Here is a 102,562-nt window from a genome sequence, read left to right on the forward strand (position 1 = left end):
CAGCTGCCTACCCCTGCCATCTCCACGCCAGGTGCCACGTGCAACAGGTGGGGCGAGTGGGCGAGTCACGAGGCTGTGGTGTGGCTGGCTCCTGCTCTGCTGTTTACCAGCTGGGAGCGAGAGCAGGAGGAGGTGCCAGGGAGCCTCCCCACTGCAGCCTGGCCCCTGTCCAGCCGGCCTGTTGGGTAACCAGGAGAGCCAGGCCCAGCTAATCAAACTCTGGGCCGAGGCTGTGGCAGGAGAGAAGTGGCATCCAGGACCTGCAGAAGCCTTATCCCACGGCTCTCCACAGAGCCCTTCCTCGGTGCAGGTTCCAGTGTGGGCCCGCTCAATCTGGGGACTCTCCTTCTCCCAACTAGTGCAGTGTAGCATCTCTCCCCAGCGCTCCCCTCCCATTGCTCCTCTGCCTCCACATGCTCCTCTGGGCCTGCCTGCAGCCCCCAAAAGACAAGGAGGATGCAGAGGCATCAGGGACCCAGGGAATTCTAGGGAAGGGCAGCGAGGGGCAGGAGCTAGGCAGGCAGAGGCCTCAAGGAACCGAGGAACCTCTGGGATGAGTCTGACCTCATCCTGGAGAAGAGGCACAATCTCCCGCAACTAAGTCATCCCTTCCCCATCTCTCCTTTCCCCATCTCCCCTCTTGCTGTCACCTGTCTTGATCAGGTAAAAAGCACATGATTCTGAAGTCACAAAGACCTGGGTTCAAATCACAGCTCGACCACTTACTGTCCTTGGGCAAGTCGTTAATATCTTTGAGCATCCCTTAGCTTTTGTATAAATCTGGAATAATTATGTTTGCCTCATGGTGGATGTTGTGAGGATGAAAGGAAAATCATGGATTTACATAAAGTGCCTGGCAAAGGGCCCAGCACACAGTAGGTGATGGATAAATGCTAGTCCCTTTCCCTCCACCTATCCTTTTTCTCCTCAAGCCCCCAAGCTCTGTTCCTCCAGTCTCTCCCCTTGTCCCCTCCTGATGCCAGGACGCTCTGCCAGCCACTCCTTTCCCCTGCCTGCTGATGGGCCAGGTGCTCCCTCCTCCCCCACTCCCCCACCCCCACCCCAGGCCCTGCTCCCTGCCCTCCTGGGCAGCCAGGGCAGCAAGGACGGCACCAAGGGAGCTGCCCCATGGACAGGGCCCCACAGAGACACCACCGAGCCCCGCAGGGTAAGAGGCCCAAGGGACTGACTGGCAGGAGGTTCAGAGGAGAGGGAGAGATGGGAAGAGACTGGTCAAGAAGTGAGGAGGGGAGGAGCGACAAGAGAAGAGAGAGAGAAGGATTGGCAGGGGAACACAGGCCGGTGAGACAGGTAGCAACTGAAGGAGAAAAGGGAGGAGGAGAACTAGGAAAGGGGGAGATCCAGGAAACACATGGAGGGGAAAGAAAGGGAGAAGTGAAGAGGAAGAGACAGATGGGGCGGGGGCGGAAAGCAGAGCAGAGTCAGGGAAGTGAGATCACTGAAGGGTCGAATGTGGGCAGGCCTCCCAGTTTGAGCGCCCCTGGGAGGAAGTGGGGACACTGCTTTACTGACGTCTCCTGAGAAGGCTCAGCTGGCTGGGCCCCTGGGCAGCAGTGGCTGGAAGGCTGGCCACTCAGCCTCCTGTTCATTCACCAGTGGAGGCACCTGTCCTGCCTTTGAGGGTGACAGACAAAGGATGGGGGGAGGAAGCAACCACACACTATCAGCCGCTCATGCCCACCAGCCTGGCACTTTCCTCCCCACCAGCCCAGGGGCATGGGGTTTCATTTCTGCAGAGAATGTGAGGCACCTGACCGGGGCAGCGGGGACAGAGGGTCAGGCAGTCCTTGGCCCCACTGATGGTTTAACTCAGAGACCCTCTGAGTAGGATCCCATGGCCACATGCTTAGTCAGCTGTGAGCACTGAGAGGAAAGGTGTGAGTTCCAGAGCTGCCAAGCTCCAGGGCCACCTGGTGGAGGAAGAACTCCACTGCCCAGGCAACCCCCACCCCAGGACTGCTCTGAGGTGCAAGGCTGGAGGCCAGAGAGACGCTGCCACGTCAGGGAGGAAGCTGGGTGGGGCCAGGCAGGATCAGCGGGAGGCGGGAGGGGCCGGATGGAGCCACTCCTCTCTGCAGAGTCCACCCCCCACCCACCCCAGCAGATCCCAGGCCTTCAAGTCCACTCACCCCCACGCAGCCCAGTGGAGGAAGCCTGCCAGTGGGGAGCATCTCCTGGGCAGAGGCACAGCGTGTGGGAGGTGGGGAGGGTATCCAGGATTGGACAGCGGAAGGAAAAAAGTAACAAGAGAACAGATTCAGAAGTTAGGGAAATGATAGGGGGCGTAAGGCAGGGCTGCAGGATTTTCTAGATCAAAAGACTGGCCCTGTGCTCTATGAGGAGCTGCTGTGTGGATGTAGGAGATGGACCAAGGTCTGGCAGGGGAAGCCTCTTCCCCAGGGCTCCCTTGGTAGGAGTTTAATAAATACTAACCTTATGAATGAACAACCCCCCAACAATGTTCTAGTTAAGGCCTTCCCCTCAGCAGCTGCCCCTCTGGAGGTCTGTGCATCTCTGTCTGCCCCACGTCAACCCGCTTTGCTCCCTACCGCCTGCTCTCCACCCAGACCGGCCACATAGCAGCTGCAGAAAGGGACTCCTTCCTCTGCAGGCTGATGGGCCAGTAAAGTCAGGGCCCGCGGAAGGCAGAGGTGGTCTGTGCTCACAGCTCTCCCTCCTCTTCCTCCAAACATCCTCACCACCCTACTTTCAACCCCCTCACCTCTGGAATTGCCAGGTGCTTTCAGGCACAAATAAGCAACCGAGAGATTTAACTCCCACAGAGATTTCACTCTGGCTGCAGAATATTTACTGGGCACCTCTAATGGGCCAGGCATTATGGAAGGCTCTGGGAATAACAAGGTGAACAAGACAGAGCAGGCCCTGCCTCCATAGGGCTTACCATCGGGCAGGAAATCTCCCTTCACGGGTAATGGCACGATTATAGCAGTTGGGTGATGCAGTGAGTGCCAGAACACCAAATGCACAGTGCTGAGTGTGTGAGCAGGAGCGCTGGGGAGAGGGGCGTGTACAGCTTCTGCAAGGAAGAGACAGAACTGGAAACTTGAGGGATGAGGAGAAGTTTCCTAGACTGAGGTGGGTGCGAGGGAGGGGCATTCTGGACAGAAGGAATAGCTCAGGGAAGTCCCAGAGGTAGTGAGGAGCCTGGCACTTTTGAGGACCCAGGAAGAAGGCCAGCGTGACTGAAGGGCAGAGAATGAAGAAGAAAGGGGTGCTGTGGAGGGTGGTCCCAACTTCTCCTCAGACGCCAGGTTCTGCTGGGAAGGAGAAGGGTGAGGATGGGGGCCTGTGTGTGGGGGAGTGTTTCTTGGTCCCCTGTGGTCTTCAACTTTTGGCCCTGACACACACTTTTCTCTTTACAGAGCTGCTGGCTGCAAAGAAGACCCACACCTGTGAGTAGAGGGTTGTGGCAAGAACTGGTGCCGGGGTGTGGAGAGATGGAGAGGAATTCAGCAAGGAGTCTGGGAGGTTCACTTAAAAGAAAGGCACAGGTTGCCCAGAGTTGGAGAAGCCAGGCAGAAATGGCCGGGTCTGAAGAGACGCGGAGCCTAGAAAAACAGAGGAGATGGGGAAATGCAGAAAGGAGGGGGAGGGGTGAAGAAACCTCAAGATCAGGGCAATGGAGGAGATAAGGAAGAAGGCTGAAGAGTAAGAGGAACATCGCAAAGAAACAAGGAGAGAACAATTAAAAGGGAGGGATGGGAAAAGCAGAGGAGGGATGCTGGAGAGAGGCACAGGAGCCTGGAGGGGGTGGGGCAGATTGCTGGGCCAGGGAGGGAGGGAGACGGAGAGCTGGGGAGGCAGGGACGGCCTCAGGGACTCAGGGAGCCTGCAACAGGCTTTGTGGTGGCAGAGCCAGGTTCGGTGTTCATCTCTGTGGTTAACACATCCTGAGGTGTGAACAAGCCTGAGGCCAGGCTGTGCAGGGCTGGAGAGCAGGAAAGCCTTCATCTCTGTAGAAAACGCAAGGACGGACACTCTGGGTCGTGGGGCCCTGAAAGACTGAGCCTACAGCATGGGAGAAGGTGTTAGAGCTCAGGAAGGACTTCCCAATGGATACTAGCAAGAAAGCATCTTCTCTAGGGACCTCTCAGCACATCACATCTGCCCTCCTAGTTTGTGGGAGAGGCTACTCCCCCAGAAAATGCACCCACTCCACCTCAGTCTCAAAGCTTATATCCCATCAGGTCCATGCATGCCCTTACCAGCCTGAGGGTACCCTAGGGAAGGCCTCCATAAGCATCGGTCCCTAAACTGATGAGGACCACTCTGGGGCAGGAGAGGCCACCTGCATATCTCCATGGCCCTCCCTTGGATTGCCTACCAGGTCCTCCTGAGAGCTCGCTACTGACCCTCCTGCTGCCAAAATCACTTAGAGCCTCCCTATTTCAAGCAGAGAAATCTCAGAGTGCAACTGCATTGCCCTCCTCCCTGAGCTGGACAGACAGGGTCTGGGGGGCTGTCCAGGATGCTACATCCTCCTGGGTGGGGGGTTGCTTGGCTCAGCACAATCCTAATGGGTGCCTCGCCTGCCCCTAGCCACAGGGCCCCACGGAAATGCTGAGCAGGGCCCTGGGAGGAAAGCGGGTCAAGGAGTGACGCGCGTGTGCTGGGGGAGGGGGAGCCACGGACCATATGTGGGTGGGGGGAGAAGGGGGACTTTTGGAGCAGCTGGAACTGGAAGAGGCTAAACTCCTTTCCTACCCTTAACCCCTTACCACAGAAACCTCGGCCAGGACCACAGCCCTTATCCCCTTCCCAACCCACTGGCCCCGTGCAACCATACCCCCACCCCGTGAGTGTCCTCATGAGAACACAGGCTGACAGACCCTCCCCCAATCCACTACCCAGCTCCTGCAAGCCCCAGCAGGCCAGCAGGGAAATGCCTGTTCTAGGCTGAGGAGCTACTAGCGTCCCAGCAACATCAGAGACCTCTTAGGAGGTTTGGCCCGGAGAATCCAGGAGAGATTAAGCCCTCTCCCAGGCTGAGAGGCTCTGAAAAATGGCTCCGAATTGAGTAAACCCCATGAAGGGAGTCCAAGATGACCCCAAGAAGGGAGGAACCCCCAGACCAAGGGAGGGCTTGATTACTCAGGGGCCCTGAAAAGGGAACTCTCCCAGGCTGAGGTACCCCACAGAGCAGATATGAGGCTGAGAGGGCCTCTGAAATTGATTGCCCCCTCAGAAGGACCCCCAGGCCAAGAAACTCTGTAGAGAGACTCATGCCAGGAGACCACCCAGGCTGAGACACCCTCAAGAGCAGACTTGATCCAGAGAAACCCTCCCGTCCCTCAAGTGGGATCTGGGGCCAAACAGCCTGGGTTTGAATCCTGACTCTACCACTTACCAGCTGTGTGACCTTGGGCAAGCTACTTAACCTCTCTGTGTCTCACTTTCCTCATCTTTGAAAAGGGGATAATGGTACCAATCTCATAAAGTATTTTTTGAGGATTAGATAATCCACATAAAACATTGAGAACCTTTCTCGCTCATAGTAAGCATCATAATCATCATCTTCATCATTGTCTGCATTCCAATTTCAGCAGTTTTGTCCCTGAGGAAATTTCTGTTGGACCAACCCCTCCTGCAGATAGTGAACGGTTGTCTGATGATTATTACTGCTACTCTTCTCATTTATTCCCTAGCCCAGGGCATACACTGTGTCTGCAGGGAGGGCATGAGCATGGTGGGTCATGGGGCAGCCTCCCAGACTGCAACTCACTGGGCACAGCTGTTGGCAGTCTATAGGGTCTCAGGTGGCACAAGCCACCACCCCAGGCAGACATCCTGTGACTTACCTCTAGAAACATCCCTGTCCCTGGAGTCACCTGGCAAAGAGGGTCAGGTTCGGGGGTCCTCAGGGGGAGGGGGAGTAGGAAACGCCCCAGGTTCATGTGAGTTCCATTCCGGCTCCCCAGCCAGAACTACCCTGTTGGTGGAAACAGCTTTTACCGCGTGTGGCTGTCGCATGTGGTTTTGGAATTTTCCAACGCCCCCTGCAATTGGCTGCCCCGCCCCTCACACCCTGCCCCAGGCCCCAATTGGCCACGTGGGGCGCCTGTCATCCTACCCGCTGCACCCCAGGGGGGGTGGGGGGTGGCGGAGTGGGGGGTTGTCACTCGGCCACCTGTGTGGTGCGGAGCTTAAACCCCCCTGCCCAGAAGCATTGGGGGAGAGCTAGGTACAGAGCTGCAGCCTGAGGCTCTGCTGAGAGGGCCTCACCCCGACCCCACTGCCAGCTGCGCCCCATCCCTGGACCACCCCCCGCTGAGAAGGACAGGGAGCCCAGGCAGCAAAGCCCACAGCTCAGTCATGAGAAGTAAGTGAATGGGGCCACCTGGGAGCGGGGGAAGCCTGGATCCTGCCGTCATCCCGGGTCCTCCGGAAAGGAGGGGTGTCTCAGGAACAGTGTGAGCAAAGCTGAGTGCTCTTTCCTGGCAGGGTGGTCCTGGTCAAGGTCAAGTTCTACTGGGAGATGGGTGGAGCGGCTGGGGAGTCTCATTCCCCAGGCCATTCTCTTAGAGCAGCGATAGTAAAGGGACTGTTGAGAAACTCGTCTGTCATGCACTCTGGAAAGGATCTGAGGTACCCAGTCCCCTCGTTTTACAAAGAGACTGAGACCCAGAGAGGCCAAGCGCTTCACCCCAGATCACACAGCTGTAGTAGAAGGAAGTTGGTGATTAACAGGCCGCCTGAACTCACTCTCCCAGCTTTCATGCAGTGTTTCCCTCCATGCCTCCAACCTGCCTCAGAGTGGGGTAAACAAGGAGGCCAGAGTGGTTGCTGTGCCCTCAAGCAGCAGGACAGCTAGAGCAAAGCGAGGTCAGCAGGCAGAGGGGGTCAGAACCTCAGCATCCAGCCTCAGAACTACCAGGCTTTCTGCCCAGTCCAGGGATGTGGGGACCAAGTGGAATCCAGCCAGAGTGCCGTGTGTGTGTGTGTGTGTGTGTGTGTGTGTGTGTGTGTGTGTGTGTGAGATCCCCCAGGTTCAGTCACCCATTTGATGAGGGGGATCAAGGCAATAGAGATGGGAGCACAAAGCCTTCAGCTTCACCCCCTTTCTGGCTTGGAGTCATGGGCCAACAGTTGGTGGGCAGACGTCTGGGGTCCCTATGCCTTCTAGCAGAGCAAAGGTGGGCAAATCAGACAGTCCTCATGTTCATGTAAGGGAAGCTAGAGAACCTCTCAGAGCAAGGGCTAAGGAGGAAAACGGAAGCCCCATGCCCCTGAGGCCTGAGACAGCCCCAGCCTCAACCTGGGGTCTTCCCACAAGCCACAGAAGGGAGGTCATTTTGGGTCCTGGAAAGACCCATGGGCTGAGATTCTAAAGATCAGGCTCTGGTGCCACCTCTGTCTCTGACTAGCCATGTAGCCTCAGCAAGTCATTGGGCCCTGATCTCCTCATCTTTGAAACAAGGGAGCTGAATTTAAAAGCAAAACTATGACAAAGCCAACTATGAAGAGGCTCCCAGTTCTGAGGGCCCAGGACCGAGGAGAGAGCCCTAGTCCCCAAGTTAGGCATCCCCAAGGGTAGTGAAGGAAGCTCAGCTCTCCCAAACGGTAGCAGGAGAGGAGGCCAAGGAAAGAGCTCCACTTCCACGGGTGGGATGGACTCTCAAGTGCAGGTGTCTGAGCTGGGGTGGCTCACGAGGGTGAGGAGAAGGGCCAAAACTTCCACAGGAAGAAGGGCCCACTGGGGCTTCGGTTTCCCTTCTAGCTTCTTCCCCTTAGCAGCAAAAGTTGGCAGACTAGTCTTCCCAGAAAATGTCCCAAATCAGCAAATCCACTGGGAGAAGCAATGATTGGGTGTGCTTCAGAGCCTTGCAGAAGGGCAAGAGTCCCCAAAACTGGCCAAGGAAGACACTTGGGCAGCTCTACCTGATACCCCCTCACAGCTCCACCCAGGCTAGTAGGTAGGAGGGGGGTCTCCTCCAATCTGGGGGTCAGTGCCACTGGTCCTGCTCACTTGGACATCTCTAGGTATCTCATAGCCCCAGGTTATCTGACGCACCCTCCTCATGAGTATCAGCCACCACCACACCCTCTGACCACAGCTGGGGCAAGTCAGAGCACTGGGGGCTTGGGGCTGTGACACACCCAAAGACCAAGGGTCAGACACACAAGGAGCAGAAACAGACCAAGAAATAGAGATGCAGAGGCCAAACTCGAAGGACCCAAGATTTACGTCCAGAGGGAGGTATAAACGGAGAAACACCAGGAGGGCCAAAACATTGCAGTGTGAAGCCTAAGACAGAACTGGAGTGCTGAAGATGAAAAGACACATGGACACAGGGCAAAATGGAGAGGAAAGAAGGCCGACAGTCAAGGGGAGACACTGAGTATTGATCAGGTCTAGGAAGGCAAAAAGTGGGAGGCATGGGCTTTATGGAGGTTCTGAAAGGAGGTTCAGGCTCCCTGCCATGGCGACCTGCTGTGAAGCAGAGAGGAAATGTCCCTTAGCCAAAAAGACTCCCCAGCCAGCCAGAGGGAGGGAGGCCCAGTTCTCTCACCCTGAGGGCATGGCCAGTGCGGAGTCAATAGGCATAAGGCCTGGATAAGGAGGTGGGAGGACGAGGGGTCGAGGTGGCTTGGCTGTCTTTGCCGTGCCCTGATCTTTCTCAAGTCTTGTCGTGATAATGAGGAGCAGTGGTCCAGAAAGAAGCCCAAGGCCCTGGGTGTCAGAGATCTCACCCGGAGAGCCAGGGCCATCTGAGAACTTTACAAAGGACCCCCTCCTTCCTTGCATCACTCCTGCACCTTTCTTTGCCTTTTCTTTCCTTTTCTTTTTTTTTTTTTTGTGAGGAAGATCAGCGCTGAGCTAACATCCATGCCAATCCTCCTCTTTTTGCTGAGGAAGACTGGCCCTGGGCTAACATCTGTACCCATCTTCCTCCACTTTATGTGGGACGCTGCCACAGCATGGCCTGACAAGCGGTGCGTCGGTGCGCGCCCAAGATCTGAACCCCAGCCGCCAGCAGCGGAGCACGGGCACTTAACCACTACGCCATGGGGCCGGCCCTGCCTTTTCTTTTCTTCACTTCCCATTCCTAACAGGAATCCCAAACACCCCCAGCCCAAGGCACTCGAAGTTGGAGCATCCCAGCCGGCCCATTGCAGTGAAACATGGGTATTGGTGTTGCCGCCCCTTCCAGAGGCTCTCTCTCCTTCCCCTACCTCCGTGCCCCAACTCAACCAGGGAACAGGGACTTTCCCATGCTAAGAGCTCTCCAAGGAAGGCAGCCCTGGGGTCTCTTCCTGTCCTCCGTGGTAGTCCTGTCTGAGATCTAATCTCCATTCCTCCTGCTGCTGCAACGCTGCCCCTTTCCTGGGACTCTGGGCTCAGAAAGGATGGTGATGTCTATTTCAGGAGAGGGATGGTAACAGGGCAGGTCATCAGGGCCAGAGCCGGGGTCTTTCTGGGTCGCTGGCCTCCTGGAGCAGCAGAGGCCTCTGGAAAGGAGACACAGCCCTGGAGGCAGGGAAGACTGCTGGTTGTGACATCAGGGCTCCCACTCCTCAGAGCTTCCTCCTGGTGATTCATCCCCTCCCCCATTCACTGGTTGTTTTCACTCGCTTCTTTTGTTTCCCCTCCTTTCTCCTGTCCCAGACTGCGGGGGTGGCGGGGGCACCAGGAGGGGGTTTCAGGTGGCTGGCTGTCTTTCGTGGCTTTTCAAAACCCCAGACTCTCCCTCGCCCACCTGAGTTTTAGCTTCACTACTTTCCCAGCCCTTGGATCTGGGTGTATCAGCAGAAAATTCTCGCCATGGGCTGGGAGGAATGTTCGGCAGGTAGAACTGCTTCTCTGCCGACCCCCACCTTCCCCTCCCGCTCATGCTCCCCTGCGGCAGTGCCCACCACCGTGGTTTCCAGCTTTGCAGAAGCTGCGGGAACTGAGAGCTGAGAAAGGAGGGAGGCTGGTGACAGGCTGGGGAACACAGGGGACCCCTGGCTGGAGCTGTGGTCTCTGTGGGGAGAGGCACTGAGAGTTTTGGCTGTGGGGAGAGGGGAGGCCTATGCTAAGAAAAGAGATGCATTCCTCTTTCCCATCACTCCTTCATTTCTGCAGAAAGGCCTGCCAAGACGTGTGAAAACCAGTCCACACCCTAAAGGAGCTGTGGTCTCCAGAGGAGCCCCAAGTCAGGAGCTCTGTTGGGATGAGCAAGCCGTTCCACTTTGGCCTTAGAAGCCTGCCCCTGAGAAATGGGTAAAGGCAGGAGGAGGCTGGCACCACAGAGGAAGAGTTAGAACAGAGGGAATAATGTGTCTCTGGATCTTTATATTAGACATGAGTCCTGGCTTTTTTTCCATGGGTGTCCTCCCTGAGGACATTCTGTTCCGAGCCCACCCCCCTCACTCTACACTTCTCCCTGCAGCCAGGAACATTGTCCCCTATCCCATCCTCCTCAGTGCATTTGGGCATCTTATCCTTACATGGTATATAGCTTAAGGGTCAAAGACACTGGCTCTCAAGTTAGAGAGAGCCAGGTTCAAATGCCAGATCTGCCATTTCTGGCTGTGTAACCTTAGTCAAGCCACTTACTCTCTCCTGGACTCAGTTTTCTCCTCTGTAAAATGGGGACAATACAAGTAGTACCTACTACTTGGGGTTGTTGTGATCATTTAATGAAAAATGTATGTAAAGCCTGGCACAGAGTAAGAATTCAGCCAACGCCTATGTCTACCATTATTATTCCCCCTTAACAATGTCCACTGGAGAAAAAGAGAAAGAGAAGCGAGCGAAGGGAAGAGAAGTCAGAAGGAAAGAGAAGAGCAGAGAAGTTAGCCAGCTCTGACTGACGGAACACCAGGAGGAACAGGGACCCCAGGGTTCCTCTGTCTGCCTCCATTCTCCACCAGGGTGGGGAGTGGTTCTGGGGTTTGAGGGAAGAGAACCCCTTGGGCTGCAGCCCCTCCTTTGCTCCTACCACTTCCTCTCTGTGGCGTAGGGCACCTGGACAGGGCCCAGGGCTGGCTTCCTAAAGTGGCACAGGGCCAGGCTCTGGATGCATTCAAAAAGCGTTATCAATGAATCTCGCAGCTGTGAGAAGGGTGAGATTAGAGGAGGCTGGAGGAGGGGAGGACAGACTACCTTGTCTCTACGGTATTTCCCCACATAGGAAAAGCTCATAGGAAGCTTCCGGGGATCCTTCAATCTCCAAAGCAATCCAGAAGAGATTTATTTTCTTTTCCTAGTACTGTATGAGAATGAGGTTTTAGAGGTCACACTGGATGGCAGGGAAGACACAAGAATGAGCTGCCACCCCACCCTCATCCCCGGGAGGAGCAGCGTGGCACAAAAGCAGGAAAAGGGACTAAATTCTTGCTACTCAGAAGTGTAGCCTGAGGACCAGCAAGCTTGACACCAACCAGGAGCTTGTTCAAACGCAGAATCTGGGCCCCCTCAGACTCCCTGAGAAGGGACCTGCATTTTAACAAGATCCCTGAGTGATCTTGTTTGAGACGCAAAGGGCTGGAGTCATCTGGTCACTAGATGATTTCAGGAGATATTGTGCGCATGTGGGCTTTTCTCTCTCCCTGGAATTAGAGGGCTGCTTCTGATGGGCCTGGGGAGAGAGCTACAGGCGGGAGAGAGCTACAGGGAGCAAGCCAGCGGGTGAGGGAGCGGGCAGACTGTGGGGGCTGCGCTGCAGGGGCTGGCCTAGAGGTTCCTGACCTTTTCTTGGTTCTAGTTCCTGGCACCCGCAGGCCCTTAGGTGGTAAGTTCCTGGCAGACCAGGCTCCCGGGCAAAAGTTTGAGTAATCCTGTGATTACTCAGCTCCCCCTCCCCAATCTGGGTTCCCACCACCTGCTACTCCAGGGCGTGGCTCAGGGGGGAGGTTTTGAAGGTGAGGTATCGAGGTGTTTTTCAGCTCCTGCTCACCCCGCCACCGCCACCTCTGTCAGTCCCCTTCCCGTTCTCTCCCCTCCCTTCCTCCACAAGTCACACTCCTGCGCACCGGTACTTTCTCTTTGAGGTTTCGGGTAGATGGCATTGAAGGGGGTACAGGTGGCAGGGGAAGGAGGGAGGAGTAGGATAAGTGGGCCTGACGGTGCTAACAGGGCAAGGGGTTGGGCACGGGGCCAGGACATGAGTGTGGATTTTCCTGTTTCTGCAGTTGTCTCCCCATCTCTGGGTCTGAGTCTGTTGTCTCCTGGTCCCGAACCTCTTGGTCTCTCTAGCTCAGAGGCTAGAGGGCCTGACCCTCTAGCTTGGAAGCTCTGGCTCTGCATGCCTGCTCACTATATACCTCTGTCTTGGACCATGGTTGGGGAGCACGGGGGAGTGGCTGGCCTTGTGCCTGGGGTCCAAACTCCCCCTAAACACAGGTATTTGTGAAGGGGGTCCATGGCTGGCCACATGATCCTATGCGAAGGGCAAGGTCTTGGTGATACTGTTGTGAGGTTCATAGGGCCCGGGACCAGCTGTGGGTCAGGCATGGGGCAGGGAGATGTGTACGGGTCACCCGTGTGGTCGGCACACACACGCACACGGATGTGGTTCTTGGAGAAGGGAAGAGGCAGGGAGGCCTGTGGTCAACTGCTGGGCTGGACCCCAAGTTCCCACTGTGGCTTGGCCTAATCTCCCTCCCGCTTACTTTTTTGGGTGACCCGTGTTGGTTTCTCCCCTCTCTGGGCTTAGGGCCACCGAGGAGAGAGATACCACAATGTTGGAGGGGAGGGGGTTGAGGCAAGAACAGACTTCTATCATGCCTCAAATGCCCACTGGTTTTCTTTGCCCTCAGCTCTGCTCAATAGCTTCACCCAGCTTCTACATAGAATTCACCTCTTGTACAGTGCTTTCCACAGGGGATATCATTTAACTACTGTACTACCTACAATCATCCCATTGACAGGCAATGGTATTTTCACCCTGATTTTACTGACGGGGAACTGAGGCCTAGAGAATCTAAGTGACTTGACGTGCAGGTGCCCCCACATTTAATTCTGCCCCTTTTCCAGGTACCCAATCCCCTCTTGTTCTCTCTTCCCCTCCATGCATTCCAATCTGTTCTTAATTGAATGGAAAGAATCTGAAAAGCTCACTTGCCCTCTGTCCTGCCTGGTCACAGCTTACTGTGCGGGTGTTGGGCAGGCAAGTGGGGCTGGAGGTGGCAAAGAGAATCGAGTTCTAATGGCGGGATTTCAGACACCCATGGGCCCTGTCCCGCATGAGGAGGCAGCTGCTTATTCTGACTCAGCTCAAGGCTGGCCTGAGAGGGTGATGATTTAAGGATGATGGAAACAATATTTTGGGGAGTGGTGGGCAAGCCGTGGTCACCCTCCCCACCTCATGTGCAGGCCCTCACGTGACCAGGGTCCAGGCCTAGGCCAGAAGCAAGCTCACAGGAATGTGGATTTGTCCTTCAGGCAGGCTGACCCTGGGGGCAGGAGATGGATAGGAGACATGTCAGAGATGAGAAGAGGCCGAGCTCCTGGACCACTTTTTTGGCCTGCTCCACCCCAGGCCTCCTCTCTCAGAGGGGAGGCAGCAGGTCAGCGATGGCAGAGAAGAGACTCGTATGCCCTTGGGAGTGACAAAAACACCTGAAGTAGCAGGGACCCCAACTGTGCCTTCAAAGATGGGCTGGGGGAAGGCCAACTGCTGCTCCCTGAACCTCAGTAGAGAGCTGTGGGCACTGACAGGCACAGGGCAAAGGAGAGGAGATGAACCTGAGGCCAGCAGCCAACCACCGTGAACAGAGGGGGCAGGCACAGGGTACAATGAGCTCAAGGGAGGGGGGCTTCCTAGTGCCCAGGGAACAAACACTAACATACAAATACGCATGTGTGCACACTGGCTCAAGCAGACATGCCCCTTGGCTCACAAATCACATGTGCCTTTCATATGTACACACATAAGCACACCTTCAAACAGGCCGGCTGATGTGTGTACACCTAAAAGTCATACATGTGGAACAGCATAATGGAAAGCTCAGAGGAACTGGGATGTAGACCCAGCTCTGGGGTAAACCAGTGTGTGAACCTAGGCCAACCACCTTACCTCATCTGGCCTCTTCCTTCATCTGTAAAGGAAGGGAAAGCAGTTGAACGAAACAGTCTCTAGTCCCAGCCAGCACTAACATTCATGATTGGTGCACATAGAGTTGGATGCAGCGGCCCTCATACATGCGTAAGCATACACACTCTTACGTGCTGATACACACACACACAGCCACCCTCTCTCTGCTCTGGGTCCAGGGCCTAGGAGCCCTGTTTGACTCTCTCCCTGGCTCTCAGGCATCCAGCAGAGCCGCTTGTTGAGCCCCACTCTTGTGGGCTCCATCTCTGGCTTCCCCCTACCCTCTCTGGGCCCTGCTCTGGGGACCTTGACCCCTTGGCCCCCGGTTTCTGTTGCAGCCCCTGCTTCCCAGAGCCTTCACTGCCCGGCTGAGGATGGCTGGCGTCTCTACCTGGCCCCCAGGGGCCTCCTGCCTGGTGCACCACATCTTCCCACCATGCCCCACACTCTGCCATGAGAGCCAAGCCCCATGGGGGAGGGTAGCACAGAGGAAGCCCCCTGGGCGGGAAGCAGGTGTTGTGAAGCAGTGAGGACTCCTAGGTCCCCAGGCAGGAGGAAGGCAATTGGAGCTTTTCAACTTGAAGGGCTGAGCAGGTGGCCTCTGCAGCTGCTTTTCTGCCCGCATAGAGCTGACACAACTCCCGGCCGCCCCGCGAGAAAAAAAACGGCCTCCAAAGACCCTTTGCTGAGCAGCATTTGGCACATCGCTTCTTCTTCTGTTTTGCAAGAGGGAAATGGCAAGCTGGAGCGGGGTAGGGAAGCAGGGGAAGCACCGTGCCCCTGTGTCTGCCACCTAGGTACATGGGGTAGGATGCAGAAAAGGCTCCTAGCTCATCTCCTGCTCTTTCTCTCTTCCAGCACAAATCGAAGTGATCCCTTGCAAAATCTGTGGGGACAAGTCATCTGGGATCCACTACGGGGTTATCACCTGTGAGGGGTGCAAGGTGAGCGCATGCACGTACAGTCCTTTCAGAGATGGGGAGAAGGGGCCCTGGCCTTGGTTCTGACCCCAGGGATGGTCTCCTGAGCCAGCTAGGGGGCTGCCAGGGGTGCCTTACCTGGGGGGCCCAGCACACAGGAGGGCCTTGTCTTAAGCTAGGGAAGTGATTGCAGGACAAATTGCAATTATGCTAAGAAATGGAGGAGAGAAAACTGACAGGTGGTAGGATCTGGAAAAGCTGGAGCCGGAGCTTGAGAGCTGGAGGCACTCAGGACTAAGCCAGGATCAGTGGCCTTCACCTCCACCTGCTTTCCCCAGGGTTTCTTCCGCCGGAGCCAGCAGTGTAACGTGGCCTACTCCTGCACCCGCCAGCAGAACTGCCCCATTGACCGCACCAGCCGAAACCGATGCCAGCACTGCCGCCTGCAGAAGTGCCTGGCACTGGGCATGTCCCGAGATGGTGAGGCCAAGTGGGAAGCCCCCTGGGGTTTCCCTGGAGTCTCCAGAGGGGCAGCCCAGCCGCTGTGCTAGACCGGGATTAACCTGTAAAAACACCCTTCCAGGGGCCGGCCCGTTGGCACAAGCGGTTAAGTGCGCGTGCTCCGCTGTGGCAGCCCGGGGTTCATCGGTTTGGATCCCGGGCTCACCGACGCACCGCTTTGTCAAGCCATGCTGTGGCGGCGTCCCATATAAAGTGGAGGAAGATGGGCATGGATGTTAGCCCAGGGCCAGTCTTCCTCAGCAAAAAGAGGAGGATTGGCAGATGTTAGCTCAGGGCCGATCTTCCTCAGACACATACACAAAAAACACCCTTCCAGCGGTCTGCTCTCCATTCCTCCCTTGGACAGACCCTTGTCTCTTCTGCTGTCCACTGTGGGGGTAGGCAGGCTGCCCTCACCAAAGGTCTTCACAGTCCCCAACTCTAGGCTCTGCTAGAACAACCCGCCTTTTCCCAAGGTCCCAGACTCTTCATTTTCTTCTTCCTCGGAATGAATTCTCCTCACTCCACTCCCCTCTGGCCCAGGTTCCACGTATTTCCGTCCTGCCCCATCACTCTAGTTCTAGCTCCATCTCCCTTCTGGGTCCTCCATTCCCATCCTTGGACACAGGACTGTGGCTGGGAATGGAACAGAGTTGGGCTGAGAACAACCCAGAAGGCATGAGGGGAGTGCTGCTGTGCCTGGTGCCTTTCTCCACCTTCCTCACCCACTGCCTCTCGCAGCCCCCCATCCTACCCCCCCACCACAGAAGGAGCCCAGGGTGGGGCAGGGGACGCCTGAGGTGATGAGGTGCCAAAAGGAGCCTGTCAGCACTTTTCAGTGCCCAAAATAACAAAGTGAAAGGAAACATGCAGGGGTGCAAAGGGCAGGCGGAGCGAGGGGCTGTGCCCCCACACCTGGGAGGGGTGGTGGGGGGAGTGAAAAGGCAGGAAAGAGAGAGCAGAAGAGGATGTTAGAAACAAGCCGCGGAGCCTGGGTTGGGCTGTGGTGAGTATCTAGGTCACCAGGGAGCCGGCAGGCCTGACCACAGGGAGACCTATGTTCTCAGCTCTCCTCTTCCTCCGACCCTCCTAGACAGGCGAGGTGACCCCAATACAGCGTGACACCCCCTACTCGACCGCCCCCACCCCCAATATCAGGAGGCCAGAATCCTTAGTCCAGACTCATTGCTTTAATTCTGCCACAATTAGAAGCTGGTTTTGAGCTAGGAGAGTTTGCTCAGGAGACTGAAATGGCTGGGCTGGATAGAACCCTGAAGCCAATAAGAGTGAGAGGTGGGAGGGGTCTGAACAAAAGACCCCTGAAGGGAGGTTCTCAGGCAAGAGTGGAGGGCTCTGCTTGGAGCCAGCTATGCAGGGAGCAGCAAGTTAATCCTGTAATGACCCAAATGCCTTTTGACCCTGCCCTGTACCTTGTCCTCCTGCCTCAAAAACTCCTGATCCCTGGACCACGTTCAGCTGTCAAGTTCGGCCGCATGTCCAAGAAGCAAAGGGACAGCCTGCATGCTGAGGTGCAGAAGCAACTGCAGCAGCAGCAGCAGCAGCAACGGGAACAAGCAGCCAAGACCCCTCCTGTAGGGGGTCAAGGAGCAGACCCCCTACCCTGCACCTTGGGGCTCCCAGATGGGCAGTTGCCCCTGGGCTCCTCACCTGACCTGCCTGAGGCCTCTGCTTGTCCCCCTGGCCTCCTGAGACCTCCAGGCTCTGGGCCTTCCTACTCCAACAGCTTGGCCAAGGCCGGGCTCAACGGGGCCTCATACCACCTCGAATACAGCCCTGAGCGGGGCAAGGCTGAGGGCAGAGAGAGCTTCTATAGCACGGGCAGCCAGCTGACCCCCAACAGATGTGGACTTCATTTTGAGGAACCCAGACATCCTGGGCTTGGGGAACCCGGACAGGGCCCGGACAGCTACTGCAGCCCCAGTTTCCGCAACACCCCAGAGGCGCCTTATGCCTCCCTGACGGAGATTGGTGAGCAGCTGGGGAGGCGGAGGGAGTGGGGAAGATGAGGGGCTTCCAAGAGATGGGTCCTAGTCAGCACCCCATGTAAACCAAATGAGCCCAAAGGAGTTGAGGGGTCCTGGACAAGGGGGAGGGGAGAGGCAGAGCAGGAGCAGGCCAGGTAGAGGAGTGCCCTTTGTATGGGTAGGTTAGGAGCTGGCTGAGATCGAGCCGGTGCCTTCCTCCTCTGGCCCCAGAGCACTTGGTGCAGAACGTGTGTAAGTCCTACCGAGAGACGTGTCAGCTGCGGCTGGAGGACCTGCTACGGCAGCGCTCCAACATCTTCTCACGGGAAGAGGTGGCCGGCTACCAGAGGAAGGTGAGGCCAGGAGACCACATGGGGAAGGGAGGACATCCCACCACCACTGGGAGAGTCCAGAGATGGCCACCTGCGCACGCAAGTGGGCTGGGTCGAGGCAGGATATCACAGATAGACACAAGTGTGTGAACCCTCTTTCAAGTATGGGGTGTGTGTGTCTACACCCTAGTAGATGGATGAGAGCTTTTCCTTAGCCCCCGTTAACATTTTACTCGGACCTCATCCTACCTCCTCCACCACCCAGGCCTTGGTGTACTCTGCGTCCTTCTCCTCTATTGACGATAACAACAGTCAGAATCCTGATTACCGTTTGTTAAACACCCCTTCTCTGCCAGGCACTGTGCTAAATGCTTTACATAAATTTTCCTCGACCCTTACAACAACCAACCTATGAGGCTGGCATTTATTTCCACTTTTAATGGACCTGGAAACTGAGCTCAGAGGATGAACAGACTTACTCCAGTCACAGAGCAGTGGAGCCAAAGGCAAACGCAGATCCATCAGACTCCAAAGCTTCTCTTCTTTCACTCTGACAACTCCACCTGCTGTAAAAACACTCATTTGGCACTGAACTTTTGCTTCTCTAGGTTATTCAGACCTTTGGGTATGTCCTTTTGGGAAGAGGGGGTCAGTATGTCCTTTTCACCTCAACAAGATGCAGAATTTTGAGGGCAAAGCTGTATCTCAGACGTTTTTCCTTCCCCCACAACACCTAATTCAGTGCCAGTGGTTGGTGGGTGCTCAGTAAGTGCAACCAAATGACAGGAATTGACCCCAAGTTTTGTGCTAAGAATAGGCAAAAAACACTAGGCTGAAAAAACAATAGGCTAAATAGTGTTGAGAACATGGGCATTCAGAACCTACCCCCTGCAGTTTATCAGTCTGGGCTGCCAGGGACTTGGGCGGGTCACAGGTCATAAAGAGGGCTACAGTGGGACCCTCCTCCTTCCCTGCAGTCAATGTGGGAGATGTGGGAACGCTGCGCCCACCGCCTCACTGAGGCCATTCAGTACGTGGTGGAGTTCGCTAAGAGGCTCTCAGGCTTTATGGAGCTCTGCCAGAATGACCAGATCGTGCTACTCAAAGCAGGTGCCCAGGGAGGGTGGGCAGGCCTGGGGCGAGGGGGGACAGAGCGTGGAATAGGGCGGGCTGAGTGGAGGGAGGTGGCTTAAGGAAACTGAGGGGACAGAGGCGGATTCCCGGCTTTGCTTGACGCTGTGCCTGCACATTTTCTCCCCACTCTCCAGGAGCAATGGAAGTGGTGCTGGTCAGGATGTGCCGGGCCTACAATGCTGACAACCACACGGTCTTTTTTGAAGGCAAATACGGTGGCATGGAGCTGTTCCGAGCCTTGGGTGAGGGGCAGGGGGAAATGAAAGACAGTTGGATGCCAACCCCATCTAAAGCTTCGAGACCCAGGGCACCCGCTTTTCAAGGCAGATTGCCCCCTCTGCTCCAAACACCAAGAGGGTGGGTGTCCTTGGGCACCATGGCCTCACCCACCTTGCTCATTCTTCTATTTCCACTTCATCAGGCTGCAGTGAGCTCATCAGCTCCATCTTTGATTTCTCCCGCTCCCTGAGTGCCTTACGCTTTTCCGAGGATGAGATTGCCCTCTACACAGCCCTTGTCCTCATTAATGCCAGTAAGTGTCGCTGGGCTTGGGTAGAGGACATTCAGGTGGGGGCACGACAGATATTGAAGAGTCTCGACCTTTGGATGTGGTTAAATCTTGGAAATTGTTATAAAGAGCAGAATGAAACCTGCCCAATATTGCTTAAAATAAAATGAGTGAAAATGAAGATTCAGAGGAGCCTGAGAGAGGGAAAAGAGCAGCACAGATGGGGTTGAAGAAGTGGGGAGATGTGAGACTGAGAGGAAGTGAGTCACTTCCCCGGACAGAAATTAGTCTGCTGTGGGTCCAGGTCAGTGATTCCATTGTGGCTACACATCGGAATCACCTGGGGAGCTTTAGAAACGATTGCTGCCTGGGTCCCACTCCCAGAGACTCCGAGGTCATTGAGCAGCGAGAGCACCAGAATTTTTAACAGCCTCCTGCAGGTGACTGTAATGTGCCACGAAGCTTGAGAATCGCTGCTGTGTGTGCACTAATTTTAAGACTGTATGCCATCATGGCATGACTCTGGACGTCTACTCCACTAGAATGGAGTAGGCTGGGCTGAGCCAGCTGAATGCTAAGTATTTGGAGAACCGGGGGAAGTGGATCGAGCTGCTAATCTGAGTTTGCAAGTCAAGATTATCAGTCTTCTGGCTCTGCCAATGAGTACAGAACTAAACATCCCCCCTTGAACTGGAAATAAAGACTTAAAAGATGACTTCTCGCTGTTTTCTGGAGCCAGGGCAAAAGGCGGTTTGTCTGTTGAAGTTAGCTACAGACTACCACAGAGGCCTTGATGCTGGCCCAGGTGGCTTCTAGAAGGCCATCCCCTGGGGCCGGGCTGGTGGCGCAGAGGTTAAGTGAGCGCGCTCCGCTTCGGCAGCCTGGGGTTCGCAGGTTCAGATCCCGGGCGCACACCAAGGCACCGCTTGCCAAGCCATGCTGTGGCAGGCATCTCATATAAAGTAAAGGAAAATGGGCACAAATGTTAGCCCAGGGCCAATCTTCCTCAGCAAAAAAAGAGGAGGATTGGCATCGGATGTTAGCTCAGGGCTAGTCTTCCTCACAAACAAAAAAAAAGAAGGCCATCTCCTATTTGGGGCCATCTTTGGCCAGGGGGTGCGGGGCTCTTTTCCAATCTTTTCTTTTTTTGTGCGCCATGGCAGAATCCTAGCACCTAGCGTTAAATGGGCTATGTGAAATATCAGGGTACAAGGGAGAAGGCAGCTTGGAAGTTTTCATCTCCTTCATCCCTCCCTGGTTTTCCTTGTAGACAGCTAGCCAAGCCCAAAGCCCCAAAGCTTACCATTATCAAACCAACACACACACATACACACACACACACACACACACACACACACGCTCAGCTGAGAAGGCCTCTATCCAACACAGATGTCCCAAATGATACACATTTTAGGTGGAAGTTAATGTTCATGTTCTTTCTTGTTCTCACTATGGTCCCATCCCCTCCTTCAGACCGGCCAGGGCTCCAAGAGAAAAGAAAGGTAGAACAGCTGCAGTACAATCTGGAGCTGGCCTTTCATCACCATCTCTGCAAGACTCATCGCCAAGGCATCCTGGCAAAGGTAGGAGCAGTCCCTGGGGTAGAAAAGGTCAGGCCCAGTTCCAGATCTGTGACATCAGGGCTTGTGAGGGCCAAGGTCTGAGGGTCCAGAGGAGGAAGAGCTTCAGTGCCCTGTTGTGTTCGAAAGCTTGCTAAAGCAGTGGGAACTAGAGGGATGAGCAGTCACTTCCATGTGCGTGAAGATGGAAAGTGCGAGAGCCCGGAATTGGGAGGAACCTCCAGGGAACAATTCAGTTTAATACAGCCAACACTTACCCAGCACCTGCTTGTACAATGCACTGTGGAATGGAAAGATACAGAAATGCGTCCTTGCCCTCACCAAGAGTTTGTAATCTGGTATGAAGAAGAGACTCGTGTACCAGTAACTCTAATGTACAGTAGAATGTGATATGTGATGTAACAATAATGCAATTAACAAAGTGCTGTCGCAGATAGGCTCTGTCATCCTCAGGGTAACTCAGTCAATAGGACGAGTATTAAAACCTCCCTGTAGCAATAAGGAGACTTCACTGACTTGTCCAAGTTTACATGATTGGTAAGTGATAAATGCAAGACTTAATCCCAGTGCTCTTTCCACTGTATCCCTGTGGCCCTGATAGATTACTTTAATAAGAGATATTGGGGAAACATGATGAGAGCGTAGAACAGGGATTAAAAATAATTTGGGAGTGAAAGGACTGGATCATAAACGCTTCCTAGAGAAGTGGCATTTAAACTAGGCCATGAAATATGTAAGATTTTAACAGACATTCATGGCGGTGGGGCAGGCATTCCAGGTTTAGGGAACAATATGAGCAGAAATAAGGAGACAAAATACTACATATATGGAGAATAGCTCATGCTATGTTTTGACTAACACGTGAGATCAGGAGCTGGGATAGATTGATGGGAGCAGGGGAGTGGCAGAAGATAAGCTTGAAAATTAGGTCAGGTAGCAAATCAGAGAGGACTTTCAATGCCATGTTAAAGAGTTAAGGCTTTATTTTTAGGCAATGGAGAGCCCCAAAGGCTAGAGGAATGATCTCATCAGAGCTCTTTTTTAGGCAATTTAATTTGGAACCAGTGTAAAGGACCCATTTATGTAATCATTCAAGCAACAGGCTCTTGCTATGTGCCAGGCACAGTGCTAGGCACTGAGGATACAGAAATGTCTTAAACAAGAGTCTCTGCCCTAAAGAACTTCAAGTCTAGTGGGATAGATTAAAAGGAGAAACTGGAACCTGGGAGAGCAGTTGGAAAGCAATCTGGTTGGATCCACCTTCAGAATACCTCACCTCCCCACTGTCACCCCCCTAGCTATCAGTTCTCACTTGGACTATTAGAGAGGCCTCCTAATTGGACCCCTGCTCCACCCTTGTCTGTCCTACAGCAGCCACACAGTGCTGTTCTCAGTCCTCCCATAGCTGCCCATCACGCTGAGAATCAAATCTAGAGTCTGTGTCCTGCCTGACTGGCCTTGTGATATGACCCTTGACTTCTTTTCCCACCTCATCTCCTTCTACATCTCCTTCCACTCCTCTCAATCACCCATTCCAACAACACTAGCCTCCTTGCTGTTCCTTGAAGGCATCATACACAGTTGCATCTCAGGGCCTTTGTACCAGCTATTCCAGCTGCCTGGAAGGTTCTTCCCCTAGTTTTCCAAATGGCTTGCTCCATCCCTTCATTCTGGAGAGGTTTTCCCTGACCACTCCCTACAAAAACCCTCTACCCCTCACCCTGCTTTATTGTTTTTTAAAGAAATTCTCTGACATATTGTATATTTGTTTATTTTCTGGCTCCCTCACTAGAATATACATTCAATAAAGGTGGACACTTTATTTCATTTAATTCACTGATGTATCACCACAGCCCATCACAGTGCCTAGCTGAGTAGGTTCTCAACAAATATTTGTTGAATGAATGAATGAGTGAAGCTATTGTAATAGCCCAGACAAACCCCAAGTAAACCAGTAGAGGTGACGAGAGGATGACTTCAAGAGATATCAAGGGATCCCATGCCGCCTGCTCTTCCCTGACTACCCCTTTCCTAGGAAACTAAGCTGGGGAGAAGGGGGGTGGTGGCTGATGAGAGGTATTTTAAGCCTCTCTGGGTTATAAAGGAAACTGCAGAATATAAATGGTTTTCTCAGCCTTTCTCCAGTGAGGTCTCCCTGCCTCTGTCTCCTCAGGGGTCTCTGGGCCTTTTTCATTTCCCCCCGGCTGAGTGCTGGCAGTGTTGGGTACCTGCTTGGAAACTGTTCAGTTCAAACAGGCAGTTATTGAGTATTTGCCCTGTGCCAAGCACTATGATAGGTATAGAGGAGAGAGAGAGAGACCCTACTCAAGGAGCTTAAACCTAGGGTGGGAAGGCAGACAAATTGGATCATTTTCCTAAAATGGGGTTTGCTACCCAGAGGGAAGCCCAAAGGAAGGGGCGTTAATACAGGGAGGTAGTTAGGGAAATATTCCCAGAGGGAATGATACCTGAAGGTGAGTAAGAATTAGCTAAGCAAAGAATTGGAAAGGCATTCCAGGTGAGAGAACAGCATCAACAAAGGCAAAGAGGCATGTGACAGTATATAACACAGAGAGTCACAGAATTTCACTATTAAAAGATCATAAAGTGTGAGTTAGAGAGTCTTTAACAGGGTTCATTTTAGGAGTAGCAGGAACAGGATTTGGGAGTTTCACTTAGAAAACACGCATGTGTCTTGCATCAGCTCTCACTTGCCTCTAGTTTCCTGAACAAGTATCCACCCCTGCCAATGGGGTCTGTCTGTCCCACAAGTGCCCACAAAGCAAGGAGCATTACCTAGCCCAGGAAGGATGAGAGGACCTCTTTGCTCTGGGGAGAGAGGTGAAGCACTTACCTTCCTTCCCCATTAACCCATCTCCAGCTGCCACCCAAGGGGAAGCTTCGGAGTCTGTGCAGCCAGCATGTGGAAAAGCTGCAAACTTTCCAGCATCTCCACCCGATCGTGGTCCAAGCTGCTTTCCCCCCACTCTACAAGGAACTCTTCAGCACTGAAATGGAGTCACCTGAGGGGCTGTCCTAGTGACCTGGAGGAGGGACTCCTTTCCCTTCCCTGGAGCCCGCTGGCCTACCTCCCTGGACCCCTCCCACCCTCAGCCTTTTCCTTTCCTATGACCTCTGGAGGGTGGTCCCTGCCTGTTCTTCAGGGATGAGCAAATGCTGAGACTGGTTGTCTGCCCACAGGCCTGCTGGCAGTGGGCCAAGAGCCACAGGGTGGGGATGGAGGAACGCCATCTCCAGCCTCAGCTGTGTTCTGTCTCCTTTCCCACGCCCTGTCACCTCCAGCTTCTGGGAGGTCTGGGATGGGATATAAGGACCTCTAGGAGGACCAAGGTGTCCTCAGGACAGCAGGGGGATCCAGGACACCCAGGATGAACAGAACTCAACTCTGGGCTCAGAAGCTAAGAACAGGCCTTTGAAATACCTCATTGCGTTCTCCTGTGGGCATCAGCGGGGGGGAGATGCATCAAGCTCCGAGACTGGTGCTGAAGCCCAGGAGGACCTGTGTGTGACATGAATCTGGACCTCTATTTTTTCTGCCTTCCCCCTTCCTCCTAGCTCAGCAAGGAAGTGGTTGGGCACCCCGCCCTTTTCACAAGGTCTAAAAAATACTGGATATGTGGAGGGTAGGGATGGGATGGGGGTAAAGGGCTGGGGATAATTTTTTATGGGATTTGGGGATAGGGATAGGGTACAATGAAGGCCAAGAGCATCAAAGACAGATAGAGAGAACTCAAACCTCTTATGTGCACTTTAAAAATAGACTTTAGGGGTTAGCACAAATCTGATCAGAGACACATATCCATATACAGGTGAAACACAGACTCACAGACTCAACCTGCAGTTATGCAGGTCTACAGTCACATTTAATCTGACACGATCTCTGTCTTCCCTGAGGTCACAGCTCAGAGGAATTTAGTGGCCTCAGGGAAGAGTCCCAATCCTGAGGGCCCCAGGACGTTTCCATGGTGCCCCAGTCCACCAGTCTTAGGTCTGGGGTGGGCCAAACTCTCTCCCAGCCCCAGCTGTCTTCTATCACAAGAAACCCGGAGAGAAACAGGGGTGGCTGGATACTGGTCAATCAGAAGGCCAGGGACAGACCCTCGGAGGGTTGTCTTGGCCTTGCCCTCCAGCCCTGCTCTCGTCATGGAAAAGGGAAGCAGCCGCAAAGCCACCACTCTGTAGCTGGGCACCACCAACTCCAGCAGGGAGACGGAGACCAGACAAGAGGGCAGAGACTTGTTTTTCAGCCGTGATCTTGCCGCAGCACTTCTCTTGGCTTTATAAATAGCTGTGAGCCCCCCTCTGCGGGATAAACAGCAGGTTGGGGGGGTGGGGTTCATCTCAGGGGAAGGGTTTAGTTGGGTAAACATAAACCCCAGCTTTTGCCATTCTTTATAAAATGATTTTAAAGGCAAGAGGTGTGTGTGTCGGCCTGGGGGGAGCCTTAAATACGGTTACCTCCAGTCGCATTCTTGTGTGGGAACCCAGGTTTCCAGCCCAGCAATCCATGGGCATTGTAAGGATTCTAGCCCCCTAAGCAGTCCACCAGGGAGGCTTGGGAGTGGCTCCTCAGGAACCCCCACTGGAAGAGTCTCAAACCGAGCTCCTCAGCAGATGTTCTGGACTGAGAACTCTCCCCACAAATGATACCCACAGGGGACATTTAGATTGAGAGGTTGCACAGATCTGCCCCACATCTAGGAGACTGAAAGACAGCCCTAAGTAAGGTGCTTGGCTCCGGAGCTCCCCAGAGAGAATCAAGGTGTCGAGAGACCCTTTTGATCTGCCCAGCTGCTTCTACCGCCTGACCCCTTGGAGCTCCAGAGCCTCCCTCTGTGCTCCCTCCCCTTCACTCGCCCTCCTGTAGTGGTGCTTGCTGCAGCCCTCCCTGGTTGCTTTATTTATTTATTTTGCACCAACAGGGTTGCTGCAGACTCATTCTTGCCTGGTTTAAAAAGCGAGAGAGGAAAAAAAAAAGAAGAAATGCTTTCTGGCTCTTTTCTCTACCTCGGTCTTGCCAGCAGCGGCTGCAGCAGCAACAGCAGCAGCGGCGGGCAGCCGGGCAGGCGGGCAGCCGGGCAATAGGGAGTGAGGCACACGGGGGAGGTGCGGGGGCTGAGGTGCAGCTCTAATGGGACAGGCCCCCAGCCCTGGACAGATGCAGTGCCCAACTTGATGCCACCCTCCAGCTTCTCCGGTAAGTGCCCCCACCTCCTGTCCCAAAGCTGCAGCTGTGCTTCTCCATACCATTCTCAGAGACAAGGCCAGACCAGTGTGCCTATCAAGGCTAGAGGGTTTGTGCCCACCCCTGCCCCCCAGCCAACCACTGATCCTGGCCCCACAGGACTTTGATGGGAAGACTAAGATGCCCCAGGTGCTCCTGGGGGGAAGGACTCCAAGGAGACCTCCCTCCAGCTCCCCAGTGCTCCCTCTTCCTCTGGGAAGGGTTTTTCTGCAACCAGTGTGGATATTCCAGAAATCTTTCCTCCAAGAGCCCCCTCCCCACGCAGGTCCCCACACCTCAATCGGGGTATTGCTTTAAAGAGGATCCCAGGTTCAAATGTGTTTTTCTGGACTGCCACAGAGAGACAAGAAGAAGAAAGCACCCTATTCCTTGCGGGGAGGATGCCCCAGACCCCAGCCCATTTAGGGACAGAAAGAATTGGTTCTGACACCTATCTTTTCTGGCAAAGTGGGTGGAAGCCAGTCTTGTAGCCATGGAGATTGGCAAGGGAAGTTTGTGATTAAATTAGCCACCTTATAAATAAAGAAAAAGGGTTGGCCCCAGATCCCCCAGCCCCTAGCCCAGCAGGCTTTGGGGACCAAGAGGAAACTCACAGGAGTGGGAAGGAGGGAAGCTGGGTTACATGCTTCATTGCACTTTGCTGAATGCAGAGCAAGAAGGATGAGCAAGAACTGCAGCAGTAGTGATAAAGAGCTAGCTGTCAGGTGGACTTCCCAGAACAGGCACAGGGAGAATGAGGGAGGCTGGGACTTTTCTCTCCCTGGAGAAGTCAGCATGCTGTAGAGACCTGTTAGGCTGGGACAGGGACAAAAGGAGTCTGGCCAGCAGGCTTTGCCTGCCGCATGCCATTCTTTCTCGTGCCCAAGCCTCAGAACAGTGTCCTACATTCCTCTGCTCTTTGGCCTCTTTCTTCAGTTTCCCAACTACTACAGTCCTCTGAAGTAGCCATAGGATAGCTGCCAGAACGATCCTTCTAGAGGAGGGTGTAGAGTGGGAAGGGAAGGGGAAGAAATCACAACTTCTCTTAACTGCCTCTCCTTAGTTCCACGTGGGAGAAAATGGGCCATGTAGTAGAAAGCTGACCCTGTAGGACTCAGAAAGCCTGGAACCTGAAAGCCCAAAGGTCATCAGGATCTGCAGCTAGAAAGAAACCCAAGCATCCCGCCTCCCAGGGAGCATCAGTTGGCTCTTGTCCTATCTCTTTAGCCATCCCTTGCCAATTCCAATTCCCCTCCCTTGGGGTCTCTATTGGCATTGAACAGGGTGAGTCGAGGAGTCTCACCACCTATGGGACCCCTTCTCCCCTGTGACACCAGTCGGTCTCCAGTGGTCATCATAGTCACTATCTTCCTGATTTTGCCCAGGCCCCTGGCACCCAGAAACCCACTTTAAGTCGACAGGCTGTGCACACAGCCTGTGCCCAGAGATCTGCTGTGCCAGCCAAGGGCTCCCTTGCTCCCACCCACAGTGTCTGGTCAGGTGCTGTCTCTCCTCACTTGTCTGTGCCTCCCTGGCTCACAATCTGTGTCCTGTGTATTGTTCAGGCAGCTGAGGCCAAAGGGGAGAAGAGATCTCCCTCAGACTCACACACTGGACTTGAATCAAGACACCATTAAGGAGGGATATAAGAGATGCCTAAGTTTGAGGACCAAGCAACAAAACTCAAAACTGAGGCATCTCTTGTGTCCCTCACACACCCCAATGTCATCTGTAGGGGAGGAGGTGTTGCCCTTGGGGTTCTTGTGAGGGATTCAAGTGCCCCCTGCATCCTGTGCCATGGCTAATGTGCAGCTTGGCTGTCGTCCACACAGGCGTTCTGGGGAGATTGGATCTTGCTAGTCCAGGGCCTCAGGCCCTGGGCCAGGCTGGAGGAGGGCAGAGAGGCAGTAAGTGGAGTCTGAGGGGCAGAGCTGAGGCCGGCATGTTTCCCAGCTTTGGATGACTTAGTCAAGGTGAGGCCTCTCTCCAGTCAGGATCTAAGGATGTGATTCCCCTGAGCCTTAGACAAAGCTATGGGTAGATAATATGGGAGAAGAAGGGTGGGCAGAGAGGGACAGAGCAGACCTTGGGGAGACCAGATAGGAGGGAGAAGGGACCTAAGGTATTCCTGGATCTCACAGATATAGGAAAAAAAAAGTTATTTCCCTGCTGCTTCCTGCCCCATTCCGATAAAACTTTCCTCACAAGAATCAGGCTTGACTAGGGTTCCATTTGGCGTGTTACCCAGGGCTGGGAGGGGGAGGAAAGTAGAGATTCCCCAAAGAGGAGCCCTGGGGGGCTCCAGGAAGGTGTGCACCAGAATTCCTCCTGGTTCTGCACCCTACTTGCTGGCAATGCTGAGATGGATAGCTCGATCTCTCTCTCCTTAAGGAGGCCCAGGGAAGTCCAGGGTCACCCCATCTGAAGGCACTGTCCCGAAAGGGCCATGTCATCATCTATTCCAGGAATGAAGAGGGGATGGCTGCGGCCACAGCTCCAAAGCAAGCCTGGCCCCCGTGGCCCCCCCTCCTTTTCCTGCTCCTCCTGCCTGGAGGGAGCAGTGGTGGCTGCCCTGCTGTGTGCGACTGCACCTCTCAGCCCCGGGCAGTGCTCTGCGCACACCGGCGACTGGAGGCTGTACCTGGGGGACTCCCGCTAGATACTGAACTCCTGGACCTGAGTGGGAATCGCCTGTGGGGGCTTCAGCGGGGAATGCTCTCCCGCCTGGGTCTGCTCCAGGAACTGGATCTCAGCTACAACCAGCTGTCCATCCTTGAGCCTGGGGCCTTCCATGGCCTACGAAACCTACTCACCCTGAGGCTGCAGGGCAATCGGCTGCGAATCATGGGGCCAGGGGTCTTCTCGGGCCTGTCTGCCCTGCTGCTGCTGGACCTCCGCCTCAACCAGATTGTCCTCTTCCTCGATGGAGCTTTTGGGGAGCTGGGCAGCCTGCAGCAGCTGGAAACTGGGGACAACCACCTGGTGTTTGTGGCTCCAGGAGCCTTTGCGGGGCTGGCCAAGCTGAGCACCCTCACTCTGGAGCGCTGCAACCTCAGCACGGTGCCTGGCCCGGCCCTGGCCCGTCTCCCAGCACTGGTCGCCCTAAGACTTCGAGAACTGGATATTGGGAGGCTGCCGGCAGGGGCGCTACAGGGGCTGGGGCAGCTAAAGGAGCTGGAGATCCACCACTGGCCGTCTCTGGAGTCCCTGGAGCCTGGGAGCCTGGTTGGGCTCAACCTCAGCAGCCTGGCCATCACCCGCTGCAATCTGAGCTCAGTGCCCTTTCAAGCACTGCACCACCTGAGCTTCCTCAGGGTCCTGGATCTATCTCAGAACCCCATTTCATCCATCCCAGCCCGAAGGCTCAGTCCCCTGGTGAGGCTCCAGGAGCTACGACTGTCGGGGGCGTGCCTCACCTCCATCGCTGCCCACGCCTTCCATGGCTTGACTGCCTTCCACCTCCTGGACGTGGCGGATAACGCCCTTCAGACACTAGAGGAAACAGCCTTCCCTTCTCCAGACAAACTGGTCACCCTGAGGCTGTCTGGCAACCCCCTGACCTGTGACTGCCGCCTCCTCTGGCTGCTCCGGCTCCGCCGCCGCCTAGACTTTGGCACGTCCCCCCCTGCCTGTGCTGGCCCACAGCATGTCCAGGGGAAGAGCCTGAGGGACTTTGCAGACATCTTACCTCCAGGGCACTTCACTTGCCAACCAGCCCTGATCCGAAAGTCAGGGCCACGCTGGGTTGTTGCAGAGGAGGGGGGGCATGCTGTTTTCTCTTGCTCTGGAGATGGAGACCCAGCCCCCACTGTCTCCTGGAGGAGGCCTCAGGGGACTTGGCTGGGAAGGGCTGGGAGAGTAAGGGTCCTAGAGGATGGGACGCTGGAGATCCACACGGTACAGCTACAGGATAGAGGGGCCTATGTCTGCGTGGTCAGCAATGTGGCTGGGAATGACTCCCTGAGGACCTGGCTGGAAGTGATCCAAGTTGAACCACCAAATGGCACTCTCTCTGACCCCAACGGCACCATGCCAGGGGTCCCAGGGCCTTTCTTCCTGGATAGCAGAGGCATAGCTATGGTGCTAGCAGTCGGCTTCCTCCCTTTCCTCACCTCAGTGACACTCTGCTTTGGCCTCATTGCCCTCTGGAGTAAGGGCAAAGGCCGGGTCAAACATCACATGACCTTTGACTTTGTGGCACCTCGGCCCTCTGGGGATAAGAACTCTGGGGGTAACCGGGTCACTGCCAAACTCTTCTGACCTTTCCTTCCACACTGTGGACCCAACCAAGCGAGCTTCAGATACAAAAGGGGAGGAGAACCAAGACCACTTGGACCAGAACCTAGTCTCAAGTTGCACAGATCTCTCACACCTCCTGCCTGCATCGTGCCAGCAGCTAATGATGCCTCCTGAGAGAGTCTGCCTCCTCGTGCTTTTGCAGTTTGAGGATAAGCATTGTCATCTCTTCCCTGAGAGTCCAGGAAGCTGAAGACGTGGACCCTGTAGTCAACCCAGCCCTCCTCCCACCACACACAAACCAGGAAACGTAACCAAGGCTCTAGTCTGCCAGTCTAGCCACCAGGCTTTCTTCACACACACTTATACCCTCTAATAACCAATACCAGCTGCCAACCACAGCTATAAGATTATTTCAGAGGTGGGGCTGGGAAGTGCCACTTGCTTCTTGGAGTCTCTGCTCCTCAACTAGGTGGTCTCCCTCTCTTTTCTGCTCTATCCCCTCCCCAGGTGCAAGGAACTAGGGCCAAGGACCTCAGGCTAAGGAGAAAAGGATGTGAGTGTGGGATGGGGGAGGACAGACTCCCGTGTGTACACGGGCACTGTGTCTGCATGAGCTGCCAACCTGCCTCTGTCACATCATTAAACCTGCTGCCAAAAGGCCATGACAGTAGCAGTGAAAACTAAACATGATCTCTGGAGTTTTCTTTACTTCAGTCTTTTTCCACCCCCTAGTTCTGTCAAATCTCCCTCTTCCCACCCTTTCTGCCTGCCCATTGAGCATGTATCCCAATGGCCTTGCCTGAATCTACCACAGCCTGACAAACAGGGGTTTATGCAAAAGGCAGCCCACCAGGCCTGGAGAGATCAGCACTCCCAGCCCATTTCACTTTCAACCCTTTGCCCTGCACTCTCTCTCCCTGGAGTTGGAGGAGAGATCCTCTGCCTTCCAAGGGATCCCTACGCAGAAATTCCAGCCCAGGACACCCAGCTCCTTCCCTTCTTTCTCATTCTTGTGGGGATCTCCCTACCATTCCTGTGTCACAGATCCCTAGTGCCCTTGAGGGGAAGCAAGAAGGGAACTCCTAGAAAATGACTAACAAAAGCAAGAATCTGCAGTTGTCAAAGGAGAGAGACCCAGAACACAGCAGGACTAGGCTTGGAGGAACAAGGGAGGAGGGCACTGCACTCTGCAGTGAGAAGCGGAGGGAAGAAGGAGCAGCAGAAACTGCCTAGCTCATTAATTCCCACTACCCTTCCGCAGTTTCCCCCTGTTCCCTGCGTGGTGCAGCCCCAGGGGGAAGTTGTCTCCGGAGAGAGGTCACCGTCTTACGGAGACCCCAGATGCAGAGGCGGTGTGGGAGGAGGAGATGCTGACTGCCTCTGAGTGTGCTTCATATAGAGGTCAAAGCAGAGCCAATAAAAGTAGAGATGTTGAGAGCTCAAGGGACAGGGCAGCAGCCTCAGCCTCATTGGAAGGGGAGGAGAAGAGAGAAGGGACTGAGAAGTGAGAGTCACCCGGCCCTGGGGAGCCCTCTCTCCCTCTGCAACAGCATCTGCACAACATCTTTAATTCCCCTCCACCCTCAAGAGCCCCCACCCATTCCTCACTAAACAATACGCAAGCATCATGAGCTTCCTAACCGGTTCCTGCTGCTGTTGTCCTTGCTCTGAGGAGACTCCATTCATTAGAGGATTCCCAGCTCAAACTGTCCCTGACAGGTGGGAAGAGCCGGCACCATTGAGGAGGCAGCCAGACTTTAGGGCAGGCGAGCTCTTTAGTGGGGCAGAGGTGGGAATATGGCGATGGGGCCGGAGGTGAATGTGAGAACCCTGCAGTTTGGAGAGTGAGGCTAGAGAATCTGACCATCTTGAGAGATGGATATCCCTGAGCCTCCAACCCTGGCCCCCACCACGCACACACAACTCTCTCAGCATCCTAGCAACCTCCCCCTAAAAGGTTTCCCGGGCGCAGCCCTTTCCCTCCTCTCCAAAATCTTCCACCAGCAGTTTATCAGGTTAGGACTTGGGGGTCAGGTGCTAGAGGATCTCACCCAGGTTACCCACTCTGCAATGCAGAAAAGGGCAGAAGTAGCATTGCCATGCAGAGAAATCTTCTCTGGAAGCCCCTTGAGGCAGTGGGGAACAGATGGCATGTGTCTGGAGCGGGAGACGCTGCTGCCTGAGAAGCCAAGTCTCCAGAGCAGCGCCGCCCAATAGAAATAGAATGCGCGTCACATATGTAACTTCAAATTCTCTAGTATCACATTAAAAAAGCAAAAAGAAACAGATACGATTAATTTCAATACTATATTTTATTTAACCCAATGTACCCAAATTATTATCATTTCAACATGTTATCAATATAAAAATTAGTAGTAAAATATTTTACGTTATTTCCTCATAATAGGTCTTTGAAATCCAGCGTATATTTTACACTTACAGCACATTCCAATTTGATCACTAAATCTTCACCAGAAATATCTGATCTGTACTTGGGTTTCATAACATTCGCTGTTGAAAAAGCCAATCACACATCCAAGTTGTTCCAAACATATTAAAAGTTTTCCAATAACTAAATCAAGTATCGGTTTTAACATTTAATCAAAATTAAACAAATTTAAAATTCCATTCCTTAGTCATACTAGCTATCTTTCAAGTGCTCAATAGCCACATGTGGCCATTGGCTACTGTATTGGACAGCACAGCTCCCTACACTACAACTCTGGGCATAGACTAGGGCTTCCTTGGCAGAGGTGGGCAAAGTGTCCCTCAAGAAGCACATTCAACTCAGAGGAAATGCCTGTAGAGTTAGCCCCCACTACCACGCCTTATTCTCCTTACACAGCTTTTCCAGAATATCTCCAAGGAGTGAAGCTCATTCATGTAACAAGGCTACTGGGATGAGCACTTCCACAGTTTGTCCAATCATCAGCAAGCTAGCCCCTTATCTCCCGTATCTGGGAAGGCTACCCTTAGCTCAGGTGCTATTGTACAAGCTGGTGCGTGTGCGTGTGTCGACGAGTGTGTGAATGCAACCAGGGACACATGTGGGTGGTGTGTGTGCATGTGCTGGGATGTTATGGTCCACATCATGGGGGCAATCCAATGGAGGCTCTCCCCAGGGTGGGGCAGTAGTAGAGAGACAAGAAAAATTTACTGAGGGCCTATTCTATGTCAGTGGCTATATATATGTTTTCTTATTTAATCCTCACACGAACCCCATAGATAGGGCATCTTAGCTGATGGAACTAAAGGTCAAACAGATTAAGTAACTTGCTCAAGTACACAGAGCTAGTTAGTAAGGGAGCTGCTTTTGAACTCAGGGCTGACTCAAAACCGAAATGCTTTCCACCATACTGCCACACTGCTCCAGCCACTGTCTAGAGCACCTGATAACCTGCTCTCAGGGCCTCTTAGCTGCAGGACCTGACCTGTGAGAAGGGTAAAATCCAGGGTCGTCTTATACCCCACCCACTCTGAACAACTCTTTTAGGGGGACTGGGGTCAGTTGTTAATGCTTACCTTCCTTCAGAAGCTCTAATGCACCTGATTCAGGATGCTGAGTGTTGGTTTTTACTCTTTCTCTCAGTTCCCTCTCCCAACATCCTTGCTGCCTCTGCCCCCAGGGACCAGCAGAAATTCCAGGAATCAGATGGACTGAAACGAAATGCCTGGCTGCCAGCAACAAAGCCTCTAGTGATTAAAAATGGAGGCTTCAGATTTCCTAGGCCCTTGTCTGGGTTCTAACCTCAACAACCTCTTAGGGCACAGAGAGGCTGCTCAGGAATTTCTAGTATGGTGGAACAATCTGAGCTGTTTCAGATTCAAGGAGAATTTGACTCTTCCCACCTTCTGCCTACCCTGCTTGACAGAACCTTCCTGAGGTCACTCCATCCCACCCCCTCCTCCCTCCACCCCTCCTCTCTTCCATTTCAGACATGGTCTCACCTAAGCTGAGAGAAGTTTGGACCCAAAGATACTCTGGCAGCATTTCAGCACTCCCCGTTTTGGTCCCTGATATATTCTAATTTCTCCATTTCCTTTGCTGTGCTGGATTCAATTCAAGGGATGAGAACCCTGCAAGGCAATGATCCTTAAGTTTTTGGGTCACAGACTCCTCTGAGAATACCTGGTGCAAGCTGTGAACAAAAATGTTTGTATTTTGTCATCCTGAAGCCATCACAGACTCCATGGAATGCAGGTAAAGAACCTCTGCTGTGAGAAGCCTCAGGTGGCAGGAAAAAAGGCTGAGGGCTTAGGCTGCCTGTGCTCCTCAGGGTACATCAGAGGCAAGGAGAAAAGGCTGCGAAGGACTGTGGTGCGAAGTAGATGTTAGCACAGGTAAGAGCAGGTGGTAGGATAGACCTGGTAAGAAAATACACTATTGCCTCCAGCTTCTCCCCTCTTCTGTCCCCCGTCTCCCACCAGTATCCATCTCTCAGAGACAGGCAGGAGACTCTGGATGCGACTTTTGCTCTAATAAGTGCGTGTGGTTGTCATTCAGGCTGGAGAGCATCTGAGAGCAGGGACTCCTGAGTCCTCTTCCTTCAAACTGCTTTGTAAAAAGAATTAAGTAGGAAGACTTAGAGCTGCATAGCAGCAGCAAGAGACGCTGAGGAGGCTGTCTCTCTCCTAGGACACCTGCTACAGTTCATCAATCTGATCTAAAGACTGAAGAGCAGCACCAGCATAATTTCTGATACTAAGGCCCATGCTCCCAGTTGCTGGTTTCTGGTGAAGAGCCTTGAGTGATGGGGGAGGAAGGGGTGACTCCTACAACGGGCAAAGGGAGTGTGCTGTTTTCCAAAAACTCAAATAGCTGAATACCATTTGAATGGATTGTTTGCATGTTGTCCAGGAAGGCAACTCTGTGAGCAGCCAAGGCTCTGGAAGCAGGCCACTTACTGTGTTTGAGAACCCCTCAGTGCCCAGTCCTCAGCTAAAGTCTACTTTCCCACTTTGGCTTTCTGAGTGCAAACACCTGCCAATTGAATACACCTGCCATTGAACCCAAACCTTAACTAGTTTCACCTACTGCCTCCTGTACCCTGTTCAGAACACCCTTCAAGGAAAGAGCATGAACTCTTCACAACTGGAGATAAGAATAAAGAAATTACAATTCACCCAATCCTAGCCTCTCACAACTACTGGTTTCAATCCTGATTTGGGCTCTTAGAGGTGAAATGACAAATCCCAAATACACAGTGACTTGAGAGTGAGTTTGGAATCTTCTCACCTAAAGTTATCCCTTCCACTCCCCAACCTCCCTATCCAGCCAATTAGAAGTCAATCCTCCCTTGAAAATTTTCTTTCAAAATTTTGAAAAGTAACTACACCTGGCATTTCACTGCTCTGATTAGGAAATTCCTCCTGTGGTTTAATTTTTAATTTTTAATCCCTCTTTTTGGACTTATACTTCATTTCCTCTTTTTTGCCCACCCCCTCCCATTGGAGCTGGAGGATAATGGGCCCAAAAAGTAGGCCTGTGCTTTTTATAGCAACAATGGATATTCTTCCTTGGGTCTGAACTATTACCTTTTAAAAGTGAAAAGAGCTATATCAATCAAGGCACTCAAATACCTAGGAATAATATTAACAAGAAATATGTAAATTCCATATGATGAAAACTTTAAAATGCTACTGATGGTACATTAATGACAAACATGTATATAGGAAGATTCTATATCATAAATACAATTCTCCCTCAGATAATCTAAAAATATGTGATTTCAACCAAAATGACATTAACACTACAATCAAAAAGTAAATTGTGGTATATTCCCATAGTATACTACCACACAGTAATGAGAATGAATGGACTAAAACTACACACAAGATGGCTGAATCTCACAAAAATAATGTTGAACAAAAGAAGCCAGACACAAAAGAATGCAGACTGTGTGATTATCTTTATGTAAAAAGTAAAAACAGGCAAAACTAGTTTCTGCTATTAGGAGTCACAAGAGTGGTTACCCTTGAGAGGAGTATTGACTGAGAAGGGACACGAGCAGTTCAGGCGCGCTGATAATGTTCTGTTTCTTGATCTGGGTGTTGGTTACACAAATGTGTTCCATTTTTGAAAATTCATCAAGATGCATACTTTTCATTTGTGCATTTTTCTAGATGTGGTACATCAATTTTTAAAATTGTGGTAAAAAACAACGTACATCAACTTTTAAAAAACAATATAGTACTAGAATATGAATAGAAATCAGTGGAACATGAAAAATCCAGACATAGATGCAAACACATATGGCAATTTGGGTCTTATAAAGGTAGCACTCAAAAACAATGGAGAAAATATGGATTATTCAATAAGTAGGGTTGGATAAAACAAACAAAATTAAGGTGGATCTCTATCTCACACTTTTACACCAAAATAAATTCCAGGTGAATCAAATGTTTACATATACAAAAAGACACTATAAAAGTATTTAAAGAAAACATAGACGTTCTTAATAACCTTAGGTAGCGGGAGGCTTTTCCAAATATGACAGGAAACACAGAAGTTATCAAAGAAAATGTTGACAAATTCAACTACATAAAAATAAAAAATACTTGCATAGAAAAAAAAAATCACCATAAACAAAGTAAAAAGACGTAGGACAAACTGAGAAACAACTATTTTTAACTTGTATACGAACAAAGAGTAAATATTAAGAAAAGATCTAATAACCAATAAAAATATGAACGAAGTATTGAACAATTTACAGAAAAATAAAATACAATTGCCACTTGAACACTTAAAAAGATGTTCAATCTTACAATAAAAAATTAAAATTACAATGAGATACCATCTATCCTATCAGATTGTCAAGAATCAAAAAGTTTGATAACTTTTCACACGTTGCTGATGGGAGAGAAAATTGGTAAAACTTCCAAGGAAGGCAATTTCGCAATACTACCAAAATTCTTTTCAAGCATTGGTGGTGGAATGAAAATGAGAAAAATCTTTGGAAGGGAATTTGCAAAAGTGTATCCGAAAAAACAATGTACACACTTCTTTGACCTAGTATTTTCAGTTCTAGGTATCTATTATACAGATACACAAGAGCCAAATGCAATATACTTGGATATCAATATAATGTTAAAGGACTGGTTGAATATATCTTAACATATCCCTCAGGCTTACTATGAATCTCACTATTAGGCAGATACATATGTGCTGCTATGGTAAGATATCTAGACTACATAAAAGGAAATTGCAAAGTAGTATGTATAATAAGTTACTAACTGGATAAATATATATATATATAATACGTGCATGTTAACTATAGAATATCTTGTGAAAAATTCACAAGAATCTGGTAAAACTGGTTGCCTCTCAGGGAGACTTAATAACCGTTTATTCCTTTCGAATTTTGTAGAATGTGCATGTATTACTTATTCAAAACAAACATATATTTTAAAAATTAATACAAAACGAAAAACTGACGTCCAAAGGCATCTCCCTAGATGACCAAAGATACAATCTCGCGTTCATTCAACAAACATTCACCGAGCGCTTATCATGCGCCAGGCACTGCGATAGAAGTGAGTGCCAAAGATCTCCCCATTACAAGGAGCGCCCAACGCCCGGTCTCCAGAGTGAGCCCCCACTGAAGGGCTGGGGGTGGGGGCGGGGCGCAGGCCCAGACCGTGCGGCTCCCGGGGGCGCAGACGTTGTAGACGGCCCAACCGTCCCGAGCCTGGAATGCACTCTTCCAAAGCAAACCGCCGCCCGCAGAAACCCACCCCGCTTCTCGTCCCCACAGAAGGCACCCCCAGCCGGTGCCTTCGCGCCCGCCGTCCGACCCGTTTCCCTCAGTCCCTAGTGGAGAGCCGGCCCCTGACGCCCGCGCTACCGCAGCGCCCTTACCACGGGGCGCTCGCAATTCGGGTCCCTCTCCATCTCTCCTGCTGCCGTGTCGGTCCTCATCGTCTGTTTATTCCTCGGCAGAGGAAGGGCGCGGGCCCTCGCTGTCTGCCGCGCAGCTCCTTCCCCTCGACCTTCTCTCCATCTCCACGAAGCCTATTTTGTTTTCCCCAAAAATGTTTTCCCTGTCTCCTGTGTCCCCGTCACGGTATGAGGACCAATCGAGGCCAAAAGTCGCAGAGGAAACAAGCGGCAGAGCATCGCTCATCACGAGGCTGCTTTCCAATGGTCACTTGGTTGTGGGGTGGTTTTGCACAAAAGCACTAATTTTGTGCAAACGGTGACACGCATGAGTGACTCAGCCCCCTCGCGCCTTAGGCCCTGCCGAGAAAGCACTGCTTTTCGCCTAAGGCTTAGGAGGTGGAAGCCTCCCCAGTAATTGGCCTTGCGGTGGGCTGGATGGACTGCGTGAAACCTCTAATTGGCTGTTTAATTCTCAGCAGGTGCAATCTCAATTGACAACGTTTGCTTTGCCTGGATTCTATTGGCTGACATGGTGAGCCGGTTTTGAATTCCATCCGGGTAATTGGGTATCAGACCGCAGCAGCGCCGTCGCTCAGGAACCGCTCGCGGAAGGATTGGTTGTGTTGGGGGCGGCGATTGGTCAGACTGCGAGCCGGGCGTTGATTGGTGCGGGCGGGCTTCGGGGGCGGGGAAGTGGCTGCTGAAGGGAGGCCGGCGGGGCTCCGCGTCGAGGTGCGAGTGGGAGGAGGTGACGGCTGCTGGCGTGAGGTGCGAGGCGGCGAGCGCGACGACCGCGACGACCGCTGGCGTGCGGTGTGAGGCGGAGCGCGCGACGGCAGACTTGAGCGGTAAAGGCGGGGAGCGCGAGCGGATTGGGGAGTGGGAGAGGCTGGGCCGGGGGCGGCTCTGGCAACAAGGAGGCGGAAATGTGGGGCTGAGGGAAGGGAGGCGTCCCCGAGGGCGTGGGGCCCGGGGCGGGCGTCAGAGCCCCGGTGGTGAGGGCGGTGTTGGGACAGCTTTCCCCCCGGGGCTGGTAACCGTATCCAGAGAACATGCCGTGGTCTGGGGTTAAGGCGCAGCGGACCCGGTGCGAGAGGTTTGCCCCAGCCAGTTTGGACTCTTCGACTGGTCCTTTTTGAGACGGAGAACCGCCATCAGTTTGCCTTTTATTTTCCTCAGCTTTTTCTTAATTATCTCTAATAGAATGACTATTTGCAGTCGTCAGAATAATAAATTGGGGTTTTTGTTTGTTTTTCCAATTTCCCTCCTTACTCCTTAATGCAGAGACATCATCGTGGGTTTTGGTGAAGACTCCCGTGTCAAAGCTACATTTTTAGACTCTTTGAGAGAAATGGGTTTTTTCACTCACTGGTTTAAAAATAAATGTAGCAAAGGTGAGAAAATTGGATGAGCTGCTTCAATTCCACAAGCCTGTCACCGTGTTGTAGGGACTTGGTAGATTCTGATTATTAGGAGATACTGGAATGAGATCCTTGTCCCATGGAGCTCACGATGTGATTTGACTCCTATGTTTTTGAAATGATAATATAAAGAAGCCTTAGTTATGCATATCATATAGTTGTTAGCAACTGTTGACTACAAATGTCAGGAGATTTCAAAGTTAGCTTTTGCTGAAAAACCATTATCTAGCTACATCTCTCACCTGGAAATGATCCACGTCTCCTCTTTTCTTTATCTAGGTTCCCCTACGAACTGTGGTCTTACGTTTTAGTTTCCTCCTCTTTGCATTCAATTTGAAATAATAAAATCAAACACAAGCTAGCATTCAGTACTGTACAGTTATCCCTGTTTCCATCATATTATTTCCCACTTTCCTTTTTTTTTTTTTTAAAGAGAAACAACAGTTTGGCTGCAGAGCCAGAGGAATATCAGATAACCTTTTGCCTTGATCCTGATAGTTTCTGAACTGGATAAAAAAAAAATGTAAAAGGATATGTAAATTGTAAATAAAAATATAGTTGATTAATCAAGTAGATATTCATTCTTTGAGACATCAACTGATAACTCAATTAGCACAAACTTCATTTGTAATATCTGAAGAGGAGTTAGTGAAATTTAGCTTTTGGTTCAAATAGAAGTCACCCAGTAAATTTATCCTTGTCATGGGCATTCATTTTCCTACCACACACACCCTCTCCAGCACCAGATCATCAATATTCCCTATTTCAAATGCCACCATCTGCCAGGTGCTCACATGAGAAACTTAAGAGCCAGCTCCTTGGCTTACCCTCTAACCTTTCCATAAGTCAATTGCTAGGTCTTATGTGTTCTACCTATTAAAACCCACTCTAATGCATCTACTTCTGTCCATCTCCATCACTGACACCTGGACTAGCCTCTGAATTGGTCTCCCTACATCCACTGTTGCTGCATTCAATTCATTCTTACTACAGACACAATGGTTAATCAAGAATTACAAGCAATGCGTGTGCTAGGGATGTTGGGAGTGTTGTGGAAACCCATAACGATGAAACCCAAACTAATGTAGAGGGTCAGGATTAAGGGAGTGGAGAGCCAAAGGAATATCAGATATCCTTTCGCCTTGATCCTGGTAGTTTCTGAACTGGAAAAAGAAATGGTATTAGTCCTTTGAGTCTCCTTAAAGAGGTACCATCATGACTGTTCTTCAAACCACATTGTGTGGAAATGATTAAAAGCTGTGTAACCTTAGGGAAATCCCTTTATCTCCCTGGGCCTCAGTTTCCCCAGTTGCAACATTATTAGTGGAGTCAGATCATCTCTGTGGTTCCTTCTAGTTCTAAAATTTTATAGATTTCTATGCCCTGTAAGCGTGAATTATGTCCAGACAGGTGGTGGTATAGGCAGACAGCATTAGAGTGTGGATCAAGTTATTGCTCTTGTTTATGAGACTAGATTTGTTTCAGTTTCCCAAAACCTTTAACACTCTCGATTCTTGCTTGTCAAGATAAGACCTTCCCTGTCTGACAGGAATCTCCGTGAAGGCAACTACTAAGTCTGTTTGGACTGTTGTATTCCCAGGGCCAAACACACATTGGGTACTCGTTTATTGGTTTGAATGCAGAAGATAAATGATTTGTATTTTAATGAGGTGGTTTTCAACTATGCACCATCTAAAAAATAAACCTTTTAAGTTGTAGCTCCTCCCAGCTGTTGCATTAACTAAGAATTTATACTGTCTTTGCATTGCCATGTAATTAGTTGTTTTGGTGTTTATCTTTCCTACTAGACTGAGTATTGCAAGGCCAGTTCTTGTTCCTCCTTGTGTCCCCAGCATACTCAGGCCATAACAAAGAGCTAGCACTCTTTAACTGAGGCCCATTAATAGGAAAGAAAGCTTTGCATTTTAGAGACCATATGATAAAATATATGCAGTAACCAGTAGATAAAGAAGTGAAATCTTTTCTAGACACCCGGAATAAACCATCTCTTAATGTAAGAAAGTAGCAGTTTGGGTTTCATATATTCAAGAATTACTTAAGCAAAATATCTCCTTTGTGAAACCGAGCCTGTTTCCTTTCCTTAGGTATATACAAAGATGTTTACATGATACTACCCAGACTTGCACAGAGAGTTGTGAAAGGTTTTATTTGCAACCTGGAGAAAAAAGAAAGAAGGTGATTTTTATCCAGTTAGGGAAGGAACCTCATAACTCAAACAAATAAACCCACATTAAACTCAATGCTTTCCTACTCACTAAAAAGGGGGGGGGGCAGCCACATTCCCTCAGGTTGAAACTCAGTCTCTCAAAATGATATATACTGGATCTACTTACTGAGCAACTAATTGCCTGGAATAATGATAAATTTGAAAAGAGCCCCTCACCAAGGTTATAAAAGGAGGTTTTGTTTTTCTCTTTAGGCCATGAGTCTGGGCAAGAGAGTGGATTGAATTTGTTTAAAACTATTGGCTAGAAAAAATAGAGTTGGCAAACTTCTGGTAATCTGAAGAATTTTATTCGTTTCTAGTAGTCATTAAAGCTCTCTGAGGCCAGATGCAAAATTCGATCCTCTGACAGTGGTAAGAAATCTACCTGCAGTCTCCTTAAGGTGACTTTTCTCTCTCTTCAGAATGAGATTTCTGTAATAGGTCTTCTCCTTGCCCTCATCACTCTTCCTGAAAGGCTTTCAGGAAAAGCACATTTAGAACCAAAGTTTTATTCGTGAGTAGGTCCTTTATTAATGAGTATGTTTTTAGCCTTACTAGGATACAACCAGGTTTTTTTTAAGGTGAAAAACATTTTTTCTTTTTTTTTTTACTTTTTTTTTATGTGAGGAAGACCAGCCCTGAGCTAACATGTGATGCCACTCCTCCTCCTTTTTTGCTGAGGAAGACTGGCCCTGGGCTAACATCCGTGCCCATCGTCCTCTACTTTATATGGGACATTGCCACAGCAGTGCGTTACTGCGCGCCTGGGATCCGAGCCTGTGAACCCCGGGCTGCCAAAGCAGAGCGCGAGCACTTAACCGCTGCGCCACCGGGCTGGCCCCGGAAAACATTTTTTTCTTGTATAGCATAATCATTTGGGTTGAGTTTTTGTACATGGAGGCAAATTATAGCATAAATTACATTCCCTCATTTTAAAGCAAATCTTGTTAAAAGCCACGTTATGTTTTGTTCTACTACTACATTGTAATATCTGGAATAGACACCGTCTTTAGTTTTTTACCACCTACAGTGTTTTCCACCAGTATTTATTAATTTTGAATTGAATGTGTTGATCAGAATAAAGAATAAAGATACTAGGTACTGTTCTGCTGAGAGTTTAGGTACAAGGAGGGGGAGGTGGCTTCTAAAGTCACTTTAAAAGGTTTTTAATATGCAAATAATAAACCAGACTCTGGGTAAGAGGTTAGGTAACCTCTTTAAGTATGTGTACTCCTCTGTAAAACTGGGGTTACTATTTCCCACCTTACAGGATTGTATGAAGGTTGAATAAAATAATGTGTGTCAGGTAGCTAGCGGCGTAGTAGCTTCTCACGACATTTATCTTTTCATCTTTGTGTCCTTAATGCTACAGTAGCATCTAGCACATAGAAGTGCTTAATAAATGTGATTGAACTGCACTGGTGAAGCCATTAGTCTCGAGGACACAGGCATAACAGATAAACAGTTGTATACAGTGTGAACAAGTGCTGTCACAGAAGTATCTTTCACAGGGCAGTGTGAGCTAAGGGAAAACTCACCCTAAGTCAGCTAGCGCAAATCCCGGAGGCCTCAGAAGAAGAGATGGTAGTAGAGCTGAGACTTGAGGAGTACTAGTATTTTGCCAGGGATATCAGATGGGCCTAAGGAGTAAGACTAGGAAGACAGAAGTGACACATTTGTTAGAGCAAGGATACATAAGAGAGGACATCCTGTTCCCCTAGTAGAGGTGGGGTTAGACTAAAAGGCTGTGAAGATGGTAGGCAGAGATCAGATTATCATGAACATGCCATTAATGAGTTTACGTGTAGGCAACAGAGAGTTGCTGGAGAAGAGGAAGTTTATTCATTCAACAAATGATTGTTGACTGGCTATTGTGTGCTAAGTACTGAGGAACAAAACAAAAAAAAATCCTGTCCTTGTGGAGTTTACAGTCTAATGAGGAGACAACCAAAATGAAGACCGTACAGGTCATTATAATGACTTTGGCTTTTAATCAGAGTGAGATGGGAAGCCACTGGAAGGTTTTGAGTTGATAAATAACATTTGACTTATTCCAGCTGTTGTGTTGAGCATAAACAATGGACAATGGCAAATGCAAGGACATAATTAAGAAGCAATTGCTGGGCCGGCCCCATGGGTTAGCCGTTAAGTGCGCACGCTCTGCTACTGGTGGCCCAGGTTCGGATCCCGGGCGCGCACTGACACACTGCTTCTCTGGCCATGCTGAGGCTGCGTCCCACGTACAGAAACTAGAAGGATGTGCAACTATGACATACAACTATCTACTGGGGCTTTGGGGGAAAAAAAAAAAGGAGGATTGGCAATAGATGTTAGCTCAGAGCTGGTCTTCCTCAGCAAAAAGGAGGAGGATTAGCACGATGTTAGCTCAGGGCTGATCTTCCTCACAAAAAAAAAAAAAAAAGCAATTGCAGTAACCTAGGCAAGAGGTAATAATGGTTTAGAGTAGGTGGTGGTCATAGCAGCTGCAGAGGTAAAAAGTGGTCAGATTCTGGACCATTTGGAGGTAGAACAAATAGGATTTGCTGACAGGCTGGATGTGCTGTTTGAGGGAGAGGATGAGTAAGATTTTCAGCCTGAGGAACTAAAAGAATGGAGTTGCCATTTACTGAGATGGCAAAGACTACAGGAAGCAGGTGAGATCAGGAGCTCAGTGTTGTACCTGTTAAGTTTGAGATGCCTATTAGATATCAAATGGCAATGTGTCTCATTAAGGTATTTGGATAAACAAACCTGGAGATAAGGAGAATGGTCCTAACTGGAACTGTGAATTTGGGAGTTATCAGCATATAGATGGAATTTAAAGCCAAGCCATGAATGAGACTTGATGAGATCACCAAGGAGGTGAGAGAACAGAAGAGGGCTAAGCACAGAACCCTGGGGCACTCCAGTGTTCAGAGGTTAGAAAAAGGAGACTGCTGGAGAAGCCGGAAAGGGAGAAGGAAAACCAGGAAAGTGCTGTCGTGGAAGCCAAGTGAAGAAAGTGTTTCAGAGAAGGAGTCACCAGCTGTGCTAGATACTGGGGTGAGGTCGGGTAAAGTAAAGACTGAGAATTAATCATTGGATTTAGCAGTGTGAAGTCACCGGTGACCTTGACAAGAGCAGTGAGAATGGATTCAAGAAGAGAAATTGAGGGGCCGTCCCAGTGGCATAACGGTTAAGTTCATGCACTCCTCTTCGGCAGCCCAGGGTTCTCAGGTTCAGATCCCAGACATGGACCTATGCGCTGCTCATCAAGCCATGCTGTGGCAGCGTCCCATATACAAAAATAGAGGAAGACGGGCATGGACGTTAGCTCAGAGCTAATCTTCCTCACAAAAAGAGGAAGATTGGCGACAGATGTTAGCCCAGGACCAATCTTCCTCACCAGAAAACAAAAAGAGAAATTAAACACAGAGGTATTGGCACTCATGAGTTTTCCTGTAAAAGGAAGGAAAGAAATGAGAAATATTTGGAGGAATAAGTGGAATCGAGAAGGTTTTCTTTGAGAAAGAAATAATAGCATGCCTGTCTGCTGATGGAAAGATCCAGTAGAGCGGAAAACATTAACAATGCAGGAGAAGGAAGAGCGATGCTGGTGGAGTAACACTTTTATGGGATACTTTAGTGCTAGCAGAGACAGTTCATCCATGGCCATGGGAGAGAAGATAGAATATTTGGGCACAGATAGAGATAGGTGGGTAAATGTGGAAGTTTATTAATATTTTCTCTGAATGCTCTTTCTCAGTGAAATAGGAAAGCAGTTGAGAGTGAGGATGGAGAATGAGGCACTAGAGGTTTGAGAAGAAATGGTGTGAAATAATTGTCTGGGAGGATGAGAAAATATATGGAATAAGGAAACATAGTGAGGGACATGTTAAGATTTGCTTGCCATCAAAATGAAGATACAGTGTCAGAGAGAGACTAATAGCAAGAAGGCCACTGCAATGGTCTGAATGAGATTTGATGAGCTTCTGAATCAGTCCAGGTGCAGTGCTGTTGGAGTCATTAGCATATAGTAGTTGAAGCTGCAGGTGTGGATGAAATTACCCAAAGAGAGCAGAGTGACAATAGCAGTGGATAGAGACCACAGGAAGACAAATCTAAAACTCTGAAGGCCCCGTCAGGGGAATAGGAGGAGAAACCAAGAGAAAAAGGGCACAGAGGTAAGATTAGATAAGGCTTATACATGCCATCTAGGTTGATTATCTGGGAAGTTGTAGTTTTGGTGAAGGAGAAGGGCAGACCTAGTTGAGGAGTAAATAGAAATCAGGAGTACAGACAGTACATAAAGGCAGTACTTCCAAGAAAGAAGTGGAAGTAGCAAAGCCTAAAACTAGGCCTGGAAAGCCATTCCTTGCAGAGACAACAGCTTCTGGAAAGGCGCTGGAGGCATAGAAGGGCACAGATAAAGAATTTTAAATAGTTTGATATGAAATCTAAATATATATATTTTTTAAATATATGATTCACTGAATTTTTGTTCCTTTGTCTTTTAAAACTGTGGTCAATATATAGTTCTCGCTGGAGGGGTGGGGGCAGGGAATGAAGTATGCCTCAATTTAGTTGTATGTGTCCCTTAGCTAACTTAAAAGTTACGTGAAATAGACTTTTTACATGAAATAGATTCTGAGACTGCTCAAGCTCTTGAAATGGGAAAGTAGGCGGTAGTATTCTTTTTAATAATATTATAATGTGTTCCCATGCCTCTCCGCCAAGTCTTAAAGGTGTTGGATGAAAGCTCCTTCTCTTCCCTCATTTGCTTATTTCAGGATGTAAGTCAGAGTACAGCAGAAAATGTCCACTGAACGCACTTCTTGGACAAGTTTGTCCACTATTCAGAAAATAGCACTGGGCCTCGGGATCCCAGCCAGTGCAACGATTGCCTATATCCTATACCGCAGATATAGGGAAAGCAGAGGTATGTGAACCCCACGGCTCTCCGTATGGAAATGTTCAGACTATGTTCCAGCCTTGTTAAATTGAAATGAAACCTTTCCTTGTCAGACCGGGTATGTTTGTTGGGATGTAATTGGCTTTCTGTTAGGGATCTTTGACTGGAACTTTTGGTTTCTTCTTTTCTATGTTCTTAATGTGAAGCTAGTCTATGAAATTAAGAACTCATTTTATAATTCCGTTGATCTATTCCCTTCAGCAACATCAATGCTGCAATGGGTTCTTTTTCTTTTCCTTTCTTTTTTTTTTTTTTAATATCTATATTCTTCTTATCTTTTTCATATGCTCCTTCTATTTAGTTAGGAGAAGGCCAGCTATGGGGTCCAGTTTCCCCAGAGGCTGAACTTAGAGAATAGGACCTAGAGAAATGATTTATGTACAAACAGGAGAAGTTCTGAGCCTAATGGACTCCTCGGGCGACTTCTAGCCTTCATTCTTTTCCAGGAGTCATGTCTTGGTAGAAATAGTTTGCCCAAAATCTAGCAGCCCTTCCTTGCAGAGCGAAATGTTTTTCCCCTTTTAGCATCTGAAACAGTATTCCAGAAAGAATGCCTATCTTCTGGTCTTTTGGGACCTTCTAATTCCCACTCAAATGCTACTTCTCGTCATTATGGCTGAGATCCTCAGTTTATCTCTTGGATCAGTGTCTCTTTGACAGCTAGATTCAGAGGAGGGCTGGTAGTAGCTTTGGGTGTTATCAGAGTCTGATCTGATGAGCCATGATCTGTGCAGAAGAACGGCTGACGTTTGTTGGGGAGGACGACATCGAGATAGAGATGCGAGTTCCCCAGGAGGCTGTGAAGCTCATCATTGGCCGGCAAGGAGCCAATATTAAACAAGTAAGTGTGCCAGCAGGCAATTGGCTTTCTCAGGGATTGATTCCACTTATTGACTTCTTGTTTTCCTCCTCTGCCCCATCTTACAAAAGCCACCCACACTATGTATATTTTTAAAACAAAAAATATAGGAACTTTTCAGCTAACTATGCTGTTTTCCTTCTAGAGATGAGTACTTCTACTCCCTAGAGAACAGATGACTTAGTTTGAAATGAGGATTTTTGATTGGATGATTCTTAGCTTGGTATAGCTTGAACCATTCTTTTCTACTATGAAATTAATGAACTCTCATTAATTGACAGTAAATATTGAATTGCTGCCTGATTCTTCTTACTGTCTTCCATTGTTCAGTTGGAATGTCAAGAAAACAAAATATTTGATTCTCTAAACCAAGTAAAATTAGGGGGAAAGAGGGTTCTAACACAAAGAGAAACTGTTTTGAATTAACTGGTATTTGGGGTTACCTGTCTCACTAATCTCCTTCCAAAAGTACAAGTAATTGAGGACTGCTTATCACATCCTGATTTAGCTGATATTGTGTCCAATTCTATCGACCTCCAGGGTGAGGTTTAGAGTGCCCTTAGCGGACCCAAATGGGAGCTCTCACAAAGCATACTGCTGTGTATCCTTTTCTCTGCAGCTGCGGAAACAGACAGGTGCTCGGATTGATGTGGACACAGAGGATGTAGGCGAGGAGCGGGTGCTGCTTATCAGTGGTTTTCCTGTTCAGGTGTGCAAGGCCAAAGCAGCAATCCATCAGATCCTGACAGAGAATACCCCCATGTCTGAGCAGCTCTCAGTTCCCCAGAGATCTGTGGGCAGAATCATAGGTACCACTGGACAGCTTCCTCTGCTGTTTCCTTGTTTCGCTACCTTCACCTTTCTTTGTTTTTTTTTTTGTTTGTTTATTGTGGTAACATTGATTTATAACACTGTATAAATTTCAGGTGTTCGTCTACCTTCACCTTTCTTTTTACACCTTCCCAAGGGTTTTTCCTGGCCTACTTCCTCTTCACCTTGCTGATGATAAAAAAAAAAAAAAAAAAAAGGGACATTGAGACGAGAGCTTTATTACTTTACAGAACCAGTGGTAAAGCAAAACCCATTACCTAAAGAAGTTATATGATCTGAACCTTACAAATAGGTTCATAGAAGGGTTCAGGTAAATGTATTTACCTCATAAAAGATTTTTAAAGGGAAGCAAAGCCTGCTTACATTATCTCAGATCTTTCAAGACAGTGCTCTAGAGAGCACCAATTATGCTTTCCTCTAGAGCATTCCTTATGCTGCTGTTAGAGGCAGAGAAAAGTCCTGTCCTTGGTGTGATGTTTCACACATCATGTTGGACATCTTCTAATGAAGCGGGGATGTAAAGTATGCTGAGTGGTTAAAAAAAAAAAAAAATGGAAATGACATGAAGTTAATCTGGCCAGTGTGTGGAGTTTAAACAAAATGGAAAGAGCAAATAATCCAGTATTCCCCTTCTTACAGTAAGGATTTCAGTAGCCCCTGCTTTCCATTCAATATACTACATTCTTTTCACTTTGGAAATAAAAACTGACTCTCTTCTCACAGTATATACACAAGAGTGATTCTCTGGTAGTTAAGATTGGCCAGGAGAGAAGGACAGGTTTTTATGTATTGTTCAATGCAGGGAGAGGCGGTGAGACGATTCGTTCTATCTGTAAGGCCTCTGGAGCCAAAATTACCTGTGACAAAGAATCAGAGGGAACATTACTACTATCAAGGCTTATAAAAATCTCAGGAACACAGAAGGAAGTGGCAACAGCCAAGGCAAGTAGCTGTTAGACTTGAATCGTATTTAAGAATGAGAAGAACCCTGTATTCCATCCTAGGTCAAAATATCTGGCCACACAGATATCATCCCTTCTCTTATTTTCCACAGCATTTGATACTGGAGAAAGTTTCGGAAGATGAAGAACTTCGGAAGAGAATTGCTCATTCTGCAGAAACCAGAGTCCCACGCAAGCAGCCAATCAGTGTAAGAAGAGAGGAAATGACAGAGCCTGGTGGAGCCGGAGAGCCTGCTTTATGGAAAAACGCTGGTACTAGCGTGCCTGCTGCACCGCTGGCAGTTCCTCCTCACAAAGGAGGTGGTGACATGGCTGTTTTAGGGCCAGAAGAAGGTTCCTGGGAGAAACCTAACGATGACAGCTATCATAAGTCTGGAGCCCAGACCAGTCCAGAGACATCCATCTTTGAAAGTACGTAACAAGGAAGGAACCCATTAGCCATATGGGAGATAGAAATACTGGCTTAGATAACCCAAAATAGGAAGCAATAGAAAATAATTTCTGTTTTCTTGACTACACTTACAAATCTGTCATCACATATATGCCTTTCTGGTAATATTTTACTTGGATTAGTACTAATCAAATAATATTTTTCTGAATACAAACCAGCTAATGATGGAGAATGATACAGAAATATGCTAGTTCACAGAAAACTAGTCTGTAATACATCAAATAATTGAATTTACGTGGTATTCTTTCCCAGACATACCTATTAAACAAGTAAAATACTCAGCTTGATTTATTTATTTTTTTTGCCTGTCTCATTACTGTTTTTAAAAATCACCACCATTCAAGAAGAATGAAAAGGCTGTGAGCTTTCTCTTCTACGCATAGGGACTGGGAGGGCAGAGAAGAACAGGGCCGCTAAGAGGTTCACAGACTTGTCCAAGGTCACATAATGAGTCAGTGGTAGAATGTTATCTGGAACAGGCCCACATCTGTCCATGTACCTTTTCACTGGTCCATGCTGAAGCTAGCATATGGAGGATTTACCTTCATTATAATTGGTGACTGATTTGAATACATGGCAGATGACTAAGAATGTAAACTCTTATTACTTACATAGACAGGTACAGAACATAGTTTAGTCCCTTTCTTCAGGATATTCTTGTATGATTCATCCAGTTGTCCCTCCAGCTATTTTTTAAATGGTAATAGCCACTTGGTATTTGTACCTCTCACCCCCCTGGTGCAATCTCCCTATTTCAACCAGAGATGATTCTGATATGGTCACCATATTAGATGCTGATGAGTCTGCAGCTTAACTTGCTTATCCCTGTGTTTAGTCCCCAGTCCTGACTTCAGTTTCCATGCTGATGAGTTCCTAGAAGTCTACGTCTCTGCCTCTGAACATCCTAACCATTTCTGGATCCAAATCATTGGCTCCCGGAGCCTGCAATTGGATAAACTTGTCAGTGAGATGACTCAGCACTATGAGAATAGTCTGGTAAGTTACCATAGGGACAAGGCTGTAGTTTGACAAAAAGGGGGCATATCTTTTTCATTGTGATATTTTCTCCTTTTCCTGTGGAGCAACTACTCATTCTTTCTTCCTTCTGGTATTCCCTATTTATCTTTTTTTAGCCTACCCCTTCCTAACTCTCTCCTCTCCTGATCCTTATCCCATGTGTAGCCTGAAGACTTGACTGTGCATGTAGGAGACATTGTAGCAGCACCTTTACCTACAAATGGTTCCTGGTATCGAGCCCGGGTCCTTGGCACCTTGGAGAATGGGAACGTGGACCTCTACTTTGTTGACTTTGGAGATAATGGAGATTGCCCACTGAGGGACCTCAGGGCACTCAGGTCAGTGCGGAAGCCAGAGTGGAGTCAGGCTGGAGTCTCAACTACTGACTCGGCCCGGGCCATAAGATGGTGAGCTGTTGGCACTTATGACCAGGGAGATTTGGAAGAGAAACTATTTACAGAGAGCAGATGATTATCTTTTCCTGCTGGGTTGATTGATGCTGTCTAGAAGCAAGGAATATGAGAAGGCCCTTTCAGCACTGGGATTCTAATTTCAATTTCTTTCACTTTAGGAGTGACTTCCTAAGCCTTCCATTTCAAGCAATAGAGTGTAGTCTGGCACGGATTGCCCCCTCAGGTAAATTGGTCACATCGCCTATTGATCTTGCTTCCAAATAGAGTGACTCATATGGCACGTGGGAGGAATTCTCATTTTCCCAGGCTTTTTGAGTTCTGGGGACTCAGATCTCTTTTCCTTACCAGCACTAGAAAGCAACAGCTGGAAACTTGCCTGGCAGTCAGACATAGGTACCTTCTGGAGTAGAAGGAGATAGTTCCACTTTCCCTCCAGGGTATAATACCACCCTTGTCAGCACTGACCCCTTCTTAGGCTCTCTCTACAATCTTTTGCCAGGTGAACAATGGGAAGAGGAAGCTTTGGATGAGTTTGACAGACTCACTCACTGTGCTGACTGGAAACCCCTGGTGGCCAAGATCTCTAGTTATGTCCAGGCTGGAATTGCAACTTGGCCCAAGATCTACTTATATGATACTAGCAATGGGAAGGTAAGATTGGGGTTCACTCATTGCTCACTATCTCTTCAGGATATTTATATCCTCATTTACTTTTTCTTTCCCAGAAACTCTTATTTGATATAAGAGTTTCCCAGGCTGCCAGGGGTGAACCTGTGTGACCTCAATCCTGCTCACTGTGCCCCAGGACCGCCCCTGGAGCTGGCAGGGAGGAGCTGCAGGATAATAAAGTCGAGAAACTGCAAAAAAAAAAAAAAAAAAAAGGATCCTGCTTACCATCCTACCAAAGGAATATCTTGAAAGTATCAGTCCTAGCTCTTCTGCCCTGTTCCCTCACATTTGCCTTTGTTACAGAGAGAACATCATTCCCTTTTCATTTTTCTCCTCAGAAACTTGATATTGGGTTAGAATTAGTTCGTAAAGGATATGCAGTTGAGCTTCCTGAAGACAAGGAAGAAAACAGAGCTGTCCCGAACACATTGCAAGATGTGGTGAGTGAGCCATTGCAGTCATTTAGGGTGCTTCTTTGGGGCAAATCTGGTGCCTCGAGAGACATGAGGGCTTCTAGTCATGCATGACATTTCATAGAGAGCTTTCCTAAGTTGCTCCACTAGTTGATCAAAGGAGGCACTGTCTCCCTCTCAGCAGCCAAATTCAACTGCATTAACCAGATCCTGTGAGCAGAATGATAGGGTGGCCTCTTCTTTCCCACCAGCCAACGTGTTCTTCTTTTTCTCTTGTTTTTTATCCCCTCAGGCCACAGAAATAGATGTTTCTCTCAGCAGCATGCTCACTGAGACCAAGAAGAGCCCTGGAGAGATAGCAAATACCCTGTCCTGCCTCAGCTTATCAGGTACAAACAGCATTTCCTCCCTAGAGCGTCTTTGGAAGTTACCATTTCTCAATCAGTCTCTCCAAACTAGGGAGATTTTTAAGGCTTGGCTCTTAACCAAGATGGTCGTTGAGTACCAAGAAGCCCATTTTCCCCCCAAGTTTCAGTGGCAGTGCCTGCTAGATTAGGGCAGTATCTAACTTTCTCCTCTTCATTTCTGCTAAGTAGAAGCTGCGTCTATATCTGGTGATGATAACCTTGAAGATGACTACTTACTCTGAAGTTGGCTTCAGCTGCCTCAGCCATCTGCTTTACTGTGTGAGTGGAGCTATCATCTATCCGTAGCAACAGTAAAGTAATGAGGGTGACAACAGGGGCCTTGCTTTGTTCTTTTCCCCATGGCCTATCTTAATACTGCTTCTCTGCAGCTGCTTTCCTGCAGCTTAACTTGCTCTCAGATTGAGCCCTTTCCAAGCTTTATGTGTTTTTTGTGTCTTTGGCAGGGTTTGGTGCCTGGAGAGAGAAGCCTGTGATAAAGAGATCTATGCAGTCCTTCCTTTATTACACACACGATCTATCTTACTGTGAACCAAGTGCATTTTCTCCTTCCACTGGACTACCAGAAAGAATGTGAGGTAGAGGGAGACAAATACATGCCCCTACCCCGCCCCCTCATCTCCCTTCCAGTGTGTGAATACTGCTGCGTTACTTCCAGGCTGTTCACCCATCTGGCTCGTTCCCCTGTGCTGGTCATAATGCACATTACTGCTAGACTGTGTACTTTTTGAGGCTGGGAAACAGCCAGGGTTTGGTCATTGGAAGTGATGATTCTGCAGACTTCTGACTCACCTCATCAGGTGACTCTGGTTAAGGGAAGTTTTTGAGTGGTGAACTCAAAGACTATAGTTGTCAGGAGGCAAAGGAAAAAATCAGCTTACTTATATTAAATAAAGCCTCAGGAAGTGGGAAGAGAATACTGCCTCCCAGCCTCAACTGCTGATATGTTATTGGAGACAGGTTTTTTTGAAACAGTACTCCAGCTATTTCCCTGTAAACTTTGATTAAAATACTGTAGACAAGGAGAGAACAGCTCAGGAAATATTCTAAATTGCTAGTATAATATCATAATATATATGTATACACACACATCCATAAAGAGAGAGCAAGAAAACATATATAGCTGTTTAAATCATTTGGGGGATTCTTTGCTGAATAAAGTTCTCAAGAAAATTATCTAAAACTAAATGTTGGTTGAATCACAAGGTGGAAGCTGGCCTATCGATATCTTCTGAACCTAAATCTGGTGAAAATTGCCAAACACCTCATGTAGAGGGGCCCATCTATGAAAAGAGGCGTCCCTCCTATGCACGGATCATATTCTTTCCCTAAAATTACTTCACTAAGAACCAGAACCAATTTAGGTTTAGGCTGTGTAAATAAGACTCCATCTAAGCTATTTGGAAGAAAAGGCCTGGATTAGGATTCCAGAAACTGGAGTTGTAGGACTAGATCTCCACTGTAACCTTATTGTAAGACTTGAGGGAGCCTGCTTTCTTACAGCGTCTCTCCATTTCTGACAGTATTGTGAGAATCCATTGAGAACTGTGAAGGTGCTTGAAAGTAAATATTATAAATGTAGGTGGTGGAATAATGACAAATTAACTTTTTTTTTTTTAGGATTGGCAAGGTAAACTGGAAAACTTAAAACTAGTACATAGAATGCCTTATGCAGGATTTTTTAAATCTAGGAATTAGTGGAGTCTACCCATATATACATGGCAACTATATTTTCCCATAGCCACAATTTTCAAAATTTATTTTCTCAGAAAAATTGCAGTACCAATTAGCAGAAAGGCTCCAGTGTAATCAGTGAAGGGCTGCCATTGATTTGATATTTCAGACCTTGGCAGCAGTGAACTTGCTCACTGAAGCAGGCTTGGCCCTGGAATTGGAGCTACTCTACAACAGAGTCCTGAGGCCAGTTAGTCCCCCGTTTCTTTGGCTCCTCAGCCTTTAATCTTAAGAGGTCCCCTGATATGAATCATTCATAGGACTTACTGCTCTGGAAAATGAGTAGTGTTTCATTCCTGGTTGTAGTTTGTTATTGTGTATAAAAGTCTGTCCCTTTAATACAGTCTTTAAGTCTTCTCAATTTACATCCCATTCTGATGGATTCCTTATTCCTCCAGTACAACCCTGTGCTTTTCCCGCTGCCTGGAATGCCCTCTTCTATAGAAGCTTCCTATTTCTTATTTTGTCTGTTGAAATCCTCCCTTTGAGCCAAAGCTCCACATACCTTCTCTGATTTCCTCCACATCCAAAGAGAAGGAATTAGCATTTGTCTCCAATTTAAACTGAAATATGTGGATGAAAATCTCCCAACAAGGCTCAAGTCTTTGTGAATTCCCTAGTACTTGGTTCTGGCTCCTGGCAGGTGCTCAGTAAATGGTTAGAATAAATGAGTAAATTGGCTGTGGGGTGTGGGGAGAGGCAAAAGGAGCCTAAAATCCTTGGATCCCTTCCTTCTCTGGTTCAGGTACCTCTGATTTTTTCAGTCATTAAATGTTTGTCCTACAGTGAGTTCAGCTCTGTAAGACATGTTCCACTCCCAACCAACCCCACCTTCCCCCCAAGAAAATGAACACTTGAGGATTGCACTACCCTTTATTCCTAGGATGGAAGAAGTTGTCCTGAATCACATCCTGAGTGCCTGGGTCCCATTTATCAAGGCTCCCAGTCCCTCACAGAGTAGGAATAAGCATGTTTAGGGATGTTCACTGGGAAGGTGACCAAGGTCCCTTTCAAGGGGATACACCATAAAGATGACATTGTCCCAGGGAGGGAGGGCAGGGTGATCTGGTCTGACCACCTCAAAGCCCATGTAGCTGAAGGCCCGTAGCAGGGCACCTGTGAAAGGAGAGAACAAATTAGAACACTCTTTGAAGCTCAGTACAACTATTCCCCCAGATTTGGCTTCTTCCGCTAGGGAATGGCTGTGGGGGAAGCAGTGTAGTGCAGGTATTAGGATGATGGGTTTTGGAGTCAAACAGATATAGCCTCTAGCCCTGGCTTTAACATTTACTTAGCTTTGTGACATTTTACAAGTTAACCCTTCTGAATGTCAGTTTTCTCATTTGTGAAATGGGGATCGTAGAACCTTCCTCACAGAATTTAAGATTAAATGAGATGATCTTTATGAAGTGCCTAACATGACGATAGTGTAGTAAACAACCGTCTGCTGTCTTATATCCAACAAAGTATAAACTCCTCGAGGGAAGAGGTGGTAGTTTCTGTAACATATGCTCCAAGCATCTGGTTAAATATATTGCTGTCCTCCTGGCATTATGACCGACACTTTCACCCTCTAGGTGCTTAACAACACTTGAGGTCTGTCTGTTCTACCAGCCATGTCCCTTGAATGAATTCCGTGTAATTTCACCACTGCTGCTTCAGTCTGGCTTCTGAAATCTACCGACAGGGCCTTCTTGACAGTTCAGTCGCAAATTGAATGAACAGGATGCTAGGTGCCTGAATTTCCTTGGGGGAGGAAATGTTGAATCCCTGAAATTCCTGAGCATGCCTTTTTTTAAAGAGAGGGGGAAGAAGATCTCCTACACAGGAAAAGTTGCTGTCAGCTGCCTCAGCACCAAGAGCTAGGAAAGACAGAGCAGATCCCTACCTCTGTCATTCCGGTTGTTTTGGAAGTTCACAAACACGGAGTCCACATTGGTCTTCTCCTCCACATACTCCAGTGTTGCGGTCAAACTAGGGGCCATAGAGAAAAATCACCATTAATGAAATGTTTAGCGAACTCAGAATCCAAAAAGATGCTTACTTGGAGAAGAAATCTTATTGCTCAGTTTTTCCTCACCCAAGCCAGGAAATGAAAGCTGTTAAACTAGTTTTGGTAGGTTTTTCTCTGAAGCCAAGGGATTGCACGCTACTGGACTAACATCCATGCCATGGGAAGGACCTGGGGAGGAGGGACTACTCTGTAAAGACAAACTGCTGGAAAGCACTTCCTATTATTTAATTATGGGTTCTCACTTCTGTGTTTCTGAATCTGAGTCCAGCAACCTCCCATGGGCTGGTATCCCTTGAACCCCAGATCCTGACTCAGCTCACAGGCTTGTATGCATGCCAGTTCAGTGGTTTGAATGTATCCAGCACCTCAGTCGGCCCTCACTGGTTAACATACCCACTACCTGATTATGACATGATAAAAGTGAAATCCCCTACCTCTTCCCTCCCCGCTCTCCCATCAGGCTCAGTCACCTTTCCCGGTTCCCTTGATCCAAGGCCCGATATGGGATATCCAGGAAGAGTCGATGGTCACGGAGAAGGCCGTGCCAATGGGCAGAGGTCTGGGGGGTGAGGCGGAAGTGGAAGTCTAACTGCACCGGGGCCTGGTGGAGCAGGGGGGCAGTAGCCAGCACCATCAGGTTCCCAGCCTGGAAAAGGAGTAGAATTGAGAGTAATAGTCTCCTGCTTCTGTGCTCATCTAGTCCTCAAATCTGATCTCAGGCCAATTTGAGTGTGTCTGTGGAAGCAAGGAGGGGGCTGATGGGGAGCCTAGGAGAACTGCAGCCAAAGTCTTACTCAACAGTATCCCTCAGTTCTAGGAACTAACTCCATCCCTAACATGGAGTTCTTGATATCACACAATCTGGAATGTGGAGTCAATGCAGTATTACTGCTAGCTAACCTCACCTCAGGGATGCACTAACCTTTCAGAAACTTAGATCAGAGAGCTTATTTTTTAAACGAAGCTGTGCCATCTATTTACTGTCTCGCCGATAATACTCTTCCACTTTTTTCTATCCTATGGGTTTTCTCTGAATTCTCCCATTTAAAATGTGGAGGTCACACACAGGAACGTTATTGCAATATGATAGCAGGGCAAGTGTGGAAGTTCTGGATTCTAGTCCCAGCTTAGCATGTAAACAACTTTATGTCCCAGAAGTCGTAATATAGTCTGCTCTATCTTTATTCTCACTTCCTCCCTGCTTTTTACCATTAGTTCTATGACCTTGACTTAGATCTCTGGACCAGAATCCTTGTCTATAAAGCAAGTAGCCTTTACATGAGCTCCGAGGTCTCAGCTAGCTCGAACTTTGTATGATTTCTTTTCCAACTAGCTAACATCCCTTCTCCGCAAGGTGTCATTACAGCAAGCAAGGGGCTGTCCTGTTACAGCACCAGCTCACAGTCCACTTACCGAATACAATTCTTTAAGCTGGTCGTGATCACCCTGCTCGGTGCTTCTGCCCACCGGGAGGCCTGCAAAGGACTCAGGAGCACTGAAGGCAGGAACGGGGCCGGAGTGTCAAGTCCTCCCGTTCCTTATAAGTGATGCTGGTTGGGAAAAAGAGGCCCAAATTAGTTTCTCGCTGAGTCTTAGATGGGGGAGAGGTTCATAACTTCCAGGTACACAGGACGAGGCTGTGGTACTATCTTCTGTATCTTCCGTGGACCAGCCCATTTCCATTTTCCCAGGCTAGCCAGATGGGAAAATTCTCAAGTGCCATGCCAGCCTTCCCCCCTATTTTGCTATTATCATCTCTTGTCACCTGGGAAGTTCTTTCAAATTCTTTCTTTTTCCTTACAGTTTATATAAACAACTCACTACAGGTAGAGATGAAAACAAGTACCTTTTATAACAAGGCAGCATCCTCTCCCGGAGGGTGATCCGGTATTTGTAACAGTAAAGGTAATAGGCGTATGGTGACCAGATCGGGTAGTGGTAGTTCCGTGTTTTTCCCCTCTTGATGTAAGAAAGGGAGTAGACAGAGGGGCGCCACCTGTTACAAGGCAGTTTCTCAGTTCAGTGCCTCCCTGCGGCAAAGTGAGGTTCAGAGATGGGTGGCACAGGTTCAGGCAACCTGGTGCCATTGTGACCCGTTGGGTACTGTGACATGGACAAGGGGTCAGCCCTTATGTCACTTCAGGATTCTACTGCTCCCCTACCCCACCCTACCACCCTGAACCAAGGGTCCTCTTTAACTAGTATGCGCTTCATGGTTGTACCAGTGGTTAAAATACTTTAGCTTCTGTACTGGTTGATAAACAGCCCTGCCTGAGCACTTCTTGTGCCCACCCAACCTGGCCCCCACTTCTGGCATGCACGCACGCGCGCACGTCCACACACACCCCACTTCAGTAACGAGAGGTTTGGTGTCTGATACTGCAGGAGGCTCCCAAGGTCCTGATCCAGTGTCTGACCTGATGGGTTGGTTCCTGGTTCCTATCAGTTCAATATTTTTATCATCATCCCTACCTTTAATAACCCAGGGGTACTACATATGGTTGAACTTGCTCACTGCCTTATAGGGTAAGAATTGCAAACTAAATGCCTCCGGGGGCCCAGAAAGCTAATGGAAATTAGTGGAGCTGCTGGGTAGGGCTGTAGCAAGTAGAAAGCTCACACCCTGTCTAAAAGAAACGGACACAACTCAGCTCCATCCAGTTGCAAGAATGCAGATTCACTGGTACCAGATCGTACGATTTTTCAACAGAAACTGGAAATAGATTTTTGCAGTAAATTTCTCCAATTTTTAAAAAATATTGGCTACTAAAAACTTGATTTAAAAAATTAACATTATGAGTAAAATTTGATTCTGGGGCCACCAGTTTGAGACCTCTGCATATTCATTCATTCATCCATTCAACAAATATTTATTGAGGGGCTACTATGAGCCAGGCACTATTCTAGGTGCTTGAGATACACCCGTAAACAAAACAAAGATCCCTGCCCAATGGAACTTATCTTCTAACAGAACAAATCTAAATAAACATAATAAAATTATTTAGTATGTTAGAAGATGAGAACTGCTATGGAGAAAAATAAAGTAGAAATAAAGAAGGATCAGGAGTGTGAAGGGGGTGAGACAGCTTGCAGAAATAAATAGGGTGATCCAAGTAGGCCTCATTGAAAAGGTGACATTTAATCAAAGACTTGAAGGAGGTGAGGTAGTTAGCCAAGCCAACATCTGGGGGTAAGCATTCCATGCCTAAGCAACCGCCAGTTCAAAAGCCCTAAGGAGAAGGTGCCTGGTGTTTTCAAGAAATAGCAAGGAGGCCACTGTGGGTGGAGCAGTGTAAGCTATAGGGAGAGTAGAAGGAGATGAGGTCAGAGAGCTAATGGGCCAGATCGTATATGGTCTTGCAGACCATTGTACAGCCTTGTTCTTTGAGTAAAGAAGGAAGTCGTTGCAAAGTTTTGGGTGAAAGAGTGACATGATCTGACTTATGTTTTTAAAAAGATTCTGACTGTTGTATTGTAAATAAACTGTGTAGAGTATTAGGGAGACTTGCAGTAATCCAGAGGAAAGATGGTGTCTTATTTCAGGGTGAAGCATTGGAGGTGGTGGGAATTGGTTGGATTCTGAAAATAGTTTAAGGGTAGAACCTACAGGATTTCCTAGAGTATGAAAGAAAGAAGGTGAGCCAAGAACTGAAGGAACAGAGTTTCCATCAACTGTGATGGGGAAGGCTGTAGGTGAGGCAGGGGGATAGAGATCAGTTTAGTTTGGAGCATGTTCACTTTGATTTGCCCATTAGACAAATAAGGGGAAGATGATGAATAAGCAGTTGGATATTCAAGTCTGGAGTTTAGAAGAAGTTTAGAATGGAGACAGAATTTTGGAAGTCATTGGCATATAAATAGTACTTTAAGCCAGGAGACTGAAGGAGATCATCAAGACTGAGTGTGTATACCGAGAAGAGTTAAGATCCAAAGACTGAGTCCTGGGGGCACTCAAAGAAGTGAGGAGAAAAGAAGAAATCAGCAAAGAAGAGTGTGAAGAAAACTGGTGAAGTAGGTAAGAAAACAAAAATAAAACTGGTGTCCTGGAAGCTAAGTAGAGAAAGTGTAATTAGGAGGAGGGACAACTGATCAAAGGCTGTTTATGGGTCAAATAACAAGATGCATAGTGCATCTTTACATAATCTCTGCCAAACAGACCCTATTCATTCTATTTATATGGTCTCTCCAGTACTGAGAACCTCCACAGAGGGAATGGTCTGGTCCCTACCACAGTTTCCTTTTTCTATGGCTTATCTCCTTTGTGATTTAGAATTCTTTAAATGTCAGCTTAAATACTGCAGCTGTAAAGATTAAGTGTTAGACTCCTCCTGGGGTTGGCATAGTTTTCCAGAGGATCCCATCCTTCCACCACTTTTAGGTAGAGTTGAAGTAAGGAAAAATGAGAGCAGCATCCCTCTTCCCTCAGTATGCAATTAGAGACCATCAGAATTGGAAGTGACCTCAGAGAGCCACTAGAGCTAAACCAAAGCTATTTTTTTTTTTTAAAGGAAGATTAGCCCTGAGCTAACATCTTTTGCCAATCCTCCTTTTTGCTGAGGAAGATCAGCCCTGGGCTAACATCCGTGCCCATCTTCCTCTACTTTATATGGGACAACGCCACAGCATGGCTTTAATAAGCGGAGCATAGGTCTGCACCCAGGATCTGGGCCTGGGAACCCCGGGCCTCTGAAGCAGAGCGCCAGAATTTAACCACCACGCCAGCAGCCAGCCCCTATTTTAAAGATAAAGTAAGCCAAGAGGGAGATAGTGTCTTTTCTGTGTCAGTCCATCTAACATTCATTCCACCGTCAATAAGTATGGGCGTACCTCCCCAGAAAAAAAAAAAGGGAGAAAGGAGAGAGGCAAAAGCTTAATCACGGAGCATTAACTCAGATCTTTCGTCTCCCGCGGGCCCGACATGATTCGGCCGGGGTCCAGTCTGCTGCTTGGCTCAGGCCGGACAAAACCCCGCCGGCTCAGGCGCGCCGCGGACACCCGGTGGGGGCCTTTCCTGCCGCCTGGCGCCGAAGGCCTGCGCCAAGTCTCCCTCTGCGCCCGGGAATATGGCGGCGGCCGTGGGGGCCCCGGGCAGAGCTCTGCTGCGGGCGGGCGCTGAGCGGCTGCTGCGAGGTGGAGTCCGGGACCTACTCCGGCCGTCACTTGAAGGGGGCACCCTCGGCCCGCAGCGCGATTTCAGCTTCTCTTCCATTCGGGTGAGAGCTGGCTCTGAGTTGTGGGGGTCTTTGAACTCTGGTGGGGCTGTTTAAGCCCGAGTATAGTTTCCGGGGGCCCGTTGAGACCTGGTGGGGGGCCCTGGCCTGTGAGTAGCAGGCTCTCCTTGAGGTGCTGGCGGCTGGGGGAGGGGGAGTTCTCCATGGAGACTCGCTCATCCTCGCCCCCCGGCCGCCAGGGCACGGTCATTGTGGAGCGCTGGTGGAAGGTGCCTCTGGCCGGAGAGGGCCGGAAGCCGCGCCTGCACCGGCGGCACCGCGTGTACAAGCTGGTGGAGGACACGAAACACCGGCCCAAAGACAACCTGGAGCTCATCCTCACACAGTCAGTGGAAGGTAAGGTCGGGCAAAGATACTTCGCATTTCAGGCTGGCCCTGTTTGGCACCAGCTTTTTCCTGCGCTTCCGCTTAGCTGTTTGCCGTCCTTGCTCTACTTTGTGGAAATAATCAGCTGTATATTTGAGAAGAGGATGCCATAAAAACTACTGTGATTGTGGCATTGGGTTCCTACATGGAAAATTAGAACGTGAATGCAGTAATATCATTAATAGGGTGTGGGGAGAGAGGCCTGACAGTGTGTGCTACAGATACTGAAATCCTGTGATGGGTCAACACCTCATTTTGTACAGGGAATATTAAGTTTCTAAATCAGGCCCTAAAGAAACTAATTAGAAGTCACTGTAAGTGTTGTTTTTAGTGAATATTAATTACCATTTTTGGGGGGGAGAAAAAGCACTGTGGGAATAAGAGGTGCTTCTTTCTTTGATCATCTCCTCCTATTTAGGGACTCCTAGATAGTTCTGACCCAGTGTCTCTCTTCTCCTTGGCAGAACTTGGAGTTCGGGGTGACCTGGTCTCAGTGAAGAAATCTGTGGGCCGTAATCGACTGCTTCCTCAAGGGCTGGCTGTATACGCATCCCCTGAAAACAAGAAGCTATTTGAAGAGGAGAAATTGGTGAGCTCAGAGGAAGGCAGAGGGACTTGGAGAAATAAAACCTTAAGATTTCCTCCAGCAACTTCCTTCCCTTTGATATGTAATTTAAAAATGAAATAGGGGGCCAGCCCGTGGCTTAGTGGTTAAGTGCGCGCGCTCCGCTACTGGCGGCCCTGGTTCGGATCGGGGCGCGCACTGACGCACTGCTTCTCTGTCCACGCTGAGGCCGCGTCCCACATACAGCAACTAGAAGGATGTGCAACTACGACATACAACCATCTACTGGGGTTTTGGGGGACAAAAAGGAGGAGGATTGGCAATAGATGTTAGCTCAGAGCCGGTCTTCCTCAGCAAAAAGAGGAGGATTGGCACGGATGTTAGCTCAGGGAAAAATGAAATAGGGACTAGAAGGACAGAAATAGTAAGAGCATAGTAAGAGTTTGATATTTATCATGGACTCATTTTTCTTTTATTTTTATTCATCTTTAACTTTCTTTTATAGCTGAGACACGAAGGAAAATTAGAGAAGATCCAGACCAAGGCAGGTGAGGCGGTGAGTAGAAACATAGAAAGTCTTGATTTATTGGTCACCTACAGGAGTCACCTGTCTCTTCCTGAGAGGCTTCTTGATTTCCTTGAATTCTCCTGATTGCAGACACAACAGTAGAGGAAAAAGGAAGCACTGTGGCTGCCAGAACTGGTATTGAGACCTCCTCGGAGATCCTGACCTGTTGAGTGAAGTGCCCTAGCTTATTGAGAAGCCCCAACCTGGGCATCAGGGGACCCATGGAAAGGTGTGAGATGAGGGCTCTGCCTCCAGGGATATTTACAGACAAGTTGGAGAGAACATAGACACATGAGAAAGTGATCCATGAATTTAAGGCAATAGGTTATAAGAATGACATGGATCAAAATTGATTAGGGTGATTGGGGAGAGTTTTTTTTCAGATGGGATTGAATTAGGCCTTGTGGGATTAGGAGGCTTTGGATAGGCCAGGAGGATGGGAAAGGTATTCTTAAGGGAGAAAAAGTATAAGTATTTAGTTAAGTATGTTTTTAAAGCAGACAACTTATATAGTGTAATATTAGGAGACGTATGATTGGAAAGAGAGTTGGGGTAAGATTTACAAAACATCTTGAATTCTCAGCTAATGAATTTATACTTCATTCTTTAAGCAGAGGGGAATCATTAACAGGGTAGAGGTGGGATTGAAGGGAAGTATCTGGTTAAAACAGTCTATGAAAGTTATTTTATTCTGAGGTATACCAGTGGCCCCCATTGATAAGCCTGACTTTGACATGGCCTGTTTCTCCTTGGTTAGGAACAGCCAGGTACAGGTGACATTCTCCTCCAAAATATCACTAAAACATCTTTCCACGATATCAGCCTTGAGACAATAAGAATGTTCTATCTTTCTCATTCATCTTCTCACCTGTCTTGATTGTGAGGCAGAAATTGTGCCCTTTTCTTGAACTCTCAGACCTTGTGCCTCTTGCTAACATGTTTCCTCTCCTTCAATTCCAACTCTAACCTATCCCTTGTTTATAATTGCTCTCAGACAGTGAAATTTTTGAGAAGCTGTCACCTGGAGGTGGGGATGAAGAACAACATCAAATGGGAGCTAAACCCTGAAATAGTTGCCCGCCACTTCTTCAAAAATGTGAGTGTTCCCTAATACCACTATACCCCTGAGAGTAGAAGCTGCCCATGGGAAGGAGGCCCAGGATTGATCCCGATGTTAGGAAAGGGTGCATTGTCCAGCTAGACTTAGGGAAAGTGTTCTTAGTTGATTTGTAGGGGTATGGGAGGGAAATGGCTAAGGACTAAGGATGGTCACATTAGAATTTGAAGACTGATAGGAAAAGATGGTGGTATTATTTATTTTTTCTCTACCTAGGGAAAACCTGGGGAAATGTGAGTCATTGGAGAATTTTTGCTTTTGTGGATTTTGGTCTCAAGCCCTATTCTCTTTGTGAATTGACCTCCGTTTCTGAAAAATTAGGACTGAGTTTCTCTGCCACTATCTATGGAGATCTGTGCCCTCTCATGGGATCAGCCAGTGTAAACTCCCCAATTTTATTCATCCCTGTACAGGAAATTCTAGAACCCTCTTTATGAGGTTGCCTGGAGTGGCAGCCATGTAAACAGCTCCTTTTGACTGTGATTCTTTCCAGCTCGGTGTTGTGGTCGCCCCACACGCATTAAAGTTACCAGAAGAGCCCATCACCCGGTGGGGCGAGTACTGGTGTGAAGTGACAGTGAGTGTTTCATATACTGTCTCCTTTTTCTGACTGGGTGAAAACCTGGGATTGTGTGGTGTTAGCTCTTATCTGCCCAACTGATCTCTGAGGATTCCTATTGTTTTGTGTACAGGTAAATGGGCTTGATACTGTGAGGGTACCTATGTCTGTGGTGAACTTTGAGAGGCCCAAGACCAAAAGATATAAGTACTGGCTAGCCCAGCAAGCTGCCAAGGGAATGGCCCCCAGCAGCTCCCAGACAGTATGAACCTACTCTCCCTCAGAAGCCACACCACAGAATCAGAGGAGCAGTGAAGCAAAGATGGGCCAGCATCCTGATATCACTCCCAGCACTGACCACATATGGATTTTCAGAGAGCATATGGGGACATCGGACTAAACTGCGCGTACAGTTGAATTCTCCATATTTGCCATTTCCATCTTCAACTGTTATCACATGTGGCCTTATTGGGGGCTGTCCTGCGCTCAATAAGTACCAGGTTGTAGATTTGATAAGCTGAATATTAATAGACCAAAACAGTCTAGATCCTATTTAGCCTCTCCCTGCATTGGAATTCACTGGAACAAATGGAAGAGCTAGCCATTGTCTCCAGTACTTGGCTCATTCTCATCATCCAAACTGAACGTTTGTATCTGAAAAGAAATAAAGAGGTTGTACTTTTTTTTTTTTTAAAGAGTGTGAATTAATTAATTTATTTTTTTTCTCCCAAAGCCCCAGTAGACAGTATGTCATAGCGGCACATCCTTCTAGTTGCTGTATGTGGGATGCGGCCTCAGCATGGCCGGAGAAGTGGTGTGTCAGTGCGCGCCCGGGATCCGAACCCGGGCCGCCAGCAGCGGAGCTCGCGCACTTAACCACTAAGCCACGGGGCTGGCCCAAGGTTGTACTCTTTTTTAGGTATTGTTCACTGAGCTTGAGTAGACTGGGGACAGGACCTCCAAGTGGATGTCCTCTTGAACCACTGGGGTTTGGTGCTAAAAAGGAAGGAAGAAGAGAGTACATTTGCAAGCTACATCCTACACTTGCTTTGGGCACATTACTCAACAAGCTGATATGTCTTTGGTCTTAAAACTTATTCTCACTATGGTATATTGATAAAGTTATCAATGTGAATAAGCACAATGGATTCTACTTTGCTAAGAAGATCCGAATAAGGCCTAAGGGTAATTGTTGGAGAAAATGACACTGGGATGAAAGAAGCTTAAAAAGGGAACTTCTGTTTTGTTTATTGAACCAGCTTCTGTTATTTTGAAAAAGAAAATACCTTGGTTTCCAGACCAAGGTTAAGATATGGGGCTATTCATTAGGTAATTATGGAATAAGTGTCTTGATAGGAGATGAGGGAAGTAGGTAGTTCTGTATAACTCCAAGGTCCGTTAGTGGAAAAAAGACCAACTGTTGACAAGTGGATTGTGCCAAAGTCACTCAGATATAATGTGAGGTCATGCAGTTTAGGAAGGGGAAAGATAGGACCATTGACTTGCTATCCTTACCAGAAGCTGAGAGAGATTGGTTTCTAGGATACTATTTGAGCTCATCTACCAATCCAAGCCAGCATCCATACGAGGCCATCCCAACTAATGAGAGGTCTGTCATCAGTATTTGCACGAACTATATCCAAGCTCACACTCACCAGAACTCCATAACTCCAGTCTAGCACTGGTATTGTTTGAAATTTGCCATTTCAATGATCCCCATCACTATAGTCCTTGAAATGGAAGGCTCATTTAACACAGCATCTTTCCACATGACCACCATCAGCATCAGGAAGCTCTGAAATTGAGCATCAGGCACAACATTCCACACAGCTAATCTCAAAAAGTGTTTAAATACTTGTCACAGGGTAAGTTCCTGGCAAAATGGAGTTGGAGATTTGCGTGCAGGAAGTTTATGGGGGGGAGTCTTCTGGATCAACACCTGTTGCGGAGTGAAGGAAGCAGGATTGGGTAGAGGGGGAAGTTGAACAGATGCAGTCTCAACGAAGGCCTCAGTCAGTCCCACAGGGAGCTCAAGCTAGGATGACTGTGCAGAAATGTGTACCATATTGAGGCAAGTGGCCAGATTTATATACCCCTACATTGACCAGGAATGGGGCATGACCTTGGTTGAAGTGACTGACTTCAGGCAAAGGCAGGTTCCAGGGGGGAACTCCGATGAGACCTGTCAGCATTCTCAGCAGCTTGGGAAATGAGTGCTTCAGTCTTGAAGGGAGGAATCTGGGCTGCACACTACAGTCTCCACTACAGTCCACCTCTTTTTACTGTTCAGATCCATTTGCTTCATAAGTTCTAGAATGATCCCTTCAGGATTCTGATGGGTCTCTTTTCGTGGAAAAACTTAAAAGAGGAAGGTCTGGGACAGATCACAGCCCCTGCTGCTGTAGCTTGTCTTAAGTCTGCATCTGGTACTTATCTCCCTCTTCTACTGTCCATTCTAGATTCCTACCCATACCCCCTCAATTTTGTACTTCTACTGATCCAAATGGGTTACCCGATAGAGTACCTGGTCATCATGCCCTTCTCAGGCCATGACTGCACTTGTCCATTTATCATCAAAATTGGGCAAGGGAGGAGCAAGAGATACCGAAATGGATGATCTAGGCGCCAAATATTTTCTTCCCTGTTCCCATCATGTAACATCAGCTGTATCTCCTGATGGTTAGGGTCAGTTACTCCTGCCGGGATAGTGACTCCTTTCCTTACTTCCTTGTCTCTTGGTAGTGATCTCAAGAAATCTGGTGGCAGCCATAGCTTAGAGTTTAATGAGACTCTTGGTGTGTCCTCTGGTGGAAATATTCCCCTTCTGGGAAGCAGGACTTCTAAATCCTCAGAGCCCAGAGTGACCCAGTTGGGTCACTAGGAGTGATGGTAATGGGGGGCTGTTATTATATCCACCCCTTGTTTCCCAGACACATATATTTTACTTGGGGACACAGCAGTATAGGATGGCTATTGATCCCTGGTATATACTGCACCCTGGAGCTCTTTACAGGGTATCATCTCCAAACTGGTGCCTCAGCTATGCCATCAAAAGACTGTTCCATTTTTCTATCAGGTGGGCTGCTTTTGGGTAGTATGGTCCATGATTAGACCAGTGGATCCCACGGTCATGTACCCAGTGCTGTACCTCCTTGCTATAATGTGGTCCGATGCAATGTTATGCAAGATGTCATGCCAATGCATCAAATATTCTGTAAGCCCTTGGATAGTGGTGCTGACTTAAGGTTCTGCAGGCAGGAACAAACCCATACCCATAATATACATCAATTCCAGTCAAGATGGAACATTGCCCCTTCCAGGGTGGTAAGGATTCAATGTAGTCAGTTTACTACCAAGTGGCTGGATGTTTTCCTTGAGGAATGGTGACATATCGGGGGTTAGTGTTGGCCGGTTACTGGCAAATTGGGCACAGCAGCTGTAGCTAGATAAGCCTTGGTGAGTCCACGATGTTGTGCCCATGCATAGCCTCCCCCATGGCTCCTCCATTCATATGCCCATTTTGCCATCGTTGGGGTGCCAATAACAGAGACTAGCTAATGCCAACTGGCTAAGTCCTTCAGTCTCTTGGTTGGTTGGTGCCTTTTTTGTGGTGGATGTTCTCTGGTGGGCATTAAGATGCACTACAAAAATCATATTTTGTACCATTCTCAGGTAAACTACACGCCTTTTCCTCAGACATCCTGGAAGGTCTTCAGCCTTCCAGTTTTTCTTTTTCCAGGCTTCTCATCAACCAGCCAAGCCATTCACCATTGTCCCTGAGTCTGTTTGTTTTTTTTTTAACTGAGGTCATATTGGTTTATAATATTATGTAATTTCAGGTGTACATTATTGTATATCAGTTTCTGTATAGACTGCATCCTGCTCACCACCATACATATGTGCTCTTTACCTCTTTCACCCCCCTTCCCACTCCCTTCCCCTCTGGTAACCAGTGATCTGTTCTCTTTATTTCTTTTATTTCTTTTTTTTATCCTATCTCCTTGAAGGCAGGAACCACATCTTTATTACACTTTGAATCCATAGTACAATGCGTGCCCAAGTAAACCCACAGTTAGTGTCTCTTGAACTGAACTGTCTCTCTTCTGCATCACTAGTAGTCCATTTCCTTTCTTTTATCTTCAGTTATTTTATTGAGGTCATATTGGTTTATAACATTGTGTAATTTCAAGTGTACATTATTATATATCAGTTTCTGTATAAACTGCATCGTGCTCACCACCAACAGTCTAATTTTTATTCGTCACCATACATATGTGCCCCTTTACCCCATTCGCCCACCCCACCCCCTTTCCCTCTGGTAACCCCTAATCTGTTCTCTTTATCCATGAGTTTATCTTCCACATATGAGTGAAATAATACAGTGTTTGTCTTTCTCTGTCTGGCTTATTTCCCTTAACATAATACCCTCAAAGTCCATCCATGTTGTTGCAAATGGGATAATTTTATCATTTTTATGGCTGAATAGTATTCCATTGTACATGTATACCACATCTTCTTTATCCATTCATCAGTTGATGAGCACTTGGGTTACTTCCACATCTTGGCTATTGTGAATAATGTTGCAATGGACATAGAGGTGCATAGATCTCTTTGTATTGTTGATTTTGTGTTCTTTAGACAAATACCCAGTAGTGGGATGGCTGGATCATATGGCATTTCTGTTTTTAATTTTTTGAGAAATTGCCATACTGTTTTCCATGGTAGCTGCACCAGTTTGCATTCCCACCAGCAGTGTATGAGGGTTCACTTTTCTCCACATCCTTTCCAACACTTATTATTTCTCTTGTTAATTATAGCCATTCTGATGGGTGTGAGGTGATATCTCATTGTAGTTTTGATTTGCATTTCCCTAATAATTAGTGACGTTGATCATATTTTCATGTGCCTGTTGCCCATCTGTATATCTTCTTTGGAAAAATGTCTGTTCATATCTTCTGCCCATTTTTTGATCAGGTTCTTTGTCTTTTTGTTGTTGAGTTGTATGCATTCTTTATATATCTTGGAAATTAATCCCTTGTCGGATATGTGATTTGCAAATACTTTCTCCCAGTTGGTGGGTTGTCTTTTCGTTTTCTTCATGGTTTCCCTTGCCTTGCAGAAGCTTTTTAGTCTGATGTAGTTCCGTTTATTTTTTCTTTTGTTTCCCTTGCTTGAGTGAGCTTATATACTTTCTTCAGACAGTGCACTGCCTGAAGCTATGCCCATTGGGAAAATTTCCCCTCACTGCTGTCTTTCAGGGCCACCTCTAAGTGGGGCCATAGTCCATTTTCAGCTTAGTTCCACGTACTGAGACAACCCATACATTAACCTAGCCCAGCCTTTTTCCTCTTTTATCATCTGGTCATGAGGGACTCCCCTATGTGGAGATAGATGTGAACTGAAGGAGAAGCACCAGTTTGGTCACCTGCTTAAGCAGCTTAGTTTTGCCTGCCAGCCTTGCTTGTGCCCACATCTGTATGTTTCACTTTCATCTTATGAAGGATTGCCGATGGGCCCATCCGACCTTATGACTTGTGAGTCTGACAGAACCCATGTCATAATAGGAATTTCTGGCTACATGATCACCTGATGTCCCATGGGCAAGCTCTTTGTCTCAATTAGGACTGAGCAGCATGACAGGAGCTATCTTTTGAAAGGTGTATAATACTCTGTCAGGTGGCATGGCCTTGCCCTAGAACTGCAGGGTTCTATGTGTGACTTCCTATTGAGGCTTGCCATAAACAGCATGTAGCTTCTTTCCTATCACACCTTTTAATAAAATAGGATATCTTGGGGACCAAGCAGCAAGGCCATTTGTACCACACTCTGGACCTGCTGCAGAGCCTTTTGCTTCCCTGTGTCCCACTCAAAGTTGGCAACCTTTTGTGTCACCTGATATATGTGTCAGAGCAGTATTCTCAAGTGTGGAATGTGCTATCTGTAGACCCCAAAGAGGTTTGCCAAGCATTGTGCTCCGTTCTTAGTGGTGAGAGGTATGAGATGTAAAATTTCTCTTTTACTTTGAAGGGAATGTCCTAGCCTGGTCCAGACCATTGGACCTCTAAAGACTTCACTGAATATTTGCAGGGTTTATATACTACCATTTGAAGAATGTTTATCCTGTCAAGGCCTCCAATGTACTTGCCATTTCTTGCTCATTCTGTGCAATTATCATGATGTCATCAATATAGTAATGTGATATTCTATGAATGTCCAGATGGTCGAGGTCTCTTCAGATTATATTATGACAGAGGGTGGGAGAGTTTACGTGATCCAGGCAAGACTGTAAATGTATATTATTGCTCATCTCAGAAGTGAAAGCAAACTTTTTATGATCCTTCTTTCTTACAGAGATGGAAAAGAATATATTGCTCACATTAATGGCCACCTACCAGGTACCTGATGCTGTGTTAATCTGCTCTAGCAAAGATACCACGTTTGGCACAGCAGGTACAGCTGAAATTACTTGTTCATTGAGATTGCCATAATCCACTGTCATTCTCCAGGAACTGGTTTTAGCAGGGACCAGAATGGTGAATTAAATGGCATTATGATGGGGACCACCATCCCTGCATCCTTTAGGTCTTCGAAAGGAGCACTAATGTTATATTTTTTATTTATTATCTTGGCCTGAGATGATAGAGGCAGTTTCAGGAGCTTCGTGTAGGCCTTGCTCACTATGATAGCTCTTAAACTACTATGGTTAATGTAGTTCTGCCAACTATCAAATGTGTCCATTTCAATTAGCCATGAAGGACCAGTGAAATGATCTCTAGGTGGATCTGTGAACCCAGTAGATCCACTGAGAGCCAGACCTGAGCCTGGAATACATTTGTCACCTAGCCCCCATACACTGCCATTCTAACAGCAGGCTGTGATGACACTTTAGATCCTTGGATATCAATGTCAAACAGGATCCTGTATCCCTGTATCCAACGGTTCTTGAAATGGTTCTTTCTCCAATGTATATTCTGCAAATAAATGGTCATAAGTACCTATGGGATAGGACTGGGGGAATTAGTACCTTATATACTTGTCATGGTATTTCAGGGTCCTTTCTCCTAGGGACCTAGGCTCTTTCATCAATTGTGTCCAGCTAAAAAACTGACTCAGGAAGACTTCACTTCTACCCATGAAGTAATCACAGCTACAGAAATTGCCCTCCTACTATAAACAGCTATAAAACCAGACAAAATTCTAAAAGAAATGTTTATAGATATTGGAAAGCCAATAGTGCAGAACTTTGTTAACTGAGAAAAGGGAAACAAATGAGGTGAGGCCTATGAGTGCCTCAGTTTACTGCAGTAGTTTCCTGTACTGTAGGGAGCAGTGCAGAGGGGGGAACCCAAATAGAGTCAGCAGTCTTACTGAGTCAAGAAGACAGATTAGAGTTGGTGGATGATAAATTGGCTAGAAATTGAGAAGCAGAACACTGGAGATGAGGGAAGGACACAGAGAGAGCTTTGAAGATCTGCAGAGGGTGTTACGAGAGGTTCAGGGAATTCGATCAAAGACATAAAAGAAACTTTCCACTCCAAACAAATGGACCGAAGGTATATTTTATTATATAGAGGATAGTAAAGGCGATAGTCTGCAAACAGATCTGAATAGGTCAGATATTAAGAGGGAAAAACATCAGCTCGACTGGAAAGGGAAACCATCCACATCGACTGAAATAGCAGCAGATTCGAATAGATCATATAATGAGAGGGAAAAACATCAGATCTATTGGAAAGGGACAACATCCACATCAACTGAAGGGAAATGACACAAATCAACTGGAAAGAGAAACACCAGCTTGACCGGAAAGAGAACACATCAGATCAGTTACTTACAACATCCACACCCCACTGCTGGGGAGAGTCCCTTCAATTGACACGGCTGGGCGGGAATCCGATCATCAGAGGTCCTGGGCTGGGTGTCGCCTCCACAGGTGAGACTCTCACCAGGCCTCAATCTCCAGCAGTTTATATAGCATCGGTAGTTTCCAGAGTAAACAGTTACAGAGTTTACAGAGCAAGCATTCAGCGTTCCCATGCACAAATGGTTATCAGTGGCATACGTGCACTGAGCCTCCTGGCTATCATCCCAGCCCGGCAGTTGTGTACGTGCATTGTTTTCCCTGGTCATCATCCCAGCCCTGCACAGATGGCCAGTCTGCCCCAGGCTGTGATGCCCAAAGGACCTTGAGATGTTACAAATTGCAACTATCTCCATGGGAGAAAGGCCAGTTCCCACCACACAGAAAGCACCTTTATATTTCTTTGTGTGCTGGTGGCTGTAGGTCAATGGAATGGCCAAACATGGCTGCACTCATGTCAAGACAGAGGGGTCCCCTCAAATCTTTGACTGAAACTGATCTGAGCATGCATAGGGGGGAATTCCATGAGGCTAGAGGATAAAATCACCAGAAAGCAGTAGGCCAAACAATTCCCAGAGTTCACACAAGATTGGGAATGTTTTGTTTGTGTTCCTGACAGGCAGTGTACGTAGATCTTATAATACATGGAGCATCAAGTGGAGTCCTCAAAAGGACTCAGTAGTGGACATTAGAATAAAGGCTACTCTGGACCAACCCATGCAAAGCTTGAAAGCAAGCCTTGAAAGGATCAAACTGATGCCAAGTATACCAGAACCAAGTCCAACACCCAGTAAAGAAATGCAACAAAATCTAGCACTGAACAACATAAAATTCCCAATGTCTGATATCCAATCAAATATTACCATTCAGAAGAGACAGAAAAATGTTACCCAAAACCAAGAAAAACAGCCCCAGAAATGACAGCAATGGTGGAATTAGTAGACAGGACATTAAAACAGCTATAAATATGTTTCATACACTTAAGAATGTAAAGGAAACAAAAATATAATAAGAGAAATGGAATATAAGGAAGATCCAAATGGAACTTCTAGAGATGAAAAATACAATATATGAAATGAAAAATACACTGATGGAATTTCTGCTTCTAGGAAGATGGAGTAGATGTATTTTTACCATTCCTGGTACAACTATAAACCCTGGAAATTATATATAAAACAAACATAACACTTTGAAAGGTAGAAAGAAGAAAGCAGACTGGTTAGGAACCTTGGGATCCAAGGAACAACACTGTGGTGAGTCTCTTGGGTTTTCTTTTTGTGCCATTTAACCCAGACTTGGAGCTGAATAAACCAGCAACCTGGAAATGCCAATGGTGCACAGACCCCCCCACTCCCCCCGAAAAAACAAAATCCTAACAAACACCTGCTCCTGCTAACCAGAGGAAAGGGGCAGCCTAGCAAGACAGAAAACTTTTAGACAATGACTGCTCTATTCTAGCCAAACACCACAAACAACACTGTGGCCCTACCCTCACCCATGCCCAGCCTTAGTGGGGAGCCTACACTTACACTGTTGCAAGATTATAACAAGTCACCTTAACACCCCTGCCAGGGTCATGTCACAGAAGGCCAGGTAGGGAACCATGACGTTCATCCCCACCAGCCAGTAATGAGCCCTCCTCCCCCTCCATTGTCAGTAAGGCCCATGGTGTCAGTGGGGAAACTGGACATCTATTCCCACCTGGCAGAAATGAGGCACCCTTCTGCCTTCCCACAAGGTAGTATCAAAGGAGACCTAGTGGAGAGTCAGGACTTTCACCATTACCCAGCAGTAATGAGGCCACGTCTAGCATAGTATCAGTGGAGACCACATGGGGAGCTGGAACTCACACCCCTACCCAGCAGTCAAGAGGAGGTCCACTTACCCAGCAGTCAAGAGGAGGTCCACTTCCCTTGGGTGTCAGTGGAGGTGAAGTGGGAAATCTGAAATTCTACTTCCACCTGACAGCAATGAAGTCCCACCTCCCCCTCCCATGCCAAGCAGTGTCAGAGAAAGTTAATTAAAACAAATGTTATGTTAAGCTTCAGAGTCTCATAACATAGTACAAAAATAAAAAACTCTTATCATACCAAGAACCAGGAAGATCTCAAACTGAATGAAAAAAGACAATTCATAGATGCCAATACTGAGATGACAGAGATATTAGAATTATCTGACAAAGATTTTAAAGCAGACATGTTAAAAATGCTTCACTAAGCAATTATGAACATGCTTGAGACAAATGAAAAAAATAGCTTCAGGAAAGATATAGAAAATCTCAAAGAAATAGAAAATATAAAGAAGAACCAAATGGAAATACTATATTAGAACTGTAAAATACAATAATTGAAATGAAAAGTTCAGTGGATGGGCTCAACAGCAGAATGAAGACGACAGAAGAAAGAATCAGTGAGCTGAAAGATAGAACAATAGAAATTACCCAATCTGAATAACACAGAGAAAATAGACTGAAAAAAATGAATGGAACCTGTGAGACTATAACAAAAGATCTAAGATTCCTGTCACTGGAGTTCCAGAAGGAGAGGAGAAAGAAGGCAGGGCTGAAAAAGTACACCAAAGAATAATGGCTGAGGGCCGGCCCCGTGGCATAGCAGTTAAGTGCGTGTACTCTGCTGCTGGCGGCCTGGGTTCAGATACCGGGTGTGCACCAACGCACCGCTTGTCAGGCCGTGCTATGGCAGCATCCCACATAAAGTGTAGGAAGATCAGCACGGATGTTAGCTCAGGGCCAATCTTCCTCAGCAAAAAAAAAAAGAGGAGGATTGGCATGGATGTTAGCTCAGGACTGATCTTCCTCACAAAAAAAAAAAGAAGAAGAAGAATGGCTGAAAACTTCCCAAATTTCTTAAGAGACATAAACATACTGATTCCAGAGACTAAGCAAACCCTAAACAAGATAAACCCAAAGAAATCCATGCCAAGACACATCATAATTAAACTTCTGAAATCTAAAGACTAAAGGGGCCGGCCCAGTGGCATAGAGGTTAAGTGCTCGCTCCGCTGCGGCGGCCCGGGGTTCAGGTTCTGGGCGCGCACCGACACACCACTTGTCAAGCCATGCTGTGGCTGCGTCCCATATAAAGTTGAGGAAGATGGGCATGGATGTTAGCCCAGGGCCAGTCTTCCTCAGCAAAAAGAGGAGGATTGGCGACAGATGTTAGCCCAGGGCTGATCTTCCTCATAAATAAATAAATAAAGACTAAAGACAAAATCTTGAAAGCAGCTAGAGAAAAATCACACCTGTAAAGGAAAAAAAAATTCAAATGACAGCAGATTTCTCATCAGAAACCATGGAGGCAGGAAGGAAACGGTACACTATTTTTCAAGTGCTGGAAGAAAACTATCAACCCAGAAAAAATATCCTTCAGGAATAAAGGGGAAGTAAGACACTCTCAGACAAAGGAAAACTAAGAGTTTGTCACCAGTAAATTTACTCTAAAATAATGGTCAAAGGAAGTTCTCTAAACACAAAGGAAAAAAAAAAGAAAGAAAGAAATCTTGGAACATCAAGAAGGAAGAAAAAATATGGTTACTAAAAAATATGAGTAAAATTAATAGGCCTTCCTTCTCTTGAGTTTTCTAAATTATGTTTCACAGTTGAAGAAAAATTATAACATTGTCTGATTTGATTCTAAGGGTATGTAGAGGAAATATTTAAAGCAATTATATTATAAATGAGAAAGGGAACAGAAGTAAAGAGAGGCAGGGTTTCCATACTTCACTCAAACTGGTAAATGATGATATCAGTAGGCTATGATAGGCTATGTATATATAATGTGATACCTAGAGCGGCCAAAATAAAAAGCCATACAAAGAGATACACTCAAAAACACTACACATAAATCCAAATTTATATTCTAAAAAGTGTTCAAGTAATCCTCAGGAAGGCAGGAAAAAGAAAACAGAGAAACAAAGAATAAAATGGCAGGCTTAATCCTTAACCTACCAGTAAGTACATTAAATGTAAATGGTATAAGCACACTAATTAAAGACAGAGATTGGCAATGTGGACTAAAAAACATGACCCAACTATATACTGTCTACAGGAAACTCACTTTAAATATAATGAAATAGGCAGGTTGAAAGTTAAAGGATGGGTAAAGTTATACCATACAAACATTAACTACAGCAAAGCAGGAGTGGCTATATTAATATCAGATAAAGTAAACTTCAGAGCAAAGAGAATTACCAGAGACCAAGAAGATCATTATATGATAATAAATGGATCAATCCACCAAGAAAACAACAATCCTAAATGTATATGCATCAAACAAAAGAGGTGAAAAACATGTGAAGCAAAAAGAACTGAACTAAAAAGAGAAATAGACAAATCCACGATTATATTTGGAGACTTCAATACCCCTCTCTCAACGATTGATAGAACAACTACACAGAAAATCAGCAAGGATACAGAAGAACTCAATAACACCATCAACCAACAGGACCTAATAACATTTATAGAATACTCCACGCAACAACAGAGAAATACACTTTTTTTTAATACTGCCACAGAACATATACCAAGATAGACCATATCCTGGACCATAAAACAAATATCAATGAATATTAAAGCATTAAATCCTACAGAATGTGTTCTCTGACCACCATGGAATCAAACTGAAAATCAATAATAGAAACATGAGAGGAATATCTCCAAATACTTAGAAACTAAACAACACACTTCTAAATACTCCATGGGTCAAGGAGAAAGTCTCAAGGGAAAATTTTTAAAAATACATTGAACTGAATAAAAATGAAAACATAACATATCAAAATTTGTGGCACACAGCTAAAGCAGTGCTAAGGGAAAATTATAGTAGTAAATGCATGCATTAGAAAAGAGGAAAAGTCTAAAGTCCCACCTCAAGAACCTAGAAAAAGAAAAGCAAACTAAACCCAAAGCAAGCCTGAGCAAGAAAATAAAAATAAGAAAAAGAACAGAAACAATAAACTTTAATAAAGAAAAGCAGTAGAGAAAATCAATGAAACAAAGAGCTGGTTCTTTTAAAGAAATCAATAAAATTGACAAAACACCAGCAAGACTGACTAAAAAAAGACACAAATTACAACTATAAGGAATGAAACACAGCATATGAATAGAGACCTTACAAATATCAAAAAGATGATACAATGAACTCTATACATATAAATTTGACAACTTAGACAAAACTGACCAAATCCTTAAAAAGCACAAACTACCACAACTAACCCAATATGAAATAGATGATTTGAATAGCCCTATAACAGTTAAGAAAATTGAATTCATGATGTAAAACTCCCCTCTCTTCCTCCCCCAAAATATTCTCTAGGCCCAGATGATTTCTCTGGAGAATTCTACCAAATGTTTAAAGAAGAACTAACACCAATTCTACATAATCTCTTCTGCAAAATAGAAGAGGGAATACTTCTTAATTCATTTTATGAAGCTAGTTTTACCCTGAAAAAAAAAAAACAGACAACAGTACAAAAAAAGATAAGTACAGACCGTTATTTCTCAGGAATATAAATGTAAAAGTCTTTAACAAAGTATCAACAAATAGATTTTAGCAATGTATAAAAAGATCTATACACCATGCCCTAGTGGGGTTCATTCCAGGGATGCAAGTCTGGTTCAGTATTCAAAACTCAATCCATCTAATCCACCATATTAACACTCTAAAGAAGAAAATCACATGATCATATCAATTGATTCAGAAAAATCATTTGACAAAATTCAACACCCATTCATGATTTTTTTAAAAAACATCAGAGAAATAGGAATACAGGGATGCTTCTTTTTTTTTTTTTTTTCCGTGAGGAAGATCAGCCCTGAGCTAACATCCATGCCAATCCTCCTCTTTTTGCTGAGGAAGACTGGCCCTGAGCTAACATCCATGCCCATCTTCCTCCACTTTATGTGGGACACCACCACAGCATGGCCTGACAAGTGGTGCATCAGTGTGTGCCCAGGATCTGAACCCGGGCTGCCAGCAGTGGCACACGCACACTTAACCACTGTGCCATGGGGCCGGCCCCCATGGGGACACTTCTTCAACTTGACGAGCACCTACAAAAAGCCTACAGTTAATACTATACTTAATGATGAAAGTCTGAGTGCTTTTCTCCTAAGATCAGGAACAAGGCAAGTATGTCTGCTGTCACCCCTCTTTATTCAACATAGTGCCAGCAGTTCTAGACAGTGCAATCAGGCAAGAAAGGAAAGTAAAAGCCATATGGATCAGAAAATAAAAAACTGTCCCCATTTGCTGATGATGTGATTGTCTGTATAGAAAATCTCAAGGAATCTACAAAGAAACGTCTAGAAATAAATTAATACACACACACCCCATGTGGACACCAAAATTAAAAATACAACACTGTTTATAATTGCTCAAAAAATGCTTAAGTATAAATCTAACAATAAATACAGAGGATGAAAAAACAAGCTACTGAGAAACAATATTTGCAAACCATATATCTAACATATATCTAAATAAAAATAACTCTCAGCCCACAAACAATCCAATTACAAAAAGGGGCAAAAGATATGAACATATATTTTACCAAAAAGGATATATAGAGGGAAAATAAGCATATGAAAAGATGTTCAACATAATTAGCCATCAGAGAAATGCAAATGAAAACCACAATGAAATATTACTATACACTTATCAGAATGGCTAAAATAAAAAATTGTGACAACACCAAATACTGGTGAGGATGCAGAGAAACTGGTCATACATTCCTGGTAGGAATGCAAAATGGGGTAGCCACTTTGGAAAAGAGTTTGGCAATTCCTTACAAAGTTAAACATACACTTATTTAATGCAGCAGTCCCATTCCCAGATATTTACTCAAGAGAAATGGAAAGTTACTAATGCTAGGGGCCAGCCCAGTGGCGTAGTAGTTAAGTTCAGTCCACTCTGGCAGCCTGGGTTCACGGGTTCAGATCCCGGGTGTGGACCTACAGCACTCATCGGCCATGCTGTGGCAGTGAGCCACATGCAAAATAGTGGAAGATTGGCCACAGATGTTAGCCCAGGGCGAATCTTCCTCAAGGAAAAAGAGGAAGATTGTTGACAGATGTTAGCTCAGGGTGAATCTTCCTCAGGAAAAAAAAATAGTTTATTAGATTAAAAAATAAAGTTACTAATGCTACATTAATGTTCATAGGAGCTTTATTTCCCCAAATGGAAACAAGCCAAATGGCCATCAATTATTGCATAGATAAACAATGGAATACTACTCAGCAAGATAAAGGAACAAACTAATGATACACACAACATTGATAAATCTAAAAATATGCTACATAAAAGAAGTTGGACACAAAAGACTACACACTGTATGATTCCATTTATATGAAATTCTTAAAAAGGCAAAACTCTAGTGACAAAATACCAATGATGGCTAGGAGCCAGAGCTTTGGATGGGGATTGACTGAAAAGGGGCATGAGCTGTTATGGGCTGGTAAATGTTTAACAACCAGCTTTCAGTGGGAAGGGAGCCCTGATTTGTAGCATTTGCCAATTTCTATGGTGTAAATACTCCTTCCTTTGCCAATTTCACATTACCAATGTCACTGAACATTGAGTAGGGAAGAGATGCTAGCTAACAGTTGGATTTCACTAGGTGGTATAAGTTGGCTCCAGCATACCTCTGGGCCAAGGGAATGTGAGATGATGAAAAAGTTACCTATCTTGTGGTGATGGTTAAACAACTGTATATATTTGAAAAACTTATTAAAGTGTGCATTTTAAATTGGTAAATTTTAATGTAAATAAATTATACCTCAATAAAGATTTATTTTTTAAATTGGGCTCAATAAAGATTTATTTTTTAAAGCAGGCTTACGTGTAGAAACAGTAAGGAATTGTAACTTTTTATCAGGATGACTGCCCTCAGCCTTCTGATCATCCATCCTTGATTTCTTTTTATTGTATAGATTGAGCAATATTCTTGTTGAGTGCCATCTATCTTGTTCCCAAGAAAGCCGTGTTCTATTAATGATCTCCAGAGCTCTCTGCCAGTCAGCCCCTGGCTGCCTCTCCAACCTTTCTGCTCAGTACAATAATTCAGCCACTTTGATTCCAGTGGTTAGGCACCCACCACCTGCCCGTTTCAGCATCCTGTCGTCCTCATTGCTATCAGTGAGCCCACTTCTGTGACAGTTCAGCCCTGGCCTACCAAGCAAGGCCATCCCTGAACTCAATGAAACTGGTGCTCGTCTCACCAGTACTTTTATCACTTCAGTAAATAGACTATCCTTTGGGCTCTCTGATGGAACATAATCATTTGGTGAATTTTCTGGCTTCACTTAACATATTCACTCTAACATGCCCACTTTTTTGAGCCTTTTGATTCCTTCCTTCACCATATCATGGCAGTTCTGGCATTTCTACTTCACTTAATGTGGGCTGTGGCTTTCTCCAAGTTTCCAAGAGCCATCCTATTAGAATGTCAGCAACATCTCTTGGGGTCCTTGTCATAACATTAAGTCCTGTATCATGGGAAGGTGCTCTCATATCCATATACTCTCCCTTATCAAACTTTATGTGCCACCCTCCTTGATCCAACACCCTCAGAATCCAGCCCCACATATCTCCTCCAGTACATGCTGGCCAGGCCCTCGAGTGCCTCCAGGGCATAGCCTCCCCTTAGTGGGGCTCTTAGCCGAGTTCTGATGCACTTAATTCTAGTTACTGGTCTGGAGGCCAGGAGAGGAGATTGGGCAGATCTTGAAGGGAGTGTGCATTGTCTTGCAAGGCAGAGGCCTCTGCATCAGCTTTAAGCAAGAAAGGAGTGATAGGCCTTAACAGGAAGAAGTGGGCACTTATGCAGGCCCAAGGGATCGCAGGAGAATTTGGGGATTCAAGATTTTTTAAAGCACCAACCCAGGTGCCTCATCCTCATCCCATGTCTCAAAGTCTCACTCCTTCCCAATAGACCTGCCAGAGTTAAGAATTCAAACTTCTCTTAACTCTGCTACTCTTATAATTAAATTCTGGACCTTATTCTCAGCTTTTTGGGTCTTCTAGATGCAGCAGATAAAAGTCTCTTTAAAGTTGCCAAGGAAAGCCTCAGGCTTTAGTTAGCCTTTAGTTAGTCATTAATCACCCTCAGCCTTTCCTTGTCTTTCTCCAATGCATTGCTAGCCTCCAGCAGCAATCCAATTCCATTGTCTTTATAGCTTCTCAAACCTGATGTATTTCTCCCACTAATGCATTCCCTCCCCCCAGGATCCCATCCTAGTTCACCACTAGTGACAGTTTTAACTGCACTGATGCAGTGTGCCAGGGGCCATCCGTGCTCTCTCTACCACCAGCAATGGGGTCCTCACTGCCAGTTGGCCAGCAGGTGATTCAGCTTTAAAATCCCATTTTAGAATCTGCTTCCTCAGTACTCTTGTTGCCAGGTTGGGTTCTCTGGGAAACATACTTCAAGATGGAGATTTGAGTAAAGGAAGTTTATTAGGGTGTGCTGTTGGGATCAACAACACCTGTGAGAAAGTGAAGACCACAGGATCGGACAGAAGGAGCTCTGGAGCTGTTGTGACCCCTCAGAGTTGTCCCCCATGGAGGCAAGGGAATCAGACCTTTATACTTCCACATTGACCAGTTGGAGGCAGACTGTCTCAGGATAGGGCCGGCTTGACCTTGCATGATTTTTCAGTCAAGGGCAATTTTTAGAGGGGTCTTAGCTATGAACTGTTAGCCACCAAAATTCTCAGCAGCTTGGGCAGGAGGGAAGGCACAGGATGAGTGCTTCAGTCCTGAAGGCAGGTATCTGGATGGCACACCATAGCATCCACCATAGTACCTTTAAAAATGAGAAGTAGAATAAATTTTTTTGATACTTCTCACCTTGGACAGTTATAGACAACTTCTCTTCCCTCCTAGATGGTTTGGTATGTGGAGTCTCACAATCTATTACTTTACTGTTGGAAGGGCCATCAGCTGAGGGAAAAAACCAAATAGACATTGTGTTTGGATTTTATTATAGACTAGTCCTAGCACTGCTCTGACCTATTGAATACACGTGATCAAGAATACACTCTGTTGGGCCAGCCCCGTGGCTTAGCGGTTAAGTGCGCACGCTCCGCTGCTGACGGCCCGGGTTCGGATCCCGGGGGCGCACCGACGCACCGCTTCTCTGGCCATGCTGAGGCCGCGTCCCGCATACAGCAACTAGAAGGATGTGCAGCTGTGACATACAACTATCTACTGGGGCTGTGGGGGAAAATAAATAAATAAAATCTTAAAAAAAAAAATACACTCTGCATCTTCCTTTCCTCCTTAAGGAGTGGACTACCTTTCTTTACACTCAATGGATATTCCCATAACATCTAGTTCAAGATGATGTTCAGACCAGCGAATTCATGGAAATCATGGAGCTGGAAATGACCTTGAGTGAGATATAGTTGGCACTCAGATGTCCGTTGAATAAATGAATGGATTTTGTCCTCACCTATAGTTAGAATGATAGGTTAACTACACAGAGGTATAAGTTGCTGAATTGTCATCCAGTAACTTTTGTTCTCCAAGCTAAATAATTCTAGGTACTTTTTTCTAGCATGAAATACTGGAATCACATTTGATTGGAAATCAGGAGAGTGCCAGCCCTGTCTATCACTCTGTCATCTGTGAGCAAGTTTCTTCATCTGTAAAATAAGATAGGACTTTCTGATCTCTAAGGCAGTTTCTACTTGAAGAAATTCTCTGATTCAGTCCTCTCCTTTGACATTTGGTTTTCTTTTCTCTAGTTGTAAAGTGTGGAAACGAAATGCAGTAACCCATTTAGCCTCTTTCCATCAGATTTAGTTTTCAGGTACATGTTAATTGAACAATTAACCTACCCTACAGCTACCAGACAACTATTGGAATTTTGTTCTCCCAGTCCCCAGAGAGTCACTCATCACTGTAATTCTTTGAGGATTCTGTGCTATCACTTCTCCAGACTGATGAAAAGAACAGGATACTTTGTGAAGTCCTGTTCCTGAAGGACCTGCCTCAGATTCCAGGCCACCTGGGACCTATAAGAGATGGAGTCAGAAGTCTGACTACTGAACCGTTATGTTGGGCCATGAAGAAGCTTTCTTGAGAAAGCTCTAAGTCTTCAGTCTCACGCTAAATAGTCCTAAATTCCAACATTGCATTTAATTTTAGTTTACTTTTCTCACTAAGATGACAACACTTGTGACTCTCTCCTCAGTGACCATCCCCTGTGCCAGGTTAAATTGGTCCTGGGAAAATAATGCATTGAGTTCTGCTACTTCACTGAAATAATAGCTGCTATCTATGAAGGCCTGCTATGGGTCAGACATGGGTACAGTGCCTGGGTGTGTAATGACAACCCTCATAACAAATCCATAAGGGACACATTATCCCCCTTTACAGATGAAGAAACTCAGCAACCCAAGGGAACTACAGGAATGGTTTAAGAATGCCGAGAGTCTGTTCTTTTTCAACAAGCATTTAGTGAGAGGCTATTGTATACAAAGCACACGTTTGGTTCTTTTGGATCAAAGCTGAATTTTCCCATAGATGCTTAAAAACTGGGGTTTGCGTGTCCATATGCACATGCCAGCCTGCTCCCAGGGAGATGTTTTTACAAATCAGAATGTTAACATTCCTAGAGTTCAGCCACATCAACGATGCTCAAAAGTAAAATCTAGTAGCACGCCCCTCTTTTTACAGACATGAAAACCAAGGCCCTAAGAGACTGTGCTAAACACAGAGATAAAAGTGAGAGAAGATGGGCCGGCCCCGTGGCTTAGTGGTTAAATGCGCACGCTGCCCTGCTGGCAGCCCGGGTTGGGATCCCGGGCGCGCACCGAGGCACCGCTTCTCCGGCCATGCTGAGGCCATGTCCCACATACAGCAACTAGAAGGCTGTGCAACTATGACATACAACTATCCACTGGGGCTTTGGGGGAAATAAATAAATAAATAAAAGTGAGAGAAGACTTCAGGAAGAACTTTCCTTGGAGGAAACAAGAATTGCCCTTCAGATTTAATAATGGGGAGATATGGTAGGAGACAGTAACTTGGTACCTGTAATTCCAATTCATCTGTTAGCGTTCAACTCCCATATTGGGAAATATTTTCTGGCCATCTCATTATGCCCCCACCCCATTACCACAGGGCCAGTTAGGTGACCCTCCTCTGTGTGCCCACAATGGCTTATGTGTTTCTCTTATCGTTTCACTTTTTTTTTATAGTTTTATTTATTTATTTTCCCCCCCCCAAAGCCCCAGTAGATAGTTGTATGTCATAGCTGCACATCCTTCTAGTTGCTATATGTGGGACGCGGCCTCAGCATGGCCGGAGAAGCGGTGCATCGGTGCACCCCCGGGATCCGAACCCAGGTCGCCAGCAGCGGAGCGCACGCACTTAACCGCTAAGCCACGGGGCCGGCCCGTCATTTCACTTTTGAAACTGTATTATAATTCTGTGTATCTGTCTTCACTCACTAGACTATGAGTTCCTTGAGGAAAGAGTATGTCTTATTTCCAACAGTTTTCACGCTGAGTATATAATATACCCTAATATTTCTTGAATCAACGAGTGAATAAGTAAGTGAATGAATAATCAACCTGGCAAGTTTTCTTTCTTCCAACACTTAAGAAGGAAACATCTAAGGAGCTCATGCAGCAGCACTGAAGGAGAAGGCCCTGGATTTTGTAACTTCTGAAGAAACTTTCTATTACAGCAATCTGTAAATTTGTGAATATTTTCCACTCAGCCCTGTTTCTCCTCCTACTGACTCTCCACTCAGGCCTAGAACAGGCATTCTCTGAGTGGAGTCTCCAGCCATGCCCAGGAGAGGGCAGTAGAGGCCTGTCCAGCTAGAAGGAGAGGGCCTTGCTTTCTAGACGCTGCCCTTTCTTTCCACCCCTTGAACAGCAAGACGGAGGCAATCCTTACTGCTAGCCTGTGAGAGCTACTGCTGGACTGTGCGGATGAGGAGCCTGACACAGAGTGGTTGCTCTAGGTCACATGGTGGCAAAGTTAAGCCTGCCTATTAGTCCTCATTATCTCTAGATATCAGGTCCAATCTGTGCAACATTTTCAAGAAGCTCCTAATGTTTTTAGCCTAAAAGTAAAATAGATCGGAAGAGATGGAAAATGTCAGATCCTTGGATGCTCAAGCATCTCTCATTGCAAAAGCCCGCCCTTGATCCTGCTTCACCTTCTAACTACTGCCCTTCCTTCGCCTTCCTCTCACAGCCATGATCCTAGAAGGTTGTCTTCACAGGCCGTGTGCATCCACTTTCACATCCTCATCGCACAGTCGCTACTAAGTCCACTACAGTCTGACTTCTGCCAAACCCACTGAAACTGTTCATATTAATAGTACCCATGACCCAACTGCAAATTCAGTGGAAGCCTTTTGGTCTAAATTCATCTCCCCATTTCTCCTGCCCCTATCTACTTCCCTGCTGTATTAGTGAAAGAAACCTGGAAGTCATTCTAGAATCTACACCCCCTTTATAATTCCACCCCATTCAAATCACAAGTCCTGCCTCCTAAATACATCTAGAATTTATCTCCTGTTTTCATGCCACTGTATAGATCAAGCCCTGATGCTGCAGTTCAGGCTTCTAACCACCATCCATCCATGCAATCATTCAGCAAGTACACATTGAGCAGCTGCATGTGCCAGGCACGGTTGTAGGTGCTGGCCTTGGAGTGACGGACAAGACTGATAAGGCCTGCTCACTGGAGCTCAAATTCTTGGAGCCCCAGACAATAATGAGAAAATAAGCAAACAAGATAAATAGATGTTGTGAAGCAAACAAAACAGAGTGATATGATAGAGAATGGCTGGGTGGGTATTTTAAATTCAATATTAAAATATATCTGGGGGAGGCTACTTCAGTTGGATCCCTAGGACAGGACTCGCTGAGAAAGTGACAAGAAGCCATCTAGGGCACTGTTGGCTAGCTAAATATGCAATTCCCCAGCCTCCCTTAAAGAGGAAGCCACGTACAGTTTTGGCCGATGCAATGTTGGTGAAAGTTGGCGGGGATGGAGGGGTATTCTGGAGAAGCTTTTGCTTTCCAGAAAAGAAAGACAAGGGTCACTGACACAGTCCCTTCCTGATCCTCCTGTGACCATGAAGGAAAGAGAGGAAACTACAGAGAGGCGGGCCCTGAACCAACACCAGCAGCCGCCACCTCCAGACTTGGTATGTGAGAAAAGCAAGGCCCATTTGATTAGCAGAGTTTTCTTTCGGCACAGAGCATCCCAACCTGGACCACCAGCCCTGTAGATCAGGGGAAGAGAAATGCAGGCAGAGTTCAAAGCCCCTACAGTGGGAACTACCTTGGCATGTTTGAGGAAGAGAGAAAAGATCAGTATGGCTGGAGCATAGTGAGGCGGAGAGAAAGAGTGGAAGACGTCTGAGAGGTGGAGAGGGTTTTGCAAAGCTCTGTAGCCCCTGGAAAGCCATCTGGATTTTATTTTAAGTGCATGGAAAACCATTAAAGGGTTTTATGCAGGAGAGTGACATACTCTGATTTAGGTTTCTTGAAAGATCCTTCTAGCTGTGACATGGAGAATGAATCAGGGAGTGCGGGTGGGGCAGGCACTGCTTTGGGGCTGACCCAACAGCTGCCCCTGCCCCTCCTTTTCTCTTGCCACCTTTTGCTCTACAATCTAGAGGAGTTAAATGTTCCCTTTCCTGGTCTCTGTTGCACTTGGGGTGGACCACATGACCCTGGTCTGGCCTGTGAGACCTGGGTGGGGAGGACTTTCAGGAAAACTTTTCTTTCCTGATAAAAAGGGATAGACTCAGCTGGTGTGTCTCTCCTTCCATCTCTCTGCCTGGAGTACAGAAAGGGCCTCTGGGAGTGCAGGAGCCCTCTCACAAAGGTGAGACCATAGGCTAAGGCTGAAAGATGGAAGCCTGGTAGGAGTCCTTGTCGACATCATTAAACTTTTGCATCTTGCTTACTGCCAGACTTCTTATTAGGTGAGCAAAATAACCCCCTACTTGCATAAGCCACTGAAAATTGGGTTTTCTGTTGCATGCAGCTAAATACGTTCTCAACTGACAGAGTGGGCAGGAGGGCCAGCAAAGAGACCAGTAAGACGTAAATGAAGTGGTGCAGGGGAGAGACAGTGGTGGCTTGGACTATGGCGATTGTCTCCCTACAGGTCTTTCCATTTCTAGTCTTAGTTTCCTCCAATTTGTCTTCCACACTATGACACTTCATAAATGCAAATCTCTTCATGAACTCTACTTGGCTTAAAATTCTTTGCTGGCTGTCCATTGCCTACACGATAAAAACTAACCTCATTTGCCTAGTACACAGTTCTCTTTGTGATTTGTCCCCACCTTCTTGTCTGACATCTTCTCGCACTACTCTCCCACTACTCCCACTCTTGCACTTTACACACCTCCAATAAGACACACCCCTAGTGAACACCTCCCACATGCCAGGCACTCTCCATTCTTTATCCCTAATACAACAGCCCTGAGAGGTGGGTATTAGATGTCTTAGTTTACAGATAAGAAACCTAATGCTCAAGGAAGTTAAATGGGTTGGCCAATGCCACACATCTAATAAGTGGTGGGTCAGAATTTAAACTCTGGTCTGATTTCAAAACAAGTTGGGGATTTACTTTTCTCACTTGCCAAGAAGTCTGAAGGCAGGTGATTGCTGGCTGTTCAAGTGCTCAAGATGCCATTAGGGCCTCAGAATCTTCTGATTTTTCCTCTCTGCCACTTCAGAAGATTGGCTCTCACCCTCCTGCTTGTTGCTTCATGGCCTTAAGATGGCTGCTCGGCTCTAGACAGCACGTTGAGGTTCAAATCAGGAAGAAAGGGGAGAAAAGGAAGGGAGGGCTACACGAGATTAATTTGTCACGTCCCTCTCTTGCCCCTTTTTTTTTTTTGCTTAAGAAAGCAAAAGTGGGCCAGCCCCGGTGGCCTAGTGGTTAAGTTCTGTGCATTCTGCTTTGGCGACCTGGGTTCAGTTCCTAGGCACAGACCTACACCACTCGTCTGTTAGTGGCCATGCTGTGATGGCGGCTCACATACAAAAAAAAAAAAAGAGGAAGATTGGCAGCAGATGTTAGCTCGGGGCGAGTCTTCCTCAGCAAAAAAAAAAAAAAAAAAAAAAAAGCAAAAACTGGCCTAGAAATCCCAGCACACTTTTACCTATAGCTCATGGACACATGGCTGCCCCTAGCTGCAAGGAAGGCTGGGAAATCAGGGAATGATTGTTGTGGTTGGCTTAGATAAATACAATCCACCACTGTGGCTAAGCACACTGCTGCCCTCAACAACACTGGCGTTCCATTAGCAAGAAAGAAAGGGGTATTGAGGATGAGCAAGCAACAAACAGGGTCTGCCAGCACCATCTTGCTCAGCAAAATGGAAGCACCTAAGGTACCCTGACTACCCCATGCCTCTCCCATCTGCCCGGCAAATCTTGTCTTACCTACCACAGTTTCCGTGAGGCTTCCCTCACTCCCTCAGGCAGACCTGGTATTCTTCCTTCTGCCTCCTCCTATACATGTACCTACTTCCGTCACAGGTATATAACTGTCTTTATAGCGACTGACATAATGTAATTGCTCATTCAATTACACAAGCATTTGTTCTCTCCACAGATGCTTATTGAGCACTGGCCCTATGCAGACACTGTTCTGGGAGTCAGGGATTCAATAGTGAACAAGTTCGATTTTTAGATTTGGTCCCTGCCTTGATGGAGCTTTCAGTCTAAAAGGTGAGATATTCAGACAGTTAAGGTTTGGGGAGAAAAGCAGCCCATCTCCCAGACCATAACCCACTGCATAGCAGGGCCAATCTCTCTGCCTAACTCCCGGGCCCTAGCACACTATCTCACACAAAGTAGATGCCCTATGACCATGTGTTAGATGCACTCTTTACTCAGGAAGGCTTTGAAATGTATTTTAAATGAAATGCATTTCTTATTTCTACCAGGAAACTCCCCAAGACTAAGCCACTGTACTCTCACAGTATTAAATCAGGCACTCAAGCATCCTGAAAAACATTTTGCTCTCACCCCACATTGTTGCAGGTCCCTTCTCCCAGGAAAGGTTCCAAGAATGTCTAATATAACATTTCACATCAGAGGTCCTCAGAAGATGTGTGTTTTTTGCTGAAGGCTTCGTTTGGATTTTCTAAACAGGGCTACCTCATTGTCAGGGCTAGAGCTACTGAAGTGCGATTCTGAAAGCACTTAAAATAAGACCTCAGGTTCCTGTTCTGTAACTTATTATGTGTAATTTTAATAGTTCTAAACTAAACACCCTGTTTTGTTGCCCTTTCTACCATTGCAGGTGATGGCAGCTGGGAACAAGACAGGCAGAGACAAGAGAAACAAAAATAATACAGCCCCTGCTTTGGGCTGTGCTTCTGTTGCCATGGTGATGTTGACACGTGACACACAGGTGAGAGGTCCTTTATACAGTGGAGCCAGTGGGTTGCGGAGGCCAGAGAGGTGGGACATACACATGCAAGACTTCCACGCCTCCTGGGCCTGGAAAGGACTTCATAAGGCCAACTACTCCACTACCCTGCCTCTTAGCTGAAAATCAAATGGATGGGCAGCTTGTTCCTAAAAATCCTCAAGAACAAAGTCCACCACCTCTCTGAGTCACCTGTTAGGCTCATATTTCACAATATTTATGACCCTGAATAGGTTTTCTATGTCTAATCTCATTCTCTCTTGCTGTCCTTCCAGCCCAATTCCTCTTATTATTGCCTCTTTGGAAATAAAAGTTAATCATCACCTGTACACTCTGTACAGTAACCCAGGAGGTAAGATAAAGAAAAAACAAACCCACAGCTGAAGTATGGACTCTGTTCGTTTCAGCACCACCACCACCAGGTGTGGTCCTCTCAGGGTCCCCACTCCTGTTCTTTCATCTGGCCTTGGCTCTGGGACGGAGTGGCCTGGAAGGGCAGGGAGCACACAGTATTGAGGAACATGTGGAAACAGCCTGCTGACCCAGCTGAGAGGCCCACGGGCTGCCACGGACAGAGAAACAGGCCTGCTGTCTACCAGGTCACAGTAGGGGCAGAGCAGCCCTCCCATGAAGGATGTCTTCCTCTCTTGAGTGAAACAACGCACAGAGAGCAGCAAGGTCTGTTTTTAATGAGTATTTTTAAAAGCTTTGCAACAACAGACAGAGCCCAAGGAAGCTTGGAAACCCACAGTGATGGCAGCAGGGCTCTCTTGCTTCCAGATGACCCTGCAAAACAGAAATGGTTCTGCTCAATCAGGAGTGTGGCTTTCCTCACCCCACATTTAAAAAAAAAAAAATCCCAACCTTCAGAATCATTTCAGAAGTCATCCTGCCTGAAAAACGTGTGATGGCCCTAATGGCATAGCCTGGTCTGAAGGTGAGGGGAGCAGGAAAGCGCCCAATTCCAGATGCAACAAGGGAACTGCTCCCACCCTTTCCAGAAGCAATGGGAAGCCCCCCTCTGCTCCCATCACCAGGGACATAAGGAAAGGCCATCTGCAGGCGTGCTCTGGAATTCTGCAGTTGGAGAGAAAGGTCTTGATGCTAACGGGTCCCACCCCCACATCCCTGTCACTGTCTTTGCCCCCAACTACTCCGCTTCCATTCTCTTAATCCATTGCACTAGATTAAGAAGACAGATGTCTCTTCCTGCCACAGACATGCTAGACGAACGCTGGGTCTTTCTTCACAGTCCTTAATTCCCCAAAATAGTGTCAAGAAAACTAAACACTTGCATGAAACTTCTCTTCAACTCCTCCCTCTGGTTTCTTTCCCACCCTGGGCCGAGAAGCCAGCACTTATTTCACAAGAGGAGAGAAGCCTCTGTCTGTAAGTGAGGTTAACACCCACCCCAAGGCTGGATTCTTTCTGGTCTCTCTCAACAGCTGAGCATCATGATTTTGCTAATTAAGCCGCTTTCTTCTCCTTAATTAGCTGCATGTGAATCTTGTTGGGAAGTCTTGGATCTGTGAAATGGTCTGGGATAAGAATCAAAAAGAAGAAATCATCTAAACCCAAGGGAAAAAGACTGGGAGGGAGACAGCTTATTCTGCTAAAAAGTTAAGATGGCTCAGCAGGACTGTTACTGGTGGCCCTGCTTTACAACGTAATATGAGATGTCACAGCAAATCCTGTGGTCACTGTCCTCAGGCCAAGCAGTTCTGACCTGCCAGCTCAAGCGTTCCCAGGAAGGGCTTACACAGGATGGCTCCTGTCCCCTCCGCCCTGCCCTGCCATTCGCCACCTTGCTGACGCACAGGAAGCCATCAGAGGGCTGAGGGAGTCTCTGGGTTTTCTGCTCCTGGCCCATCTTGGGCCCCAAATAAATGCCAAGTGTTATTTTTGTCTCAACACGGCTTGCCAGCTCCTGTCTCTGAGATATCACGCCCTCTCTGAGAATATCGTCTCAGAGGAGAGCCAGGCTCTCGCAGGATGACGACAGAAGAGGCTTTTATACACCCAGCATAATGTGAATCAGAGGCAGCATCTGCTGTGGCAGCAAAGACATACTTAGATTCAGTTAGAAACAGTTTGAGGCCGTAACCAACTCCCAGGGCTAACAGGACCCAAGAAATCATCCAACCCAGCCCCATCCCTCTAAATACCATTGACCCTAAGCCATCTGGGGGCAGCAGAGCCCATTAGAATCACCTTGGGAGCCCTTAAAACTGTGAATGCCGGGCCCCACCCCAGACTAATTAAATAAAAACCTCTGGGGGTAGGCCTGGGCATCGGTATTTTTAAAAGCTCCCCAGGTGATTCTAATGTGCAGCCAGGGTTGAGAACCCTGCTTTAAGATTTGCAGGGAAAGAGCTGCCAGTACGTTCCTTTGGGAATCTCAAAATTTTTAACAATTCTCACCATGAGGAAGTTCTGACTCATTTCTTATCTGTCCTCATCTTGAGGAAATGACAGTGGAGGAAAGAGCCTTCTGAAAAAAGCTCCCTTGGGGGACATCAAGTGAAGAAGTACCCCAAACTGCAGGAAGACTCCTGGGCTTGACCCGGTCTACACTCCCAATAATACTCCTTGTGCGGGTGTACCAAACACCCAGAACAGACACTGCCTTACTCACCTGCAGCAAATTCTTGGACGTTGTCTGGTCTTTTCAAAAACATTTCTCTGGAAAAATTAAGGTATAAGGGTCAGAGGGAGAGGGGCTTTAAGGCAGGCTGTGCTACAGCTGCTGGTCCTGCGCTTTCAGGGAGCAGACTGACCCTAGACACGCCCGTCTTGGGAGTCAGAAAGCCAGAGGGCTCCTGACAAACACCCTTTCATTCCTGATTTTCCTTCAAGTCAGGATCTGAGACAAGAAACAAAACATTTTACATGGCGATAAGCCCTGGTATTGCTCACCTCACAAGACAGCTGTGGTGCAGCCAGGTGAAGCCTGTCATGCATTCAACAAACATTTCCACAGAACCAGAGACCGGGGCAGGCGGCAAAGATGAAGAGCATGCTACCCAGTCCTGAGGGCTCACGAGTGGTGGGACAGATCTGCAACCCCACAACCCTCTGAGCAAGTTTAACCATGAATTCCCACAGGGGTGGGGGGGAATACAACAAACAAAGCTGAGAAGATGGACTTACGACAGTTGTTGGCCCTGCAGTACAGTGGACACTGTGCTAACACCCGCAATGCTGGTGCCACTGGGGAGCTGAAGATGCCGTATGTCACACAGTTTTATGGTTCATAAAGTATGTTCACAAGTATCTCACTTTACAACAACCCTGTGAAACAGTAATGATTGTGCCCCATTTTACATATGAAGAAACCAAGCCTTCAAAAGGTTAATCATTTGTCCAAGTTCATAAAAGTAAATAAAGGAGAGAGGGCCCAGGTCTGGTGGTTCCAAGGCCAGTGCTCTCGACAACACGCCCTCTCGGCCATGGCTGCCCTGCCCCACCAGCCTAGAAGGCCTCAACTGCCCAGGAAGGCCCTGCCTGCCAAGCGTCCAGAATTTTGCTTCCCTTTTCCTCTTTCAATTCAATTTGATAATTATTGAGCATAAATTATGTGTAACAGTACTATATGAGGGATTGATTAAAAAAAAAGATAAAATATAGCCCTACCTCAAAGAAGTTCCAGTCCAGTAAAAGGGAATGAGTAAGTTCCCAAATGTCCAAAAGGCCAAGGAGCCTCCAGGAAGTGCTACAAGAAGGGTATTCAATAGTGTGCCGGGAGGCCAGAGGCGAGAGAAAGGTTACTGAGAGCAGGACCCCAAAAATCCTCACATAGCAGCTGGCATTTGAGAGGACCCTTGAGGTGCACACGGGATTTCAGTTGGCAGGACAAGGGCTGAGGGACAGGAGCGTTCCAGACCCAGGGAAGCTGCAAGAGCAAAGGCCCGGAAATGAAAAGAAACAGCCCACGTTCCATAGACGGTGAACTCCTCGAGGGTACGAACTGGGTCGCATCCACCTTTGTATCCCCAGGGTCCAGAAGAACACTCACCGAGTGTCAGTGCCCCTCCACGAGGTTGGTGGAATGACAAAGAGGTTCGGTCTGGTGGAGTAGGGGTGTATGCAGGGAGCAGTGGGAAGTGAAGGAGGCTCTATTATGGAGGGCCTTGATGGCCAGGGAGAGATGTTGACACTCAATTCAAAAGACAACGGGAATGGATAAATAAAGCATAGTATAGTCTCACAGTGGAATACCACACAGCAAAGAGAATGGAGGATCTACGGATACTGTTGAGCAAAAGAAGCCAAGACCATAGAGTACATATTGTAGTATTCCAATTATATAAAGTACAAAAAAGGCAAAACAAATCTGTGCTGTGAGAAGTCAGGACACTGGCTACCTTTTAGGGGGAAGTGACTAGAAGGGCCACAAAGGGTCTGAGGTGCCAATCACGTTCTATTTCTTGATCTGGACACTAGTACCAAATATGTTCTCAGCTTGTGTAAGTTCATCCAGTTTAGGATATGCCACTTTTCTGTACTTTATATTTCAATAGAATGGTTTTTTTTGTTTTTAAAAAAGGCAATGTTGCAAAGCCACTGAAGATTTTTCCAGCCAAGGAATGATATAATGAGTGTTGTATTTTAGGAAGATTCATCTGCCTTTTTTTTTTTTTTTGATGTTTACAAAAACATCAAATAAAGCCTTTCTACAATTTCACACTTTGCTATTATATCTCCAGCCTAAAACCTGAGATCTCTGGGTGCCTATAATAAGTTCGATTCCTACTCTTCCTATTTTTCAGGTCCAAAATTCAAGGTATTAGGAGTTCTGTACACTATATATATGAGTATAGACTAGAGACCTGTGGCTGAATGGCCATAAATCATTAGAATCTGGAAAACCCGAGTGGGGAGCTCCCTTCCCAACAAAACCTGTTCAGAGCTTCTCATGGCTTACAGCGAGTCTAGAGCAGAGACCTGCGCAACAGGTGAGGACAGGCATGCTGCCCTGGCTTTCGTCTACTCTTCTCCCTTCCTCTTTTTCACAGGAAGGACCATCTGAAGCATCCAGTACAGATGAGGGGTTGATTCTGTTTCATCCTGGTACCACCCAAAGGAAATAACAATAACACCAAACAAACAAACAAAAGGAAACCCTCAAACTCCAAACACTTCCTCTCCCCCTCCTCCCTCCCCCCCAGAAAGAGAAAGGCCTAGAAGAGGCCAGGAGGATTTCATGTAAAGTAGCTTCAGGGACAGCAAAAGGAAAAGCCTGGTGGCCTACCTGGGGAGGGGGATGATAAGGAAGGAAAGGGAAGATGCCTGAGGCTGTCCCTGCAGCGGACAGGTGCAGACACCCAGCTCCTCCTGGAAACTGTTCCTGGACCAAGCAGTGGGGCCATCCCTGACATGTAACTAAAACTGCAGCCCTCTTCATTCACCACCCCCAAGGGTTCTAATCCTTCTGTTTGTGAACAATGCAAATGGTGATTTAAGTCAAGCTTTTAACATCTATCTCTAATCTCCCTGCTGGAATCATTCAGAACTTGGATTGGAAGTTCCCCAGGATAGGCACAACGTCATCCTTTATTTCCCTTTAGAAGAAAAGGTATAAAAGGTGATGGCTTGATCCCCAGGGCAGACACTGACAGAGGACCCCTAAACTATCTTTTGCCCAAGCCTTACCCTGACCCAAATAAAACTAGCCTTCACAGATAGGTTTCGTTTTCCGTTTCTCCTTCCCCTGTCTGCCCTCTGAGAATCTGCTGCCACTTGGAGAAATGGCTAAAATATGAAGAACAGTGAGCTCCAGTAAAAACAAATGGGCCTGCGAAAAAAGACACCTCTCCAGGTCTACCTTTGAGAAGACAAAGGAGAGCCCCACTTCTGCCTCCCTAGCTCCTATGGGCTTACAATGCAACACAGTGGAAAAACCAGGGATTTGGATCCGGGTTCAGCAACTTGGGGAAGGTAACTCACCTCTTGGCCTGTAAAATGGAGGTAATAAAAAGCTATCTTTTGTAGAGTTGCTAGGAGGATCAGCAAAAGGGTACCAAGATGCCACATACTGTGTAGGCACTGGGGACACAAACATGGCTCCACCAGCTTGGAGCTTTGGTCCAGGGAGAGAAACAGAAGATGGACAATGCAATTACAATAGTGTGATAACTGCTCTCGTGGGACACCCACACAGTGCCTGGATATGGAAGCCATTATTATTATTTAAACCTTGTTTTGTCTATAGCCAAACAGTATTTGAGATAGCTCTATTGTTTTTATCCATTGCTGCTCCATGATTTTTTTTTTTCCTCAATTCTTTGCCTTTCATCCTATTAGGAGAATTTTCCACTCAAGCAAATGCCATGCTGAAAGGCGGTGTGGGGGAAGGAAAAATATGCTCCAGACTTCACTGGAAAATGGTCTAATTTCCCCCAAGGCTTACACGGGAGTGGCTTCCAACCCTTGGAGTCTTTCTACAATGGTGTTCTCAGGTAGGGAAGGGCCAAACATCTGAGTTTTTTTTAAGTTCTAGTGATCTTGTTAAGCTCCTCTGATGGAGAATACTGTTCTACACCCAATGGCTGCCTGCTGAGTTTCTCAATGCCAAATTCCCTCTTCCAAGTGTCATAAGGTATATATTTTCCTTACAGCTAAAGTGAATGAATACTGGGGCCGGCCCCGTGGGGTAGCCGTTAAGTGCGGGTGCTCCGCTGCTGGTGACCTGGGTTCGGATCCCAGGGGTGCTCTGATGCACCGCTTGTCAGGCCATGCTGTGGCGGCGTCCCATATAAAGTAGAGGAAGATGGGGACGGATGTTAGCCCAGGGCCAGTCTTCCTCAGCAAAAAGAGGAGGATTGGCATGGATGTTAGCTCAGGGCTGATCTTCTTCACACAAAAAAAATAAAGTGAATGAATACTAATACTTTTGAGAATTTAGAGATAACTAAAGGAAACCTCTAGAGATAACTCAAGAAAACACTGGGTGTCACAAATCCAAGAGTTAGAAAAAAATCAGTCTTAGGATATTTTCTAACTGTCAGACCCTAAAGGAAGCAACAGGAAGTGTTTAAAGAAAGAAGGGGTCCCTCACACTCATCTGTCCCCAAAAAGATTTGGTAAAATTTTCCACTAGTGGCTCAAGGTGGGTCTGGAAAACCACCTACCTGAAGAAACCACTTATGAGCAACTCCACTTCTTTGTGAGTCCTTAGGTACTTTTCGTTAGCAATCCGAGTCTGAATCTAGGGACAAGAGCAAAGGGTCACGCTCCATGAGGAGACGGATTTCAGGGTTCAAGCCTTGGAGGTGCGAAGGGCTGGGGGAAGCAACGTGCGCATTTAACCCACGTCTTTTCCCAGGATGTTTCAAAGTTGAAGCTGTCTGTCTTCTCACAGACCAAGAGCTCCCTGCTGCCTCCGGCTTAGGCGTATATAGGGGCCTAATTGAGGTCGGGTCCCCACCGTGGGAAGTTCTTGTTTGTATCTAAGTTAACGTATCCGGCATAATTGCGGTCTATTTCTCTGGCCAGATCCCTGTTTGGGTTCTTCCTGCACTTCTAGGCGCCTGTCGCGCTCTGTTCAGCGCCCCAAAAGCCCGGGGTCCGCCGGGGGTCTTCCCGAGCCTTTATCTGGGAAGAGGCTCCCGCGCCCTGTCTCTCGGGGGCCCTCCTCCTTGTCGGGGGCCTCATCCTGGGGGAGCTGCACTTTGATGGAGACGGGGCTGGGGGGCGCACGCACCTTGAAGTTGCGCAGCTGCTCCAGCTGCGCGGGGCTCAGCGCCCCGGGGTCGGACCGCAGAAGCCCGCCCTGCAGCGTCGCCATCTTGTCGCGGTCGTCAAGGCTACGGGTCGCGCGCGCCTGTGAGGCCCCGCCCCCAAGCCCGCCCCTCTCCAGCCCGGGGGAAGGGCAGAGGGAAGCCTTGTGGGCGCCGCTCTGAAGCTGAGGAGTAAACTCGGGAGGGTCTCTAAAGGATCTCTTTCCCCAGATCTGGGGACTGACTTCCCGGCTTGATTGTATATAGGATGAACCTTTCTTGACCCCAGCCAACCTCAAATAGTTTTTTTCTTAGCTCTAGCGCAAAACTGGAACAGGAATTCCTAAAGCCGAGTCTCCCAGAATCCGGTTCCTGACCCTCTCACTTGGCCGGAAGCTGGAGGAAGCCTAGTAGGCTGCTTCTCTTTTTGGCTGCCCGGAAGCCAAACCTCTCCACCTGTCTTGTAGACACTTGACATTGAAGTCGTAGATTCTCAAAACAAGAAAGCACTCTATAGGATGGAATGAACCAAGTTCTGCAAAGGAAGGAACGTTGTCAGACTAAAGATGCTGGAAAGGATCTGGGGGACATTCTACCAGAAGTTTCCCCTCTTGGACTGACTTTCTTGTGTAGATTAACTTGCTCCTCATAAGTTCAAAATTATTTCTCCCACTCCCAACTGAGTAGGGGAAAGGAGAGGCAGTTGGTCCTCAAGATATGTTCTTCTAGAATCTAATTAAGAAGGGAAAGTGAAACAAAGCCAGAGAGCTGGAAATAGCCGCCTGGAAAGGGCAGAAGCCTGTCTGTCAATACACGTGCTGAGTTTGTACACCCCTGGAGACCATGCCCAGCAGAGGCCTTCTGAGAGGCAGAGAAGAAGCCCAAAAGGGAGGCTGTCTTTTCAGATTTGTGAACAGCTGCCCAAGGAGCAAGGAGAGAGCCTGAGTAACAAGCCCAGCATTAGGCCATGGCCTTGGAGGGGTCTCTTGATGGTCTGCTTACATCCTTCTCAGCAAAGACTGAGGAAAAGAAGTGAAAATGTTGGCAGTTCCCAACCCAGTAAAAAACCACAAGAGGTAGATTACGCAGTGGGCTGCAAGCCTCTTCCCAGGAACCCCATCTGGCTAGTAATCATTTTGGTTGTTTGTTTTTAAGGAGAAAGAGTTAATAGAGTGAGAGGTAGATAAGCTGCCATCTGTCAGACGTGATTTTTTCAGGCAGGAGCAGAGGTTAATCAGAGGTGATAGTTCCTATTGGCCAAGACCTGTCTCTTCCCACCCCACCCATCCACCCCCCCAGAGAAGCTAGTGGTGGAACCTCTGTCTGCACCATCCAATATGGTCACCACCAGCCACCTGCGGGTATTGAACACTTGAAATGTTGCTGTGTCAGATGTGCTGTAAGTGTAAAATACACACTGGCTTTTGAAGACTTAATATAAAAAAATGTAAAATATCTCATTAATAATCTTTATATTGATTACATGTTGAATATTTTGGATATATCATATAAACAAGTTGAATAATATTTTGGATATACTGGTTAAATAAAACATTATTAAAAGTAATTTCACTGTTTCTTTTTACTTTTTTATGTGGTTACTAGAAATTTTTAAATTATATATATGGTTTGCATTATATTAAAGAGTGCTGATCTGGACTGGCAAATCTGCACATGCCACACACATGCATATGCGTGCACAGTTCTCTTTATCCCCCACCCGGTGCATAGGGTAATTGATGTCCTCCTCCTGCTAGTCTATGGTCTTCTTGTGCTTTCAGAATCAATCAAGCCTTTCTTGACTGATCACATCCCAAGGCCCAATTCCCAAATACCCGTGTGTGTAAATGAGAGAGGCTACTTTTATTTTCTTAACCACATCTCAGTCCTCACTCTTGCATATTGTGTTGGCCTGTCTTACCTCTCCACTTGAGGTAGAAGCCACTTGAGGGAAGGAAGGTTATACAGTCAGTTTTTTGTTCACTGTCATAGCTTCTGCTGCAGATGTCTTCACTGTTTTCACTTAGTGAGGCCAGCAAGTGTTTGGTGACTACCCACTCTGCCCACACATACCACCACTACATTTTGCCCTTTCTGAAAAACATCCCAATTATTCAGCATTTCTCATTTCCTAAGAATCTCAAACCAGGAGTAGAGCTCTCCCTTTATAAAGTCAATAATCTTTTTATGTAGGGAAGCTTAGCATTGAGTGCAGAGGGATAAGAAAGAAGGTGAGTTTCGTGCTGGTGCACAGAGAGAGTGCCTTGGAGGAACTATGGCTTGGAAGCCTCATTTCCTCCTGGAGAGCAACTCCCCAGAACGGCCTCTGAGTCATAGCATTTTCCCCCCAGTCTTTACTTCACATGGCTCCCCTCCCCCACAGCCTGAAGGAAAACAGAGATGAGCCCCCAGTCACCTAGCAAGGAGAGCCTGATGAGAACTCCTACCTCTTCTCCTCTCAGACTGAAACCTTCCATCGGGGACCACAAACTAAGCGAAGGATTGGAGGTGTTTTGCTGCCTGCAGCTCTCTCTCCAATTGCTGACTGGGAGGTGGAGTGAGGGGAGTTCATTATAATTCATTTTTGTGAATGTTTAATATTTCAATTAATATGATTAGCCACAAGACTGAATGAGCAGCAGGGCGGCAGATCTGCTGACAAGACACGGAGTAATGAGATCAACAGGGCTGTGGGGTCTTCCTAGGCTCCATCCTCAGAGGGCATGATCTGTTTAGCATCTCCATAAATACCAAGATCAGATTAGAAGGCAAGAAAAGGAGCAGTGGGGGTGGGGAAGCGAGTGGAAAGTTACTTTCCAGATGTGTCTGCACTCTTGATTCCCTGGCACTGCCATCATATTCTGACCACCCAGCACTGGGTCCTCTACCATCTCCCCCCACTCCCCCCATCTTAGGGGACCCTACTGCGAGGACCTGGGCATCCATATGATGAAGTGTCTATACACACACACACATACACACACACACACACACACACACACACGCTCAAAGACACACACCTGCCAGAATGTGGCTTCAGGCTACAGAAACGCAGCTAAAGGAAGACGGAAGGTGGTCAGTGGAGAATCAAGCAGTGTAAAGGACATCTCTCTCCCAGGGCCCAAATAAAGACGCGGGAAGAAAGGCCAGGCTTAACCACTCCCTCCATTCCCACGAGGAGCATTTGATGTGGGAGTTAACCATGTGAACTCAGGAGCCAGACTGCCGGTGCTCCACTCTCAGCTAGACCTCTTTCTAGCTGCGTGACCTTAGGCAAGTCATTTAATCTCTCTGTGCCTTGGTTCCCTCATCTTTATCCGGAGACAGTGATGGAACTCACATGATAGGGTGGTGCTGAGGGTTAAACAAGTTAGTAAACAGAAGGCACTTGGAACAGTGCCTGAGACACGGTAAGTGCCATCTAAGTGCTATCACTATTACTTCCCTTCCAGAAGAGAAGTAATAGTGCCTGCCCTGATAGCTGAGGAATGGGAGCTGCAGGGATTCAGTTGGGACATATTTCAGAGATGCCAGTGCCACTGTGGAGACATCAGCCCCACTCTAGGGTGGAGAAGAGAATGACAGGTGGCAGGGTGTTCCACAAAAGCCAAAAGCTGTGAGCCCTGTCAGTGGGTCAGTGAGCTCCTGAGGGCAGGCAGGGGCTGCCCATCCAGGAGGTATGATGTCAGCAGGTACTCCCTGCATGGAGGGGACTGTGAGTGGGCCCAGTGCATGAAAGGGTCAAGCTCCCTCGAGATTATGGAGCAAACTCATCATCCAGAGAAGTACAGTTGTTTAGGGGAGTAATGGCCCCCAAATGTGATTCCTCCACCCCTCTTTGCTATTTGACTCAATTAGAGAGTCCCACTCAAGGAACCTAACGGGGGTGGGGGGTACAAAAGGAGGAGTAATTGGGTCTCCTCTGCCCTGAAGGGAAGCTTGACAGCTGTGGTTCTTCTCATTGAAGGAATCAGGAATCTACTCTTGTCAGAGGTTCTTTGCATCAGCTGTGTATTTGAGAAATATTTGTTAAGCACCTACCACGTATGAGCAAGACACTGCGCTAGACACTGTGAACAGTAAAATGCTGAATTAAATGAAGTCCTGGTCTTCAAGGAGCTCACAAGTGAGAGCTCCCTCCCTCCCCACCCCACCGAGTCTCCCTGCCCACGCACTTAAACACACAAACCCCCCAGAGGGAGAGAAGGGAGCGTCGGCAAATGCCAGCAAGATATAGTTTCTCTTGGTTCCTTTTCTGGAAAATCCACGGTTCCCTCTCTGCACTCATCTCACCCCGCTCTCCTCTTTCCATCTTTCCTCTCTGGGTCCCTTCTGCCCTTTCTCCCCAGGCTCTGTGCCCCGC

General features: G+C 47.4%; 6 protein-coding genes and 1 long non-coding RNA gene across 13 annotated transcripts; 5 read left to right on the top strand and 2 right to left on the bottom strand.

The window, feature by feature from the left end:
• Nucleotides 1-3,238: 3,238 nt before the first annotated feature.
• On the top strand, nucleotides 3,239-24,143 carry RORC (RAR related orphan receptor C). The gene is made up of 11 exons (XM_087417796.1): nucleotides 3,239-3,314; nucleotides 3,405-3,434; nucleotides 14,922-15,007; nucleotides 15,322-15,463; nucleotides 16,961-17,473; nucleotides 17,701-17,822; nucleotides 18,779-18,911; nucleotides 19,070-19,177; nucleotides 19,357-19,467; nucleotides 20,917-21,026; nucleotides 23,905-24,143. The coding sequence occupies exons 1-11, from the start codon at nucleotides 3,239-3,241 to the stop codon at nucleotides 24,061-24,063; spliced, it is 1,590 nt and encodes a 529-aa protein (XP_087273922.1). The 3' UTR covers nucleotides 24,064-24,143.
• A 4,600-nt stretch (nucleotides 24,144-28,743) lies between these two features.
• Nucleotides 28,744-30,915, top strand: LINGO4 (leucine rich repeat and Ig domain containing 4). Its single transcript, XM_014791839.2, has one exon. It carries the CDS (start codon nucleotides 28,747-28,749, stop codon nucleotides 30,526-30,528), a length of 1,782 nt encoding a protein of 593 aa, XP_014647325.1. The 5' UTR covers nucleotides 28,744-28,746; the 3' UTR covers nucleotides 30,529-30,915.
• An 8,194-nt stretch (nucleotides 30,916-39,109) lies between these two features.
• Nucleotides 39,110-55,815, top strand: TDRKH (tudor and KH domain containing). Its single transcript, XM_087443117.1, has 14 exons — nucleotides 39,110-39,234; nucleotides 46,804-46,952; nucleotides 47,720-47,826; nucleotides 48,464-48,653; nucleotides 49,478-49,617; nucleotides 49,730-50,048; nucleotides 50,924-51,084; nucleotides 51,271-51,443; nucleotides 51,677-51,741; nucleotides 52,018-52,169; nucleotides 52,526-52,627; nucleotides 52,893-52,989; nucleotides 53,197-53,286; nucleotides 53,472-55,815. The coding sequence occupies exons 2-13, from the start codon at nucleotides 46,829-46,831 to the stop codon at nucleotides 53,247-53,249; spliced, it is 1,683 nt and encodes a 560-aa protein (XP_087299243.1). The 5' UTR covers nucleotides 39,110-39,234; nucleotides 46,804-46,828; the 3' UTR covers nucleotides 53,250-53,286; nucleotides 53,472-55,815.
• OAZ3 (ornithine decarboxylase antizyme 3) lies at nucleotides 55,614-58,850 on the bottom strand. Its single transcript, NM_001290396.1, is given in 5 exon segments — nucleotides 55,614-55,875; nucleotides 56,648-56,733; nucleotides 57,244-57,419; nucleotides 58,187-58,323; nucleotides 58,620-58,850. Coding segments are annotated over 5 exon segments (705 nt in total). The 5' UTR covers nucleotides 58,784-58,850; the 3' UTR covers nucleotides 55,614-55,732.
• Nucleotides 58,851-61,812: 2,962 nt separating this feature from the next.
• MRPL9 (mitochondrial ribosomal protein L9) lies at nucleotides 61,813-65,874 on the top strand. The gene is made up of 7 exons (XM_004436025.3): nucleotides 61,813-61,986; nucleotides 62,184-62,340; nucleotides 62,835-62,959; nucleotides 63,441-63,491; nucleotides 64,498-64,599; nucleotides 65,114-65,197; nucleotides 65,313-65,874. The coding sequence occupies exons 1-7, from the start codon at nucleotides 61,837-61,839 to the stop codon at nucleotides 65,445-65,447; spliced, it is 804 nt and encodes a 267-aa protein (XP_004436082.1). The 5' UTR covers nucleotides 61,813-61,836; the 3' UTR covers nucleotides 65,448-65,874.
• Nucleotides 65,875-89,665: 23,791 nt separating this feature from the next.
• LOC147917948 (uncharacterized) lies at nucleotides 89,666-98,617 on the top strand. 2 transcript variants are annotated; one of them, XR_015555090.1, is made up of 4 exons: nucleotides 89,666-89,775; nucleotides 90,353-90,463; nucleotides 90,757-96,939; nucleotides 98,515-98,617. It is a non-coding gene; the product is annotated as an uncharacterized LOC147917948 (long non-coding RNA). The 2 variants fall into 2 exon arrangements; XR_015555089.1 differs by lacking the exon at nucleotides 98,515-98,617 and having other exon boundaries at nucleotides 90,757-96,418; nucleotides 96,785-98,287.
• Nucleotides 91,022-98,287, bottom strand: RIIAD1 (regulatory subunit of type II PKA R-subunit domain containing 1). Of its 6 annotated transcripts, none has more exons than XM_087443158.1 (6): nucleotides 98,184-98,287; nucleotides 97,612-97,688; nucleotides 96,428-96,560; nucleotides 93,117-93,163; nucleotides 91,892-92,007; nucleotides 91,150-91,267 (listed from the first exon to the last, which is right to left on the bottom strand). In XM_087443158.1, the coding sequence occupies exons 1-5, from the start codon at nucleotides 98,265-98,267 to the stop codon at nucleotides 91,968-91,970; spliced, it is 381 nt and encodes a 126-aa protein (XP_087299284.1). In that variant the 5' UTR covers nucleotides 98,268-98,287; the 3' UTR covers nucleotides 91,150-91,267; nucleotides 91,892-91,967. The 6 variants fall into 6 exon arrangements, with proteins under 6 accessions (XP_087299272.1, XP_087299284.1, XP_087299279.1 ...); XM_087443153.1 differs by having other exon boundaries at nucleotides 91,892-92,019; XM_014791836.2 differs by lacking the exon at nucleotides 96,428-96,560.
• Nucleotides 98,618-102,562: the final 3,945 nt, after the last annotated feature.

The sequence above is a fragment of the Ceratotherium simum genome, chromosome 2 (genome assembly GCF_057802395.1).
Source record: "Ceratotherium simum simum isolate JZ-2026a chromosome 2, ASM5780239v1, whole genome shotgun sequence".
Classification (NCBI taxonomy): domain Eukaryota; kingdom Metazoa; phylum Chordata; class Mammalia; order Perissodactyla; family Rhinocerotidae; genus Ceratotherium; species Ceratotherium simum.

Coding starts and splice junctions, on each gene's coding strand:
- RORC (XM_087417796.1), top strand. CDS start 3,239: ATGAAGAAGAAAGGGGTGCTGTGGAGGGTGGTCCCAACTTCTCCTCAG. Junction 3,315..3,404: donor TTCTGCTGGGAAGGAGAAGG/GTGAGGATGGGG, acceptor TTCTCTTTACAG/AGCTGCTGGCTGCAAAGAAG. Junction 18,912..19,069: donor GATCGTGCTACTCAAAGCAG/GTGCCCAGGGAG, acceptor CCCACTCTCCAG/GAGCAATGGAAGTGGTGCTG.
- LINGO4 (XM_014791839.2), top strand. CDS start 28,747: ATGGCTGCGGCCACAGCTCCAAAGCAAGCCTGGCCCCCGTGGCCCCCC.
- TDRKH (XM_087443117.1), top strand. CDS start 46,829: ATGTCCACTGAACGCACTTCTTGGACAAGTTTGTCCACTATTCAGAAA. Junction 47,827..48,463: donor AAGGAGCCAATATTAAACAA/GTAAGTGTGCCA, acceptor TTTTCTCTGCAG/CTGCGGAAACAGACAGGTGC. Junction 50,049..50,923: donor AGAGACATCCATCTTTGAAA/GTACGTAACAAG, acceptor CCCTGTGTTTAG/TCCCCAGTCCTGACTTCAGT.
- MRPL9 (XM_004436025.3), top strand. CDS start 61,837: ATGGCGGCGGCCGTGGGGGCCCCGGGCAGAGCTCTGCTGCGGGCGGGC. Junction 62,341..62,834: donor CCTCACACAGTCAGTGGAAG/GTAAGGTCGGGC, acceptor TCTCCTTGGCAG/AACTTGGAGTTCGGGGTGAC. Junction 62,960..63,440: donor TATTTGAAGAGGAGAAATTG/GTGAGCTCAGAG, acceptor TTTCTTTTATAG/CTGAGACACGAAGGAAAATT.
- RIIAD1 (XM_087443137.1), bottom strand. CDS start 98,267: ATGGCGACGCTGCAGGGCGGGCTTCTGCGGTCCGACCCCGGGGCGCTG. Junction 96,561..97,611: donor CTCATAAGTGGTTTCTTCAG/GTAGGTGGTTTT, acceptor CCTGGACCAAAG/CTCCAAGCTGGTGGAGCCAT. Junction 93,164..96,427: donor TCCATTTTACAGGCCAAGAG/GTGAGTTACCTT, acceptor TAATTTTTCCAG/AGAAATGTTTTTGAAAAGAC.